We start from the raw sequence: 144,179 nt of genomic DNA on the forward strand, positions 1-144,179 counted from the left end.
AATTTCACAAGTGACATATTTTTCAATAAACTGTAAAACAGTGGCATGACTGTCTTGAACAAATTTAGGAGCATCTTTAATCCATAAAAGCATGTGGACATGTGGCGCTCCTCTGGCTTGGTATTCTTTTCTCCAAAAGAAGTGTTGCACTTCTCCAAGGGGAGGAACAGTTTTATTACAAATAAAATGTAGCATAGCAATGAAGCGATTGTGAAAATATCTAGAAACATTAACAGGATCCTGAGAACAAAGTTCTCCAGGTGTTAGTATATCTATGTTTGTTTTGTTTTCGTTTGATATGCATAGGAAAGCATGTAAATCTTCCCATGAATATTCTGCGCAACTTAATCTAACAAACCAAGTGGGTGGGCCAAGGTTTCTGATCATACAACGTACATCTCCATGGCGTCGAAACGAGTACTCTTTAGTACCTTGCATATTTGCTAATAGATTTGTAAGATTTGCCTGTAAAACCTCATCTTTTTGTTGAACTTTTTTGTAATAATTGTGTGGCTGTCATATTTTGAAAGTGTGATCCTGATTTTAATATGTGTGCAACTCCGTAACATAAAGTTGCTAGTTCACTTTCAAAGAGTAGGTGGAATATGTATTCCACATTTTGTCGAAATGTGGGATCTTCAGAATACATTCGTAATGAGCGATATTCTGATGTTGATATTTGAACAGGTCTATCATCGTATCTTCCTCCTTTGCCAGTAGGAAAGAGTAGAGGAAAAGCACGTGCTTCTATACTTTTTTCCCATATGCTGATTGGTGATCCTTTTGTTTGACGCATTTGGTACGTTTCGAGTGCATCTTCTATGGTGTCATTAGAGTGTAATGGGTGAATTGTATAATAGTCTAAAGTGTTTGCTATTGTAGCAGGATCTAGGAGCTCAAATTGACCAGTTTCGTGTGTCTCTTGAATTATTTCAGTTGTAGCTTTCAAGTTTTCTTCGATATTAATTTCTTTGTAATAATCATTATTCTCTTTGAGATATTGCAGGGCGTCTCTAACTTTATGTAAATCTACCAGTTGTTGCCAATTTTTTTTGTCTTTTGTAGGCACTCCATTTACCAAGATAATTAAAGATTGTTGCATTGGACGTTGCACTCCTAGAGTGTGCACATTTTCTTTTAGATCTAATGGTAAATACACTACTTTTCCACAAATACCTTTCACTAATTCAGAGGGAGGTAATTTTGCAGTTTTTGGTTGAAGGCGTATTATTGCTTGAAATGGATGAACTGTTTGAATTGTGATGCTCTCATATAAATTAAGTTGTTGAAGGAGTTTTGGTAGTGGATGTAATTCCAAGTTATTTGAGATAGCACGTGAAGGAGTTTGGTTGTTGTCAAGTTTGGTAGTGCAGTAACTGCAAAGTACTATGGGGTCAGTTATTTCGTATTTGTTTTCTGCTATGAGGTAGAGAGCTAATTCAAACCATTTAGAATCTTCATTGTCTTCTATTTTGTATGAAAGGTCTATAGTTTTTGTGTTACTTTTATAACACGTTCTGCGGCAACATACACACACGTGGTTTGGTACTTCAGCTGAAGTGCTTTGAAATTTCTTTTTTGCATGCGTGTAGTGAAAGGTTGCCATGTACAGATTTGTTACAAAGTTGGTTGACAGCTAATTCATCTTGTAAGTGGGTTTCATTTCCAAAATATTTTTTCTGTATATACTCGAATTCTTCTAGTAGGTCTTTTGGTGTACCATGTAGAAGAATGTTATTTAAATTGGCTAGTGCTAAAGCAGGACTTTTTGAATAATACAGTTTATAAACTAGATTTCTTATACTTGCATGATGTGTTGATATCCTTTTGATATCATGGAAGGTTGTTTTGCAAGTAGCTCCTGATATGCAGGCCAACGAATGTCCTTGCAGTCCTGTGTGCTTGCGTGCTGGACAAGCATCCATACTTTGCAGTATTTTAATTTTGATTTTGTCTTTGCTTTTCACATATTGATTGAGGAATAGGCGTAAAGATTTGAACATTTTTTTGGGAATGTTACAAATTGACGTGCATGGCCATGTGTAAATTAGATATTCTGATTCAGTCGAATGGAGGGGTAAATCTAAGTTTTCAGGGCATATTTTTGTAAGGAGTACTTCTTGTTCCATTATGGTATTATTAACTTTTTCATAACCTCGACCACAGCTATGTATGGCAATTGTATTTGTTTGCTTTTGTTTGTACGCTTCTTCATTAAAGTATGGTTCTGTGCTTGTAGTGTGACTCCATTCACCTCCACAGATATTTAAGAAGTTATTTCTGTTCACATTTCGTTTATTGAGAAGTCTTTTTTGAAATGTAGTTATTAGTTTTGTTAGTGGTTTAATTCTGTTTAACACAACCATAAATAAGTTTCTTTTGAGAAGAATTGCTCTGTCTATCAACGCTTCTAAGATTACTTTCCTACGATAGGTTTGAAGTGTTGAACCTGGTTTCTCTCCTGTTTTTATCAGATTTTGAAGGACTTTGTGACGGAACATTTTGGCTGATATACTTTTTTTGGTATGCTTACTTTGTAGTATATCAAGATTTATAGAATACATTTTATTTGTATTGATAGTTGATTTTCTGTGAATAGTTTTTTGGGTCATTTTACTTTGTGATAGAGGAGGCAAAGTTTTTGCACTAGAAACTTCTTCTGTTTTAGAACATGACTGTATTAGCTGTTGTGTTTCAACGTTTTTTACAAATTCTGCTATATATGGGTGTTTATGTTGGAGACTTTTCTTTTTATTTGCTCTACTTCTGCGTCCCTTTCTACGGAGTTGCTTTTTGGTGGGCATTCTTAAGCGTCTGTTGAAAAAAATACAGAATGTATGGGTTGGGGTATTCTGCAATGCATGTGTGTTGTGTGCATGATTGTTTGAGTAAGATGATAAAGATGTATGTAATGGTGTGTGATTGTGAATTGGGAAGTTGAACTACTAGGGATGGGTATTCTTCAATTAATGTGTTACTAAACTGGGGTTCAGATGACAGAAAAAAGTAAGCCGGTGGTGTGGAGAAGAATAAATAATATAGGTAAAGCTATACAATTAAAACATTTGTTTGTTCTACAACATCTACATTCTAGTGGCTGAGTTGGGTAATTTGTGTGCCGAAAAATAGGAATTTGAGGGCCATTCTGACATGAGATCACTGTTTAAGACGGGGGGATTTTTGGTCCGAATGGTGCAGAATCTCTATTTTTAGGCACAGAAATACCATGAATGCACCGTACAGTGCGTGGGAGTTATAAATCAAATATTATGGTAACAATCTACTTACTTTTTTTTCAAAAATGAGTAGTTTGCGTCTTAGTTGTTCTTTGTAAATCAAAATCGGCAGCTTCTATTCAGGAGAATCGGCTTCACTGCAATTGTAAAAGAAAGACATTAGTAATTTGGTTGCTATAAAGCACTGTTTTCATTTTAGACATAGATTTTTTTAAATTGAAATGCTCAGCGCCTTCCTGAAAACTGTATTATGACTAAGAGTAGGAAAGAAAATATCTTTACTATGGTTTGTGGAATTCATAATCTACCAACGTATACCACTATTCTTGTAACTAAGTTTTTTCACGTAATAGTGAGTCATTGTCATCATAGCTCTCGACCATGTGTGTCGCAAAGGCGGGTGAAATCACCTGATTTTGTTTTTGGCGGGTGAGACGCCCATTGGAATGAATGTGAGTGAAGGAGGCTTGGCGGGTGAGTCAGTCCTTTACAAGGCGGGTGACACCCGCCAAAAGCGTGTGAGTTGAGAGCTATGTGTCATAGCCTGCTTTTGCACGTAACAGTGAGTGAATGTCATAGTCTGCTTGTCCTATATAAATGTATGTAAGTACTTATATAAACTAAAAAAATTAAAACCAATTATCTGTTTGTACAAATATTATTGTTTGAGATTTGATCATAGAGTGTGTATGTTATTTTGTGTGGTTATATGTCGTGTATATATTTTATTTAAAAAATGTTAGTTTAATAGTATTTGCATGTGTGTGTTTGTATGAAGAAATTAAATGATAAAGGTTTGTAAGTGACAGGTCAGTTTAGGACAATGAAACAATGATCGTCCATTCATTTTTCAGATTATAGAAGGTAAAAGTCGGTTAGACAATATGTTCATGTACTGTGTAGAAAATATGCATACCTGTACTTTCTGTTCATGTATATGGATATGGACCAAGCTGCAAGTAGAAATATTGGAGATTTGTATAGTATTTCTCGTAGATCGTGGTTGTCAATGGTATGAGACATGTACTCCGAGATATACACCGTACATTTGTAGTGCTGCTCTATGATGATGCAGTTACATGTAGAGTTATTGGATTTGATTTGTGGATGGTCATGTGATTGCTTAGCTACATCCAATGAGGGAATGGCACAGAGAGTGAAATCGAAATGGTAGAAGGGCTGTACATGTTACGATACGTTCGCGGACATGGCTGTAGTTCTAGGACACAGCATATTACATCCGGGGAATTTGGGGAGGGAAGGTATGGAAATGAGATTGGATGAAGCAAGGGATTGGTCAGTAAAGTTTAGTGAGTGTGTTGTGCTAGGAGAGGTTTTCTCAGATATTGTTTTTGCAGAGAGGAGAACAGATAGCTATGGCTGAGTGTTTCAAAACACAGATTGTATGGATTTTGGGAGATTCGTGGATTCATTGGTTGAAGGTGCATGCAGAAAGCTGTGGAGTATCTATAGATCTTGGATTCACACATGTGGAAGTGCACTGGCATGGAGTGCATGGAATGAAGTGGTTGGACTTGCTACCTCTCTGTGCAACTTTGAAGATAGAGGAACATCCAGACATAATTGTAATTCATTGTGGAGGGAAAAGTTTAGGACATGTGTCTGGAATTTCTTTGCAATTTGCAATGAAAGAAGGACTTCAGAAGATAATGGACATGTTTCCAAACTCTAAAATCACTTTTTCACGGATTGCGCAGAGACAAGTGTGGCTTCGTTCTTTCTCATGTGGTCCACAAATGGAGAAAGCAAGGCGTAATGTTAATAAGGCTGTTTGTGCCTTCCTAAGAGATTTTGGCATGTCCTCTTTTAACAATGAAAATATTTTGTTTCGTAATACATACATTTTTCGCAAAGATGGAGTCCATCTTACTTATGCTGGCAATCAGATTTTTCTGAGAAATGTACAAAATGCATTGCGACCTTTTTTAGAAATACAGCATTCGTTTCGAAGTACGTCTTAGGTAGTTAAAATGTTTTACATTCAAACACCTACCAAAGGCTCTTTTCAGAGCCACCACTTCCTGTTAGAGAAAAATGCATCGGTTTCAATAGGGTAGCAATGCAATTGTTTTTCTGTTCGCAGACCGTCCGCAGACTTTCACGAAATGGAAATGGCTATGCTTTATGTATCTTCACTTCTATTTTTTAACTGTGAAAGGCAGCTCTGAAAAGAGCCTTATTTTTTTTTTTGATTTTTGTTATTTTGTATTTTTTTTGTTCTTTTTTATACATCACACACTAGGAGAGGAGGGGAAGGAGGGTAAAAGGAGGGGGACACCAACCAAAGGGATAAGACAAGGCGAGCTGAGAGATGAAGATGTAGAGTGGGTTTTATTTGGGTAGTGAGCAGGTCATCTGGTGCTCTGAGACGATCGTCTCAAAAGCACTCTGAAGTCGCTCCCCCCTGCAGAGTACTGTGTCACAGTACACACATACAACTGTGACCCTCGAAAGGTAAGGGTCATCAGAATTCTGTATGGCCTGTGAGGCAGCTTGAGGAAGACGCTGTCCCACAGAGGTGTTCCTTGTGGTGACAGGATCAGGAACGGAGGATGAAGTAGAGGCAATCAACCTACTACGCTTCTCGCAAGGTACAACCTTGCGAATGGCCCCAGTGTGGAATGAGCGCAGGTGTCGCTTCATGGTAGTGGTCCCAAAGCTATACGAGCCATGCTTCCCGCGACTGAGTACCATTTTGCACTCATTACAGGTGACACGGTTTGCATGAGACTTAGGACCATTTCCATAAACGGTAAACAACCGCCACACCCAAGATTCACGCCGACGGCGGGTAGTAGGGATTTCCTCTACCTCATTCTCATCATCCTCTTCTTCCTCCTCTGTATCCTCACTCCTGTTCCCCTCTTCAGGCCCTTGGGGAAATGGTGGTGGTGGTGGAGGGGGTGGGGGTGGTGCTGAGGCAGATGTAGTACCATGTGGTAATAGTCGAGCCATGGATGTCATAGGCTTGGAGATGGAAATCTCAAAATCTGCAAAGTATGCCGCAAAATGCATTGTGCTCTGTGGAATAGTCAGAAAAACAATGAGAATGCGCTCCTGGGCGTGGTCTTATATCGGGGTGCTTGTGCGCGGGTCACGGACATACGCGCCATCCGCATGACAGATCGAACATCAAAAAAGGTTCAAAAAGTCACAAAAACTATGTGGAAAGTTAGGATTAGTATGTGGGATTTGTGGTATGGTGATTTTTTAAACTAGTCAGGGACATGAACAGTGTCCGCATTTAGAGCACGAGATGAGTGTGGGCGCTGTCACATGATTGTTTTGTGAGAATGTTCGCTAAGGTAGCGGTCGTCCGCAGGACACCCAATGTACGGACATTGTTTTGCGCATGCGTGTTGATGTTCTACGGACAGTGTTCGGGTCCTGAACTAATTAAAAGTGCGTCACATGTAAAACGAACAGTTACGGACAGCCGTTTGTTCTTCGCACAGTTTTATTTATTTGCTAACAATACGGACAGCTATAGCGTTTCAAGCACACCTCCATTTTTGTTTATTTACGAACAATTCAGGACACCACGAGTGTTCTTAGAACAGTTTCTGCTTGCTATCGAACACTACGAATAGGCATAGTGTTCTTAAGGACAACTCCATTTTCGTTTATTTACGAACATTTCAGGACACTACGAGTGTTCTTAGAACATTTTCAACTTGCATGAGAACATTTCGGACAGATGTAATGTCCTCAGGACAGTTACATTTTTGTTTCTTTACGAACATTTCCAAACAACCGCGCTGTCCGTGGACACCTAAATTGGTTTTATCATAAGGAACTGAAAGTAATTACAACACAATATATGAAAAGTAACTTTATTTCATACATATATACAATTATGACTGGGAAGGTGGGGCAGAAACGGAAACAAAAACAGGAGAATTAGGGATTTCTAGATAACTGGGATCAGGTGAAGAAGGGAAGGAAATCTCATCGAAACGCTTTGGTCCATAGACAGGGTTTGGGGTTAACTGCGTGGGATAGGGTGAGGGGGGACAAGTGCAGGTTGGACAATGGTGTGGTGTTGGGGGTTTCACATAATTTTCCACAAAGTTTTTCAAATCCATAAAATTTTGCATAAGGTCGTCCATTTTTTGATTAATCTGCTGTAGAGTGATATCCTCTGATTGTTGTTGTGAGATGCTTGGAATTTTTGTATGGTCTGTAATAAAAAAAATGTATATGTTAAATGTATACAAAATAATATTTATTAATTGGTTTATATAGTAAAGTGTGTACCATTAGGTGGACTATTTTCTAACATTTCCTCTCATGGGAAATGCTCCTCTAGCCAGTGGAGAGTACTACACATTTCAGTGAGAAAACAAAAAAGTAATATGGTTTTCTTTTCTAATATAGAAATGTTATAAATATATGAGTAAAAAGAAGTGCACTTACTATGTCTGGTGAGATATGTAATCAGTAGTGTATACGTCTGGTCTTGCTGTTGGTTGTGGAGCGTCTGTGAGGTAATTATGGTGGAAGCCACTTTATCTTCTTTTGGTATATTCCATTTTAAAACATATTGTATTTACATGAATGGTTAGTGTGTTACATATATGGGTAACATTTTTTAAATATTACTACATATACTTTGTATGTGTGCTGCTTTGTGAATTTGTTAAATGTTCCTATGTTATGATATAACTATTACACATACCTCCCCAGAGTTTTTAGCTGGTGGTACTGTTGTCCAAACATGTCTGCGGACCGTCAAATTCAGTAGAAAGGGTTCAGTATGTTCCATATCATATGTACATAAAGTCAAAGTTATTATTGTTAAGTTGTGCTACTAAAAAACTATGAAATTCAGTAAGAAAAACTTTGTTAATGGGACATTATGGTTAAGTTGCGCTACTAAAAACCTATGAAATTCAGTAAAAAAATGTTGTTAAAGGGACGTTATGGTTCAAAGTAAAACCGAAAACCCCCTGAAATTCGGCAGTTATGGTAAGAGAAGCAACCATAACTCGCACCACCACCGTGCAATGCTAACACTAACACCCAGGACATCAAAGATGACATCACAAATGTCATTGATGACATCACTGATGACATCACATGTCTGACTCCCCCTTTTTTCCTTTATTGATATATCTTAGCCAATAATACTTAGGAACAAAGAAATCAAAAAGTACTATATTTGTAGACATATGAAACATACACATAGGGAGAATGCACAGTTGAAAGATACCAATGCTTTCTTTGTATGAAGACAATCAGTAAGGTTATCAACACTTTCTTATTGTTCTGCTGTTTTTTTATTACTGTACTTTCTCTGGATATGCTCATATTTAATTCGCATTACTTTCTTTTTTTTGATGGTTTAGTTTAATTGTAAACTTTTTCATAATTTTTTTCGTTGTCTGGAAATGATAAGAGCTAATAGTTTAGAATAACTCTCATGGTGTTCTTTTGTTGAGTTCCAATATAGTACTTAGGAAGAGAGTGATTGTGTATATATATTTATTATCATGTCTGCTTAATAGGGCAGCCCTACTTTCTTGAGTGTTCATTTGTTGTGCTGAGAGTTGAAAGAACGCTCTGAATTGTTTACGCTGGGAGGAGAGTGATTGGCATTCCATGACCAGATGAATATGGTTTCCGTGATTTTGTGATCCTTACAGAATTGACAGTAGTTGTTTGTGACGTCAATCTATCTCGTTGTTGATAGGTATGAGTTTGTAGGTAAAACTCTCAAACGTAGTCTTAAGAATGTTGTTCTAATGCTCTGGTCTGGGAAGATTTGAAGGTATGGTGGTAGCTCATGAATTTTCCTGCTATCTTCAATGCATTGAAGATTCTGTTTATAGGCATTCTTTTTTTTTGTAGTTTTTATCCAGTCGTTCTGAAGAAGTTTAATTTGTGCATGTTGTGGGCGAAGAGTTAACAGTTCTTCTGTAATGTCTTTGTTTTCCATTTTCTTCCTCATTGACTGTTTCCATTTTTGTAGTACAGTGTTGTTAAAGGTATTAGCCTGGGCACGAAGAATTTGAATAGCTGGCGTTTTTTGGTCGGTAAGTATTTTCTGGAAAATGTCTAGTCTTTTCCATAGTACAATAGATTCGATTGACTGGGTTGCCATTTCAGATTCTTGGCATTGGATATGATTGCGGTAGGTGGAGGATTTTGCGCCAGAAGATTGTTTCGAATTTCATCCAGTTTATTGTACGGGCGTTCAACATTGCTTCTGTTCCATATGTTAGTATCAGGATGTACTTTTGTCTGTAATAAGCAATGATGGGTCTGAAAGAAAATTGGCCATATTTCCTGTGAAGTATGCATCCTTGTCTTGCTAAGGTTTGTGTAGTTTGTTCAATTTTTTCGATCCATTGCTCCTCCGATTTTGATTGGTTTATTAGGACACCAAGATATTTGAAAGTTGTCACGTTTTCTATTTGGTTCCCATTGATGTTAAAACTCGGTTGGTGTAGTTTTTTTTTGGGCGGCTTGGTTAAAGTCACTTAGTTTTTGCAATGTTGATCGTTAGTTCGTTTTTTTCCATGTAGCTGCTCAAAGCTGTCAGAGATGCTTGTAGTCCAGTTGGTGTTTTGTCCAAAAGAATGATGTCGTCTGCATATGCCATGGCAGGAACTGGTGTAGAGTTTATTTTTCGGTGGATTGATTTTGTTGGTTTTTAGATGTTCTTCGATGTCCGCCGTGAATAGATTGTATAGAGTTGCTGCAGAGGGCATCCTTGCTTTAGAACGTTTACAGTTGGGATTGCGTTAGTGGTTGCACCTTGTTTTGATAATCTCAGTTTTATTGTCATTTCTGAATAGAGTAAAATGATTGGCTCTAAGATATTCGATGGGCAGTTCCATGCTCTGAGTTTTGCCCATAGTTTGTGTCGAGAGATGGCATCAAAGGCCATCTTTAAGTCGATGAATGCTGCATGTATTGTGGTATGAGAATTAATGGCTTCATGTTTTATTAGTTGGAGTAGTATCAGGTTAGCATTGGTTCCGACATTGGCAGTGAAGCCTGTTTGCCTGATCGAAAATGTGTCGTTTTCAAGTGCCCATGTAGTTAGTTGTTTCAGTAATATCGAAGCAAATATCTTCCCAAGAGGGTCTAGCAGGGCAATTGGACGGACGTTTTGGGGTTCATCTCTTGATCCTTGCTTGTGAATTCAGACAATTATTGCCGACATCCAGGAATTTGGTATTCGGTTGAGTGTATTTACCAGAGTTGTAATATGGCACATGAAGTTCGCCCAGTCAGATGGATCTTTCTTAATGACGGCATTAGATAGTCCGTCAGGACCAGGTGCTCTAGACGTGTTCAGGTTTTTAATGAGTCACATGAAGTTTTCATATTCTGCATTTACATACCATTTTGGTTTGTTTGTGAGCATTTGGTTTTGAGGTTGGGTTGTTTGGACTCCGTAGATATTCGAAAAGTGCTTGATCCAAGTTTCCTGTGCAACGTTAGCTGTTAGTTTGTGCTGTTTTTGCAAGTTATCGTTGAGCAAGTTCCAGAGCTCCCTCGTATTGTGTGTCTTGTGTAAATTCATTATGTTTTCTGCATCTGCCTGTTGGAGGATTTTTTTGCTGGGATTTTCTCCAGTTGGCGTATTTTTGTTTCAGATTTTTATTCTGTTTCCTGTTTTCCGCAGATATTATTTTCTTTAGATGCCGTATTGATCGAGTTAAACATTTTTTCTTGTCAGCTATTTCTTGGTTGTATGTATGGTGATGATCTATATGTGGGTGGTTTTTGATTGTTTGTCTGAAAGGGAGTAGTATCCATTCGTAATTGAGTTTCTCAGAATCTGTCAGAATGGCATTATGGAGTTTCTTCGGTAGATTTGCCATGGCTGGTTGTGGGATCCTTAATCTTGATGTTGTGCCGTCGACTTCTACGGCGACTGGTGGGGCTGGTTCTCTTTGTTGAGTTGATGGCCATGAATGGGCAGTAAGTTGGTTATGATCCCTTTTATCAGTTATTATCGTGTGCACTTTTATGACAGATTCATGTAGGTTGTATGATAGGAAAATGTAGTCGAGGATTGCATTTGATGCTCCTCTGGTCCAAGTTGGCATATAGGCTGTAGAGTTGTTTGTTGCATGATTCAGGAGGAAGAGATTGCGAGTTGTAATTTCATTCATCCATCTGCTTGCTTTCGGAGAGAGATGTGAATGGGTTCAGAGAAATCCATTCTGATTGTATAGCTTGATATTCAGGTCCCCACAAATTATTATTTCTGGTAGTTGATGATTTGTCACAGCCTTGTCGATCGCCAGGAACACACCGTCGACAAATGTTTCCGTTGATATTGCCGCAGGGGTCCAATACAGGTTTAGTATCACGAATGTTGTATAATTTTTTTTCCGGTTTAGGTGGTTCTTGGTGCACCTTAGTTTTGTTAGTTGAGTCCAGGTATTAATATTTTCAGTGCTCAGTACTGTCCAGTGGGGGTTTATCTTGATTAGGGTGAGGAGCCCTGATGCTGGACTTCCTTGTTTTTTGACAATAGGGGGGTTGAGGAAGGTAAGAAAGCCATCGCAAGCTGGAGGTTCGTTCGCTGAGCCAGGTTTCCTGGAAGCATATGATTTGATAGTGTTCTAGGTCTTTGGAGGGATTTGTAAAAAGATGCAAGTTTCCTCTGGTATTCCACGAGCAGAGCGACCATGTGTATCCCAGGTTCGTTGATTGTTATGAGCGTGGGGTCATTGAGTGTTCGAAGAGTGCAGTTTCTGTGCATGAAGTTTCTGAGTCATAAGTTCTTGTGATCGGTCGTTCATCTCTGCGTGATTGTTGTGTTTGTGGTGAATGGCTCCGGTTTCTGTCAACTCCAGTGTGGTCAGCAATATAGTTGTTGGTTTGTGATCTCAGTTGGTGTTGCCGATTGTCGTCTCTGTCTAACACTACTCTTATTTCGGTTTAGTTGGTACTCTTGTGGTTGTGGCGGCCCAGCATGTGAATCCAACTTTTTGTAGCTGGTTGTGTCTTGATAAGATCAGTTCCTGGTTGTTAGAGTCCGCTAACTCGACGACAATCTTATCTAAATTTAGATTGTCTTTGAATGTTATGAGGTCGATGTCTTTTGTTGATATTTTGTTTAGGTGCGGTATTGCTCCAAAGAGGCGTGGAACATTATTTCTGTTTAGAATTAAAGGTTCCGGTCTGTTGGTTTTGTTTTCCATGTGGATTTCGTACATTTTGTTTTGCCGTAATGGATTGACAAATGATGGGAAGTTAAAACTGTGTTCAGTATGATCTTGTGATCTTGTTGTTAGTGAAACCGATGAGATTTGGTCATGGGTTTTGTTTGTTATTTCATCCACTGTGTCGCTTTCTAGGGACACATCTGAGATTTCTTCTAAAGAGAAGTCTGAGATTTCTTCTTGGTTGTCATTTGTTAGTTGTTCATGTTCCAAAGAATATTTGTGAATTATTATGAAGCTCACATGGCATGCGGGTTGGATGAGTGATGATGCATTGTCTGATATTTGTTAGATAAACTCGACCAAAATTTCAGGGTGAGAGGTCAGACACAGTTCCAAACTAATGCAGGAAAAAACAGTTAGTCATACTGCAATCCTTTTTTTACAAAATGCATTTTAATAGCATCTGGATAGTGTTATTGGGGATAGAGCACCCAGGAGGTATTACGACACAACAATACAAATGAGTATGGTCCAGTGAAAACAACTGGATCTCAATGTGATACAACAAACGGTGTACTGCTATTTTTGTTAAACCATAACAGTCACGCAGTTACAATAATAAAACATAAACCCATATTCATGGACATGTATACAAAAGACACATAAACAATGCTTCCAATGTGCACTGTTGAATGGTAATATTGTCGACACAACGGTGTTTCGGCCTAGAAAAGCTGTGCAATGCAGCTATGTGAGCAGGCCTTCATCAGGACGTGTGGTAACCTTAGAGGGAGTCCTGGAGTCTCTATCTATGGACAAACAAATAGGGAATTGTCAGTGGAACAGTGACCTCGAGTTAAAATGAAAATTCAAAAAAGCTCCCAATGGGATGCTAAAGTAAAAGCGGGGGAGACTCCTTGGTGTAGGAGCCTGAAATCTTACCAAAGATTTATCCAGTGCTGGGGTACGCAAGATAATCCATCATAAATATTGATATCTGTGGGGCACTGAGTGCGTCATGAAGGAACAGAACTTGTACCTGGAACGACATATTCAGGAATCTGTAAGACTATTATACAGTTCGTGTAGCCTCCTATAGGCAGAATGGAAACATGCGGGAGTCTTACCTCAAAGAGTAAGACGGAAATTCTCTGCGAATGTAGGTGGAAAAACACTCTGAATTGTGGTTCCTCAGCCCAGAATCTCCAGAAGTGGCAATACTGTGTGAGAGAGCACATGAAGGTAAAGGTAAGGATGCGTAGACTGCCGTAAAAAGCAGGCTCAAATATTGAGGTGCACAAATGTGTACATAAGAGTTTCAGTGCCAGCCTGTGAAGGCAAAGCTGTATGTCGCCACACATGCGCAAGCGCATAGTGAAATACTTACAGTTGTATATACGAGTCTGGGACGAGCAGAGTAGCGAGGCGTCTCAGGACGCGAGCACTGTGGAATGAAAACCGTCTCCAAGGAAACCGTGAGTAATCAAAACCCATGCGCGGCTCCTATTGGTTAAAGGTGGCGCTCCCTAATGGACACGTGATCCCCCAATGGACCAATCAAAATGCAACACGGGGGCTCTGGCGGACGTGTGCGTAGGCAACGTCCGATGCTGAAAGTAAAGGGGCGTGCCAACGGAAAACGAAAGCTATGTGATGAGTGGCTCCAATAGTGGTGACACGTGGGCAAACACAGCAGCACCAATTATGTGAAGGCTGAACCCTGCAAGGCACAACTGACCTATGGTGTGGTGCAAGGAATTCTATGCAATGCTGGGGCTGCCGAGGTGACGGTCTGGAACCCACTGACTACGTTTATTGAAAAAGCAAAAGATATGTTGTGTAATGTGTGCGTAAAAAGCACGGACCACTAGTGTTAGGTATGTGTAGCAATACGGCACCCGGCATTAGTCCACAAAAAATGTACATGAAATGTAGACTTATAGTTGCATAACGAATCATCGGGGCGTAATGCACATGGATAGGTTACATGAATAAACATTTTGAACACGAGGGCAGAACAGTGTTGTGCGAAGTTCAACATACACAAGCACAAGTTATGTAAAAACGCTTAACCAGACGGGTCCAATGACTCAATAAGTTGAATTCAGTGCTAGAGCAGAAAAACATTGTACATTGATGTTAGACGTGCAACCATTTAAATTATTGGGTGTTGTCGTCATTGCATTAGATAGGTGTACCCATAAAACAGACATTATTCTGATCAAACATGAATGATATATATGCGCACAAATATTGGAGCAGAAAAACATTATGCTATGGTGTTAAACATGCAACAGTCTAAATGGAGTTATTTTTGATTTGATGGTGCTGACACTGTGTTGAATAGGTATGTCCAAAAGGCACCTATCAAATAAATCATTCTCATAGGCCGGACAAAAAAGGCATGGATAATTTAATTAGAACGAACACGTTGGCCATGGATTTATTGATTGTAGAAATGTTTCCACTCCACAGAAATATTCAACCCTGATTTAACTGTGTCAAGTTGATGGACTAGTTGTTGTTCTAGCCTTGTCAAAGGTTTGTCTCTATCCCCACCTCTTTTTTGTGGAGTGAGTTGCTGGATAATGGTCCAGGATATGTCATCGTTGGTACATCCTAGTCGGCTGTAGTGGTCGACCAAAGGTTTGTCTTGAATCTTGTTCTTGATGCAGGACCTGTGTTCCGAGATCCGCTGTTTAACTGGTTTTATGGTTTTGCCTATGTATAGCAGATGACATGGGCATAGTATCCCGTAAATTACGAACTTGCTATTGCAGTTGGTATGGGTTCGTAGAGTCTGGTTGTAACCCTTGTATTCAAATGTTTTTGTGGGGCTAGTGTAGTGGCATGCTATACAGGTGCCACACCGGTAATGTCCCACAACACTGGGGAGGTCCCACAGTGTATTGGATGTCTTGGTTTCTTCGATGTAGGTATGAACCAGAGAATCCCTTAGGTTCCTGTTTTTCTTAAATGCAAAAATTGGCTTCTTTTAGAGGGTGCCTTTATTTTTGATCAGATGCCAATGTTTGTTGATGGTTTGTTTAGTAAGATTGCTTAAGGGACTGTATGTAGTGACACAGACAAGTCTCTTCATTTCAGTTTTATCTTTTGGGGTGAGACATATGGTTCTGTCGGTGTTTAAGGCCCTTTTTCTCGCCTGTTTAACAGATTTTTTCGGATATCCTCTCTCCTTAAGTCGTAGTTGTAGACCATCGGCATGTTGTTCATATTTTTCTTTGCTAGAACAGTTCCGTCTGATTCTTAAGAACTGGCCGTAGGGCAGATTATATCTCAGGCCCTGAGGGTGATAACTCGAGAAATGCAACAGGGTGTTGCGGTCGGTGGGTTTTCTGTAGAGCTCAGTTTGAAGATTATTCCCTGATCTGTAAATGTGCAAATCCAGGAAATCTACCGATTGGTAGCGCCAATCAATGGTGAACCGGATGTGATCATTGCATTGATTTAACCATTGATGGAACAAGCCCAACTCAATTTCTCTACCTGTCCAAATAAGTAGGACATCATCAATGTACCTACGCCATATAAGTATTTGTGACTTGAAAGGATTATTGTCATGGTGTATATGATCTGTTTCATATTGTGCCATGTACAGATTGGCGATGTCTGGGGCAAAGGTGGCCCCCATGCTGACGCCTTTGATTTGTTGGTATAGTTGTTCCTTGAAGAGGAAAAAATTCTCCGACATGGCTAATCGGACGCATTCAAGGATGAAGTCTGTAGGTGCGGAGGTCACATCATTCCTTTTGTTAAGGCAGATCTTGAGTGCTTCTAGGCCCTCTGCTTGTGGTATTTAAGTGTAGAGCGCTTCGACATCCATGGTTGCCAGTATGCAATGCTATGGTAATTCAAGGTCTTATAATATCAATATAACGTTCGTGGAGTACTTGATGTAGGATGGCATCTTATATACAAACGGTTTTAGGAAGAAGTCTGTATATAAAGATAGAGGTTCCAATAAAGAGTCACAAGCGGAGACAATCGGTCTTCCTGGTGGTTGTCTCGGGTTCTTGTGAATCTTAGGTAGAATATAGAATGCCGGAATCCTTGGGTGTGTTTTGTTAAGAAAATGGCGTTCTCCCTCGCAAATCCATCCTTCCTGTTCCACATGTTTAGTGAGACTAGTGATCTCTTCCTGGAGTCTAGTGGTAGGACCCCTTCTCAAAGGTTTGTACGACGTAGCGTCGGCGAGGAGGCGCCAACACTCGTTGTTGTAGTCTGCTGTTTCCATGATAACAATCCCTCCTCCTTTGTCGGCTGGTTTTAGAGTAATGGACGGATCTTTTTTGAGGTCTGCTAGGGATTGCCTTTCATCTCGCGTGAGATTGTCCTGGTAGTAGTTTTTCTTGGTTAAACCTTCTTTTAGGTTTTTGGAAACCAAATTTTCAAAAGTTTAGAATTCAGCCGGTATGGTGTGTGGTGGAGGCATGAACACTGATTTGGGTTTGAACCCGGTAGTGTTGTCGGGTATTTCATCGCTACTTGGTGTAGTCTCTTGGTGATCTGGTAGATATATTTCGAAAAAGTATTTGAGTCGAACATTACAGAAAAATCTCTTCATCTCCATCTCAGCTTGGAAAGGGTTAGCTCGTGCAGAAGGGACGAAAGATAGGCCTTTCTCTAACAAGGTTTTTTCCGATGGGGTAAGTGTTCGTGAGGACAGGTTAAAAATAGGAATCTGTTGCTCATGGTTGATTCGAATACCACTGTCGAGTTCTCATATATTGTCCTTGTTGTTGGGGCCGTCTCTTCGGGCGCCCCCGTTGTCCCCCCCGGGGAAAACAAGGATGTTGTGGTGGTGGGCCCGATGGGTTTCCGCCAGACTGGCTAGGGTCACTACCACTGGACGAGGCGGAGCTGCCCGAGAAATTGACAAATTTGTTGTGCCGGTGGAAGTTGCTCTGTTGTTGTTGTTGTAAATCCGTGTAGTAAGTCTCAAGTAAATAAGGGTAGGTCTTTTCTTCGGCATAGCCACTTAGATCCTTCCTTAATTTCTGAATTTTTTTGTCGATGGTGATCTGTTTAAATTTCGCAATTTCCTCTTCTAGTTTTTCTAGTTTGAGCTTGGCGTCTTGTATTGCTGCGTTTTCCGTGAATTTTTTCTCTAATTCGAGTAACTCCTCACCTTGTTTTTTACCTTCCTCTTGGGCGGTATCTATAATTAAGATAATCCAGTCCCTACTACACTTGTTTCCCACACCACTGAAGTTCTACTTGAACTTGGGGTTATCAATGAATACTCGAGGTATATTTTTTACCTGTAATACATCAGGGATGATCCCTGCTTTCAGGTACTCTAACATGAAAGTACCATGCATTTCTGTCCGTATTAGCTTCTTCTTACGTTGGTTAATGCAATCATATTCATATTTATTGGATCCTAGTGCTAGCACGCCCTTCTTGTGATCCAAGGGCTGGTGTAACGCCTAGTAGTTTTTGAAAGTATTCGTCGGTATAGGATACGACGTTGACTTTGTCCATGGTTAATTTTGATCACACATTTGTGTATTTAAGAAAAGCCTAACAGCCAAGGGCTGTACTCTGACTAAATTCAATAGAGGGCACCTGGCAGAGCCCTGAAAAACCCAGGATGGAATTGTTAGATACACTAGACCAAAATTTCAGGGTGAGAGGTCAGACACAGTTCCAAACTAATGCAGGAAAAAACAGTTAGTCATACTGCAATCCTTTTTTTTACAAAATGCATTTTAATTGCATCTGGATAGTGTTATTGGGGATAGAGCACCCAGGAGGTATTACGACACAACAATACAAATGAGTATGGTCCAGTGAAAACAACTGGATCTCAATGTGATACAACAAACAGTGTACTACTATTTTTATTAAACCATAACAGTCGTGCAGTTACAATAATAAAACATAAACCCATATTCATGGACATGTATACAAAAGACACATAAACAATGCTTCCAATGTGCACTGTTGAATGGTAATATCGTCGACACAACGGTGTTTCGGTCTAGAAAAGCTGTGCAAGCTGTTGGTGTATTAGAGTATCTCTTCCAGGGATGAGATTAATTAGGTTTTTTGTTGCCATTTTATTGATGGTTTCTTGTTTTGCGGGAATAGGTTTGGGGGGTAGTGTGTTTCTTTGTTCACTTATCATTTGAACTTCTGTATTTATTATCTTGATATTGTCACTGGAGTGATTCGAGTTATTATTTGAAGGTTCAATGTGGTGAGATGTCGTTGTAGATTCTTGATTGCTGAGTGTAGGTGTTGATATTGTATCTTGTGTCGTATTACATTGAGGGCTGATCTTTGCAGTTCGCTCCTTTTCACTAAACTGGGAGAAGGAATCAGTTACCTGGTTGCTGGGAGGTAAGAGGAAAGTTGGAAGTGGTGGATCTTATTCTTGGATCGCAGTACAGGAATTGTGGATTTGTGCTTTAATTTGGGTAGGTATTGTTTCTTCAGGATTGGATTGGTGGATAGCCTCAGCAGTTTGTTTCTCGAGTTCAGATTGAAGATTTTCTTGGAGAGTGATACTGATGTTAGGAGAGTCCTCTGTTTCTGAGGTAGTCTTCTCGTTTGAGTTTGGAGTTCTTTGATAAGACTTTTGAAATCCCTTTAGGATTTAATGCTCTTTGGAATGATCGTTCCATAGTTAATTGTAACACGTCTTGGTCAGGGGAGCCTATAATAGCAAGTTTGGTTCTTTGTCTTGTTTCTGGCTGTCAGATAGTTTGTTGTTTATTGATTCGGTTTCTTGACATTCTTCGTGAATTGGTATGTTTCCTGTTAGGATCCAAGGGACAAGCCCTTTCGGTCTCCGAGCAGTGCTTGAAGTTAGGTTGTGTTTGATGTTATAGTCAGGATCCAAGGGACATGCTCTTTCGGTCTCCTGAGTGGTAATGAAGCCAAATGTCTGATGTGACTGTAACGTAGATTGATGTATCTTCCTTGTTGAGATCCAAGGGACAAGCTATTTCAGTCTCCTGATGGTATTAAATTTTGTTTTGAAATGAATATATGGCGCAGGATCCAAGAGACGTGCCCTTTCGGTCTCCAGTATGTGGGTGGTGCAGATCTCTGTCAGCGGTGTCAGGTATGTTGTTGTAGCTTCTTTATTGGGATCCAAGGATCGAGTCTGTTCGGTCTCCCAACCAGGCGTTATTATGTTGTTTTGTACCTGTTTGCTGAAGTAAATAGGGTGAGCTGATGATAAGGGACCGCAGAGGGTGCGCTTCTTAGTCCCGTTATGGAGCAGTGTCCTTTGGGCTTCTCTCTGACTTTGCTTCGTGCTATGAGGAAATCTATGGCTTGAGGAATGTCTCTACCCATAGACAATTTTCTTCGCAGATTATGTAGATTTTTGTGGATAGAATGGCGAGGAGGAGCGGGATTTGAAAGGGAATTACTTTGCTCTCTTGGTGGAGGTCCAATGAGGGTGTGTCAGCAAAAGGCGGTGCAATATCGCTCCTGTGTCACTTATTTGATGTCGTTGTAGTGTCGCTCCTGTTTCACTTATTTGATGCTATTATAGTGGATGTGACCACTCCTCGTTCGTGTCACAGCCGTAGTGTCTGCCATGCTCAGCGTTTTCAAGGATGTTCAAAACTTGTCGGAGACTACAGTCTGCTCGTGCCGGAGTTTCGTGGGCCGTAATTAACTGGCAGGTTTAGGGGGGCGCTGTGCAGGTCCGGAGATCGCATCTCTCACTGGTGTCCTGAAGGTAGCGATGTCCCAAGTCGCGGACTCCCCCAGAAAGCGAGCAAACCGCTATGCGAAGCCTGCGGCTCCCTGGTGGGGTATGGGCTCCGATGCAGAGGCGCCGGAGTGGTGCTCCACGGGCCTCTCTCAGAAGCGAGGAGGCTGTCGTGGAGTCTGGAGGAAGCCGGCGCCGCGCAGCTCTTGCTGGTGTCCTGGTGGCGAGGGTCGCCGTCCGATGGCACCAAACAGACGCGGGAAGCTCCACGAAGGTGGACTGTCGGCTGGTGGCCTGGGCAGGGCCCAAAGGTGAGGATCGCCTCTTTCTTGCTATGCAGGGGTGAGTGAACGGGAGAGTAGTGAGGGTGTTGCATGGGGTCAGGAGTTGATAAGCAGTCGCGCCGTAGGGGGCTGGTGCCCGCTGGTATTCTGTATAGAGATTTCAGTGAGGCAGGCAGAGCTTCTGCCAGGCAGCGGCTCCTTTGTGGATCTTATGGATCTTGTGATGATTGTGATGATTGTGGGGGATAGGGAGGTGGGGGTTGGACTGGTCAATGCTTCTTGAAAATGCTTCTTGAAGATGCAAGGGGGGTAGCGAGGAAAAGGCTGACAACTCTAGGCTGACAAATTCTGCAAATCGCGCAGTTCAATCGAGTCGTGCAAAGTTGCTCACAGTGTTCGCAGTGTCTTGGGGAAGCGGGAACGGGTGGGGCGGAGCCCGCAGAGCCCGAAGACCCAAAGACTCTGCAACCGTCTCCGCATTATTTTCTTTAGGGTGCAGTCACATCATGTACTAGTTATTCATAGGGAAGTAGTAGGTTTGAAGCACAACAATAATTTCTGTGCATAAAGATAATCAGGTAGGTTATGAACAATTTCTGGTTCTACTGCTGCTTTTTATGTGTACTTCACTTTACCTGTATATACTCATATTTGTATGTGTTGTTGTGTCTTTCTGTTTTGTATGTAATAATGAAATTATATAGGAAGTGGGTTTCATTAGCTACTTATTACATGTTGCACAGTACACAAAACTCTATTAAGAAAGCCTTTATCATTTCACTATTCAACATGGGAAGATTATGAATATTGCACCTCCATCATGTATGCTGCACACAATGCTTATGTTTATACATGGGTAGATTATTATACTGTATAACACTTCATAATAGATTGCTATTTATTTCAATGCATTGCTTAATATATATATATATATATATATATATATATATGTGTGTGTGTGACCAGCACAGGGGAAGAGGCAGAAGCCATGTTAGAAATTGTCATTCAAAGGCAACCCTGGCACAGTGGGCATTGTGTGCAAAACAATGTTACAATGTCTGAAAATGTTTCCTTACTGAACCAATACTGGACGCATTGGGCACAGCCAATACAAATGTGTTCTTACTCTGGCAATACTGACATGTAATGGTAAAGTCATAATGAAAATGGCTTCTTACAGTGATAAAAATGGCATTATTGTCCACAGCCAACATGTGTACTCTTACTTTGGCAATACAGGTATACATTGGCAGAACCATCATTAAAATGTTGTGTTACATTGGCATAATTTTGGTATATAGTGTGTAGGTTGAGGCATCAGAAAAACGTTTTACAGTGGTAGTAAAGACATATCTGTGAGAACCAGAGTGACAAAACTGTTTTGAAGTGACAATGATGATATGTACTGTGAAAATCATCATCATGAAAATGTTTTACAGTGGAAATTATAACATACATTTGGGGTACAAGCATATTGTACTCCGTCAGTATCATGAAAAGGTTACAGTGGGAATTCTAGTGGCCGATGAATCAACAGTTGACTCAAAACCAACTTTAAGTTCTCAACTTTTTTTATTGAAAACAGAATAACATTCAGTCTGAAGTGGGGCCACTGCAGAGCAGTGTGAACAATCATTTAAATCCCTCACTGAAACCCTGCTTAAGTCTCCTCCCAGGTGGTCAGGGAAAGGCAGACGCTTCTGATGTACTGCGTGAGGATCACCTGAGTGGAGACACAGCCCAGGCTAGTCAGGAGATTCCGTGGGATGAGGCACCATATTTTTCCTCTGACAGGGAGATTCTTAAAAGTATACCAGAAGAGGTTATGGCTTATTGTCATTTTAATGTCTCTCAACCCTCTATTAAATCTCTGGTGGTAAACCTTAAGGTTGTAACACCAAAGCATATTATACCAAAAGAATGAAGCGTTGTTATTCCTAAATCCTGTAATGCCCTACTCAATACCAAGGGTACACTACAAGAAATGGCGGAAATGTTGTCTTCTTTAAATCATCTGCCTCTAACAGTTAAAACCTGCAGTCTCTCTGTTAAAATTACTACGGGAATAAAATCTACCCTTAAAAATACACACAAACTAGAAAAACCTACTTCTATGAAGTAGACTACATGTCCCGGAATCCTATAGGGACTGAGATCAAAAGACGACTGAAGAAGCCAGGCAATTAGGCATGACCGCCATTGCAAGGGTCTGGCAATTGACATTAATGGCTTATACCTGAAACCAATTGCCCCACCTATTAAATATGAAAACTGCAGCTGGAGAAGGAAGAGTGAAGGAGCTGGAGCAGGACCTGGATAGCTGGCAGTAGTAGCGGTAGCCGAAGAGCACAAGGCTGGCAATTCATGGGGAAAGTGTGATCACAGAAATGACCCCGGAGCAAAGACAGCAGATTTCACCTGAAAGTTCTGAGAGGGTCCTGTGGTCTTAAACCCTGTATTGCCATGGCTGCACTGCGAATGACATGCTGAGACTGGAGGTTTTCCCAGCTGTGCCTAGTGGCTGTAATTGAATAGCTTGACCATGTTCAAGCCCGAGGCCCATAGCAGAAGGCAAGCCGAGGGACAGAGGAGTGAAGGAGACTCCCAATTGGTGAGGCTCGATGTGTGACACACATGCTGCAGAAGGGTGTGGGTCCCTAGTGTGAACAAAGCCGTAGTAGAAGTGGAAGAAGTCCGGAAGGTGCAGCAGACCTTGATCACAGTGTTCCTGGAGCGGGTGAGTGGAGCTCGATGTTCAGGTTCACTCAGAAAGCCTTGCTGGTAATTGTTACAAGCTTTAAAGTAACTCGCGTAAGAGTAGAAGGGAGTATAAAATGTTAGTTGTTATAACAATTATTGGTAACAATGGATATGTATCACGCTCACTAATAATGAAAGCCATAGTTTTCACATGAGAAGAAAAGCTTCAAATTTGCAATTGTTTAACTATTACTGCTGCCGGAGTGGTTGTGTCCCTAATTAAAGAGGGAATGCCTGCTAAAACATTCCAAAAATCCTAACGTTGCCTTTCACAATTGTTACAAGTAAAAACAACATCAAAGGAAGGTTGTGTGTGCCCAATTGTGATTCCCGACACGAGTTAGAAAGCATCTCCATGATATTATGGTGGAATACAATGATTTGCTGTCCTTTAAGGTTAAATAACATCCTTAAAGAGTGGTGCCTAAATCTGTTTTTTCTTTGAAGACTGAACCTGGTAGTAATAAGAACAGTTATTCTTTAAACCTAGAAGTTGTTGTACTAATGAGAACACGCATTACACAAGCTAAGAGGTGACCTCTTTCTATAGTGAATCAAGTCTTGTTTAAATCTATACACCTGATCTGTGAAGTTATGAAAGGTCCAGTGTCTTCTGATACAAGTTTGTCATTGTTATCCGAAGTTGGAGGTGCAGCAATACAGCCTCTGGGTAACTACTGGAACCAAAAATATGTGAATAAGGCTGTGGAAAGTAGCTGGTTGCCTGTGAAGAAGATTGAACAAATAGTCTGCAATGATGATACTGCTGAAGTTGAGAGAAAGTCAGTCTTGAGGCAGAGCAGGTAATCCCTGTGACAGTAAGGCAGACAGAAGAGGTGACGTAGTGCCATATTGTGGAGCAAATGAGTCTGTTCCCATGGTAACACTAGTAGAAGGGTAGCTGTCCAGAGGAAAGCAAGTGCCAAAGAAGACGCCTCCTGACAATTATACCAAATAAACTGCAGAGGTAATAACCACTTGTAGGGTTGCTGAATGAGAAGTTATTAGTCTATTCTTTGAACTGTGCCAAAACATTTTCGCAAAGAGGAAATTCCGGTTTACCATTGGTGCTATTTATTTGGCTGGAAATTGAAGGGGATCTTTTCAACGGAATGCTGAGGAACTGTTACCAGTGGATGGTGTGTTTGATTTGCTTGTGTTTTACTTGGAACTTATAAGAAGTGATTCAAGACTATTCTTTTTCTTTTTGACATTTGGGAAATTGACTTTGGACAATCCTGGGACGGTATTTACTCAGGACAGGAAAAGATCTTCCAAAATACTGGTTAGTTGTTGTTCACTCTTTTATGTTGTTTATGATTTCCTTTGAATGTTTTGTTGTTTAGTGTGAGAGTCAGTTTTCTTTTTTTTTTTTTTTTTATGTTAGAGTTATTACCTTACTGAGGATTTATTTGAAACCTTTTGCTTCAATAAAACGTTTAATTTGGAGAAAAACACAAGCAGTTGTCTCCCTTGCTTTACTGACCCCTCACGGCAGCCACAAGAGGGACTTCCTACTCCTGATCCTCCAGTCTGTCTGCCCAAAAACTTTGAAATGTGGCCTGCTAGCTGATTCTGATACCCTATAAGAACATTTCTGACGGGTTTAAGGTCCAGAGAGATTGCAGCGAAACTTTGAGGTGGATTGGCACTCTGGTGCCATAACTACGCAGTGTTCCGAGCAACACAGTGTGAGAGCTAGGACTGGATGAATTAGGAACTGCGGAACCAGGTGTGATGGACCACTGCCACATAACTGGAGCAGCACTATAATGCCACAGTGGGGTAAAGGTCGATTGTACCTTGCGTGCCGGTACAGAGCTGCTGGGTCGACTCGTATTAACTTTGATGTGTCTCCGCATCTGCAGCAGAGCGGGCATAGTTGGCTGAGTGAACCCACGGTGCCTGTCCCTGGGAGTCAAGGAGACTGACCGGGACACCATGAGCTGCAGTGAGCAGGGAGAGGTGTGATTGCCTACTCAGTAAGCTGCACTGATATGCTAGGTACCAATTAGACCTGTAGTGCGGCGCAGAGTGAATCACTCAGACCCGCCGCTGGGATCCGAGTTTTGATCACTGGCCTTTGGCCTGCAGAGGTGCATGGCGAGGGCAGGCAGCAACTGCATACTGTTGCATAGTCTGTGGTTCAGGGAGGACACACCGGTGCTTGAGCTCTGGAGCTGAATGTTTGGTGGAGATGGGAGACAAGTGCACTTAAAGGGGTCGCCTACAATGTAGTTAATACAAATGGTCCCTGCATTGACAGACTGCCTTTAGTGTGCAATGTTTGCAACCTGAGTGCGGGCTGGAGTTTTCCCCTAGCCTGGTGCCTGTAGGCCACAGAGGACACTACCAAGGAGGACACACAGCAACTGGAGACAGCTATTAGACTTCAGTGCTCTGCAACATGCTGGAAGTGCTACAGGTGGAGGGTGGGGTGGTCCAGGCTTTTCTAGGAATACCTCTGTATAGTGGATGGGATGAAGTCCAGTTAGAGAGTGCACTTTCAGAAAACCCACACCCAGATAATGACTCACCCATCTAGCATTGTCTGACTTCATGGATCTTTCAGTATGACAAAAGGTGGGGGCCCTTAGAAGAACAGACACCCTGGAGGAATTTACGCACCAACCAAGCAGACCTCGCATTAAACCCATGCCTGCGGTTAGTGTATCGCCAAGCCAGGTATGCTCTTCCCGGCATGGCTGTGTGCACAGCACCAATGTAAGGCCCTCTTCTTCACAGTCCTGGAGGAAGCAGTGTCCTTCATAGAGGCGAATATACCGATTCAAGCACAACTGGCTGCAGATGGAGAGACGATCTCCTCCAAGTGATGTTCAGACTGTGCGGCCCTGGAACCCCTTGTTCATTTGTTTCAATAGACACCTGTTGGAAGGTGTTGTTGATGTGATATCCCTTTGGGCTGGTAATGTTGTACGGGCTGTTGTGCTAACTGATGACTTTGGCAGGCATTTTGATTTTTCAGATACTTATCCTATGCTACGATGGGCGGATTAGTATCAGAGGTTCTGGTAGTGGAAGCTGTGTACCCTTATGCAAGGTTGCTGGTATAATGTTGGTGTTGCTGTTGGGGTTAGTGTGGGGGTTGCGGAGGGACTGAGATGACCCTAATTGGGAGGCAGTGAGGGTGGTAGGGGCATGGGGAGGTTGGGGAAAAGTTATTTACAAAGTGTTCTGGCTGGCACAAAGTACAGATCATTGTCAGATGTAGACTATTTTCGATGTAGTTGGGGGCATGGGAGGAGGCTGCTCTGGGTATCCCTACCGTATGCTTGGATGGGAACTCTTATAATTCTGAGCTGGAATGTGATAGGGCTTGGAAATATCACCAAAGATAGGAAAATAGTATTACACGTGGATCAACACAATGTGCTTGTACTGTTCTTGCAAGAAACCCATGTGCATGGGAATGTGAATGCCACCTTTGCTAAGGAGTGGAAGACCAATAGGTTTTACACTAACTTCTTGACACAGTCCGGTGGGGTCCTGACCTTCATTCACCAATGTGTCAATTTGAACTACTGCACTCCAATGTTGACCCGAGTGCTTGGTATGTCATTGTACACAAAGTTGTTGGGTAGGGAGTTTGTGTTGGCAAATTCGCACAGAACTAATCTGGATAATCCGGAGTTCTACCTGAAGCTTGAGGATATTCTCCTGATTTATCCTTTGATACCAATTATGTGGGGGGCGAGAGTGAAGTCAATCACGGACCTGGCCCGGATGGGGAAGACACCCAGAATACTCTTGAAGGCAACAGGATGTATTCTTAAGTCTATGAATAGGCTACAACGTTATGATATATGGCAGACTTTACATTCTCTGGCAAGGATATTTTCCTATTATTCATCACCATATGATATGTCATCCAGAATAGACTTATTTGTAATCTCAGAGGGTCTCGTGGGACAGGCGGTGATGGCTGACATATTGCCTCGTACCTATTCAGATCATTAACAGATACTGCTATCTGTGGGATGGGACAGGAAGCAGTGGGACCATGCATTCTGGTGATTTAAGTCAATGGTGCTGCAAGACCTAGTGTTTAGAACGACTATTGAGAATTATATCCACACTTTTCTGAATGGCAATGGCTTAGTATCGCAGAGTACTCTTTGTCAAGTGTTAAGGCCTTTATCAGGGGGATTGGTATGCCCAGAGAGTTTTGTGTGCTTAAGGTCAAATGCAGAGATATAGCCTGCAGTGAAGCCACACTTAAAGCCTGTGATATACAATATGCAACTCTGACTGATCAGGGCATACTGGCTGACATTGAGACACATGTGGAGGCTTTTAAACTACATGCTGACAGGGAGGTGACATACTTTGTGACGTCCACCATGGCCAGAAGGTGTGGAGAGGCAGACCGGCTGGGTAGGTAATTGTCAAAATTGATTCAGATGGAACAGGGCCCAAATTATGTGGTTGGGATGAGGGATGAACTTCAGCAGGTACAATATTCTGGCCAGGGGGTCAATGAGGATTTTGTGTACTTTTATGAAGATTTATACAAGACGTAAGGGGCGTGTGATGAGGAGAGCTTGCAGACCCTGCTAGAAACCATCCCACTGTCTGTCCTCTCAGAGGGGGCCCATGGGCAGATCAACACACCCTTCACCGTGGAAGAAATCATTTTTTTTATATAGAGTATGGGGATTTGTTAACCCCTTACCTATTGAAAGTGTGGGATATTATCAGTGCAGAATGGGCAACTCTGGCAGTCGCTGCGAGTAGTTACTATTATAGTACTGCTGAAAGCTGTGAATCCTAGTGCCAAATGTGGCTCTTACAGGACACTGTCTCTGATGATTGTAGACACTGAGGTGTACGATAAGATAATTTCTAATAGACTACTGTGCTTGATGCCCACCCTCATACACGAAAGGACAAGCTGATTTTATACCAGGGAGATTTGCATCCTTAAATATTAGGTGGCTGTTTAATATCGTGGCCCACATATCTCCTGCGGTTCAAGCAGTGGCAGTAGAATTGAACACACAAAAAGCATTCAACATGGTCTCCTGGTCATTCCTATTTGCAGTTCTGCATAAGTGAAATATGGGGGAGCACCTCATCTGGTACATCAAACTCTTGAACTCAATGATATCGGACACAGCCTAAAAGGATGATTGCCCATTCAACCCTGTTCAGGCAACACTATTAACTTGGAAGTCAATTTTTGGGTGAGTTAATCCTTATAGCTTTTACTACTGCTGCTTGCCGCGGTCCCATTTTCCTGGTTTAGCACTGACGTGGGATGTATAGACGAGGGCGTACTGGACTAGACCCGGGGCATCATAGAGTAGAAGATTTGTTCCCGGATGGGATGTTTCTGACACCTCACACTTGGAGGGAGGGACACAGAGGTACACCTACAGAGCTACCTCAGCTTTATAGACTGAGGGCTGCAGTACAGCAGTGATCGGAATTATACCCGATAGAACCTCCCGAGAATACACTGCTTGTCCACTCCGTTCACTGCAGGAAGATATTGGCCACCTCTTATAAAGGAATTTTAGAGGGGACCCCGGTGGGTGAAGACAGAGCCCATGGGAATTGGGTGGCAGAATCGGATATAACAGACGGACAGTGGAACGCTATGAGTTTGTTTGCTAAATTAGTATCAATGAGCATGAGGATGAAACGGATTCAATATAAAATCTTACACATGCTACACTACACTTTGCATACATTGAGGAACATAGACCCTGATCACCATGGTTGCTGTCTGAAATGCATGGGCACAATTGCTGACTATGCACATATGGTTTGGGTTACTTTAACTACCATAGTTTCGAGACTAGTGGCCAAGTCACCTATGAGCATATTGTTTTGGATGTGAGGGTGGGGGGAGTGCTAGCAAGGCGCTTGACTTTTTTTTTAAATGTTGCATGTATGGTCACCAAGAGATGCATTCTATTAAAGGAAAGGATAGGCAGCCTCCGGTTGAGCAGGTCTGGTTGTGGGAACTGATGTGGGTCCATGAGTTGGCGGACACATATGTGTCTATGCAGCCGGTCTCGTCCCGCTCAAAAGATATATGGGGTACATTCCAGGCATTCCTCACTATAGAATAGTGAAACCTTCCACCACTAAGGGACTTGCTCAATTTTGCCTCTGTATCATTCTTGATGGTATCCGTGATTTGTTATGTACTCGTGGTATTGTGTCTTCACTTCATAAGGGTATTATGATTTCTGCTTGCCAGACTTAAATAAAGTTAAACAAAAACAAAGTTTGCAAAAAGTAATCAGTCTGCACTCAGCCAGATCCTGTTCTTCCTCAGGGCCATGATCCTCATTAATTGCCTCTTCCCCTTGCTCCAAGATTATCACTCAGGTTGTTAAAAAGTGACTCTCAATCATTAGACGTTATTGTTTCTCAAACACTTCTATCAAGGCTCTGCGCCTTTCTTGACTGGTGCAGGAGGTCCTCAGCTTTAGCACTGGTCCTCCTGGACTTTGCAAGCAGATATCACCAGACAAAACACTTAGGTCATCTGACTGCATCAGGCATACACCATCAACTGTTGACCCCAGGTTACTACAACATTTCTACATTCTACTCTCACAGAGAGATACTCTCAATTTAGTGATTTACTTGAAGTCACCCACCGCCTGAGATTCTTGTGCCGAGCTTAAATCTAGACTTTAATCAGACTCCTATCTGCCGGTTTTAGAGAATCCTCCTCACTCAAGTCTTAAAGGCCTTGAATATCTTTGTCGCCTTTTTTCCCCTTAAACTGGTCTCCAGCCTCCTTCAATTGTTTGTATGCCTCCTTTCTTTGTCTCTCCCTCTCCTCGCTTGTTCATTTTCCTCACTTCTCTGATACCTTCTCCACTATACACTGAGAATTTGCATCCTCTTCATTCTCTCATGCACAATATCATTCTTCCACCTGCTCTCCTTCCACTGTAAGCAGTGTGTTTCTTCTGCCTACTTTTCTTCCTCGCTTTTACATGTCTCGCCTCCTCCTCGCCTTCTAATCTCTTTACATGTTCCACCCCTCCTCTTTTCTTTGTTCCTAATCTACATCCTCTTATTGCATCTTCAATTTGCCTTTCTGTCCCTCCCTGTACCCACCAGTACCCTGTCCTCTCTTCTCCAGCCTTCCACATGGCTGTTCTGATTCTCCTTCCTCTCCCCTTTAAAGTTACTCCTCCTCCTCCCTTTTTGTTCTCTCTTGGTCCCTCTATCAATCACACTCTTTTTCTGTGTTTCACCTGCTCTTCCTCCCTTCCTCTCTTTCTAAACATTCCGACCCATCAGTTTGACTGTCTCTCTCTTCATCCAACCAACCTCCCCCACTTCTCTCGTTCACCGTTCACTGTTTTCAACCCTTTCCATGCTCATCAAGTGTCTCCTAACTCCTGCGCTTCACCTATGGCTAGCTCTCAATTAGTACTGCAACAAGGATTGTAATAGTCATTCTTAGTGGAGGATGTGATTGGTGTCTCCCTGGGGAGACTAACATTTCCTGGGATGAGTTTGTTTGTGCATGGGCCTTCCCCAGTGCTTCACAAATCGAGTTTATGTAATGGCTTTACTACATGTTGCAGTCAGACAGGACTTCTCTCTTTGCTGCTCGATTCCATGACACCAATGTTGGGCTATTCTGCTGCAGAATGTCTCCTGCATTAGGGTTTCTTGTTTTCCCTGAATTGATGTAAACTCCAGAGGTGGCTTTTCCATAATGAGTGAGGGGATGCCTATACACCTGCCATTATTGATGAACCATGGCTTAAACTGTTAAAGGGAAACACAGTAAGTACCCCAGCGCGCATCCCATTGGACCATTCAAAGGTTGGGGAATTTTGCTTCCCCAAACTTGCACACCTGTGCCTCCATGCACATTCAAAATGTTAGGAGCATGGTGCTCCGGCTACTGTTCTGGGACCAGTAAGCACTCTGTGCTTCCTAGCTCCTGTTTTTGTGTGTGGGAGCAGGAGACCCTTATCAAGGGGGGCAGCATTCCGCAGGAGCTGAAGGTAGATGTAGAATTGTTTATGTATGTTGTTAAGTCTATATGCATGCGTGTGAATGAGCAAGCATATGATGTATGAGTGCGTGTGTGAATGATCGAGTGAACACTGTGCGAATGCTGTCTGAATGCTCTATGCACGAGCGAATCAATGTGCCGTGAATTTGTGTTTAATTGAGCGAGTCAATGAATGGGTGAATGTGTGTTTGTTTGTGTTGGGTGTGTGCCTGCCTGGGATGCTGATTTGGGTGGTGGGGACAGATATTTGTTACTGGGCATCGATGATAAAGCAAGAACGATCATTATTGTTACGTGGCTGGAGTTAGTATCGCCATTTCTTACTGTGGCACAACATTTTTTATTGGGCATCTATCTATGATAAAACAAGCATGATCAGTGTTATTATGTGACTAGACTGGCATTATGTGCTGACAATCTTGCTATTACTAACTCTGGCATGACATTTGATACTAGGCATCTATGATAAAGCAAGCATGTTATTATATGGCAAGACTGGTATTTTGGTGAAGCCAGTATAAACATTGCTTACTGTGGCATGACATATTTTGCTGGGCATCTATGATAAAGCAAGCATGATAAGTGTTATTACACTGATAGACTGGCATCTTGGTTCAGCCAGTATACCTATTCCATATTGTGGCATCACATTTTTTTCTGGGAATGAATAATAAAGCAAGCATGATAAGCATTATTATGTGACTAGAGTGGCATTTTGGTGCAGCCAGTCAAGATAGAATATCTTACTGTGGCATGATTTTCTTTTTAAATTATTACTTTTATTTTTTTATTGGGAATCTATGATAAAGCAAACCTTATAGGTGTTATTCTGTGTCTAGAGTAGCTTACATCGGAGCAGCCAGTTTGGACATGTTTTCTTATTGTGGCAAGAGGAGATTGATCTTATGCTCGTGTACTGGCATATATTGGCAGAACCGACACAAACATGTCTTCTTATATTATCATTGCTGCCATTATGCACAAAGCAAACATGAGTATGTTTATATGGCAATACTGGTATAAGTTGGTGCAGCCAGCATGGAAATGTATGGGCAGAGCATATGTGAAAGTATATATTGTGGGGAAAGACATCAAGAAAATGCATTGGGAAATGCTCTTGTGTACTCTTGGTGTCTTGAATCTAATGGATTTTTTCACGAGTTACTCTACAAAACCGATTGCAAACTGACTGGCTTTTTACCCAATTTTACCATTCTAACCCATAATTCAAAATGTTTCTCTGTGATAGAACCAGCTCCCCCAATCCCCACTTGGTTGGTTTGTGCTCCCTGCTATGCTCGATCGCTCTTGCATAATTGTGGCAAATATTTACACTCTTCCAGTTAAAAAATTCACTAGTCGCCCACATTTTGGTGCAACTTTGCCTTGGGTTGCCCCCTGCTCACTGAGCTTGTGGATCTGCTCCGTGATTGAAGTTGACACGTGAGGGATGACAACATGAAACTGGTGGACCCCCTCTATTGATGATCCGAGAGCAGCACATGCAACATATTCTCAGGTTCTATTTGTTGGTGTATCAGAACAATATGAGATACCTGATGGACTGGGCTAGAAGTCACATAGAGACCCTGAGTGGCCCCCTGCCCCATACACTGTCTGCAGAACCTTTTAGAGAGTATGGAACAGGAAGTGGAGCCCAACCCATACCATCTCTCTTGTGATCCAGTCACAGAATGCTGATATTGTGGGTACACACATGATGAACTTGCACTTTACATTGGCAATGCTGGTGTATATTGTGGGCACAGACATCATGAAAACCTGATATAAAAAGGCTCCTGTGTATTGTTGGTTACCTGGCATTGAGTGGAATTTTGCATGTGCTATCCTGCAAAACCAACTATAAATTATATGATATTTTACCCAATTGGGTAGGTGGGTTGAAATGTAATGTAGCTCCTTCTCTTGCTCTCTTGGCCATGGCTAGGTAATAGTGCATAGGTAGTAGGCAGTTGCTAGAGCCAGTATAAACACCTTAATAGTAACAGGGGCAGATAACCTAGATTGCAAAATGTTTCTCTGAGTCCATGTGTAGATTATAGCACTGTTTTTTATGTGACCACGATTATAAGAATAGGTTGACATGAAATGACAGCCTTGTGGTGTTGTGGCTTGGCGCTGGTGATAATAGCCGCCTAAACCGTATTGCTACCAGCCCATGATACCTTAATATATCCCACTGGAACCGAAAGCATGGAAAAAACATCTTCATGTAACTTATGGCCGAATGGTGAAGTTGGCGAGAAGACAGAGACAAGGTTTCATGATGATAGCCAGGCGGTGCGGCGAATGGTGGGGAGGAAGGATAGCTCAGGAGCAATGCGTTTGTCTTGGAAGCAAGACAATGCAGCACAACACAGGTTCAAATCCCAATCTCACACTTAGAAACCACTCATTGGTATTAAGTGTTATAAATGAGCGTTTTTTTGCAGACCAGGATGGTCCCTTTCTGCCTGCCCCATGTGTGATGTAAAGATGCGGTTTCATACTGGCCACCAGGGGGCGCACTGATGAGCTTAGACTCTGCGTGAGCTCCACACCCCATGGTCCCAAAGGTGGATTGATCCCCCACTGGCGGACCCCTCCCACCCAATATATTGTGGTGATCTGGATGGTGCAACCGATCTTCCTTCGGAGGATCTAAAACTTGGGTGAATCTGTCTTATAAATCGCTGAGAAACACTGTGTGGTGCTGAGGCCCCTCCACCTGAGGTCCGTGTTGAGGCACGCGTAGGAGGCAGAACGAAGATTGACCCAGGCCCTCCGAGACTGCCTGCCCACTCAGAGGCAGACAGACAGTGCACGAAGACACCTCGGTCCACCTGAAAATGTGCCCGCCCGACGCAACTCACCTGCACCGGAGCTGATCACTTCCCAGTGCTTTATATCCTGCTTACAACGTGGAGACCAAAACGAATTGCAGGCAGTCCCGGATCCCATTCCGGGGCACAAGGGACATTCAGAGGTGAGCTGCATAAACCTCAGGACCAGCACTTTTCCCTATGGCCCCCCTGCCTGCACCCCTCAACGTTACGAAATGCCATGGAGCAGTCGAAACCCTGCAATCAGTGGAATAGAGGAGAATGCTATTACTGACTGCGTGACACGTTGAAGACGAACATTGGAACTGAAGCTTTGCGCGCAGCCACTGCAGTGCTGCCAACAGCCCAGGAGTGAGCTTGCATATGCCGATCTCCGTGCCAGCAATAACAGGTATACTAATACAGCGAGCAACTATTTAAACATATGCCCCTGGATACCCAGTGATTGAGATATGCCACCATTTCAGGATATGCTAACTGAAAAACACTCACGACAATACTGTGGCACAAGAGAAGGCTCCTCCTAACCCACTGATTTGAGTACAGGCCCTAATCCTACACGAAACGTGAAGCCAATAGTAAGAGACAGACAGCCGGTCCACAGCGCCCTGCCACACCTGGTTCCCCCGAGGGTACCACTGGCACCCACCAGTGAGAAGACAACCCAAATAAAGCAAGACATTATACGACAAATATGACATTAAAGAGCAGAGGTAGTTGGACAGAAATTTGTCCTGGAATCATTCTGAAATCTTTGAATTTTTGGCCCTTAAAATAGAAGAACTTCAGAAACCTCTCTAGTAAACAGGTCAGAAAGGGCCAAACGAAGCACACAGCAGAACCCTTTCAGTATAATAGAAAGCCCTAAAGACACCCACGTCCACGCTGCCACCAAACAGACATGAGAAGCTGGACATGGGGATATTTTGTAAAGGAGACCCGAAATTTGAAGTGCTAGGGATAGAACCCTGATATGTGACAGAGAACACAACCCAACAACATTAAGTGGTATAGGCTGCACCTGTACATTTTACAGATTACTCATGACGACTCAATTTTGTTGTCAACCTTGGTGGACATCTGGGTGAGACCGCTGGGAGTACTGCCTGGAGGGTTAGGTCCCCAAACCTGGGGAGTGTGCCCTTCTCCAGAACCAGGGATAGTCCTGCCATCATGTATGAGAACCCGAGGGTGCAGAACCGCCCCCCGAAGAGGCCACACTTGAGTGGTGCCCATTTATCTAAAGAGGCAGATGTACTCGGATCCTTGGGAGATTGACTTGTCTCCCCCAGTCTTCATGACTGGCTCTCCCCATAACTAAACCGTCGTAGTCAGCCCAGATTTTGTATCAAAGTTTGGTGCTGAGAGTGGTTGGGCCCATTCATTGTGAGGCGTTAGCCCTCCTCGGAACACTGTCTGGATTCATAGAGACGATCACGCCCCACCCCCCCAAGGGGAATCCAACTAGAGTGCCGAGGCAGCAGAGAACGGGAAGAAGCTGAAGTGCACTGGACGTCCCAACTTAACGAGAAAGCACCAGTAAAAGAACAGATATTTCACAATCTGCTACTGTTAATAAGAGTGGCATATGGACATTCAGCAACAACTATCTAAGTACTCCTATACCCCACGAATTCTGAACCAGTCTCCCACCCAGGAGAAGAGATGGCGACATCAGGGACAGAAGCAGCGGCGACAAAAGAAAATGTAGCAGCCTTCCTGAGTGAGATGAAAAGCATGAGGGCGGACATTGGGGGTCAGATCGACAAGATTACGAATAAAATTGACAAACTTGAAGAACAACTTGATGGGGTGGAGCACAATCAAACTTCACTGGACACATTGGAGTGTCAAATTGACCAGAGGCTAGCAGACGTGGACACCTGAGAAGAAGAATTTTGCCTGTAATTGGACGATTTGGAAAATCTCAAAAGGCGTAATAACTTACGATCTTCAGCATACCGAACCGAGAAGGGGAAACAGAGCAGGACTTGAGGAGAACTCTCGATGTGCTACTGAAAATAATATTTGAGGACGACACGGTGGATGAACCTAAAGTTGATTGGATACATAGGGTGGGAGGAGCAGCAGGTGGCCCAAAGACAGTCCTGGTGAGGCTCCATAACTATTGCGACAGAGTCAGGATCCTCGACAAGGCTATGAACAACCCCCAGCTTCTTCTTGACACAGCGAGAATTATTATCTACCAAGATTTGTCCTCACTCACCCTCGCCATGCAGAGAATGTGCATGCCCCTGGCCAGGTGGCTTGAAGAAAAGGGTGTCCACTATTGGTGGGGATATCTATTCTCTCTAACATTTGAACAGGAAGGAAACACTGTGCGACTAAGAACTGCAAAAGACATAAAGACCTGCATAGTGGATTTGATGGGCAACCAGCCCAATGAACAAAACTCGGAGGACGACTGGCGAGGAGATCGACAATGGCGTATCCAAGGTCCAAGACAACAGAAAATCCCTGGATCCAGAAAATATAGGAGGATGAACGCCTCACCGAATGCAGAACACTGATGCGAAGTGAAACTAAACAGCATTGTGCACGGAGACACTGGTCCTGAGCGTGACCCGCTTTCAGGGTAGGGGGGCCTGATGGGGATCCCAGAGTCTTTGGAAGTAGCATGTAGAGCTTGATACCGACCAACGAGGGTCAGACACAGAGATGGTTGGATCACACATTAGGTGCTATGAAGGCATTGTACACATGCTCAAGACTGGCCTGGCCCAGACGTTTGTATTCAGACGTTGTAGGGGGAGGAGGCCACTCATGAAACAATATGAAGGATTCACTGGTTTGTTGTGTCGGAGAAGGGGAAGGAGGGGTTAAAGCGGCTCAAAGTTTGTTGTGATGTTTAACTATGGGACCCTGGGTTGCATGGTCCATACTGGTGGTCCGGGGCTTGCTAGGTGATGATAACCCAACTAGGTTGGATGCCGTGGGAGGGAGTGTGGTGGGAGTAGGGGATGGGGGAAAGGGGCCGGGCAGAGTTAATAATGTTTCAAAGGGTATTTAAACCGGTAGAGAAATCATCAAACAAGAGCGGTATATGATCTCCGTACAGACAGAACGGACAGAGAAGGGACTACGGCAGTATTGTCCTCAGTTAATGCACCCGGGCTGCTCAAGGTTGGCCCAGTCCATGTGAAAGGGTTAAACTCCCGCAAAAAGATATCACTAGTTAGTAAAGAGTTCAAGAGAGAGCACCTAGACGTGCTCTTCCTTAAGGAAACTAAGTATATAAGGGGAGAAGAACGCAAAGTCCTGTATTCCCGGATGGCCTCTGAATATTTCAGCTCTGGTCCATTGAGGAAGGTGGGTGTAGGCATGCTTGTTAGGAAAGGGCTAAACCTTGAGATCATTAAGACTTGGCCAGAGGTTGAAGGGAGAGCTATAGTAGTAGTTGGCCGGACACACAGCATCACCCTTACACTTGCCACACTCTATGCCCCAATGCCAACCAGTCCCGCTTCCTTCAATGCATAGTTTCTAACGTAATGGTGGAGGCAGTGGGTCATGTTATCCTGGGGAAGACTTTAACTTGTGGGTGGACCCTATTATGGATAGACGGGCTGGTAACCAGGAGGCAGGCCAGCCACTGGATGGTGGCCGTGCAGATTTGATGGGAATGATGCAAATGTATGGTTTGCAAGATGCTTGGCCCACCTCTCACACCACTGGAAAATGGTTCACGTTCTATTCAGCCCCTCATCTAACATACACTAGGATTGAATACCTGTATCTCACGAAAGACATAAGTGAGGTTGCAGATACCTCTGACATAGACACAATCTCGTGGTCCGACCACAATCTGGTCATGGTTGATATTCGGCTCAGCGCCCTTCCGTAAAGAAACTCAAAGTGGCGTTGTAATGAATCCCTGTAGAAGGACACGGTCATCTGTGCAGATTTGGCCCAGGTAATAGAAAAATATTTTAAGACCAATGACACGGGAGAAGAATCCAAAAGAATGGTATTGGAGGCTGGAAAGGCAAAATGGAGGGGTCTCTTGAGCAGGGAAGGCGCTGCAAAAAAAAGGGAGTGTGCCATAATAGAAAATAGACTGAAGAATGAAATTGCCCAACTAGAAGTAGCGATGTGGAAAGCCAATGGGGACAGAGCAGAGAAAGTGGCGGAAGCAAGGCAGGAAAGAGAGGAGCTTAGGCGCTTACAGGAGGGACTGGTGATACGTAAACTTCAGTTCCTCAAACAGAAAAACTATGAGAAGGGCGATAAGGCGGATGCATTGCTAGCAGCTAGATTGTTGGGACAACGAGCAGAGAGATGGGTTGCTGCTATTGAAGAGGATAGAGGGGCCCAACCAACGGACTCAAAGGGTATCCCAGAGGATTTTGCAAAATGTTATGATCACCTATATACATCAGAGAGAGGGCAGTAGGGGTCTGAGCTGAACCAATATATGCAGGAGGTAAATATGCCAAAACTCCCCCGGGATGGAGTAGAGGGATTGGATTCACCCATTACGGCGGACGATGTGGAAAATGCAATTAAAAGGCTCCCGTTGGGGAAAGTGCCAGGAAACGATAGTTACACAGCAGAAGACTTTTATGCCTGCCCTCCTCCCCTTTGTGGTAGATTTATTTAATTACATTTTGCAAACGCGAGTAGCCCCTGACTCCTTCTCACAGGCGCTAATCTCGGTGATCCCCAAAGAAGGTAAGGACCCCAAGCATTGTGGATCTTATCGCCCCATCTCCCTTCTTAACATAGACGCAAAGATCTACACATGAGTACTAGCAGCCAGACTGGAGACACACATGCTGCTATAAGTCCTCCCCGACAAGGTCGGCTTCATTTTGGGAAGGCAAGGCGCAGACACAATGCGCAAAACCCTCCACCTAATTCATGAGTCGAGGAAAATGACAGCCAACCTGGCTCTCTTGTCTATTGATGCTGAGAAAGCATTCAATAGGGTGGAATAGAGCTTCTTGGAGGCGGTGCTGGCGAAGGTGGGATTGGGCCCTGTGTTTTGTAGAGGGGTTACGGTGGCTTATAAGTCCCCTAAGGCAGCAGTCATTGTTAATTTGGAATATTCTAGGTGGTTCAACTTGAGTAGAGGCACAAGGCAGGGCTGCCCCCCTGTCGGCAATATTGTTAGCCCTGTCAGTGGAGCCTCTTGCCCAGACGCTGAGAGCTGACTCCCAGCTAGAGGGCCTATGGGTGGCTGGAACGGAATATAAGGTAGCTCTTTATGCTGATGATATCCCACTTCACATTCAGAACGCCATGTCATCCATACTTAGAGCTTTGCACTTAATTGAAAAATATGGCTCGCTCTCTGGTTTCAAAATTAATAGGTATAAATCAATACTGTTTCCACTACAAGAACTCACCCGCGAATATGCCACCACTCTCTCATCGCTTGGCCTGGTGTTAGAAAATACAACTTCGGTATCTAGGTATAAACCTGACCAAAAAGTTAGAAACCATCTACGAAGCAAATTTCCCCAACTGCTCAACTGCTTCCACAAAGATCTTGAGAAATGGCAAAAGCTAACGATATTGCGGATGGGGAGACTCGATGCAGTCAAAATGGTCTGCCTACAGAGATTCCTACACCCGTTCCAGATGCTCCCTCTAAAACTCCCGGAAAAGATTTTCAAAGAAGTGAAGAGAGCCATTGTGAAATTCCTATGGCAAGGGATAAAGGCCAAGTATAGCGTATGACATTCTCACTCTACCTAAAGAGAAAGGAGGTGTAGGCCTCCCTCATCGCAAGGTGTATTACCGTGGTGTACAATTGAGGATACTGATCCCTCACTTGAGAGGGAGAAAAGACCTACAATGGGTGCAGTTGGATAATCATAAATTGACCCCTGCCACAGTATCTGAATGGCTATGGGTACCTTACAACAAACGGTTGCATAGACTTCGGAATCATCCCATACTCTGTACGATACGGCAAATCTGGAAAGAAGGGGGGGGGCATGAAAGGAGTCACCACGTGGCCCTCCCCACTGAGCCACATATGGGCACCGGGAATACGTGAGGAAATCCCAGATTTCAATCATGGTACGATTCAGGTCTAAAGAGAGTTGGGCAGCTTTGGAGAGGTGGGGTTTCCTCACAATTTCGAAATTGGAGGAGGCGTTGGTGAATCCACCCGCTACCGGTCTTCCCTTTCTTGCAGCTAAAGGGCACTCTTACACAAAAAGCATGGTGCGACAAAATTCAGAGGGATCTCACCCCCTTCGAGAAAATGCTGGATACAACCTCTGCGACTAGGTAATCTTGAATATGTATAGAGCGCTCTTGGATGCGTGGAAGGGGTCCATCGATGGCTTAACACAAAGGTGGGAACGGGACTTTGGGGAACCACTCGACGCGGAGGTATGGGCAGAATCACATGCAGTATCCTTTGAGAACACTACACACAATTAAGACTACAAGTGTAAGTACAATTTCACCTTTGGTACAAGCCTGTACTACACTGAAATGTGGTAGCAGTGGCTGAGCAGCAAGACTTATCTCAAGAGTGAGCAGTACAAGGGGTTACACAAAGGAGTAGCAATCAAAGTGGTTCAAACAAACACTTACTCAAGGTTTCTTGGTAAAAGAATATACATTTATTTACACAGTCAGTTGGAAAACATTCCACTAGTAAGAGCAACTCACTATCACAATCTAATTTACTACAATACACAACCAATCAGTTTCTGAACAAGTTTAGCTCCCATGAAGTGGGAGCAAAATGGCACTTCAGTTACTTTAAAAAGGGGGGGATAAAAAGACAAGGTTAAAAGAATCAATGCACAAATACTTCCAGCAGTAGGGCAAATAGTTTCAGTTCACTACAACCAGCAATTCAATTCAATAGGCCTGGGCCAAAGTCAATGGTTCAGAGTCTTGGATAGGATAGCACAGTTCTGGTAGTAAACGGCTAAGTCTTTGCCATTCATTCCAGCCTGGCTGTCGCTCACCCAGCAGGGTGGCTGTCCTTGCCAGACGGCAAGCCAGCCAATCACGCCAGAGTGCATTCAGGTCTCCTAGGAGACTAAGCACAGGGAGTTTCAGGCACCTCCCTCATATCCTGTCCACTCCAAACACTCAGGCGCCAGATGAGGGCTTCAGCACTGAAGCCCTCCAAATGCCAACAAACAAAGGGATCAAACCTGGTTTGGCGCGCAGAATTAAACACAAGAAGGACCTTTCCTTAAAGAAACGGCGAAAAAAGATGACCGGACTCTGTTTTTACAGATAGGTCTTCAGCGCCATATTGAAAAACGTGGCTGACTCGATTTTGTAGCTACCGGTGTTTGCGGTCGGTAAAAATCATGGTAGTTTGTTTAAAACCACTGCCACCAGTCATTTCAAGAGGGAAAGGGTAACATTTGACTGTTAAATGAGTGTTTAGATTCAGGGGATGCTAGGCAACCCCTCCAGCACTCTATAGGAAGATAGTGTGTGCTGGGTCTGCAAATTTAAAAGACTAGTAAAGTCAATTTAACTTTACATGCTCTGGGCAACAGTAGTCAGTCCCAGAGAAGTTATTTAAACCTTGGGGAGTCTGAAAGACATCCCTGTGCAACTGCACTGAAGGTGCTGTGTAACACACAAGAAAAAGATGATGCCTATGGAGTTGTTTTAAAACTCCATATCCAAAGAACACAAAAGTAAAACACACCTCAAAATACATGAAAGAGTGAGAAAAAAGGCTCACACTCTTTCCATGTGAAAAATTAAACTCCTAGAAATCCAGCGAAGTTGCTGGGGTTTTCAAAAGGTAAAGGGAACTAGCACATTCTTGAGAATTCTCCCTAACAGCGTCTCAGGTTTCTATTGCTACACAATATAAGCCACATGCCGCTAATCAACTGCACCGATGGCAATACGACCCTATAGACTATCTAAAATGTTCCAGACTAGGAGCCCAATGTGCTGGCGTCTGTGTGGGGAGAGGGCCGACTATTGGCATATGTGGTGGAGATGCCCCTGTATCCAGGTGTATTGGGCTGAGGTCCTTGGGTGCATCAAACAGCTAGACGGGATCTCCCGGGAGACCACACCCCTCCTGATATTATTTAACCTTGAGGAACATAAAGGAGAAATTAACTGGGTAAATGGAATTGTAGACTATTGTGCACACGGAAGGATGGTGGTCATATTGTTGTATGTTTCAGTACAATTATTATTTGTTTACAAGTAAATAGTTGAGCCTGGGCAGCCTTGGGTCAAGGACTTCACCGTCCCACTACTAGCTGGTTCTGAAAATGGACACAAACAACTTGAAAGGAGTAACATATACAACGCATATATGAGCTGAAAACAGGTGGTGAATTCAGAGATGTAACTCTGCTCAGGTGCTTGTGGGTGGGAGGGGGGGAGAAGTGTAGGAAAAAGGGTTAGCAATCTAAACAATGGTTAGAGCTGCATTTTGCTGGTTGTTAAAAGACTATTTGATGTGTGGTTACATTTTGCTGACATCTCATCTGTAACTTACTTATTTTGGATGACAAAACTTAATAAAATCAAATTTGAAAAAAAAATAATACGCAGCTTCATGCAACGTGGAAGCCGTCGGTCCCTATGTGGAGCAGCATTGTTTTCTGAAGGTCGCCACTTTTTGGAAATATAATAATAAGCAGCAACACTCAATTTTAGAAGAATATAGTAACTTTAGCTGTATATTGACAAATTAGTTCTTTTTGAACATTGTGTTGCAGCAATACATTTTTCGTTTTTCTGTTTTTTTCTTCAGCCAAACAATATTCTTTAACGTGTGCTGAAAACATTATTTATCTACAATCTGAGGTGTTTCTCACAGGCTATATCGGTCAAATAAATGTGGCATCCAACACAAAAGGATTGGGTGGTAAAGATAACAGCCTCTGCCCGGTCCACATTAACACTAAAAAGGCCTAAAAGTGATTTTCCACCCACACAATTATCCAGTGACTTGGGCATGGAAGCTATTCTATCTGAAATAATGGATTTAAACCCCTATATGGAAACCACTAACAACAAACTCCAGAAATTGGATAATAGATGGTTTAGATTTGAAACCAGAATTTGAGAAGTGGAGAAAAGAAAGTGGGGTGCAGGATGTAACTATACGTGTTGGTATATTAGAAATAACAGTGAAAGACCTAAAAAACATAACTAGGATTTGGAAAACAGAGGCCACAGGATTAATCTATGTATTTCATGACTTCCTCAGAGATAGGAAGGAGGTGATGCTATCCTATTTTTGAAGCAAATGCTACAAAAGCTCCGTAATCTTCAACTCTCAGCAGCTTTGCCCATACAAAGAGCTCACCGTATTGGAATGCAAATTATACAGACCAGCAAAGATTACCACCTCGTACCATGATTTTTCAGCTTCTTTAATACAAACAGTTACAATTTATTATCAAAAAAGTTAAAGTGATTAATTTGCTCACATGGAATTGTTATAGAATCTATGTATCGCAGAGTCCAAAACCTACAAACGCAAGTGTAGGGTGGCTGAGAGGAAATGGCAAGCTTAAACCCTTGGCTAGAAATGGATAGCGTCTTGAGCATCCTCTGACAAAACTGGCCTGCCGCCTGCTCCAAAGGCAATACCGGCTCTCTGTCCACACTAAGAAGAGAGCCCACATCCAAGCTTGCATCTCTGTGGCATCTAACAACTATGCCAAACCCTTTAAAATCTGCAAGGAGCTTGCCAATCCTGCCGCAGTCGCTACCTCTCCTGTCCCCTTCCAGGCCCTCTGCACGGCCCTGGTTTCTCATTTCATCTCTAAAATCCAGGACATCCTGTCCACCCTCTTGTTCTCAACTCCTCACTCTACTCGCTCCTCTACCTCCGGCCCCCTGTGGCCACCTCTCCTCCCTCTTTGTCTTCCTTTCCTCTGTTCTCCCCTGACAAGGTTTCTAGACAAATCTGATATACAAAAGTCTTGTCAAAACAGATTCTTCCCTGTTCTTCCAAAACCATCAAGGACCACATTGACACCCTCGCTCCTGCCCTGGCTGACTTCTGCAACCACTCCATCATTGGAGCCTTTCCTTCCCAGCAGAAGCATCACTCATTTCCTGGGCAAACTCCTGCAAAAGCTGGGCATCTCCCAGTTTAACATTCACACTGATTCTGTTGGTTGTCTCCATGACCATCAGTCTGGCTACACAGCAGCCAGAAGCATGGAAACTGCTCTCCTGAACATCCAAGAAGACCTGCTCTCTAACCTTGATTCTAATCTCCCCCCTGTCCTCATCTTTCTTGATTTCCCTTCTTTCTGCCTTTAACTCTTCTGCTTTATTATCAACTCACATAAAACAGTGACAACAATAAGCAACAGATTCTTAGAGCTCTTAATGTCTTCAATGCAGGTCACAGGTTATAAACACCAAACGCATCATCATTAGCATGATATGCCACATTTGGTTACAAAAACCTATGAGGAAAGGGGATTGGTTATGGAAGTTATCCACATATAAGATATACAGGGATTAGTACCCTTATTGGCTGCACAAGATCTGATGGCTCCACCCGGAACCACCTCTAAATTGATAACATTGACTACATGCAATTTCCTTCCTTTGGGATTGGCCGGTGCATTAAAGAATAGCGTTAATGGGGGTTAGAGATTGGTTGGCGTGGATTTTGCCAACCTTCAGTACTTGGCGGGTCAACACATGAGTAACTGTACTGGTAGGGAGAGAGATATTGAGATGCCACTTCCTCTCGCAATCCGCTCCACCCCTACCTTCTCCTCTTTTCGCACTTCCCTTAAATCTCGCCTAGTCCATTCTCCTCCTTGAAACCCCTTCACCCCTCCCTATCCCCTCCCTCCTTATTCTTTCCCCTTGACTATCTCTCTCCCCTCTCCTACCTCCCTTCTCTCTCCCTTTCCTTTCCCTCCTCCAACTCATCACCACCCCCCTACCCAGTCCCACTCCCCTACTCCCCCCTTTCCCCTTCAGTTAATTGCTCTTTTCACTGTTTTGTTGAATGATTCATATTGTAATTTTGCTTCCACCGTTATATTGTTTATGTTTTATGTACTAAGTTGTTCCACTGTACAGCGCCTTGGTGTAAGGCCATCGGTACACCTGCACCCTCCTTTCCTGTCACTCTCTGGTGGGCCCCCCTTGGCCCTCTTCCTGGGTCATCTTTGACTCCACACTATCATTTTCTGCTGAAATCTCTGATGTCTCTAAGAAGTCATACTACCACCTGCACCTACTTAGAGGTATTCTTCCTTTCCTCTGCTTCCCCCAGAAGGTCACTGTCTCTAGAGCTCTGATTCTCTGTAGGCTGGACTACTGCAACAGCCTATTTCTAAATCTGCCTGCTTCTACTCTCCGCCCTCTGCAACTCATCCAGAACAGGACTGCGAGACACTTGTCCTTGTCCTCAAGCCCAGGGATCGTATCTCTCCAGCACTCAAATCTCTGCATTGGCTCCCAGTGGCTGCAAGGATTAAGTTCAAGACTGTCTGCATTGTCCACAAGGCCTTCTGGGGTCAGAGTCCACAGTACCTCAAACTCTCTCTTTGTAAATACCTTCCTACTCAAGCTTTTCGCGCCTCCACCTCCACCTCCCTCAGGGTCAGTAGCTTCTCCAAGCAATGAGTCGGTGGTAGATCTCTATCTTCACATGGGGCCTCCCTCTGGAGCAGCCTTTCTGCCTCTCTGAAGCTTGAGGAGAATCATCTCTGGTTCGGAAGCACCTCAAGACCTTCCTCTTTGCTTCTGCCTTCTCTCTTCCTCTCCCCTGCTGATGTCCTGTCTGATACTGCACTGGTCACCTGGCTTCCCTCTGATTTTGGGCCCAGGTCTCAGCCCGCCCAGTTGCACACCCGCACTGCCTCTCGGCAAGCCTTGCACTTCGGTCTGTATCTATAACCCTACAGTCCCTGTATCTGCACTTTTGGACACCTGCTGTCTGCAATTACCCTTGCACCTGCCACCTGCTGGCCACACTTTGTGTTATTGTTTTGATCCCATGTACAGCACTTCCCCCCCCTCTTTCCTTTGTCACTTTTCCCCTCCCGCCTCCCCTGCACTTGCACAATCTAAATGTCACTTGGCCTACTAAGATTGTTGTCTCTTTCCTCCTTCTGTTCCCCCTTCCTTGCCTCATCATGCCTCGAAATACTTGTGTATAGGCTTGTTACAAATGCCAAATCATATCCTATCATATCAATAACCACTCAGCATAGAAAAGAGTTTCTATCACACCACTTGGCTCTAAGAGAGCTTGATGCTAGATTTAAATCAATAGTGCTGGTAACGAGAAAGAATGCTTCTTGGACTTCAATTCTTGAAACAATGTAAGTCTTTATCATGAGATCAAATGCAAGAATGTTGATATCATTTTCATTGATTTATGTGACAACGCTTTTGTTTTCCTATTTTGGAATATTTTGTTTTACCTGTCATGTCAATGTATTCACTTTAACTTTGAACTTATGTATTGCCAATCATAACAGCCTTGACAACGACCGTGAGGGTCGAAACACGTGTCGGCTAATTTTCAAGATTCTTTCATTTGATCTCATGATAAAGACTTACATTGTTTCAAGAATTGAAGTCCAAGAAGCATTCTTTCTTGTTACCAGCACTATTGATTTATGTCAAACCTGATTACTCAGGATCAGAGCACCTGATTAACCTTCAATCTGAATACTTACAATTTATGTGTCCTGGTTCCTTCTAGTTCCTCTGTTGTGTGTGGATGCTGCAGATCCAATCAGCACTAATTTCCTTAAGCAATAACTAATAGCGGTATCAAATAGCGCACAGTCATCAAACGACCCCTAGTTTTCTCTTTACAGTGATGCTAGATTTAGTTTGGTCCATTCAGGTAATTTTAAGGTCACCATAAAGGGAAACAAAACCATTTTTGATGATCCAATTGACCTAAAATCATTCATAAGATCTCTCAAAATGGACAACATCTCAAAAAGTACAATCTACCCTACGGACAATTCCTCCGGATCAAAAGAAATTGTATGGACTGCATCAATTTTGAGAAACATGCCACTGACCTCCAAACACGACTGTCTGACAGAGGTTACCTGAAGAAAGGCATCAAAAATGCGAAGAAGCGGGCCGCCAACACAGACCGCAATATATGTCTCACAAAAACAACCAAAAAAGAACTAGACATGCTAGTGTGTGTCACCACCTACAGTCCACTGAGCAACCTCATTAAAAAAACAGTCAAACAACATTGGCGCCTGATAAAAATGTGGGATCCGTTCAGAAAGTCACACTGTTTGCTTTCAAAAAGAATCGTAACATCAAAGAAACTCTGGTACACACCTTCATTGAACCAGCCAGACAGACCAACACCTTGTGGAATTTACCACCGACACAAGGCCACTACCGATGCGGCAAATGCACTGTATGCCAATTCACCAAAACTACGAAAGTATTCCTCCACAACGAGATCAAGTGGACCCTGCAAGATCACACAAACTGCAACACTAAACAGGTTATTTACAACATAACCTGTCCCTGTGGACTCCTCTACGTTGGCAAAACCATGAGAAAGGGTCAAGACCAGAATTTGCAAGCACCGCTCATGTATAAAAAACAAAGTACCTGACAAACCCCTCGTTGAATACTATGTCCGTAAGAATCACACAAACATGGACTTGAAGTGGGTAGTGATACAAAAGGTGTCTTCCAGGAAAAGAGGTAGTGACATTGATAAAACCCTGACCCACCTTGAACAAAAATGGGTGCACAAATTGAACTCTGTCAAGAAAGGTTCAAATATTACTGTCGAGTGGAAGCATTTCCTGTAACCCGTCCACCTTGCAGCCCTTCTGGCAATGCAGCCAGCCGCAATCCACGGCACTATTCCATGACTACAAGCTCCACATGATTCCACTACCTACTGCATGGCTTTGTGATGCATCGCATGTTGTATCTTTCAGCTGTTTTGACTTTGTTTCTGACACTGTGAGCCGCTGCATTAACCAACGACACCGGCAATGACATTTATTGTAATATTTGCACTACGTTGCTCCAGGGTGATGCGTATTTTATACACTTGTTTAATACACTGTTGCCAGCCACATGCACTTGGGTATGTGAATCTGTACTAACTAGAAACACCGGCAATGACATCTATTGTAGTATCTATACTACGTTGTTCCAGGGTGATGCATTTTTAATATGCATGTTCAGTGCACTCTTCGTTTTGTGAATCTTCCAATCACCACGAGATCTTATACTCCACTCTGTCATCCAACTACCTCAGTGTCGTGCTATAGTCGTCCATGTCAATTGCCTGCACCGGTGTGCTTCTCTTCAGTATACATTAGTGCCCACTGTGCAGTCACTAGATGCCCACGCGGCATGACCCGGTGTCCCTGCTGTAACATCAACTCCCTCCATGATTCCATCTAGATCCTTGCATCACGCAGGCACCTGTCTGGGCACCCCCACCTGGGAACACCCCAAAATGGCCGCCTTTATATTATCCTGTCTGCAAACTCAGTGCTGACACGGTGCGCCACTTATGGGTTTCGTGAATGCCCACAGACTTACCTGCTGCAGCTTTCCACTGTCCGACCTCGAGGTAAGCAAATTCAGCGCACAGATTAGTCTCAGCGATAATAATCACAATGCCGCACACACGGCCACGCTCAGCATCCGCCTCGTGTTTGCACACGCACGCTTGGAAACTGCCACTCATATTGCCACACCACCCCTGCTTGTAATTCTTTTGAATTGATGCTAACCCCACAGGCTCCTGTACCGGTCCGAATGGCACCAGTACGCAACTCTGCACAGCAGCACACCCAGTTGATAGTTGCACTTACCAGCATTCTATCGTTGCACTCACCAGCATTTTGAAGTATTTTTAATCACTAGATGGAGAGCATGTAAAAACACAAGTCACACTACTCCCACCCTTTCATGGCTGTTCTACCACATTGCCCCACACGGGCTCCTAGGCATCTGCGAGACCCTGGCACACTGTTTCTGAGCCTGATGTTTATTTTACCCGCAGTCTTCCACCTTGGCGTGATTGACACAGCGTTACTTAAACGCCCACTTGACGCAACATCCTGCTTCAGGCCACCCATAGGTAAGTCCTTACCTACCCAGCTGCATTATTCTAAATCAGCAGACACAGGCAACTAATGCCACTTGTCCATCCTATTTCTCACAGGAGCGTGCACACCAAGGACCTCGAAATCCTTACAGTGTACTTAGACACTGCCTCCTCTCGAGCCACTGCGCTCCAAAGATCCGGTAAGCACTGGCTCTTTCCTCTTGTGAACTCTGTCACTTTCTTACTGCTAGATCCTGCCAATTTGACTCACTCCTAAAACATTCCTGTCTGTTTACTCCAACAGACCTCAAAAGATACCTCCACCTATGGAATCATCCTGTCCTGATGAAAGCCACTCCACTAGAGCTCACTTAGCTCACCTCCTGGCCGAAACGCTGTCGTGTTGACCTTTTGTATTTTGTGTGTTGATGATGTTCAACCATACATTGTTCTGACGCATTGGCCGCGGCTAAATGTGCTATCACCTCACTAAGTCTGCTGGTCTCCTTCCCAAGGACACATCAGTGGACGTAGAAGCAATAAATTGACATCACAAATATTCAGCATTTGTACCCTACAAACTGGTTACTTAACCTCGAAAATGTACACCGGCTGATGTATCTTTTGCTCCAGATTATGTGTATTGAAAACACCTGCTGCAATTTAATTAAACCCCATTGCAGCCTAAAGAATTGTCTTGTGAAATATTTGTCAAAACTATTGATATTAGTTTACTGCCACCACTGAAAGGTGGTTTTTATTTAGGAGTGTGGTCATCCGGCTTTCAGCAGCAAGACTCTCACGACCTTACTCAATTTTTTTCTACTCACAACATCACAACATAGACACTTCTCTGCCCTCAAGCTTATGAAGTATGTAGATCTTCTGAATAATGACACTGGTTTCCAGTTGAACAACCATTTTCCATGCTATGATAGGGAATGTAGAGAAAGGCTGATCATGAGTCTTTTTTTTGCCGTCCTCACATTGGGCGCTGCCTATCCCTGCTGACTTTGTCTACATTCTTGACAATCTATTTTTGTTGCTACTCCTCCTTTTTTGTATTGACTCCTTCAGTGGGTCATTCTCTTTTAACATGGTCTCTCATTCCTAGACCTTATTCATATTATTAAACAGTACGCATAAAATTATATCATGAATTGCAGGCATGTTGTTTCTGTCATACTATCTGTCTGCTTTCCCTGATGTTTCCTTTAAGTTATCTATCTAATTTGCTGTGGTGGAAATGTACAGATATTACAAACATTACCTACAAGACTTCCTGGACTTTTTCATGATTATAGTAATCAAGATGTGGTCTTACTCCCTTAATGTTGATCTAAAATGGCTTTTTAATGTATATCATGGAATGTCAATGAAATCAATAATCCTGTCAAAAGACAGAAAATGCTATTGTACCAAAACAAGCTTAAACCATCCATTGCATACATTCAAGAAACCCATGTGTCATTGCTTGGATCAAAAAATATGAACACATTTTTGGTAGGCGATGTTATTTCTAGCCAAGCAGACGGAAAGCGTCATGGGGTTGCCATTTTAATAAACAAAACGCTGAATTCGAATATCCTACATACTGAATTTGATGGCAAGGGAAGATGGACAGTAGCCAAGCTTCAAATTGACTAACAAATCATCTCCATACTAAATATATATGGTCCTACGAATCTGGATGCTGTGTTTTGGTTTAATATATTAAAAAAAACATACCTTCTCTAATACATCTCATTGTATGTGGGGATTTTAATGACATTATGGATCCTTTTCTGGAAAGAAGATCTAAATGTATTTTCAAGACCTCCAAAAGTCTTAATAAACTTAAGCAATGCTTATCTGAAACAGGTTTATTGGCTTCATTCGACATGCACTGACTTTAGACTTTGAATACATCTTTCACTCTATACCACATAATACGCATTCATGTATTGATGATATCTGCATCTCTAAATCCCTATACAGTACAATAATTGATTCTAAAATAGAAAGTATCATTATGTCTGACCAAGGTCCAGTTATAATAACATTAGATATTCATGATATTAATTTTTTAACAAACAGATGAAGGTTTAACAACTTTTTACTACCAGATAGACATTTTGACATATTTTACCGCTCTTTTCATCAACAATTCTTTGACTTCAAAAAAGTTGAAGAAACTTCCCTTGTGAAAACTGGTATGCCTATAATTCAGCCTTAAGGGAATATATTGCACTTCATTATGAGTGTGTGGTTGCAGCAATAACGTGCTGGTATTACTGCATATTGACATGTAATCACACCAGTGTACTCCAAGTTTGGTGATAGGTAGGCCAGATGCATCTACAGATCAGAGCTGCTAGTAAGGTGCAGGTAATAGTGGCAATTCCCTATATGGAGTGCTGACTCCATCGAATGGGGAATTCCAACACTTACCATCACTTGTACTCTATCAGTAATTCTGGCAGAGAAAGTGGTGGCAAAGGTATTACCGTATGGTGGTATCCTACCAGATTTATCAGTGGGATACCACCAAACTAATAATGAGGCTTATTACCTTAAAATGCAAATCTAAAATATATCAAACCTCTAATAAGGCTAATAAATCACATGCCACTTTTCTCAAAATGTAAAAAGAAATATCAAAAATCTCTGATTAAAAATAAAATGGTTTTCAGGTTACCTCGGATGAAAACATTTTGGATGTGTTTAAGAAATGTTTTGAGTGACTCTACATCCGATTCTAGTGACTCACAAATTGACCTTAAATCATTCTGTCAGACAGTCGATAGAAAATCCTACCCCCTGTTAAACAGTAATTATATAGTGCCTCCTTAGTAGTTATATTGGCCTAAGCCAATTCGCGCTACATGGAAAACCGCATTGCAAAGTTAAGATTTTTGGGTTAACTTTGCCGCCATTTTAAGATTCATCCGCCATTTTGATTTCCACTCATTCGTTCTAAAATGTTGGACTATGTCTTCAACTTGCAACCAAGCCTTACGACCCTTCAGTTCTGTTAATGTTTAGGCTGTCCGAGAGCCGACTGTTTAGACTAGGTAAAGAGTCCTTGCGCTCCATATGAACTGTCACCTAAGTGTTGTCTGCGCACATAATCCTCATCCTTGTAAAACTTTGGGACAATGAAGAACAAACCTCGAATGTATGTTTTGACTAAACTGTATTTTATATGAATGTAGAACAAGGCTTAACGCAAGATCCGAGAACATACATCATGATTGTGCCTTCATGAAAATGCAAACCTATGTGATCCTTTGCTTAATATTGTATAATCTGTATGTGAACTAGGTACAAACTCTAGACCATGAATTATTAACATGTAGAGAGGCTGGACAATATTACACAGAATTGTATAAAAGTAAGAATGTTTCGATGTTCAGCACTATCTCACCTCTCCTTGTCGGCTGGTACACACTGCAAGGTGTTGGGAGCCAGATAGCTATCTGTTTTGCTTTGTAAACTGTACAGTAATAAAATATCTGTGAATCTTTTAGCCCGTGATTGGTGTATTTCCTTTGTGGTACTCAGCATCGATATTTCTTTGTTCTTTCAGATGGCACCCGAATAGGGACACTCAAGATTGATGCCACCTCGTTGAAGAGTTGACGCAGCTATCGGACCGGGATCGGACAGTGAGGAAAGGGGGCCCCTTTTTGGATGAGACGCAACCCCTCAACAGTACTGCATGATCCGATCCCTGGATGGTGAGCATGCGGTCCGAGACGGCATCTTGACGAGGGTCCATATATTGAGGCAGGCAGTTTTGCCAAAATCACCAACCACGAGGGTCCTTTGGCCTTTGTAATCCGATCAGACCTCCCTTTGTCCTTTGAATCAGGTGATTCGTGCCCCGATTCCTAAGTATCTTGATGTTTGGTTGTAGTATTGTACTCACAAGCACAATTGGTGCCAGGTAAGACCAGTAATCTGACATGCCTGGGAAATTGTCTGACTGTTTCAGGGCATTATTCTGCAGAAACAGACAATCTTTGGAATTTGGCCATCCGACACCACAGGAGAGGTTGCCGAAATGTACTATGTACTGTAAGTACATTGGTAGTATAGTATTCAATGATATTTGACACAGACAAACTAGACATGCTCTCGAACTTCAGTGGCCAGTCAATGGTAGTTTTGAAATTGCTCTGATAGAGTATTTAGAATCCATATTGTAAAAGAAAAAAGCTAGACCTTCAGGATTTGATGTAATACAAAATTGGAAAAAGGAAGCTCTGCAGCAATTTAAGATTAAAGAGAAGCAACTCAGAAAAGGCATTATTGTACGATCAACAAAGGCAGTCAGAGTCTGTTAGAAACATGGATAGGGCTTTTCAACTTGGTATACAGAAAATATATCCGTGTAAAGATTTTCATACCTCAGATGAGCTAATTAATAAACTCTTAAATGAACGTAGGCCTGGTGCCACTGCACCACCTCCTTATGTACCTATTCCTGCTGTCTTACCTTTTCCTGCCATCGCTCCTCCTCCCGTAGCAATTCCTGTTCTTCCTGTTGCTCCTCCGCCGCCAGTTATTGCTCCTCTTCCTATTGTTCCTCTGCCTGTACCTCCACCTTTACCGATTATTACTGTTCCAGTAAATCTGTCTTTGTTGCCAGTAGTGGTGTCTCCACTACCTGTTGTACAGGATTTATCTACTCTCTTTTTTCCAAGAGGTTTTGCTCTGCTTGTAGCAGGTAAAGGGACGAGTGCTGAATCAAAAATTGTAACACGGAACACAGTTTCCAAAGAAAAGAGGAGAAATTTGGATGTATGGGCTAAGCAATGTATAGAGAAATGTATAGAGAAAGGTGAACAATCTACTGTCTTAAAAAAGAAAGGTCAGGTGTGCACTCTAGTTCCCAGTCATTTTAATCCTTAAACTAGTAATAACAGGGTTTGATCCCAGCAATGTTAAAAAAATAACAGGGTTAAATCCCAAATGTGAGTGGTAACAGGGTTGGATCCCACAAGATGTTCAAAAAATATACCAGTGTTAAATCCCAACTGCCAGTTCAAATGCATAATAGTTCTGCTCCTCCAAGTACTTTCGAGTCTCCAACTCTCTTCAGGGAGGCTGTGTTTCTTTTCAGCTGTTGCCAATTACTTTGTTAATTACAGTCTCAAGGAATTCTGGTCATTGTAGTGGTGGCACAATGTTTTGATCAGGAGACCAGGAACTAACTCCCCTCCAAACACACACATCTTACCCAACATTGGGGGAGGGGGGAAAAACCATGATTATGGCTCTCCAAAGTGCAGGCATGATAACACCCGGTGCTGCTGCCTCCAGGACCTGGGCTTCCTGCAACATCAAGTAAAAAAGAAAAGGTCAGGCGCGCACTCTAGTTCCCAGTCATTTTAATCCTTAAACTAGTAATGACAGGGTTTGATCCCAGCAATGTTAAAAAATAACAGGGTTAAATCCCAAATGTGAGTGGTAACAGGGTTGGATCCCACAAAATGTTCAAAACAATATACCAGGGTTAAATCCAACTTCCACAAAATTAAAAGGTGTTGTGTATTAAATCCGGCTGAATTGTTACCTCTTCCGCAAGATATTGCTTGCAGTGATGAAATGTCACATGACTGCCTTTATAATACATAGCAAGAAACTAAAGGCAGGATTGATTTGAAAGATACTACTCTGCTTGCAATTCTTAGTTGAAGATTAGAGCGGCTATCTACCTAAATAAGACACATTATACAAGTGCAAATCCATTTTGTAAAAGCAGAAATGTACCCAGGCTGCCAGAGGCCTGACAAGTCAAGTTTCGTAACCCAGCCAGAGGCAAGAGAAGGAGTGGAATCGAAACTCAACAAAATGTGGCTCATGCCTAGGAAATCGAGGTCATCCAGCGAAAGGGAGGAGAGTGTCAGCTAACAAGACTAAAACTTCAGAGCATACCATCCTGCCCAATGAAGGTCAAGATAAGGGGGGCCCATGCAGGTGGCGAGGCCGAAACAGAATTAAATACACTAAAAGCTGGAAACTGAAGCAGAATCATGGTGAACTAGCAAGTGATCAGCCAAGCGTGAAGCGGTACCACCGCCTGATGTCACCCAGAACCCGAGGATGCCATAACTTTTCCTGATAAGAGGCTACGGTTTCGAGGCCATACCCTGCCAACTAATTGACACATAGTCCAAGATACTGATTGATGGAAGGGAGGCATGGTGAAACTTGGGACACCAGGCCCCTGGGTGTCCATTCTGCATGCTGCTAATTAAAAGTGGAAATTTATGTCTAGGGGTGTAACCTGCCCAATCACAATGGACCAAATTATCTGGGGTCCTAAATATCGTACAACCAATGAGACGTCGTACTTGCAGTGATGTCTATCACGTGTGATGTAGAGGGAGGGGTGTAGACGCCCCCCTGATAAGAGTTATCCAATCCGCATGTTCCAGTATCATATACAGATATTGCACCTATACTTAAGTTACCTTTCCTAACCAATTATATTGCATGATGAGTTTTGTAGAATTAAACATCAATTATGACGAATATTGCCTATAAGAATTGCTGTTCAACTGAAGTTCGAGGAAGTCGGAGCGAGACGGGTGGTCGCAACAATGCCGATTCCTAACTGCTTCCCTGTTTGATGTACTTGTCATTAAACTGACTTCTCTTTGCCAAACTACTGAGTCCTCATTATTGAGTCGTGTTGGAGTAAGTGAATCCTGCACCCCCATCCCTCACGTGGTGCAGCAATATTGTCTTACAAGTGCTAGAGGGTGAGCACCGACCTATGGGACCGTTGGTGGTCATCTCGCCCTCCTGTACACTTGGTAGCATGAGGATGGTTACGGCCATTGATTATCGATTATGGATTATTGATTAATATAGTTATAAGACACCTAGACACCTATAGACTGACAGCACAAAGTAACTCTAGGCCTTCGGCAATATCACAAGTCCTTTCGCCATTCCAGCTGAGTAGGCTGAGAAGCTTCCCGTGGACAATGTAAGTGTAATTCCATAAAAAATCTGCAGTGGGTCTGAAAGAACCCGCCTTTCCAAGCATAACCCTTCTCATTCCCACGGACAGCCAATCGGATGAAAAAACGTAAGAGGCTGAAGAGGAAGGGGTGGTGATCCCGAAGCTCATGAGAGGCAAAAAGATGAGATTGTTAAGTGAAACAATGAACTCATTACTTTGGCAAATGTCTTGTAGACATTAGAACAAATAAGGGAAAGGTAACGGAGGGTGGCGGAGAAAAAATTAAAATAGTCAGAAGTAGAGAAGACTGTATATATATATATATAGGGGGTAATGACTCAAGCATAAGAGATAAAGGGTGGATACCGGTGGTACACTCGAGAGAAAAACAAGGGATACCAGGGGGACACCTGAGATAAAAAATAAAGGATTACCAGGGGGGCATCTGAGATAAAAACGTAAGGATTCGTCTTGTTCCTGCGCTTTAATACAGCGGTCAGAAGAAACGTGAACTCATAGCCCATATAATAAGGGACAATTAGACTATGGTGACGTTTAAAGATGCATCAAAGGAGTTTGTTTAACTCCATGACGGGGTATTGATTAGAAGGCAGGTATATGTATGACCAGCTGATGTCTGTCTATTCTGTCAAGTGTCTTTCATATGTGTTCTTTTGTACGTCAAATGTAATAGAACTGTATTGTTGATTGTCTGAAATTAAATTTGGTTTTACGCGATTCTGTAACTGAGAGGGAATTGCCATTTATTTGATGGTTTTGAGTTAATTGAAAACATTTTTGCCGGGAAAAGATTGGGTTGGAGCTTGCGTATCTGGGGCTCGCTCATACTAGTAGAAGGATAATAAACTATAAATATTGTTGGTAACGAAATTGAAAATGGAGGAGGTCACCCCACTTGCGCATCTGTGCATGCAACTACCTAAGCATGCTCCTAAACTAAAAAAGTATAGCACAGAGTGGGTTAAGGGTACTGCCCACAAGATGTTTATGCCGTGGCCACAGAATGGGTGCCTGTCTAAAGCCGTCTTACAACATATGCCGACTTTTCTACATGCCACATATACAGGCAAGAAGCTACAGAAACGTCTTGCTGTTCTAGAATTGTGGAAGATGTTTGAAGAGACGAAGGTGGAAAAACCACCCACAGACTGGATACTAAATGTATGTACGGAGGGGGGTGAGACACCTACAGTGCCACCAGCCCCGCCTGAGCCAGTAATTGAAGGGAGTAAGACAGAGGGGCTTTACCCGCTAAGAGAACTTAAGGTAGACACAGGGTATAGCAACCCGGCATATGAGTCGCCTACATACAGTAGTGACGACAATAAGGGAAAGGAACAGGAAAACAATATTGCCTCTGAAGATGAAGGAAAAGATCGGGCACAGAGTTGTGCACATCCTGATAAGGAGAGAGAGGGAAAGAAACAAAAGGGAAATGAAGGTAGAGTTGATGAGATAGCAGTCACGAAAGATGAATGGATGAGAGGTCAGATATTGCTGAAGTTGGATGGAAAAGGAAGTGATGATATAAGGCCTAGAGAGAGATCTGAAGAGACGCAAAGGAGAGCGAGAGAAAAGGAGATGGAAGTAAGGGGCAAAAGGACAAGAAGGAAGGATAGGCTAAAACGAGAACAACTATACCACGAAGAGCAAGAGAAACAGCTCGATCGCAACCAAAAGGCAGCCTACGACCAGTACAACATAATAAGCAAAGATCGGAAGAAGAACAAAGAGCACGAGAAAAGAAAATGAAGAGAAGAGAAGATGAGGAAATTAGAAGGGCAAAGGAACGTAGAAATGAAAGGATGAGGGAAGTAGACAAGGCTACAGAAGAAACGAAGAAGCACAAGGGAATCGATGAGGAAGCAGAACGTAAGCACAGACAGAGGGCACGAGATCTAGAATATTTGGAGTGGGAAGTTAAAAAACCCAATCCTGTTGTAGAATGAGAAGACATAGAAGAATTCTTTCCTGCACACGACTCGGAATAAGTGGGACAAATATTGAAGAAGACTTCGACACCCGAAGTATCGGGGAAACGATCGATAAAATATATGATAAGATGAGGCTGGAGCAAATATCCCAAGGGGGAAGGGAAGATGAGTGCCTGGAGAGCACTCAGCTATATGACACTTAGGATGTCACCCAAAGTAGTGGGAGCAGGGGACTGTCCCTAAACAGGCTGGAGATTGGGCAAAATAAAGAAGATGCAAGGAGTTGTGTAAACTGGGAGTATTCAGAACCTGACTCCGGTGAGGAAACGTAGGATGAGCCACACGAGGAAGGGAGACGTGTGAAAAACGGCTCCCAGGGGACCGAGGGATACGATAGTCAGACGCTAGCGAGTCCGCAAGTAGGACACCGAAGTCTGCCGCGCAGTCCGGCCGACATGAAGGAACACCCCACGGTCAGAGGGGGGTCTCAGCACCTGCCTATGCAGATAGATTAAGGGCGTTGCCAGGGAGACGGCAAGGCGGAAATGCCACCCCAGCGGTAGACAGGAGAGTTATGGGAAAAGAAAAGGAAGACTGCGCATTCCAATTCCCGCTGTTAGAAAAAGGGGGAGCAAGACCACAATATATTCCATGGCCACACATGGACCGAGATAACCTAAAAAACAAGCTTCCAATACTGACATCGGGAGCCGGGAAGTGGATACATGAGTTAGAGAAAATGACGGGGGTCTCACCTTAGCTATAGGGGACATTAAGGGCCTCCTAATTGCCATACTTGCTGAAAGAGCAGACGATGTATGGAAACGGGCAGGCTACACTAGGGTAACCCTAATTAACACCTCCCATGACGGAGCGCCATTTAATAATTGTAGAGCAGCAGTTTGGAAAGCACTGCGAACGCTATATCCAGACAGTTCTGATATGGGGGCTAAAATGACTCGGAAAATGAAAGAGTCCGCGGATCCGTTGATTTATATCCAGAATTTTCAAGACACGAGGGTGCTCGAAACGCATGAGTCTTGGACGAAATCTATCCCTGTATTCTACCATATATTATGCCAGAGGTAGCCCGAGCCAGTGCAAAAACAACTTAAGAAATTGGTAGGAATAGAAGCCAAACCATGGACTGAAATACAGTTGACAATTGCACATTACTGTAGATTGTTGCAAGAAAAGAATCGGAAAAAGGAGGCAACTCGTAAGGGAGAGGAGGCGAAGCTGGTGCAAAAGAAACTCTCAAAGTATGCTCTCGAGGGAGCCATGCTGATAAGCCCAGCTGAACCACACGCACAGCAAGTGACTTACCCATCACTGAATAATCAGAGTAGTGCAGGAATTTACACGAGGGGAATGGGTTTTGGAGGAAGAGGATGGCAGAGTAATTGGGGTGGGTTTATGGGCAACCAAGGAGGCTTTCAGAATAGTCAAGGTGGCTTTCAGAACGCACAGATGGGCAGTCCAGCTATGCTAGATGGACAGATGGCCTGACCACCACCAGTGTGTTGGCTGTGGAATGACAGGACATGTGGCGCTCATGTGCGGAAGCCAAGGCATGTGGCAAAACGGCCAAAGAATGGGGGCAGGCATGGTTAATCGGCCAGCCGTCCCTCAACCGGGCGGTGTACAAAATCACACAGTGCAGCAGCAGGCGCCAGGCTTGCAGCAGGGTGCACATAAAGCGGTTCAACCCTCGCCCATGGGGAACGTACCGCAGGCACAATCCCAGCAGGCACCACCGCAAATGTTGCAGGGCACTAGCTCCAGAGGGGGAGTCAACCCTGGAAATGGGGGAAATCAGCACGTATACAGTGGGCCGAACTTGTATATGAAATGGGACAGCTCACGGGGAACTCTGATGTGTTCTATCCTCAGTGACACCAGACCATAATAGGGAACCTAGGGTGAATGTCGTCATAGGGGGTAAAGAATATTCCTTCTTAGTTGACACGGGTGCGACGCTCTCGTGCATACGAGAAGGCAAGTTTTCCTTGTCCGGCGAGGCCATAGATACTCAGAGTTTCATGGGAGCTCACAGTAGAGTTCCCTTTACAGACGCGCTCCCACTCTCCGTGGGAGAGCATGAAATGAATGTACACTTATTATATTCATGTCAGACCCCAGTAAACATCCTGGGTCAGGACTTAATGACTAAGTTGAATATGCAATCTCGTTTACCGAGAATGGTATAGTGTGCTCCACTCCAGGAATGCATTATTCGAATGTGTGCAAAATAATCAGAGCATACTCCGATGTATAGCCATGAGAGCTATACCATTAGAGCCAGAAGTATTTGCATATGATGTGCTGGTGCTCTTGGCGGGATTGCCAGGCCTCGCTGATAGAACTATGAGGACACCAGATGAGTTCCTATTCAGACCAAGAATACCTATGCATGAAGAAGAGAGACAAGTAGTTCCCTTAATGATACAATCTACCACAGTGCGAGGGAAAGTGGTGTTGGTTGAGGGATATGACGACGAAGGCAGACAATGGTGTGCGATTATCGCCATCGAAGAAGGGCATCGGGTGACCGATGTCACTGATGACGATTTGTTCGAAGAACACCCTGACCTACAAGAGACAAGTGTGGAAGTAAGTCTCATATTTTGGGTCAAAATGATCAAACGGGAGGTGCCACACAGAATGATGCTGGCACTGACACGTCCAGAATACTTCAAAGATGACATGGCCCAAGTGCATGTCACAGTATGTACTACAGGGCCCTATGACGTAGGCCTCCTGAAGGGGGCAGGTGAAGTGAAAATTAAACTGAAACCGGGAGCAATTTTACCAAGAGCACGACAATATCCTATGTCCAAAGAAGCAGATGAAGGGATTGCAAAGACAATTTCTGCTATGATGGAGCAGGGCATCCTAGTGATGTCAGAATCACCTTGCAACATGGTGATTTACCCTGTCAAGAACTCAAAGGGAGGGTCTTTGCATTTAATCCAAGATTTAAGAGCATTAAACGATATGGCTGAAGCTGAGTTCCCTCTAGTCCCTAATCCATACACAATTCTATGCAACATACCCACTGAGGTAAAATATTTCACAGTGATCGACTTGAAAAATGCGTTTTTCTCAATCCCGTTGCACCGTGACTCACAAGACCTGACGTCATTCATTTTCAGGTAAATGCACCTGAAAAGCATGAGGCTGCCACAGGGTTACTGTGAGTCTCCATCCATTTTCAACAGAGTCCTGCAGATGGACCTAAGCAATATTGCAGTAAACAGTGTTGTTTTTCAGTATGTGGATGACATTCTAATCTGCAGCATCACTGAGGAACAATGCAGGCCCGACTCTGTCCAGCTATTGACTATCTTGGCTGAGAAAGGGTATAAAGTTGATAAGGAAAAGTTACAATACTGTCAACGAGAAGTGCTGTACATAGGACAGCTAATCTCACACGAAGGGAAAAAGGTAACCCCAGAAAGGGCTAAAGCTATCATGAACACGGCTAAACCGCTCACGATAAAACAAATGCAAAGCTTCTTAGGCCTGTGCAATAATGTCACAGCATGGGTCTTCGACCATACCTCGTATACCAAGCCCTTGCTTCAGGCCCTAAAGAAGACCCAGGCGACAAGGGGAGAAATCGAATGGACTGAGACAATGGAAAAGGGGTTTTCAGAACTCAAGGGGGCGATTTGTAAGGCCCCAGTTCTCGGGATTCCTAATTATGCAGAGGAATTCTACCTGTTCTCCTCACACACCAATGGTAATTTTATGAAGGCGGTGCTTGCGCAGCGAACCTCCCTAGTATACAAGCCCCTAGCATATTACAGCGGGAGTTTAGACCCGGTTATGAGGGGCCACTTCCCATGCGAACAAAATCTAGCCGCTGCCGCATTTGCCATTGAAAAGGCATCATCCATTGTGATGGGGTGCTCCATGACATTGTACGATGAGCACCCGCTATTTGCCATACTAGAGAAGCCAAAGGGCACACTGACATCTCAGAGAGCATCTGCATATGCAGTGATTATCTCCAACCCATCAATCAAAATAGTTTGATGTAAAACAGTGAATCCAGCTACGTTCATAGCAGAGCCAGTTACAGAGGGAGAAACCATACACGATTGTGCAAATTATGAGGTATTCTATGATGAAATCCCCAGGGTAAAGGAAAATGCCCTGGCAAGTGGTGAAATTGTGTTCATTGACAGTTCCTCAAGAATCGATCAAGAAGACAGACAAAGATATACAGTCATGGCTGTGGTAAAACACCTAGCGAATGGAGAGTTTCGAGTACTCGTTAGTGCACGAATACCATCTCATTATTCGGCACAGGCTGCAGAACTATTGGCGCTGATACTCGCCATTGAGAAACATGCAGACCAGGAAGTAAAGGTGTACAGTGACTCCGCCTATGTGACGTCCACAGTGCATGCAGGTCTAGCGCGCTGGCAAAGGAGGGGCTACCTCCGAGCAGACGGCACGCCAGTGCAACATGCAGCCTTATTGGACAGGTTGATAAAAGCACTACAGCTCGCAGTGGGCATAGCGGTCGTGAAATGCGCCGCTCATACCAAGGTGACAGATTTCGTGTCATGTGGAAATCATGAAGCGGACACGGAAGCCAAGCGCATGGCATCCAAAAATGAAACAATCATGGACGTGGAGGTGGCACGTACCCGTGAGCGTATGATGGTAGCACAAGCCACACCGAAGCCTATAGCAACATGGGGCAGACTGAGCTAATGGAGCTACAAGGGGAGGCACCTCAGGAGGTGAAAAATGTGTGGAAGCGTCAAGGGTGTTCCTTAAACCCCTCTGATGGGTTGTGGAGGCAAGACAGCACTGGTAAACCAGTAATGCCTGTCATCCTACTGAAGGTAGCATTGGAGCAGTTTCACTACCCTATATATATATGACAAAAGAAAATCTCGCTGCAATGCTCGCAGAAGACTGGTTTACACTGAATTTAGCAGAGCATGTTGCATTTTTCATGGTGAACTGCATTATCTGCCAACAGTGCACCGCTGGGCACACACTAAAAGGAGTAAGAGGAGTTATCCCCTGGCCAAATGGACCATCCCAGCACTTGCACATCGACTACGTTGACATGATTGAAGTGTGCAATAGGCACAGGTATTTAATTGTGGTGGTTTGTCCATTCTCTAGATGGATAGAAGCAGGTCCCTCTGCACACCCAGACTCTACCTGTGTTGCCAAATTTCTAGTGAGAGAAGTGTTCCCTAGATGGGGGTGTGCGAGGTAATGAGATCAGCCAACGGGGTTCACTTTGTTAATACAGTTTTCGAACAGATCAGCTTGTTGCTTGTTATAAAGCACAAGTTCTCGTTGGCGTATCATCCGGAGGGCAATGGTATATATGAGCGGCTCAACGGCCTGTTAAAGCAGAGGATAGCCAAGTTGAAGCTCACATTAAAAAAGGGATGGTTGCACTGTCTATCACTGGCATTGTATGCACTTCGGAACCAACCAGGCACTGACCATCATCTCACGCCACACGAGATAGTCACAGGCAGAAGGATGAGAACCCCTGTTACCCCCAGAGATAGAACTAGATGTGATGCCCAGCCAACCAGTGAGGTCCTGGGGGCAGAGATGTATGAGTACTTGAATTGTATGACATCCAGCGTCTCTGTCATTTCAGGCCAGCTGCAGCCACGAAGAAGAGGGTGCAGTGCAGCACAAAATACAACAGGAAGTGCTGAAACAGACTCTGCGCAAAGTCTATGTGCGCCACCCGTCTTCCCAGGTGATACCGTTCTTATAAGGAACTTTACAAGGAAGAAGTGGGATGAGCCATAATTCAATGGCCCTTTCATTTTAGAGGACTGCACTCCTTCAGCCGTCAAGGTCCAGGGAAGAAGGCCATGGCTCTTCCTGAATGATATTAAACCTTATATAGGAGCGAGCCCTCCAGCTGCATCCAATCACGAATAAACCACAGACAACGGGGGAAGAACCTCAGCACATGCAGACGAGATCCATGGCGAGGAAGAAGGACGCATGAGCAGCAAAATGAAGGCAAAAAGAAGTCTGGTTTAAAGTGTGGCTTTTAAACAAGACATTTTCTCAAACCAGTGAAAGATGATAAAGGACATAAAATGAACACCCTGTGCATCCTAGCTGCAGGGTAAAGAGAATCACATCCAAAGCCACAACAACATTGATAAAACAAACTTTTGAAGTAGTACAAAGAATCAAGACTCTTACAGACTGCAAATAAAATATTTTCTGAGAGCATAACACAGTATCCTGAAGCAACCACTATAAAGACTTTGTTTACAGAACTCATAGTATCTCCTAGCAGAAGCCTCAAGTGGGATATACTTACGTACTTTCAATTGGTGGTGCTATCATATCCGTCACTCATAGGGAGAGATACCAGTGTCACAGACTTTATTCAAGACCCGAGCACAGCAAAGAGGACACAAATGCTTCCACCGACAGTAGACATTGATGAACTCACATTCACTTTGTTCTTTCAAATAATCGAGAAATGCCCTGGACTCATCGGGAGAACAACTGACACATGTACTTTCATCAGAGACCCAAGAAACCTAACTCAGTTGAACCAACTGTGGACTAAGCTAAATCACCTTGAGGTAATCCACCCAACAGGAAGTTGCAGAGACTGTCGAATCAAAAGAAAAGCTCATGCCAAACAGGACAAATGTCCCTATCACCCGAGGACACCCGGCTGGCGCACAACATCCTGCTTAGACTAGTCACAGACTATCCGGAAATGGTAGGGAGGCTTGCAGATGTTGACGTCATCACCTTCCTTAGAGATCCAGCCAACACCACACACATGGGCACACTCCTCCATGGAATAATGCTCCAGGTGGAGCTATCTAACTTCCAGCGAGAATACCTTAGGAGGTTTCAGTGAGACTTTCCGCCGTGGGACAGATCATGGATACAGAGAGACAGTGCTTTATCTTTTCATCGTGGAACAAATCGAGGGCAGAGACACCGTTCTTCTATTTTCCGCCACAAGACAGATCGAGGAGAGCAGAGACAAGAACTACACTATTGTATTTTTTCATTTTGCTTTTTCCTCTATTTTTCCTATTTTTATTTTTATTTTTTCATGTTCACTTTTATCTTTATTTTTATTTTAACTACGTTTTATTTTTGTGCGATTTTTTAGCAGTTCCATCTTTTCATTCCTTCGCATTGAACAGGTTCCAGCAAGTGCTCAGGACCAAGGCAAATTTGAGGAATTCACTGGGTCTTTACCTACGATAAATATGCATTATGAATGTGATGTATCAAAGTTGCTAGTCTAACCCTTTTCCATAGTCTAGCACAGGAACTGTACTACATACCCAGAAATTACTGACAGCACCCGCAAGAGGGGGGAACACACGAAAAGCACTTGTCACTTTAGTAGTAATAAACACTTGAGCTACGAGACCAGAGCAAAAAGAAGAATAAATAACTGACTATGGACTTGTTTGAAATGGGGGCACAGAACAGTAACCTGGTTTTACCACCAGCACAGGGGCGCCCCCGCTTCCCTGGAAGGAAATGCTGCCAGATCTCCTACAAGTCTATTATGTGTATATGCATAGTAATTATCATTGTCTTTCTATCGTTGACTATCAGAACTGCTTTCTTTATTGGTGCACAAAGTGTCCCAATCTCAGTGCACCCACCAGATAATGAACATCTGGGGCCTACGAAAGCACCCAGACCCTATATAGTCATCGCAGTCGCAAGAAAACCTGATAGTAAAGTTAACAAACTAAAATTAAATATAATTAGCGGTGATTCAGACACACTTGAGGTAACAAATGACGAAAAAAGCTGGAGACTGGGTCTGCACGAAATGAATGAAAACACGGCACTGACCACTGCACGCACACACACACAGGATGCACACAGACAAGGGAAAGTGTCAATGGTTACAAGGCCTCCAGAGAAGGCAGCAGAGAAGGGGAGACTACCTGCTGAACAATCATTTCCAGAAAATAGTGAAAGTAACCAAGGAGAACCAAGTAAGAAACCAATGAAAGAGGGCATAGCAAAATCCCTCAAAAGAACAGAAGTAGCCGCAAAGGAACTCATAGAGAAAACACAAATACTGATGGATTATTTGTTCCCATTTATAGTCAGAGCAAAGAAACTGCACGAGAAGCTGAAAAATAGAACTACAGAGACTATAACGGCAAGCACGTCAGCTCGAACACTGCTAACAAGCACCAGACCACGACATAGCCACCTGTTGGGGAGTTGGTGAGCCAACGGCGGTTAGAGAACCTCTATGGAAGATTATAAGAGGGAAGGAAAAGAAACGAAAAACCTTCTCCTACCACTAAGATACAGCCAAGGCAGCCCGCCCTACCAAGACGCACAGAGTGGAAAAGCAGCAGAGATGCTTTTAAAGACATAGTAATAGCAATCTACAGAAGAACGCTGAGAATCAAGAGAGGCCCGCATGAAGATAACAATGAGCTCAACGATTACCTGGACAGCACAGCCCACCTCGGAAACGACATATGGTACCAGCACATGAAGGAAGTAGGATGAAGCCAGTCAGAAGGAGAATGCTTTGTCTGTGGTGCACTCCTACCATATTGTATGGGAAAATCCAAGATCTTTGTGGCCGTAGAAATTGATGTACCCACAGCACACTGTATATAACATGTAGCAATGTGCAACACCAGTGACAATTTATGGGAAGAGACGCCTCGTTGGTATGGGCCAACGAAAAGGATTACCCGGATGAAGATGGCTACGTCCAGGACATTAAGACAAGAAACAGGGCGCACACAATGAATCACGTGATCAGATACGAGAATCCAGGCATCAAAGGATCAGGAACACGTTGGGTAATAAAGCCAGGATTGAACGTTCAAGGAAAAACTGCAGAAGAGGCGTGGACCTGGAAGAACAGAGGACAAATGCAGATTTGGGGAACAGTGGTCTCCCCAGATGGATGGGAAGAAGCAGTAGTAATCTGCCGAGCTTGGATGGTCTTTGGAGCCTGCCGAGAAGCAATAGAGAATTTGCAGAGGTTGTGCAAACCTCTATGGCCAAAACTGGTAAAGCTGCTAACATGGGTTGAAGACAGAGGAGGACCCCTGCAGATAGTACCACTGGAAAGCCCAAAATTATGCTTCCGGAATAATAGCACGAGGACGATGGGAGAGAATGTAAACTGCGGACCATTACTGGGCGTGTGGATCCAAGGCTTACATAAGGCTGCCGAAAAACTGGGGAAGCATATGCACCCTGGTGAACATCCATGTTCCCGTGCTAGTGATCCCTTAGGATGACCTAAAGTTGGACAGTTTCCCAAAAGCAGATGCTCATCTAAGAAGAAGGAGATCTGTGGAATTGGTATCCAGAATGAAGAGAGAAAATTACTTTTCTACCAAATCAGAAGAGGCATTCCATACAATCCCATTCGAACACAGGCTCTTCAGCCTCACCTCAACAGTATTCACCCCAATGCTCTTGCCACACATCCAAATTGGAGTGAATGCTAAATGGTTGCAGATAACCAGATGGGAGTTATTGCAGACCATCAATACCACTATAGAAGGATTTAACACGATCAAAGAAGAGCTGAGAGCAATCAGACCGATGACCCTCCAGAACAGATATGTGCTTGACTTGATCACAGCAATGGATAGAGGTGTCTGTGCAAAAATCGGAGAATCATGTTGCACATTTGTACCATCACACGATGAAGAAAACGGAACCTTAACAGAAGCCATAAGTTTGTTGACAAACTTGAAAAACCAGATGATTGATGAAAGTGATGAAGTGGACAATGACAGCTGGTTTGGAGACCTATTCTCGTGGGTCCCACAATGGATGGCAGATATATTCAAGTTTCTGGGAGATTTACTAGCAATGGTACTGCTGGGATTCTGTGTTATCAAGATAATCATTACACAGTGCCAGAAAACTGCAAAGAAAGCCATAGGGATGACAATAATGGTTGATGTCGAACCAGGATGGAAACCCAGAGACCTGACTGATGAAGAAATAAGAGACTTTGTGAAGGCCAGCAAATTTGCGCCAGAAGGAACGAAGTTCACATATCCTAAGAAACAAAGAAGGTATGAAGGAAAATGGATCTACTGCAGCCCAAATGGACAATGTCAGCTAATGACCAGGAACAAAGATGAGCATGTGAAAACAGCAGGGAGTTTGAAAGGGTTGATAGAAATATGGACCCCGAACACTCACACATTCACAACATCATGTACAAACCCTGAAGACGATGAGCATAATACCGAAGAATCAAAGGAAATAAATGCAAAGGAGATTGCAGAAGTGGTCGATGAACCGACCAGAGGGGGGAGTGTAGAGGAGGTCCCAGACATGGCCTGCACCCCTACCCCGCATTTTGAGGTACCAGGAGAGTATTCACCAAGGCATGTGACGTATGAGGAACAAATGAACCAACAAAGAGCTGCACTGGGGCTCTGCCCAGTGTACATCAGAAGATCCATACCTGTTGAAGCGCCCATAACCAGACAACCCTTGGCAGCACGGTACCCTATCAGACAGCCATACCAGCCGCTGATACAAAACGAAGAGTACCTACAGATGGTCCATGAAGAGACCCAAAAAGCCCTACTGGAAGGCCAGTGGAAATGACACAAGGGGCTGAACAGACTCGTGAATGAACAAAAGTGGCTATCGAAGACAAGCACGCCAGTGCGAGTAGCTACGAAAATAAATGTAATGGACACAGAGAAGAGACAATGTTAAAATGTAAGGAAACGTTGCTACGAGACAAGATGGAAGCAACCAACCAGTTAAACATATGTAAATAGGCTTGGAATGCAAGAGGCTAAAGAAAATGATACTGCTTGCAATGCTTATTGGAAGATTAGAGCGGCAAGCGCCAATCATATATCTACCTCAGTAAGACACATTATACAAGTGTGACTCCATTTTGTAAAAGCAGAAATGTACCCAGGCTGCCAGAGGCCTGACAGGCCAAGTTTCGTATCCCAGCCAGAGGCAAGAGAAGGAGTGGAATCGAAACTCAACAAAGAGCGGCTCATGCCTAGGAAATCGAGGTCATCCAGAGAAAGGGAGGAGAGCATCAGCTAACAAGACTCAAACTTCAGCCTGCCCCATGAAGGTCAAGATAAGGGGGGCCCATGCAGGTGGCGAGGCTGAAACAGAATTAAACACACTAAAAGCTGGAAACTGAAGCAGATTCAGGGTGAGCTAGCACATGATCAGCCAGGCGCGAAGAGGTACCACCGCCTGATGTCACCCAGAACCCGAGGATGCCATAACTTTTCCTGATAAGAGGCTACAGTTTTGAGGCCATACCCAGCCAACTAATTGACACGTAGCCCAAGATACTGATCGATGGAAGGGAGGCAGGGTGAAACTTGGGACACCAAGCACCTGGGTGTCCATTCTGCATGCTGCTAATTAAAAGTGGAAATGTATGTCTAGGGGTGTAACCTGCCCAATCACAATGGACCAAGTTATCTGAGGTCCTATATATCATAGAACCAATGAGACGTCATATTTGCAGTGACGTCTATCACGTGTGATGTAGAGGGAGGGGTGTAGACACCCACCCGATAAAAGTTATCCAATCCGCATGTTCCAGTATCATATACAGATATAGCACCTATAGTTAAGTTACCTTTCCTAACCAATTATATTGCATGACGAGTTTTGTAGAATTAGACGTCAATGGTGACGAATATTGCCCATAAGAATTGCTGTTCAACTGAAGTTCGAGGAAGTCGGAGTGAGACGGGTGGTCGCAACAATGCTGATTCCTAACTGTTTCCCTGTTTGATATACTTGTCATTAAATGGACTTCCCTTTGCCAAACTACTCAGTCTTCATTATTGAGTCGTGTTGGAGTAAGTGAATCCTGCACCCCCATCCCTCACGTGGTGCAGCTATCTTGTTTTACAAGTACTAGAGGGTGAGCACCGACCTATGGGCCCGTTGCTGGTCATCTCGCCCTCCTGTACAACTTCATCGAGATGGAACACTGTAATAACTACAAATATGTCTTGGTATTGATTTGTGCCTTTAGTAAGTGGGTTGAAGCCTTCCCAGTGAAAGATGCTACAGCTATGGCAACGGTAAAAACCATGCTTAAGGAATATTTTCCTAGGTTTGGGTTGCCACGGGTCATTTGGTCGGATAATGGTCCACATTCTATTGCGGCTGTTATTCTGCACGTATGCGCAGGAGTACAGATACATAAACGGTTCCATTCAGTGGTCAGGAGGTCACCACGCTCAGAGCGTGGACTTGTAGAACGCATTAATGGTATTTTGAAAAACAAGATCGACAAGGTCTTTGCCAGCAGTAATCTGAAATGGCCAGACACATTACCTATAGCACTATAGCAATACTGTCCATGCGGACAACCTCGCAGACTGGAACTGGGCTCTCCCTCCATTAGATAATAATGTGGAGGCGAGGTAATATTTGGAACTTGCCTAAAGCAAAGAAATTAAGAAACGTAGAGCATTTACTTTTATCTGAATACTGTGACCAATTAACTCAAAACTTGTATTTGATTTACCAACAGGTGCGAGAAGTCCTCCCAGTTAAATGTGAGCGGCCAGGTCACAGAATTCGACCCAGTGACTGGGTGCTCACAAAGTAATTTGAGAGAGCATCCAGCCTCACACCGCGCTGGAGAGGACCATTTCAGGTTCTGTTAGCCACACAGACTGCTGTAAGAGTAACTGGTCGACATCACTGGATATATGCTACACACATCAAGAGGATACCTTTCCCTTTGCCACACGACGGAGAAGATAAAAAGGAAACTACTTGCACTGCTTCTGGTGATCAATCGGTCTTGAACAACACCAAGGGTATTTCAGAGATTCTTCCTGAGCCCGTGGGGCCTCGGGAAACTTCTGCTTTATCGCTGAATTCTTCTTCGGATCTTTCTGTACCCTTGAACGACCTTGCCTCTGTTTCACCACTTCCATCAGGAAGCAAAGACACACTGCTCACAGATCACGCAGTACCTGGAGTCTCAAGGTACGATCTGCGTCCACTGTACTAGACATACAGCACAGCACGGCCTGCCCACAGGAAATGACTGTTGAGCTCGTCCTTTGCCACTTTTGCGCTGAAACATAAGTAAGTGGCTGGGACCAGTAAAAGTTATCTTCAATCAAGATCACGTGGTCAGGAGATCACCAGCAAACTAACTATGATGTTTTTAACAGAAACTTTGTGGGAAAGAGCTTCAAGGAACAATGCTTGTCACTATCTCTACTCATACGGAGCAACCGATCGATTGTGCGGCTAACAAAGGCATTGGACAGAAAAATACATGGTCCTTGAGGACGTATTGTTTTCTTGTAATTATTTTAACCGGTCTGACAGTAGTAATTGCTCTTGGGTTTTGGTTAATGAAGGGGTGCATCCACTTGAAACTTTTATACCTACTGAGAGTGTTCCAACTATGTCTTCTCCTTTCATGCATCTGCACACTCTATCTCCTAGGGATTCCCAACATAGACAGAGTTATCACAACAATACGCTTTTGTTAATTATGGAGGCGACTCTTGCAATCTTAAACAGAACTAATTGCTGGATTTGTTTGCATTTGCCACAACATGGGGAAAAAGGGTTGGGCTGGTACATTCATCCTTTGCCTCTAACGACTGCATGCTATGCCTCTCTAAGGGCATTATTCTTTGGTTGTTGGAATGATAGCATCTCAAGGAATTTTGATGGGATTAATTTGAATGAATTCAAATGAGCCTGATGCATCTGGGATGCTCCTTTTTCACAAATAGGAGCAAGCTGAATGTTGCTTCTATTAGGCCTTCCGATAAACTTTCTAGATCTTTCCAATTGCTAATTTCTTTCAAGATGGCTCCCGTAGGCAACTGGGATGTCACGCCTCCTTCTTATACTATTAATCACAGCCCCAGCTCTGTTTCTTTCTGCATACAAAGGAATGGTTCTCAGTCAATGGGTACTTTTGAGGGTTGTACCAATGTTGCGAACTTGACTAGTGAGGACAGATCTTTGTACGTAGGTGATCCTGTCCATTTCATTTGTGGCAATGAATCTTATCCTTGGCTACCTAGGGATTGGTAGGGTACTTGTTATTTGGGTATCTTGCGCCCAGGGGTATATGTAGCTAGAACCTCTGAGGTCTCTAGTGCTCATCCAAGGTGGGACGAGAACAGTGATACTCCTTCACAAGTCATGGGTGATGTAGCGAAATCCTTTGTGCCGTTTTGGGGACAGATCATGAATTCTGAGGATATTAGGAGACTAGCAAGAGTATTGGAGAGAACCATCAACCGGACCACCGACATACTCTACAATATGATGTTAGAAAAGAAAGCAATTAGATTAGTCACTCGACACAACCGGATGGTGTTAGACGTCATCCTGGCTGAGCGTGTTGAGTATGTAAATTGGTGGGATCTGCTTGCTGCGTTTTTGTACCTGACTCCTCCCCTACCATATTCAATGCAATACAAAATCTACACGTCCTAAGTACAGATGTACATGTTCCCGAGGGAAACTGGGATCTTAGTGCTTGGTTCTGTGACGTTTTACGGTCTTGGGGATAAGAAACTCTTTTCAGTCCTAATGGTAATCCTTGGTATTCTGTTCTTCTGTTGTTGCATACAATGTCTTCCTGCCATATGTTCGATGTTAGGGGGATGTTGGGCGCAAACTGTAGGAACATTAGGACCGAAAATACATGCACCTGAGAAGATGACTAATGTATTTGTAATGAAGGATATTACTGTCAAAGATTTGATGGCAATTGATATGTCTGATGAATGTGATTCAGGATGTATGGAGATTAAAATGTGGAGTTACGAGTAAAGCAAATATTTTGTAAAGCTCTTGGCTTAGACCAAAAGGAGGGTTTGTTAAACGTAATTATATAGTTCCCCCTTAGTAGTTATATTGGCCTGAGCCAATTTGCGCTACACGGAAACCTGCGTTGCAAAGTTCTGATTTTTGGGTTAACTTTGACACTATTTTAAGATTCATCCACCATTTTGATTTCCACTCATGTGTTCGTCGTTATAGAATGGTGGACTATGTTTTCAACTTGCAATCAAGCCTTCCGACCTTTGAGTTCTGTTAATGTTTAGGCCGTCCGAGAGCCAACTGTTTAGACTAGGTAAAGAGACCTTGCGCTCCATATGGACTGTCATCTAAGTGTTGTCTGCGCACATAAGCCTCATCCTTGTATAAACATTGGGACAATGAAGAACAAACCTCAAACGTATGTTTTGACTAAACTGTATTGTAAACAGATGTAGAACGAGGCTTACCGTGGGATCCGAGAATATACATCACCATTGTGCCTTCATGGAATTGCAAACCTATGTAATCCTTTGCATAATATTGTATAATCTGTATGTGAACTAGGTATGAACTCTAGACCACAAATTATTAACATGTAGAGAGGCTGGACAATATTACACGCAATTGTATAAAAGTAAAACATTTTCGATGTCCAGCACTCTCTCACCTCTCCTTGTCGGCTGGTACACGCTGCAAGGTGTTGGGAGCCAGATAGCTATCTGTTTTGCTTTGTAAACTGTACAGTAATAAAAGATCAGTGAATCTTTTAGCCCGTGATTGGTGTATTTCCTTTGTGGTACTCAGCCTCGATATTTTGTTGTTCTTTCACCCCAATGGATTTAAGTTCCTTGGAAACCCCCATACATATCAATGACATTTATTGAGCCTTTAAAGACCTTTGCAAAGGGAAAGTACCGAACCTGATGGCCACACCATAGATATTTTTGATCATTTCGCTAATTATTTCCTACCCAAGTTAGAATTTTTCTTCTCCTATTTCACTTCAGCAGGTAAATCGTTCAGTATGTCTGCTGAAGAATTACTAATATCATTTCCCAAACGTGCCAAGGACTGTGATTTACTGAAGAATTATAGACAGATATCCTTTATTAATTTGGATTTCAAAATCTTTTCAGAAATCTTAAAAAACAAAATTGAGCCACATCTTCCAGGATTAATTACGTCAGATCAAACAGGATTTGTAAAATGTATGGTCATGTCCTCTAACAGAAGACATTTCTGTGACCTATAACATGTCATTAGCAGTATAAAAGAACCTAAAACTGGTAATGTAGCTCTTGATAATGAAAAAGCTTTTGATCAATTTTAATGGTGGTATACGAAGCCTTGTGCTGGCACAAATGTATGAATACTTTCATGTCATTAGTTACATTATTATATTGAGACACTAGAACATCAATTTTCATAAATGTTCATTGCTCACCTATGTTCTCAATAGCACGTGGTACGATACAAGGTTATCTTCTTTCTCCCATTCTGTTTATTTTATCACTTGAACCATTACTTGATTATATTACATGTGAAACAGGGATTCCATGTATTCAATGTTGAAAGTTGGGAGAATAAACTTTGCAGATGACCTATTAATGTTTATGAAAACTCCAAATACGACTCTCTGAAAACAATTTAACATACTGAAAACCATCTTCTATCTCAAAAGTTATACATTAAATAAAGATAAATAAGAAATATGGCCCCTTAATGCTCTCTGTGTTAAACATGAACTGGATATTTATGGATTGAAATGGTGCCAAGTACTTAGGGATCAATATTTCATCATCAGTTAACGCAATTGTAAAACTTAATACTAATACACCACTTACTAGACTTAAAATATTGTTTGCTACATAGTCTCCATTATTCTTAACGTGGTGCGGTCCAGTTAGAATCAATTAAAATGATGCTATCACATGATGCTATCACATGTTATATTGTTTTATCTTTAAATGCTCTGTTCCATTACCAGTATTGTATTTTACAGATCAATTAACATGATTCTACTACACTTTCAATGGGGGTAACAAATAGAGAAAAATAATTTCTCTAAATTGAAAAGGTGTTGTGATAAAGGTGGTGCTAGAATTTCAGACTATCAAGCTTAGCATAAGGCATTTGTTTTGAAACAAGCTCAAAATTGGTTCCTACCTGATAATCATATAGACCTGGGGGAGTGCCAGTACCATCAGGCAAGATTGCTGAGGTTAAGTACCAGGAGGGGATTGTGGTCTGGGGACACCTCAGCAGCTGTTGGATAGGGTGCTCATCTCAGTGACGGTTTACACGGGATCAACCCCGCCATCTCAGTGACGGTACCTAAGGTGTCAAGCTATTGGAAGCAGTGACTTTCGTTTTGGGCATTTCTAAGCCACAGAACTTTTGGCTCCAAAGAGAAGAACGGACTTGTTCCAGAACATTCACAACACTTTGGATGTATATAATCTATACGTTAAGAACAAAAAGGCTTAAAAGAATTGATGATCAACAGTTATTTACTTATCTCATATTGGGACCAATGATTAAATCTGTCGACAACAAGACTTTTGACCGTTTCAACAATTGGCTGCCTTGAAAACGACCAAGGGTCGAAACACGTGTCGGCTGTACAGCATATTAAAAAGAATTTCTGGAACTTTTGGATTTTTTCTCTTGAATGTTTTTGGCAACATTGCCTTTTCCTTTGGACTTTGTAATTTATAGGGTTTGAGCGCGGGACTTGATAACCCTCCCATTCTTTCAACGAATCAAGTATCAAGTACAGAACTTTGTGGGAAGCTCTGCGGGAGGTGTTTTTTCTGCAGACACACATCTTTTCACCTTAATTTTGTCATTTCAATTTGAGGAAAATATTATATTGCTGAGTTATCGTAAGAGTGGTCACTAGCGCACATTCCTTATACAATCCCACATCACAAAGATACTATTTGATGGGAGTAGCCCTCTTCCAGTGTGTATAGCTGCATAGTGTTAAGCTTAATTTCAAACTTTTATTTTGTTTTCATCCCTGGACATGTTCACCTTTACCCATATGTTATGAATGTAGGGTACATATTCTTTATACAAGTTTATAAATCTTGATACCACACTTCTTGCCCATATTAACCCAGTAGGATACCAGTGACCTGGGACAGACAGGAGTATAACAATTCTTGAATTGTTAATTTTTCTTCAAAAATAATTTCTCTTTAACCTCTTTTCCTGTCCCCTTTTAGATAAGCGGCCCATCAGCGCTTTCTAGGGAATTTTCCCCTAGAGACTAGGCAGAGATAGCGAGTTATTCTATCTATCCTTCTGTCTTCAATACACAGTTGTGTGTTGCCCCACTTGAGAACATCTCAAGCCCCTTACGCAACCACACAATACTTATTTCTGGGACCTTAGAGCTCCAGGCAGAGACATTGCCACTTACATAAAAGCTATATTTTGCTACAAGCTACACATGTGTTGCTGTTGCTTTCACAATGTTTCATAAGTAAGTACAGACTATGGGCACACATGCATACTACCACAAAGATTCCCCTTAACAGCCCCTTATTAAACTGCTTGCGTGATATATAACTAATCTGTTTCTAGGGATGGAATTTCGCACAGATTTTGCGCAAGTGCTGAGAAAGTATACTTCACGAGTCTGCGCCCAGAAAGAAAAATGCACGCCACTCGTATTGATGGAATGGACAGCGCAAAGTATCCGTATTTGCAAGTCGCGGCCCGAACACCCCTGACATGCCCACACGCAAATCCGAAAACTGCCAGATCAGCTACCTTTGCACAGTCTCCCAGGCGCAAATACATGCACCCTTCAAACAGTGCATGGGGTCACCTGTAAACAGGTCTGCGACTCGGGGACCCTGCGCGGCACCCCAACAACATGCTTATAAAAGAATGGTAACTCGCAATAACACGAGAAATCTGCATGCAAACCCAGGTAAAACGTTCCTGCACCCCGCTACACTGCTTATGCGCACCCCTAAATTACATCAGAATCCAGATTGAGTACACAAACCCCAAAATCTGACATGCAAGCCCACCTGTACGCTGAAAATCCTATGCGCAAGTGTACTTACGCCTGCCTTCGGATGGAAATTGTATGGAGGACTTGCATGGCCTTTTCCCAGCCGAGACGTTGCACGATCAAATCCATGAATACATCTCATGCTTCGCAATTGTGGGCATGCAAGGGACTGCCTGCAGGCAATCCCTTGGAATACCCACTTTTTTGCGAGTCCATTTTTGGTGTTCTGCCCCCTTCTCATCCCTCTGTGCAGGCCCCGCCCACGCTATAATTGGAGTCATCCGGAAGGCCCTTAACGGCTCACACAGATGTGCCGCACCCAAGTCCAGCAAAAGTACAGCACATTCGATTCCATGAATCGACAAAGGGTGATTGCACGCAATTGCACCCGCAATACACTTTTTTCTGCATCGAAAATGCATTAATCGGCCCCTATATGTCCACTCTGTTTCTATATCTACTTTTATGTCCCTCACACTGTCTATTCCTTACTACCAACTATGGTCTGGCACACATTGATGGGTCCACATAACGCCAATACCAACCCAAGGCCACTACAGTGATGATGGGCGCGGTATTATTATAACATAACATATCAAAGCTTACAAAGGTGTGCAAGTTAGGCTATGTGCACTATCACATTACGCAGAGGCATTGTAAAAAGACGCCCGACAGTGTTGAATGGAAATCTTTGTAATATGCGTATGCCTATTGTTATACTTTGCTCATCAAGCTGGTTGGCTGTGGCACCAAACATTTATAATGCAGTCGCATCTGCAATTCCAGTCTCTCTGGTGACCATTTTAGTTGCAGCTTGGTGGCCTGCATCACACTATTGTGCTCCAAGTAGGGCGAATTATGTCTTTGCCTGTTAAGCATCTTTGAAACATTTAGAAGAGTCGTATTGACATGGAGATCTTTTTTGCATTTAATAATGCATACATTGGAATTTTATTCCGAGATTTTCTCTGCATATGAAACATAAAGGACTAGTTTAATAACGTGCGGCGCGTCTCAGAAAAGAATCACCATTGTGCTTTTTCTAAGAATCCCTGTTCTGTGAGATGTGCAGGTCACCTAATTACCAAACTGAGCATCAGAGCAAACCGCATTCAGCAGCCAGACCTCTTGAATAGGTCATTATAGGGCACGGTTGTCCGGGACTATTGTCTGTCAAATTCAAATGGGTGCTAGGTGGTCGATTCATCAGGCCTTAGGCTTGCGTGCTTAAATGAAAACTTGCAGGAAAATAAGCTAGTGTGTTACAAAGATAGAATTGTTTGAAAGCGTTTTGTAGCAGGAGCTGCAGACAGGGGTCAGAAAGAGGTCTCTTGTACACGGCTCATGTTGCCACTGAACTGCATGCATGCAGATACAAGGATATTTGCTTGGATTCTTGCGCACATCTGTTGTGGGCATATTTTCACGGCTGCATACAGCAGTTATGAGGAACCTCTGATTGTGTGTATCTGGGATGTGCATAGACATATTTCCATTTGTGTATCCCCATATTGTGTTGACGCAAGTGATGGCGATGCGTAAGACTGTTCCTTTGTGAATCGGCTGAAGGAGTCCAGTGACAATGTGGACAACACCATTTTTTGCTTCTGTCTTCCATCTCAGGTAAGGTGACACATTCAACTGTTTTCCACATCTAGAGTGTTCAGTCCCTGGGGTGTAGTCTATTGTCTGTCTCTAGCTTTCTCCCAGTCCCCGCCCTCCACCTTGCATTTGGTTAGAATTGTCAGGTGTGTCTCTGCAGTGCTCTTGGCAGCCATTTCCACTAGCCTTCTGGACTGCAATCTCGAAGGATCTCCTAGGGAAACCACTTGGGAAACCTTAGCCTTAGGTGCTCCTTCAGTACTGGCTCCAGACAGTGTCCCCAGACAGTGTCTGCAGGTGTCAGCAGGGGTGGCCAGTGTCCAGCCGTCAACCAGCAGCGACCATCAAGGTAGATGTGGCCTGGATGGGGAGAACAACACTTTACTCCAGAAGCCCTTCTACTCTACCTAGCCGTAGAACATAGCACACCAGACTGTTAGTACTAACCAGCTTCACAACTAGTGCGGATAGTGGACACTGACCGGTGCCACATCAGGATAGAAATGTGAATATTAGCCTATGCCACACTAAGACAGAACTGTAATCATTAGCCTGTGCAACACTAAGACAGAACTGTGATCATTAACCTGTGCCACACTATGGTAGAACTGTGAATATTAGCCTGTCCCACACTAAAATAGAACTGTGACTATTGGCATATGCCTCACTAAGAGAGAACTGTGATTATTAGCCTGTGCCACACTAGGATAGAGCTGTGAAAATTAGCCTGTGCCACACTGAAATAGGACTGTATATATTAGCCTGTGCCGCATTAAAGTAGAACTGTGAATATTAGCCTGGACCACACTAAAATAGAACTGTGAATAATGGCTTATACCCACTAAGAGAGAGCTGTGGATATTAGCCTATGCCACACTAAGACAGAACTGTGCTTATTAGCCTGTGGGATAGAGCTGTGAATATTAGCCTGCGCCACACTAGGTTAGAGCTGTGAATATTGGCCTATACCGCACTAAGATAGAACTGTGAATATTGACATGTGCCACACTAAGACAGAATTGTGAATATTAGCCTCTGCCACACTAAGGTAGAACTTTGAATATTAGCCTGCCCCACACTAAAATAGAACTTCAAATATTAGCCTGCATCACATCCAGAGAGATTAGTTAATGTTACATTGAGTCACACTAAGAGGACTGTGATTATTGACCTCTGCCACACTAAGATAGAACTGTGAATATTGGTCTGCATCGCATCCAGAGAGGATTGTGAATGTTACCTTGATCCACACCTAGAGAGGACTGTGATAGTTAGCCGTTGCCACACTAAGGTAGAACTGCGGCTATTAGCCTGTGTCACACTAAAACAGAACTATGAGTATTGGCCTGAGTCACATCCAGAGAGGATTTTGAATATTACCTTGAGCCACACCTATAGAGGAATGTGATTGTTAACCTGTGCCACACTTAGACATAACTGTGAATATTAGCCTGTGTTGCATGCAGAGTGGATTGTGAATGTTATCTTGAGCCACACCTAGAGGGACTGTGATTGTTAGCCGGTGCCACAATAAGGTATAACTGTGAATATTGGCCTGTGCCGCATTAGGATAGATATGTGAATATTGTCAGGTGTCGCATCCAGAGGGGATTGTGAATATTGCCTTGAGTCACATCTAGAGAGACTGTGAGCCTGTGCCACCTTAGGAAAGAACTGTGAATATTAGCCTGTGTCGCATCCAGAGAGGATTGTGAATATTACCTTGAGTCACACCGAGAGAGGACCCACAAAACGAGTGTGTGTCTCTTCAGACAACAATGCTAATAACCAACCCTGCTGAAACCTCACTCCTCTGCATTCACCTCTCAAACTCTAACTAAACATAACCATACCTCTAAAACCCCAGCAATCTGCATGCACCTCACTACACTGCAACAACAAACAAACCACACATAGCCTTACACAACAGCACATGACAGATACTGGGCCTCATTACAACTCAGGCGTTAAGGGTTAACGCCGTCGTTAACCCTTAACGCTTGATTCCAATTTTAACGGCTGCTTTTAGCAGCCGTTAAAATCCATGGTGCTATGGGGCAAAAATGGGAATGGGGAAACGTAAAATGGCAAATGGGGATTTACCGCCCCACTCACCTTGGAATGGGGTGGTAAATCCGCCATCCACCATGGTGTAAACATAGTTTACACCATGGTGGTAAAGTTGGCGTACTTACCGCCTGGGTCGTAATGACCCCCACTGACCGGATACCACACCAACAAGCTCAGCGAATGGTGTTAACTGGACTGAAACTGCCAACAGCACATTACAGCTCCTTTGCTTTTTCTCCAAACTTTGTCCTACCAATGTACCCCAACCAACCCCCTTTTTTTCAGATCTGCCAGAGCACCAGGGGACAACTCAGGTGGTGATAGTGCGCGGTATAAATATCCTTTAACATTAACATTAACCTCCCTTGCTACTGTACTTACTGGAACTCCTGGATATTATTGACCCTCTGCCTGTTCCTGGTTTTCTCTCTTGGAGTTCCCCATGAGTTGGTTACCTTTTTGTTGAACTATCTGGTTTCTGGACTCTGCTTGGATTTTATATTTTCTATATCGGATTATTCTTTGGTTTGTTGGTCTTGGATTTTAACTACTGTGTTGCCAGCCTTGCTTCTCTCCTTGATTTCTTCATTGAATAATACTTCAGTTGTGGCATCTTCTTCTACCTGGACATTGACTCTTGTTGAACAGTACTTTTAGTTTCTACCTTAACGTGGATTGCTGGACCTTGACTTTTGGATCTCACCGATCCTTTACCCTGACTTGCCCCTAAGCCAGCACCTTAGTTCCACCTGGGATGTTGCATTTGTACCTTTGCCTGCACCCTTGTTCCTCATGGGGGGTTCCTTGCTGCACTGGATTTTCCCATGTATCTGGTTCCTGGCCTCCTTGGTTTCCTCTTGCCAAACAAAAACAGGTAACTTGTACAACCTGCTGTGTGTAACCTTTTTTATTTCTGTGTCAACATCTTGCATGTTCCAAGCGGCATTCCTGTTTCCTCACCTTTTATTTTATTGCATGGTCGAGGGAGGAATATTATTTTCTCTGACCGGCACATGGAAGAGAAGGCCCAATAGTTTGCCTGGGACGATTCCTTACAATTACACACATCATCTACAAAAATCAAAGATGTGCAAGAGGACAACACAATGCTAGTAGACTGTCTAAAATAACTCTATGAATGGATGAATACAAACAGCCTCAAACTAAACCCATGCAAAATGGAAATCATGATCAGATCCAAAAACCAGGACAATAATCAATATTTTCCATGGCCTACAGAATTAGGAACAACGCCCACACCACCTAAAATAGTAAAAAACCTTGGAGTCTTAATGGACAATGAGTTAACTCTAGAACGACGAAGTAAAAGCAATAATCAACATATGTTTCTTCCTCCGACACATGATCAAAAGGATGCTACCATTGCTCTCCTTTACCCACAAAACACTAACCATCATCTCCCTAATCATGTCCAGAATAGACTATGCCAACAGCATATACCTCGGAATACCAACAGAATAAATTGCAACACATCCTAAATGCAGCATCCAGACTTTTCCTCAAACTATTACAAAGGGACGACATCTCTCCAGAACTAAAGATGCTGCACTGGCTACTGAAGGCAAGCGTCCCCAAAAGGCATTACGCTCCCCGCAATGAGAGGCAATAATGGACACACCCCAAGAGGGAATGAGACCAAGACCAAGTGCGGGTAAAAGTAAACAGTTCTTTATCTATCAAATAGTGCATGCAAAGGACTCTGCAAGCTCCAAGAGCGCTCTGTCTGACAATAGCAAAGACAGTCTTATTTATTACAAAATTTCGTCATAGAAACCTACACACTATAGGGGGCACATAATCTTGGGGATTGGGTGATGTCGACTAACTATAGGTGCAGTTGTGACGAGCCGCTCCGTGGTTGGTGGAAATCAGCGTGGTGCCAACGTGAGGCGGATAGGTCAGCTGGGCTCATCGGGGTGAGGCTGCCAGGCCAGGTGCGGTCAGTGTCGTTGATGGACGGGTGCCCTGACTTTCTGCCCTTGCGCCACACACACAACATCCATTAATTTAGAAAATTCTGGTTGTCCTGTAAATCCTGCAATAGGTTACTCTAAAGGTTAATAAGACACAGGAGGAATATATATAATGTGAGGCTTTACCAATACATAAAGACACTGTTACTTCTGAGCTGTTGGCCGGGTGTCATAAACCTGGGGGTCTGGTCTGAGGACATGGGGTGGGCTGCACTGTCATTCTGGTCTCGTTAGATGTAGTGAATAATTACTTTATGATGTGTTAGAACAGGGTTGAATATCTTTTTCACAAGGCCCATTAACTTAGGGTGAACCGGAGGGCCACTGGACCAGCGAGGGTGTACCTCTGGCCCCTTGGGGCAGTGGGGTTTTAGGACCGGGTTGTAAATAATTCATTGGGCGGGGGGGAAGCGAATACTTGAAGCGGGTCCAGCAGAGTGGGGGGAGGTGAGGCTGTGCTGCTCACACACCAGCTTGTCCTGGCGTGCCTTGGTGGGAGGGGAGGGGAGATTGCCTTGGGTGTGTGCGTGTGAGCAATTTTCTGTGCTTAGGATGCACACTAAGTAAAACAAGGAGATGATTAATAAAGTCGGTAATATAAAAACGATCACGCATTTCTACTGTCTATACATTTGTATGTTATTTTATATCTGTCTACGATAATTTGGCATTGTTACATATATCATTAAATATTGGACGACTATATTTTAGCAATGTCACACAGTAGTAGCTGAATAACACATGAGGTAGCATTAGGTTTGATGGTGCACTCAGAAGCATGGAAGCAATACATTCACAGACGATAATACATTTTCATTCTGGCTTATACATTTAAACGTGTCCCTCTATGCACATACACACACACGCACATCCTTGCAGTAATGCTCTGTTTGCCTTCTTATGTACTTAGCAGCATTCGTTAGTTAACTCTAGGCAGTCAGTATCACTTTCTTTCCATTACACATGGTATCGTATATGAGCTAAGGCCAGGCGTGCTTTACCAATACTTATGAATTTTTATCTCTTTCATAAAACATGGATGTTTATATTTAATATAGCAACCTTTGTAAACGTCAGGCATTGGAGTGTGTTTGAACATCGACATGGGTTCATACAAAGTGGATATTGACATCATATATTTTTACATGTTTCGGGTTAGATACAGGGTCGAGGCCTGCTCTGTTAGGATGGTTTTCTGTTATTTTCCAGACTTGATCCACGAGTCAGGTCACTTTGGGAACAGTGATGTACTGCGGAAGGTAAATGATACAGTGTTTGTTCTGATACTTGTTCGTGTCCGGTTGCTCGTGAGAACGGGTTCTCAGCAGATCTGCAATGAGCGGAGGCGCCAGGGGAAGGGCACGGCTCTCTGTAAGTGGGGGCCAAGCTGCAGCATCTGCAGGCCGGCTGTCTCGTTGGGTCTCAGGTTGTCAGTATCTAAAATGGAGTCCCGATGCTTTCCAAAATGGTGTCCATGGTACAGCATGATCAGTCCTGTGTGTCGATCAGTAGTCACCCCGTCACCTGGGCCCTGGTGACAGGGGGCCCCTGACGAGCCACGAACCTCACAAGGAGGGGCATGCATGGGAGGGGTTTCTCCGGGACCTATCCTCCCATACATTTCCCCCGTTTCCTTACTTAAGTAACAAATACTGTAACTCACCCAACCTTTGGCACTCTTTTTCATCCGCAACAGCCTCGTCCCATGCTGGTGTACCTTTTATTGGCATTCAGGCTCTACACACCCCTCTCAGGCTTTCCCCTCTCCTAGCATACTCGTCTGGTGTGCAGGTCATGTATATACATCCCCCATCCCCATCCAGGTCCATCCACACCTCTGTGTACCATTCCCTTTCGTGAGGTTCCTTTATTGTGTTGTAATACAATCTATTTACTATGTCCCCATCGTAAGGTAGAGGTACCAATCTGTACTTTGGTCCGGGATCCTCACCTGTTTGCACTTGAGCCTCATGCATAACCTGTGCCACTCATCTGGTGTTGCCCATTGTCACCATCATCAATGCGCCATTAGGCACTGCATTTGCACAACATCGAAGACCCAGCTGGCATACGCAAAATATCAAGAGTAAAAATACCACAATAGGCATCAGCATTTTGATCGTCAATCCAAGCCATGATGGTACCTAAGAGAAGAGGTTGTCAAACCAGGTGCTGGCAGCTGCTCCTCCTTCAGTTTTCATTTGTTCCCCCAGGTTGTTCACTGCTGCGATGACATGTGACAATGTACCATTATCTGCGTCTTCAGAAGGTTCGAATGTGCAACATGCACTCCCGATTTTTCGGCAAACACTGCCGCCCATCGCCGTAAACAGGTCTAGGACATACCTGTTCTGCATCATCATTAACCGCAGGGCTCTTAGCTCCACCTTGATCACATTACACCCTTCTTCAGTGTCATTAGCTAGCTGGATCAGCTCCCAGCATGTGATCTGGATCCATTTTGCATTTGCCCGCGCTTGGATGCTTGGAACGAGTGAGGCAAAGAATGTTTCTGCAGCGCTGAACAGTTGATACCTGTCTGGAATCTGCGCAAATAATTCTGAGGAGGCTTTGGATATGTAGTTGGATGATCGTCGCCTCCTCGATAGCACCTCTTGCTCATTGCCGGGAGACAGGACATACATTTGTGGCTCTTCTGTTGGTGAGATGTTTCGTTCACGGGGGGCATCTGGCACTCCTTTGCCCCTAGCAATATGGCTCTTCGGAATCACCATCAATGCTGAATTTAGTGTTGCCAACGAATATGTGCCCCTCCAGGACTGTGGGAGTTGCAAGTATGCCTGTTTGCCGCAGACCCAGTAAGTGCAGCTGTTCCCCTCTTCATGTCTGGGATAGTGAGTGTCCGGTTACAGTTCTTGTTTACATATATCATACGATATTTCTTTTTGCAATTTCAATGGCTTTTCTATGGCGGTCACCCATGTCAGTTTCGTGATGTGCTCTTTTCAGACTGGCGTGCATAATTTATGTACCCACTGTAATTTTTCTTCTGTCAGCCCTTGTAGTGCTTCAGCCTTGCACAATATTTCTTCGTCTTTCCATTTATTATCCAAAAACAATGTCCCTTTGATCACGAAAAAAGGCTCTTTCAAGCATATCACTCCTTTCACTCTTGAGTAGCAGGTTTTCTCATTCTGCAGTATTTCAAAGGATACTTTGTGTGCCTGAAAGGTGTTCTTAATTCTGCACAAGGTGAGATGAAGGAGACACTGGGCATCTGCAAGAGGTAATTCTTTTGGCAACAGGACTTTAAGTGTGCCTGTGGCGTGGGGGATCAGGGAACAGACATAACAACTTCTGTTGGTTTCTTTTTTGCGGTGGAACTCATGTCCGCATACCATTTGTTTGACTGGTGTGGATGTCTCGGGTCTTCTATTGGGTCTAGACCCAGACCATAGTACTTGTCATATTGTCTCCTCCCCACCTCCCTCTTCCTCCTATTGCTTCTAAGGTAGCCCCTTGCTTCTCGTGCTACGTGTGATTTTAGCCCCCCTTTCCCTGCACCCCCCTGTTCCCATTCATCATACAGTGACAGAAACTTCTCTGTCATTTCTTCATTCTCTTCCTTTTCTCCTATAAGTACTGTAATGTCTGTTGTCGGAGTAGCTTCTAGTGAGGGAGGTGTGGCAGTAGCATCATATAGCCATGACATGACAGAAGGGTTGCGGTCATTTAAACTGTACACATTATATTCCGAGACATTTGGGAGTGAGGTTGGTTTTATACTCGAGCTGCTATGGATATTATTTGGGGGCTGCGCTTTGGGTGGGATTGTACCATAGCTCCATACAAGCTGAAATCCATCCCATATTAAGTAATCACCCTCTTTAACCACTTTGGTTGCATTTTTTGTGTTGGTTTCGTTCCCTCCCTCCCCCCTCATTCATCTCGATAGAGATGAATTAAATGAACCAGTACGTAATGAGACCAAACATCATTGTAAAGAATAAAACAGCACACACAGACAGGCCACATTCATACGAGTATCTACACCACTTGAATTCATTATTTACATTTCTAACTGGCCTAATACTATTCGTTGTGGGCTGCCCGTTCGTTGCCATGGTCACTCCTATATGTTAAAACATAAAAGCACATTAAGCATACTTAAACAGTTGACAATTTCATTTCTTGAGAGAGAGAGAGAGAGAGAGAGAGAGAGAGAGAGAGAGAGAGAGCTTTTATGATTACAATCCAACATTATTTGCATTTTCATTTTTAGCTTTCACTTATCACCAGAACAATTTTTGGCATTTTTCATTTTTTCCATATTTTCAAACTTTTACTCAGTATCCATGTTTTATGTGCTTCCTCTTCTCGTTCCTCTTGGACACTAACATATGCTCTATGTACGTCTGTTAAATGCATCCAATATCTCAGGCCCTTTACTTTCACTGCAGTCGGTGTGCAAAATATCACTTCATAAGGTCAATGAAATCTTGGAGCATTCCACCACCGTACAAAACTTCTGACATAAATTAGGTACCCTGGCATTAACTGCCCTTGTGGGCCTTGCTCGACAAATGTTACTGTCTTGTTCCCTTCTTCCCGAGTAAATGGTGGTGCGAGCTGCATTGATATCATGCAGGCTGCTCTTGTGAGTTTTGTCAGATAATCGGTAAACTCTTCCCCTAGTATCGTGGCACTTCTGTGTGCATCTGAATGTCTGCGGAGTGGAGAGTGTGCTGTATGCATACATCTTCCCGTCACGATCTCGTGCGGTGACAAATGGTGGTCCTTGCTCGGCTTATTTCTCAGCTCGAACAAGGCCAGAGGCAGGCAATGGACCCAGTTCTTTTTTAGTGTAAAACACAATTTTGACAGCCTGCCTTTTAGGAGGCCGTTGATCTTCTCAAGCACGCCATTGCTTTGCGGATGATAAATCAAGCACAGCTTATGTTTTATTCCTAGCAAGGCAGTTACTTCCTTGAAAAGCTTGTTAACAAAATGAGTGCTGTTATCTGAGCGAATCACGTCGCAAATTCCCCAGCGCGGGAAGACTTCCCTCACTAAGAACTTTGCAGCGCATTTGGCATCAGGTTGTGCACACAGCCCTGCTTCAACCCATCTGAAGAATGGACAGACAACCACTATCATATACCATGCCCCATTACACCTTTCCCCCATATCTGCATAATCAACATGCAGCTCTCTGAAGGGCCCCACTGGTTAGGGTATTGTTCCTCTAAGTGTCCCCAGTGTCATTCCTGAATTCTATATTTGACATGTTGTACATTCCATTGCCAGTTTTGATATGTGTTCCTGGAGGCCTGGCACAAACCAGTCTTCTTGTATCTCTGCTGCTATGCGTTGTTTAGCATTGTGGGCAAGGAAGTGTAGTTGCTGAAATGCTATTTCAAGGAGTTTGAGGGGCATTACCACCTTCCCTGTGTTATTCTCATGCCACAAAAGATCTGTTGCTGATTGAATTCACCCTCTCTTTTCCCGCACCCCTTTTTCCTCCTCTCTTGCTCCTTCCTGTAACTTCAGTATTTGTGACACAGGCATTGTATTGTATCCTTCCGGCAGCTCTTCTACTGCGTGTTGTTGCACTAATTACTCACCTGTTATTTCTTTTACTAAATAGGAAGCTTCCTTGGCTGCGGCGTCTGCTTCAGCATTTCCCAAAGAGATAACGTCTGTGTTGGACGTATGGGCTTAGCACTTCACTATTGCTACCATAGTGGGTTCTTTCAACGCCTCAATAAGTTCTTTCAGGAGCTCTGCATGTTGTACAGGTGACACATCTGCTCTGTGAAACCCTCTGCGTCCCCATCTTTCCAACCCACCGTGTACTGTAGTAGTCATGTATGCTGAATCTGTCTAAATAGTCACTGTATATCCTTTTGCTGCACGTAATGCTTCAATGAGGGCTATATGCTCTGCTGCTTGGGCTGAGTAATGGGAGGGCAGGCGATGCTGTACTATCACTTCGTACTCACCTTCTTCCAATCTCACAACTACCACCCCCACATGCTTTTCCCCAGTGTCAGTGTCGATTGATGCTGACCCATCTATGAAGTAAACCTCTCCTTCATTTAGTGCATTTTCACTTACCGCTGCGCCTTCCCCCTCCTCCCCTGTGTAGGTGGCACAGTCGTGTTCCTGCATGTCTTCTAATGTGTATGGCTCTGTAATGAATGTCGCTGGGTTTAGTGTTTTGCACCTGACTATGTGTATGTTTGCACTCGACAGTATTATTTCAGAAGCAGTTGCTCTTTGTGTTGTCAGTGTGCTTTTTGATCTTTCTAATATAGCAAATAGGGAGTGTTCCACAAATAGTGTCACAGAGCATCAGGTAAAACTCGCAGTCATAATCTGGGTTCGCGAGTACCGGTGCGCTTGAAATCAATTCCTTCAGTGAGGTAAATGAGTCACTCATTTCTGCTGACCACTTGATTTCTCTGTTCTCTCGCTGAGCGTCTTTGAGTGCCTGCAGTAGTGGTCTTGTGTACTCTGCATAATCTAAGATCCATGCTCGACAATAATTACACATCCCTATAAATGTTTGCATGTCTTTCACTGTGCTGGGATTTCTAACCACTGTAATGGCATCTAATCTGTCTGGTATTATCTTTTTGCCATCCTTTGATATTAGCTGTCCCAAGTACAACACTTCTGGTTGGCAGTACTGTAGCTTCCCTCTGTCGACCTTGTATCCTTTGTGGGCCAACAACGTCAAGAGAGTGACAGAATATTTTCTGCATTCTTCCTCACTTTGTGCGTAGATGAGCAAATCATCTATGCATTGAATAATCGTGCTCTCAGCTGTGATGTTTCCTAAATCTTCATGGAGGATGCGGTTGAATATACTGGGGCTCTCACAGTACCCCTGTCAGCATTGATGCACAACACTGTGCGCCATTTGCAGCCATGTATGTCCATTGCAATTACGGCTATTCTCTTAGCTGAGATTTGAACTGTGTGTAAATCTAGGGACATTACTGTTCCTGGTACAATCTCTGGGGGTGCTATTGGTCGGAAGATGAATTCTGCTGGTACTCGCCATTCTAGCTTTTTCAACTCAGGTACTACTCGTGCCAATGTTTTCAGTCCTTGGATAAACATATCTGGATCCACCGGTATGCCACGCACTTCTGGTGCTGTTGCTCGTGCATGCACCACCAGCATTACGCACAAAGGATAAATCCCTGGGGTGGAGCAAACTATCCCTCTATCCATGAAAGAGATAGTCATATTAAGCTAGCTGAGAAGGTCCCTTCCGAGCAAATTAATTGGGGACTGTTCGTAGTATAGTAGGGGTGCTCTTACTGTCTTACCCCCCACTGTGACACCTAGATCTTCTGTGTAAGGAACTTCAACAACAGCCCCAGAGAACCCCTGCGTCTCCAATCTATGATTAGATAGCGGGAACCGTCCTTCACGTAAACATGATTTTTCAGCTCCAGAGTCCACCAGAAATATGAACTCTTTATTCCGCATCTGCGCTCCTATCAATGGTTCCTCTGCTGCATTGTAGGTCATAGATAGAACAAGACATGTAAGTGCTCTCTGTGGGCTGTCCTATGCTGGGTGTCTCATGTTCCCCCCTTGACTGAAGACATTCCCTGATACCACCGCCACTCCGCCATATGGGGCCAGCGCACCGTTAGCAGTAGTGGTGAAGGGGTTACCTTGTGTGTATTGCATGTGATCGCAGTTTTGTGGATGCTGCTGTACATTGTGAGGGTGTTCTATTTGCTGTTCTACATATCCCCGCTCTGTCTGCCCTTGTGGTTCTCCCATGGGTAATCCATAGGGGCTCCCTGGGTGAGGATGACCACATTGTTCGATATCTTGATACACGTTGTTTGGTCTCCTTCTGCATTCTCGTGAGAAATGTCCCCACTTCCCACAATTCCAACAGTTCCCTTGTCCACCCCTTGGACCTTGTCCTCCATACCCTCCATTTCCCCCGTACTCTTGACCACCCCCTCTGCGGTCCCTGTACCTACCTCGTCCTCCACAGGGGGCCCACTCTTGCCATTGTGGACCTCCGTATTGCTCCTGTCCTTTCCACTGTGGCTGCCTGTTGCCTGCCCAATTGGCTGCCATCCTCCCTTGTATTGCTACCAGCCCCTCCTCCTCATCCCCCTCCCTGTCTTGGGGGAGCGCCGGCACAGCTGCAGCGACCTTCACGAGTTTCATTTGTACTAGTCTGGCCTCATCTGCCAACATTTTTTGAGCAATCTCTTTCTCCCTTTCCTTTATTCTTTTGCAGTGGTGTACTATTATGCTCTGTATTTCTGGCTACACTTTTGCTTCAATCACTGCTATTTTGTCGAGTGCTTTTTGCACCTCCTTTGGAAGCCCTCTCTTAATTATGAAGTAAAATAAAGATGTTGACTGATACCAGGTGTGACCGTTTCGGCTCTCCACATCTCCTGCACCCGGAAAATGTAATCCATAGCATCCTCCCCCTCATTCACTGTACACTGCATTACAGATTGTAAATCTGGTGTGTCTGGAATAGTTTCCCTTAATGCATCCCATACCCTTGCGCGCACTGTGTTAAAAAGATGCTCCATCATGGCGATCACAATCCAGTGTCACTCCCGGGAAGCCAGCCTTTGCCCACACTCTATCTGCTTAGTCACCCACTGCCGATACTAGCAGACTTTTGACATCTCCTATTGCTAATGGCACTCCTGCAGTGTGTTTTTCGAATGCATATATCCACTTACTTACCCCTCCTGATAGCGGGGGCAATGATTTTAGCAAATTAGCTTTATCCATCTGAGCCCAGGGTATATAATTTGGTCTCTCACCTCCCCTGTGTATCAATGGGAGTTGTAGTTTGCCCTTTGTCGCCTTGCCAGTACTCACCCTCAATCCTTTCCTTCCTGACAGTGCCATTCTTCGCATTCTATTCCTTAGTATCATGTCCATTCCTCTTCCATTGTTCTTCCCAGAGATATCCTTTCTCCTCTACTGGACTCACCTCCCACTGCCACACGTAGCCTCCCACCTTCCTGTTCATCGTCCTCAATATTGCACCATAATTCTTCCATGCCCCCGGTAGCCATTCCCTCATCACCTGTATTTTCATCCATTTCCTGTGGCCCCAGTTCTACTATTCGAGTTGGCTCTTCCTGAATTCTAAACAGTATTTCCCCTTTCTTACATCCCTCTTCAGATGTCTTGTCAGTGCCTGGGCTCTAGGTTTTTGTTCATGTCTAACAACACTAGTTCCATTCTGCTCACATATATTTCTTATTCAAGATAACTCATCTCTTGCCATGGAGAGCCTGGAATCTAAGTCCTCTGTCAATTTTTCTATATCTACTGCAGGGGTGCTTACCTGTCCGCACTGTCTGGGGCCCTCGTATGGCGGTGGTGCAGTTGGTCATGGAGTGGCTGTAGGAGCTGCAGGGGGTACATATGTGGGGTCACTATAACCTTCTGCTGGCACTGGCTTGTTTAGGAGGGGGGTACAATCGTGTCACCTCAATCGATCCCTCTGTTCCTACCTCTTCCTTTCCATCTACAGGTATGAGCAAGGGACTATCAACTGTGGAGGGCAGGTAAGACACCGACTCCTTCCTTCTGAGGGGAAGCACCTCCTCAAATAACCTCACAAGTCTAGTACTTCTCTTCTATTATGAAATTGTTTTCCTTTGTACTTCATGAATATGCATGTGGCCACTATATCTAGGATGCTCTTATCAAACGATCCCCGTTCTGGCCACACTTGGGGCAGTCCTTCTCCCTTGAGTTCTGTGACCCACTGATCGTGGTATTTCTTTATACATTCAGCATAACCAGGTAGGTTTTTACAGATATGGGCCAGGGGTGTTTCTGCCCCCATATTGTGGTTTCAGTTTTTTTTTTTATCCTCTTGTACTATTTATGTTTAACACTGTGTAGTATAAGTGTGTGTGTGGCTTCTATCTTAGTCAATTCTTGGGCATATGCAAAAGGAATATTTACTCGTACTATTACTACCTTTAGATCACAAACACTTGCTTACAATATTATTACCTTTTCATCTTAGCGGGTCACACTTACGATGACCATACCATAGAGCTATACAACGTCATCAATTCAGCATCATTTCTGTGCAATTCATTAAAACATAATTAACTTAACATATGCAAGATGGGATAAACACTTAACAGACTTTTGACATACAACACATAACATTTACCCCTCCTTTTTCTTCCGTGTCCTGTGCTTCTCTCCCTGGTAAGGTCCTCTTTCCCTAAATCATCAATTGTCCCTACACCTTTTAGACCTTTTTTTTTATTTTTTTGCTCAACACCAAGGTACCCTAACTATAGAGGAAAGAAAGAGAAAAAGAAAGTAGCAATTACTAACGTATTCACCATGTCTCCCTATTACCAGACACTTTTATTTTATTCTCCACTTTTTTACATATTCCCAGTACTAGTTGAGATAGCATTACGCGATGCTGCCGCCTTCTACCCCCATGCAGAGCTAGGTTCCCGTCTCTTATCTTCTCTTATTTCACCTTTTTATCCTAATGGCCATATGCAGAGAAAGTAAAGTAAATACAAGATAGTATTAATGATTGAAAGTACCCCTTTTAAATGACCTTGTGTACCCTGACTCCCTTCCCCTTTTCCTTTTAAAATCACTCGCACTTAATACTCACGTGCCCGTCTTGAATCGAGATTCTCGGGACTGGGTCCGTCCAGGCGGCGATGCCACACACTCAATGGCCGCCCCCCGGCTCTGGCGAGCGGTACTCAAAGGGGTGTTTTGGAGCGGGATCCCGTACTCTTTGTTTTATTCTGTGCGCATGTCTAAGCGTACCAGTTGCCATAGGCGGGAAGCACTCCTGAGCGGGCGCACCGTGCAACTCCACTGCCGCCCGAAATCTCTCGCGCCAGAGGGGACGATGATGAATTTCAAAAATGTAATCACGTCGGGGTCACCACTGAAGGCAAGCGTCCCCAAAAGGCATTACCCTCACCGCAATGAGAGGCAATAATGGACACACCCCAAGATGGAATGAGACCAAGACCAAGTGCGGGTAAAAGTAAACGGTTCTTTATCTATCAAATAGGGCATGCAAAGGACTCTGCAAGCTCCGAGAGCGCTCTGTCTGACAATAGCAAAGACAGTCTTATTTATTACAAAATTTCGTCAGAGAAACCTACACACCATAGGGGGCACATCATCTTGGGGACTGGGTGGCGTCGACTAACTATAGGTGCAGTTGTGACGAGCCGCTCCGTGGTTGGTGGACATCAGCGCGGTGCCAACGTGGGGTGGATAGGTCAGCTGGGCTCATTGGGGTGGGGCTGCCAGGTCAGGCACGGTCAGTGTCGTTGATGGACGGGTGCCCTGACATTCTGCCCTTGCGGCCACACAGACAACATTCATTCATTTAGATAATTTCCGGTTGTCCTGTAAATCATGCACTAGGTTACTCTAAAGGTTAATAAGACACCGGAGGAATACATATAATGTGAGGCTTTACCAATACATCAAGACACTGTTACTTCTGACCTGTTGGCCGGGTGTCATAAACCCGGGGGTCTGTTCTGAGGGCATGGGGTGGGCTGCACTGTCATTCTGGTCTCGTTAGATGTAGTGAAGAATTACTTTATGATGTGTTAGTACAGGTTTGAATATCTGTTTCACAAGGCCCATTGACTTAGGGTGAACCGGAGGGCCACTGGACCAGCAAGGGTGTACCTCTGGCCCCTTGGGGCAGTGTGTTTTTAGGACCGGGTTGTAAATAATTAATTTGGCCGACCATGGCGGTCTGGGACATGGGGGGAGGTGAATACTTGAAGCGGGTCCAGCAGAATAGGGGGAGGTGAGGCTGTGCTGCTCGCAAACCAGCTTGTCCTGGCGTGCATTGGTGGGAGGGGAGGGGAGATGGCCTTGGGTGTGTGCGTGTGGGAAATTTTCTGTGCTTAGCCTGCACACTATGTAAAATAAGTAGATGATTAATAAAGTCGGTAATATAAAAACGATCACACATTTCTACCGTCTATACATTTGTATATTATTTTATATCTGTCTACGATAATTTGGCATTGTTACATACATCATTAAACATTGGACGACTATATTTTAGCAATGTCACACCGTAGTAGCTGAATAACACATGAGGTAGCATTAGGTTTGATGGTGTACTCAGAGGCATGGAAGCAATACATTCAGAGACGATAATACATTTTCATTCTGGCTTATACATCTAAACGTGTCCCTCTATGCACATACACACACACACGCACATGCTTGCAGTAATGCTCCGTTTGCCTTCCTTTGTACTTAGCAGCATTCGTTAGTTAACCCTAGGCGGTCAGTATCACTTTCTTTCCATTACACATGGTACCGTATATGAGCTAAGGCCATGAATGCTTTAACAATACTTATGAATTTTTATCTCTTTCTTAAAACATGGATGTTTATATTTAATATAGCAACCTTTGTAAACCGTCAGGCATTGGAGTGTGGTTGGACATCGACAAGGGTTCATACAAAGTGAGTATTGACATCATATATTTTTACATGTTACGGGTTAGATACAGGGTCGAGGCCTGTTCTGTTAGGATGGTTTTCTGTTATTTTCCAGACTTGATCCGCGAGTCAGGTCATTTCGGGACAGTGATTTACTGCGGAATGTAAATGATACAGTGTTTGTTCTGATACTTGCTCGTGTCTGCTCGTAAGAACGGGCTCTCAGCGGATCTGCCATGGAGTGGAGGCGCCAGGGGAAGGGCACAGCTCTCTGTAAGTGGGGGCCAAGCTGCAGCATTCGCAGGGAGGCTGTCTCGTTGGGTCTCAGGTTGTCAGTATCTAAAATGGAGTCCCGATGCTTTCCAAAATGGTGTCCATGGTACAGCATGATCAGTCCTGTGTGTCGATCAGTAGTCACCCCGTCACCTGGGCCCTGGTGACAGGGGGCCCCTGACGAGCCACAAACCTCACAAGGTGGGGCATGCAGGGGAGAGGGGTCTCCTGGACCTATCCTCCCATACAATACCTATCAAACAACAAATGATATATGAGATTTTATTTATAGCACGCCCATAAACAAGTGTTTCAGTGTGCGACAATCACATTCAAAACAATGTGCTTAAGGCACAGAGCAATTCATGGCCCTGGAGCCGAATTCCTACAAAAGAAAATCAACCTTTACCAACCAACAAGAACACTCAGATTCAACAACTTCATCCACCTGGAACCAAAACCTTATCTAAGGAAAAAAACTTTGTGGCTATTCATTCTCCCACCTGGCAGCGAAAACATTGACCTTCCTCCCGAGAGAAATACACAAATAGAATGATCACCTAAAATTCAGAGGACTACTTAAAATCTGGCTCTTCAACACAGAACCATGCAGAAATTAATGAGAATATCTGACACCCAAACAGACACCCCCCAACAATGCACATAGTGGAGGAGAAACCTCCAGTTGAAAGGGAAACCTGGGAAGCCATTACCCCATGAAGGGCCCTACCCAAGGCATTCGGGTATAGGATAGGTACGTCCTAGACTGCCCCACATACTAAGGGAAATATAACCACAGGATGGGGAGTGAGGGGTCGTTTAGGCCCCCCTTACGCATTCAGCGCGATATAAGCCACTTGCTCAAACAATGGCGGGAGACGCTTCCATTGCCTGTGCCTTAAAGTGGGGCTATTTTGAGAGACACTTGGGTCCATCTTTGGACTAGGCCTCACTGCGATAATACGAAAAGGCTTCTCTCCCTTCTGCAGTGCCGCACACTCTGCGCTCATAGCCGCCACCTTTTTTCACTCTGTCTGGAAGCTTCACATTTCCATTTCTCACGGATGTGCTGGGAACAATTGAAACAAATAGATGAATGTAACATCTCTGAGATCACTGTCCTATGTGTGAACCGGCTCAAAACATGCTTTGTAACTCATCCATCTCCACAAACCTGCTTGTGCCCTCCTACCCCCACTGTTGGAAAATTACTGCTAATGTAACCATCTGCCCTATCAAGGTATTCTCTTGATGTACCAGAAGTGTGACCCTGCTGTGAAGCCCACCCCAGTGTGCCCCCTAATAAACTCAGACCTCTGTCATAGTATATTGCACCCTAGAACTAACAAATGTCAGCGTGCCCCAAAGTTGCTTTGATGCACACAGACCCACCCTCTGATCAATGTTATCACACTGACCAAGACCCCTGAGCCTGGTACGCCATATAAGTTATAATGAATGATGCTTTGAGTTTATGCACACAATTTATAGGTTCAGAAGGATTTACTTAAGCATACACTAATGATTAAATTGTTAATTATATATCTAATGGTAGTTTCTCATGTTAGATTAGTTAGTGTCCGCCCTACCTCACTGCGACCTCACCCTCACCCCACCAGGACGCTAGCAACCGGATCACGTGATGACCACCCTCCCGCCATCTGGGCAACCAATCCGGACGAAGCAGTACCTATTTTTTGTAACCCTAATAGCTGACGTCACTGATGTTTTTTCGCGTTATAATCCATTGTAAGTGTAATGTTTGCCAGAGCACTCTCGGGGCAGCAGAGTTCTCTGATGCCATATTCTTTATATAAAGAAAACTGAATCTCGCTACCTGTTCTCATAGTCTCATTCCCCATTGGGGTGCGTCATATTTATTTTTGCATGTTCAAGATGGGGAGTGAGCCTTTACATTTGGTGACCCCCAGCGACATGATCGGGACAAGTGAGTCGAGGCCCCATGCCGAGCGGCGAGATCCGGGACACCCCCAGCAAAATCATTGCCTCTGCGGTTGACCACTTTGCACGCAAAACAAAAGGTTCCACGGGTCCCTGTCATCTTTGCAAATACCCAACTAACTGCTCGCCAAGGCGGGTCACGGCTTGGTTGGAGTGCGGACCAGATTGTGGATAGACCATGAACGGCAGCGCTCGGACCACCCTACTGAACACGTGAGTACTGGTTGCGAGACTCACAGGGGAGAAAAGAAGAAATTGAGAAAGGGGAAAAATAATATAAGAGGGACAAAATAGTGGGAAAAAAGAAATAGAGGGTGGGGTTTAGGGCTTGTGTGAATGTGACTGAGGCTTTTTCTTTCTCTATCCTTTATATGGCCATTAGGTTGTTGTGGAAAAAAGAGGTAAAGAAGAATACAGGATCCTAACTCCGAAGGGGGGTAGAAGGCGACGCCGCATAGCATTGTCTTGACCAGTGCAGGGAACAAGTGGAGGTAAAGAAAAAAAGTAATTTAGAATAATCTTTTTCCTTGAGAACAGCATTCTTTGAGAGGTAGCCTAAGGGGGCTCAGAGGGGGGGAGTGCCTGAGAAAATAAGAACCAGGGATAATAAACTAAAGTAATTTAGTGGGGGAGTAAAACTGAAAGGTAGAATGTTATATGTTCAATGTGTTAAAGTCTTCATGTTGGTTTGTCAGTAAGTACATATGTATCTGTGTATTCACCAAAATAAGGTCTGATGAGAAAATGTTGGTAAATAATTTTTGATTCATCTCTGTAAATAATTTGTGATTTCTGCACAAGGGTGTAAGTAAAAAGGTTATCAGTATTTTTCTTTGATGCTGAAAGTGAGACAAGGTTGAAAAGAGGTACTAAAGAGGGAGTCAATTTGGTAAACTGACATTGTGTACCTGTACCCAGGAGAAGAGTGAGCGCTTGAGAGAGTACAAAATACAGTAACATGGTGGGGGGGAATACACTGTTAGCGCATATCTGTCAACACCACCCTTTATATAGTGGGAAGGTACAGAAATACCACGACCAGTGGGTGTCCGAAATAAAAGGAGAGGGTGTGTCACCGATATGGCCTGAGGGAGGGTCTTTCGAGAAAATAGTGTTAGATCTTGTATCAACACATTTGTTAGCGAAGTACAGGGGAAAACAATTGCAAAATAGAAGGGAGGTACTAGACCTGTGGCGAATGTTCGAAGAAGTAACACCTAGCAGCGAGGTAAGTAATGACATACTAAAAAAGAAAGAGAAGGCCCCCTGAGGGGGGAGTGGGTACTGCAGGGGAAGAATGCACAGTAACAACAAAAGAGAATGATCTCACTAGAATTCACCCATTAATGACAAGACCCGCAGTGGGCTACAGTGAACCCCAGTATGTGCCAGCGCCCACCACACCAGCTGCCGCGGCAGCAGCCACAGCCCCGCCACCATATGAAACTGGAGGGTTATACTGGCCAACCAGTGCCCCTCCAGTGAATTTAGCACGGTTAACAAGAGACTTAGACAGACAGCTCGCACATGCCCAAATGGAAATAACGCAATTAAGAGCCTTGTGTGATAAGGGCCAAATGTTGCCCAGGGGAGGGGAAGTGCCACCATTTGCAGCAGTTGACCTCACACCTCCACCAAGTGTTGCGGGGGAATCTACACCATCCCCGCCGCCCCTGGCCCAGTACCTAAAGGACAAGAGCAGGAGTGGCAATCGGGAGAGTTTTTGTTCCATTTAAATGGCAAACCTGTAAGAATAATTTGACCTGGAATGCCAGATAGCCAAACAGGGGTGGGACAGGGAGAACGGGAGTCAGAAGAAGAGATAGAGAAAGTATGGAGTGACCTAGATGAATACGAAGAGGGAGCAGCAGCAGCAGGGTCTCAGTTGCCGTTCCCGTTTGACCAAGAGGATGAAAGGGCCACGCCAAGGTGGCAAGGGAGGTTGAGACAAAGAGTAGATAACATGCCTGTAAGTAAAACAAAGAAGGGAACGGTAAGTAAGAAAGGAGGAAAGGCGTAATTACAAATGCCACTGATACACAAGGGAGCAGGGAGACCACACTACATACCATGGACCCAGATGGACAAGAATAATCTGTTGAAACTTCTCCCCCCACTTTCGGATGGGGCGGGGAAGTGGAACCACGCATTTGAAAAGAACACAGCAGTGGTGCCATTGGCTATAGGGGATGTAAAAAGTTTACTAGTATCCACAGTCGGTGACCAAGCAGATGCAGTGTGGGTGAAGGCGGGGTTCCCAGGAGTGACAATGAATTGTGACCGCCATTATGGGTCCCCATTTAATAATGTCAGGGATGCATTACGGAGGACTTTTCCAGACACTCCAGATTTACACTTAGTGATGTAATGCACTATGGGAGAGAAGGAGGAGCCAACACAATTTATCCTTTGGGTGCAACACCTGTGGAGATCTGAAATAGGCACGCATGGGACCAATACACTGCCTTGTTCTACTTCATAACAAAAAAAGGGCTCTCAAAGGAGGTATAGAAGGCCTTGGATGAAATAGCTAGGATAGAAGCCAAAGGTTGGCCAGAGATTCAGAGCATAATTGTGCACCATTGTAGGAGGATTAAAGAGAGAGAAAAAGAGATAGCATAGAGGAGGTTAGCAGATGAAGAAAAGCTAGTACAAAATAAATTAGTGAAGGTCGCGGCAATGAATGCAACAACATCTACTGACAGACATGGGGAAGGAAGGAGGGGGTAGCAAACACACCAGCAAGGATGGCAGCAGCTTGGTCTACAAATGGACAAGAGCAATGGGAAGGAGAGGAGCAATACGACTGAGGAATGGGAAACAGAGGGTTTGGGGGCAAGCAATGAGAGGGGGACCACAAGGGTCGTGTTGGAACTGTGGGAGGTGGGAACATTTTTCTAGAAAATGCAGAATGTGACCAATGGGGTATTATCAAGGGCCACAACAAATGGGAAATGACCAGCAGTATGGCCACCCACACCCAGGCAGTCCCTATGGGTTACCAGTGGGTGGGAGTCGGCAAAGCAAACAATGCTACATGAACCACCACAGAGAGAGCCACAAATGCAGCAAAGACAGCAACCACAGCAGAGAGGTATGCAACCACAAATGGCAAGAAAGAACACTATGGGGAATGCAAAAACAAATATTTTTGCAACCTCTGCGAATTGCACGCCGGCACCTTTTCGCGGTGCAGCCGTAGTGGGGGATAACTTATTCTCTGTTCCATGGACGGAGGCATATGCAGATTAGGACAGCCCACAGACAGCACTTGTGTGTCCAGTCCAATCCACTACCCTACGTGCAGAAGAGGAACCACTAGTGGGGGCAGAGATAGGCAACAAACAATTCATCTTTATGGTGGATTCAGGAGCTGAAAAATCATGTCTCGTGGAAGTCCGGTTGCCGCTCTCGGGCAAAAATTTGGAAACGCAAGGGTTCTCTGGTGCTATTTTAAAAATTCCTTACACAAAAGATCTTGACATAACGGTGGGGGGAAAGACAGTGCCAGCACCTCTACTATATCATGAAGACGCGCCAATACATTTGTTGGGAAGAGACCTCCTGAGTAAATTGAACATGACCATATCCTTCACTGAGCGAGGGATAATATGCTCCACTCCAGGGGTGTGCCCAGTAAAGTTGCAGTAAGGGGGGTGCCCATAGACATGGATATGTTAATTTATGGGATCAGAGTGCTTGCCCGGGTAGTACCAGAGATAACACAAAAAGAATGGAAGGTACCCTCTGATTTCATCTGTCGCCCAGTTGTAAATACAGATGTCATGCCTGGCACAATTGTGTCCATTGATCTGGAAGGGCTACAGGTTTCAAGCAAACGTATTGCGGTAATAGGACTGGGCACACATGGTTGCGAATGGAGAACAGTGATGGGTATAGATCCAAAGATAACTTTACGTGAGTTAACTGATGAAGAATTGTTTACTGACAATGAAACTGATGGGGAAATAATAATGGAAATAAGTGTACCATGTGATATCATGAACCAACACAGAGAGCTACATAACCATCTAATGGCTAGTGTTAATGTGCCACCCACTATATTTGAGGAAGACATGGAAAAGGTGCTACCAGAAATATGGATTACAGGTCCCCATGACGTAGGGCTGTTACAGGAAGGGACACACATAAAAATAAAATTGAAACCAGGTGCAATACCGCCTAGAGTTCCCATTATCGAGAGAAGCAGAAGAAAGGATATGAGACACAATAAATGCATTATTGCAGCAAGGGATAATAGTGCCATCCACGTCACCATGTAAAACTGAAATTTTTCCGATCAAAAAAGTGAGGGGCGGGGCTTGGAGGATGATCCAGGACCTACACCCACTTAATGACATCATACAGAAGGAGTTTCCACTAATGCTTAACTCTGCGCCAATTTTATGTAGTATACCTAAAGATGCTACTTGCTTTACTGTAGTGGACTTGAAGAATGCCTCCTTCTTGATACCACTGGACCCAAGTTGCCGATACCTCACTGCCTTTACATTGGGAGGAAACAAATATGAGCATTGCAGACTGCCACAAGGGTACTGTGAGAGCCCTAGTATTTTCAACAGAATACTACATGAAGATCGTGGTAACGTCAATTTAGAAAGTACAATAAATAAATACGTAGATGATCTACTCGTATGCAGCAAGAGTGAAGAACAGTGTAGGGCTGATTCAATATCATTGCTAAATTTATTGGCTACTGAAGGATATAAAGGAGACAAAGGTAAGTTACAATATTGCCTAGCAGAGGTTCTCTACTTAGGACTGCTGAATTCAAAAGATGACAAAAGAATAATACCAGACAGAGCTGTGGCAATGCGCAACTTAAATATGCCTAAAACAGTAAAAGAAATGCAAACATTCCTTGGGATTTGTAATTGCTGTCACACATGGATACTTGACTATGCCGCATACACATGCCCACTCTTACAAGCATTAAAAGAAGCACAGAAAGCTAATGTCCCTTTAAAATGGACACAAGAAATGATAATGCAGTACTTTAAGTTAAAAGACCTCATTTTACATGCACCAGTTCTAGCGAACCCAGACTATGATCGGGAGTTCTACCAGTTCTCACACTGCAATGGAATTTGAATGACAGCAGTCTTAACACAAAAAACATTATTAGGCCACAAGCCATTGGCCTATTACAGCGGCACCCTAGATTCAGTAATCAGGGTCACTTCGCGTGCGAACAATCTCTCACCGCAGTGGCCTACGCCATAGAAAAAAGCACCACTATTGTGATGGGTTGTTCAGTAACATTGTATGCAGAACACTCCCTGTTCGCCATTCTAGAAAGATCCAAAAGCACTCTCACAACACAACTGGCCACAGCATACGAAATAATAATTTTGAGCCCAAATGTCCACGTAGTAAGGTGCAAGACAGTAAATCCACCCATATTCATCACCGAACCATGCACAGTAGAAGACACACAGGAACATGATTGTGCCACATGCGAAGGTGAAGAAGATGACATTCCCAAAGCAAGCAAAAATGCACGAGAAGAGGGGGAGATATACTTTGAAGATGGGTCAGCATCAATAGACAGCGAAACAGGTGAAAAACATGTTGGAGCAGCAGGGGTGGAGGAGGAATTTGAAGTGATTGTACAAAAACACCTCCCCTCACATTATTCAGTGCAAGCAGCAGAACTGGTAGCGCTAATTGAAGCACTACATACAGCCAAGGGGTGTGCTGTGACAATATACTCAGACTCAGCATATGCAACTATAACTGTGCACTCAGGATTGTCACGTTGGCGGCAAGGAGGTTTTGGAAGGGCAGCTGGTACACCAGTGCAGCATGCAGCCCTGTTGAATGAACTAATAGAGGCATTAGCCGAACCATCTGTGGTAGCATTGGTGAAGTGCCAAGCACATACCAATAACACGGATGCAATCTTATTGGGGAACGCAGCGGCAGACGCTGCCGCGAAAGAAGCAGCCTATTTTAATATCCCAGACATAGTAGAGTGCATTATAAAAATGACTAGAACAGATATAGCAGAAGAGGGATACAACCATGCACCAATTGCCCAAATGATAGAGCTCCAAAAATGTCCACCTGTGAAAGAACAAGAATTATGGGGAAAAAGAGGATGCAAACAATCCCCAACAGATTTAATATTGCGACAGGAACTCACCGGGAAAGTAGTAATGCCAGTAGAGTTGTTAGAACTAGCATTTCAGCAGCTACATTTTCCAACACATTGCAGCTGAAATACAAGAGCATTGGTTCGTTCCTAACCTACAGGAACATTTGTCTAAGTTCACAGTAGAATGCACAACATGCCAAACATACAGTTCATGAATGACTCTCAGAACACTGTGAGGAACACTACAGCGTCTTGTGGGCCCAGTTAGAGAGCTCCACATTGACTACGCGGACATGTGGGAAAGATGAAATGGAGCAAGTTATTTAATTGTAATAGTTTGTCCATTTTCAAGATGGGTGGAAGCAGGACCATGTGCACACCCAGACGCGAAGTGTGCTGCCAAGTTCCTAGTATGGGAGGTTTTCTCGCAGTGGGGCATTTGCGATGTCATAAGGTCAGACAACGGCACACATTTTATAAATGATCTTTTCAAGGAAGTAACAACATTGTTGGGGGTAAGCACAAGTTAGGTTCGATTTAACACTCGCAGGCCAACAGGATCATGGAAAAAATCAACGGCCTGCTCAAAAGCAAATTGTCCAAGTTGTGTAATACCCTTAAGAAAAAATGGGTGTATTGCTTGCCCCTAGCACTGTTCCACCTACAAACACAGCCAAGTAAAGACCACCATTTGAGCCTGCACGAAATAGTGACGGGACGGCATTTTCATACACCACTCTCCCCAGTAAGAAGAGCATCAGACGCTCACCGAGCTGCCACAGTGCTGGGGGATGAATTTAAGGAATACATTACCGAACTGACACTCACAGTACGTAGCATAGCGAGACAGATCGCACCACCATTTACACAAAACACAGAGACAGATACTACCATGCCAGCGCAGGACAGCCCAATGGGACAATTAATGCCAGGGGAAAATGTGTATATGCAAAGTTTTGTGCAGAGATGGAATTCTCCAAGATTTCATGGACCATACAAGGTCATATATTGTACACCAACAGCGGTGAAAGTGAAGGGGTTGAAATATTGGGTGCATCTGTCAGATGTGAGATGAGCACATGATAGTACATCCCTTCAATGTGAACAAAATGAGCACACCAAAGTTGCAAGTGGCTAAGTGTCTGAAATAGAAAAAAAAAGATAATAGAGAAAATTGAGTATACAAGTATATATAAAAAAAACATATTGCTCTCTCTCGCTCTCTCGCTCTGTAGCGTGAAAAGGAGACGGTACTATTGTTTCATAGTAGCTGACTGAGTGTATTTTTCTTTATTAATAAAATAGATTAGGATTGTGCACGGTGAAGAAATGAAGAAGTGAAATAATAGAGATGTGAAAAAATCATGTAGTGTTAATAGAAGAGAAATGTGATTCAAAAAAGGATGAAAAATATGTATCCATTGTACTTAGCAGTTTTATATCGCCCCTTCAGGTGGAAAAATGGCTGAAAGGAGGGCCCTTAATAAAAACGACACAAATATAGATAGTGATATGGTAGATAGTAGAGTAAATATGTGGTACAGCTTTGAGTGTGGACTGACATTTTCTGCAATATTGTTTTCTGTGACGTTGTTTTTTTGCGGCCTGGTATTGGACTGTGTCTTTCATTATTAAGGACATGAAAGATGGGGGGGAATGGGGCAATGCTTATATGGGCTGGAGTTACAACTATGTGGAAGCATAATAGTTCTGTCAATGATGATCTTACCACATTGCATAAGAATCGAACAATCAAAATTCCACTTTTCTCTCTTTCTGCTTTAGAACTAAACCAAGATAATGAGACCAATCAGTATGATGGGGACTACTCCTGGGTTAGTGAGCACAGAACCTACCTCACAAAGCACTGTGATACACTTTAATGCTAACACTGAAAGTACACAAGACACTCTAGCAACACAGCCCTGGTAAGTTGGTAGCGAATTCAGTGATGCAACATGGGCAGATGTCTTCCCCATAAATTACAAGAGAGTGAAAACGATAAATAACAGGGAAGGAGGTAGGAGGAGATGGAAAAGGGGGTGGGAGGGAAAGGATATGATGTATACCATGGTCTGTGGCTAGATGAAATTGAAGACCCCGCCACCCAGATCAGTCAAACAAGTGGTACATAGAAATGAGTGCAAGAGCAAAACAAGCCACCGATGAGAGCTGCTATGTCTGCTCTCTCATACCGCACGCTTCAGACACACCTAAGATACTTATGCCTCAAGAAGTTCCCTTGTCGAGGGGGCGTGGCCAGCATGCGAGCGCAGAGGACGTGAGCCTCGTGAGCACCGCTGGCCACCGACGATATCCTAGTGAAATATCCTGGGTTGGCGGTACGGTTCTTGTAGTGAAGTGACTCCCAGCCTTCTTAGGTTGACTTGCTAGGTTTATTACCAGCTTCATTGGTATCATTACAAGCAGTCAATTAGGTTACATATAAGTTACAGGTGGGACATATAAAAACACTGGCAGCCCATCACCCAGGCCTCTGGCTGAACAACTGACCAGGTTAGAACATTCACCCATGCTTTCCATCACTCAGGCATAAACACTCCACATGACATCACAACATTCCTTCTGCAAAGCCAAGCCATACACAACAGGAGGATCCCTTTGCATTGCACATCACACACAGCAAAGCGTTACACAACACATCTCCGCTCTTCCGACAACTGCGCAAGACATTACACAACACATCTCCACACACACCAACATAAGCCATTCACACTGACTCGCATCATCAGGTCTAGCACACAACTCGTGCTCTGACACTCTACCACTCACCTCATACCCGATACACTGGCCAGGCACACCAGGACACACAACCAATATCCCTGTCACACTTCGGACCCTGATGAGGGTGGAAGGAATCATAGAAGCGCACACAGTACAGCTAAACAAAGCCGCGCTACATGTGCACAGAGAAAAAAAATCAAATAATTTGTGGTAAATAAACCACAACGTCGGGGTAGTGTTTGACCATGCAATGCCTAATACCACAGACATGCCCATACCAAAGTCGGGGGCGCTACCACCCGCATACACATACCCCTACACCTACTGGGGGCGCTACCACCCAGATACAAAACCAATCACCTTGCATGACTAACTTCAGTCACACCCTGACAATTGGTGGCGCTACCACCTCACACAGCCATACGTGGAATAACCATGCATAACCTATTATAGTCACACCCTGATGGAACTGCTGGTGCTACCACCAGAAACACACATACACTGTTTAACCATGCGCGACTCATCACAATCACGCCCACACCAAACTGGAGGCACTACCCCCAGATACCATACCACGTGGCACTACCTCTCAAATGCCCTTGGTGCATACCCATCCACATCCATACTGAATGTTAGGCTGAAGGTGCTACCCGCAGCACCACATTGAGAGGTAAGACGTGCTGACCTGGCACTCACACCATCAGCAACCATACTTATAAATTTCATATAAGCTTCACCCAAAACCAAAAACATGGGATGCGCTACCCCCTCAATCACCAGACAACCATATCAACACCCATACAAGGGATAATTGAAGGTGCTACCCCCAAAAAGACTAAACTGCCCAGATCCGTACAGATCTTCCATACCCTACTCCATACATCAGATATTACACAATATGTAGTTCACATTGCAATATTTTCAGCATTAGTTTGGATGCATTTCTAAAACAAATACTATATATGTCATGAAGCCCAAACCAAATCCATTCCTAAAAGTCCATGTCGCTATTTAGCAACCTAAATGCTGAAAATCCTCAAAAAATTACATCTAGACTCTAAAACATTAGATGTCATGAACCCGACCCAAATCCAATCCTAAAAGTCCATGTGTCAAATAAAAGTCCATGTTGTCATGGGACAACGTAAATGCTGAAAATTCTCAAAGAAGTAAAAAACTAAACATTCCGGAAAACCCCGACTTCCATACTAGTTTTGGACCATATCATACACTTTACTCCATACTAAAGTCCATGTCGCTTGCTGCGACCCTAAACTGCAAATCCTCAAGAATGTTAAATCTAAAACACACTCATCACATACAAACCATACCCATCCATACTTAAAAACAAAACACCAGATACCAGCCTGCCATCCATCTATGTGCATCAAAGTAAATGAAACACAAATAAGAACATAAGCAAAATACACCCTAGGATGCTCCACATAGTACATTTTCCTTCAATCCATAGAGCAAGCAACTTCAACCATTTTACCCAAGTCCATAGCTCCATAGCTTAAAGCATACGTAGTTTTACCCAAATCCAGGCTCCATGGATCTGTCCCACGCCATACCATGTCCTGTGTTTTACCCAAATCCAGGCTCCATGGATCTGTCCCATGTCGTACCATGTCCAAACACCTCCATCGTGCAGATGTGTCCACAATATTGCCAAACTGTGCAGCTTTTACCAACCTCCATTACGTATTCCAATCCCCTGCATTAGTACTCATTGCAGGTTTGTACAACTACTCCAGTCCTTTGACCACCAGACCTTCTATGTACCACTGTCTTCCCTTATGGGCTATGGACAAGCTCCATCATCAGTTCGAACTCTCCAATGCACAGATGGGAAAGTTTCCCGTATTTGTAAGTGCAGTAATGACATGCATATAAGCCCAGCTATGATGTTAGACTTCAGTGCACATAACCGGAACAGCAGTCTCTAGTGCACATAACCACAGCAGTTATTCTCCAGACCATCAGACTCCTCTCTCCTGCACATGAGACTCGCTTCACCTGCCATGCAATTCATGCCCACCATCCAAGTGCTATGCATCTTCCATTGAATGGCTCCCCAAAACTGGGAAGATGACTCCATAAAGATGTCCCTGGATCATAATAATCTGGCTAATAACCAATCCGTTGTTCCCTCTCCTGCTTATGGGACCCAGCTGTGCCTATCTCTCCTGCTGATGGAAACACCTCCCCTTTCTTCAACTTAAGAGTTGGATTCCTTTTTTCAGGCCTGCAGTACCTTGCCACCCTGGGTGATGGGCCATACTTCATTTGGGGGCAGTGTTGTCCTCTTCTTCCTTCCTGCACCCCCCGCAGCAGGGCACCAGCTTTACATCTGTTTCACGCGTAGATTCTTCTTTTAAAAGACCAACTCGTCGCCATTGTAGTGAAGTGACTCCCAGCCTTCTTAGGTTGACTTGCTAGGTTTATTACCAGCTTCATTGGTATCATTACAAGCAGTCAATTAGGTTACATATAAGTTACAGGTAGGACATATAAAAACACTGGCAGCCCATCACCCAGGCCTCTGGCTTAACAACTGACCAGGTTAGAACATTCACCCATGCATTCCATCACTCATGCATAAACACTCCACGTGACATCACAACATTCCTTCTGCAAAGCCAAGCCATACACAATAGTTCTCTCGGAAATTTCATGTATGGGAGTGTGAATGACCGAGGGCATCCGCATCGAAGTGACAGGCTCACGGGAACACACCTTCCGCAGCTAAACATCAGACGGGGTGCTACGCAGAGGCGAAGGCGAAGCTTCCCAAGATGGCCGCCAGAGCAGAATAAAGGCGTGGATGACTGGCCGGGGAGGGCACGTGGCGGACAGAAGCGGAGAACCTACACCTGTCTCGGCCATGACCCTGAGACCTGCTGACAGAGACCTACTTCGCCTGCAGCCGAGGGACACGAGGTAAGAGGACTTGACCACGGGCACCACCACAGCCCCCAGGTTGCACTGGAACATGAGAATATAGGGAACCTGATCCTACAGAGTGTGGCGGGACCGCAGAAGCCTCTGAGTCTACCGCGGCTCGCCGGTCACCCAGGAGGCCTGGAAACTGGATGGATCACACAGCGCTGGCCCACGCGAGCGGGCACTGCGGGCCTCCGCATGCCTGCCCGGGGGCCTAACTGGTCTGGTGTGGACCCACCAAGGAGAAGGAAGGAGCCCGATCCACAATACACTGACCAGCACGCACCTCATAGAGTCCATCCCCTGAATAAGCAGGATTATGCCCCGGATACAGCCTAAACACTCCATCGGTGTAAACGTGTGATTGTTGCCTGACTCTCCACGGGAAACAAGTCATGACACCCCCCAACCGAGCACCACTGAGGAATCGAGTGGATCTGCAGCAGCCCTGGGGCCCTCCCCTGGGACTCAACTGGTGAATGGAACTGGACTGCCCCACCAGGATCACCACGACGCTTGAGCCTATCGCTGACCCAGTGGTGCTGGTGACGTGTCCTGTGCCCCTCTAGTCTACCCCCACTGAACCGTGTCCCGCGCACCATCGGAAGCGAAGATGGGCAGGATAAAAGTAAGAGAACTACCAAACAGAGTACTATGGACCAGTATGCCACAACCTCCTCTACCGCAACTCCAGAAGCAGAGATGCAGTGGAACCCTATACCACCAGACGACTCCCTGACTCTGAAGGACGTGATGGCAGCCATCGCCAACTCCCGCTCCTCGAAGGAAAAGAAAATGGATGGAATTTCAGCTCAGGTGTCTTTCCTACGTCACGATCTCCAGAAACTCTCGGCCCGAACTGGAGAGGTAGAAAATCGTGTGTCGGGAGTGGAGGATGGCCTTGGTGGGGTGCAGTAACAACTATCACAGGAACTAACTCGCCTGAAAGCGCTGGAAGCCCGTGTGGTCGAGAGTGAAGGCTGATCGCGCAGGAGTAATATCCGCATACAGGGCCTCCCGGAGACCACGGAAGGGCCCAGTATGGAACTCTTTTTGGAGCAATGGTTGGCAGATCTTTTTGCACCTAAAACCCTTTCAAAGTTCTTCACTATTGAACAGGCCCACAGGATCCCTGCAAGCAGACCTTTCCCTGGATCATCCCTGAGAACGGTTATTGCCAAACTTTTGAATTACCGCGACAGATACGCAATCCTGCAGATGGCCCGGACAAAGGGGTCGATCACATACAACGGCAACAAGATCGCTTTTTTCCAGACTACACCCGAGAGGTTCACAGGGCTAGGCAATCATTTGAACACCTCAAGAAGAAGCTGCACTCTATGAACGTGAAATATGGGCTATTATTCCCAGCCCACCTCAGGATACAGCATCAGGGCGCCACAGTTCATTTCACCGACCCGCAGGAAGCCTGGAAATGGGCTGAAACCCATATCGATGGAGACTGGTAGGCACCAGCCCTTGGGAACAGACCGCGGAATAGACCTCACTGAGAGAGATCCCCAGTACACCCCATTCCAAAAGATATACCGGAGCCAGAAAGGAACGCAGAGCATTGAGGAAAGCCAATTTGAAAGGTTTCACGATGTACTGCAGCATCCTAATAATCAAACTGGGGCTAACTGTCGCCCTGCCAGCCACCAACCTCACCAATGCCTTACCCGCCTTCAAATTCTGACGTTGGCGGCCAAGCCATCTGCCAACAACCTCCCCCCCCCCGGGACCACTGCAAAGAAGTAAGTGCCGGGTACGTTAGAGTCTGGGAGTTAATTTATTTCATTAATGCTGTAGCGCCAGTTCCCCAGCACCAGCTCTGTTCGGGCGACAGATACTTCAGGTTGGGGTTGAGTATAGGGGTTCTTTGGGGGGAATGTTTGTAGTTCTGTTTACAGGGTAGGTACACCAGTTTTGTTGCCACACATAAGGCCGCCATTCACCTTAGCTCCGGTATATACCCAGTTGTTTCATGCGGCCGCATGGTCCTCAGCAGCAAATGCAGCAAAAGTTCTTCACACGCGCCATCACATCCTCCAACATACTCAAAACACAACTCACTACTGATCACATGTCGGATGTTCAAACTTCACTAACAACTGAGGAATGCTTCGAACCCCTTAAATTCCTCACCTGGAATGTAAATGGCATGGGATCGAGCATTAAACGTCGGCTCATTGTTCAGTTCCTCAACAGGCGTTCCCCCGACATGGCCCCCCTCACTGAAACCCACATAGCAGGCTCGACCTGCCAGTTCTTTTGCAGAACTAATTATCGTCAGGCGTTCCACACGGGGTACATGATGGGGTCCCGGGGAGTCCTGATTCTGTTCCATAAACGTCTCCCATTCGAGATAAGCGCGGTCGAACAGGACCCTAGTGGTCGGTTTGTGCTGGTGCGAGGCACGCTCTGGGGAGAAACACTAGCAATACTAGCAATATACTCCCCGCCCGGATTGGGAGGGGGGCTGCTGAGAGAAGTGACCACCTTACTAGCTCATCACCAGCCGGACCTGTGGATCCTGGGGGGGGATTTCAATGATGTGTTATGTAACAAACATGATCGAAGCCACATCCGGAATCGCAACCCCAACATACTCACTAGATTCACTACTTTCTCATCAGCGGTACGCCTGTGTGACGTATGGAGGGAACTCAATCACAGTGAACAGGGCTTTTCCTTTCACTTTGGTGCCCACGCATCCTTGTCCAGGATTCACTATTTCTTTCTCCCAACATCTGAGGCATGTAGAGTGATTAAGGGAAAAAATGCTCCCCCGATGGATCTCATATCAATCCCTCCTGGAGATGGCTATTCGTACGACTCGACCACTGCCCACCAGGACGTGGAGACTTAATAACTATTATCTGGGTCTCCCCGAATTTGTAGAGTATATCATGGAAAATCTGATGAATACTTTGAAATAAATACAGACACTGTAGAGTCCCAGTCACACTGTGGGAGTCACACAAGGCAGTGCTTAGAGGGGGGTTGATTGCCTGGACATGTAATAGAAGGAGAGAGCACCACCGGAAGGTGGCGAGGCAGAGAGGGATGTGGAAAAATGGGAAACCAGGTATATTGCGGAGACCACCCCGGATACACACTGCTCTCTTATAAAAGCCAGGGACTCCCTTCACGGCACAGCACTAGATAACGCAAAGCAAGCGCACTGGGAGTCGAGGATGAGGCTTTATGAGTGCAGAGATAAGGCAGGAAAGTTACTGGCCTGGCTGGAGAACGTGAGGAGGGACACAGATATCTCAGGCAGATTGTCGACAACCAAAACAGAACGGCCCAAACAGACTCAGATATAGTGGAGGCGTTCGCTAAATTTTATGCTGATCTGTACAGGGCTCCGTCGCCCCAACAGATCCGTCCTTCCTGGACGACATTGAGATCCCACAACTATCGGAGCTGCAGAGAACAAACCTCAGTAGGGAGCTGGAAGAAAATGAGATAGCGGAGGCCATAGCCCAGCTACAGCCCGGGAAGACACTGTGTCCCAACGGATTCCCGACTGAGACGTGGAAGAGACTGGGCAGCAACAAGATGGCAATACCCCTTCATAAAATGTTCTTAGCAGCCAGAGGTATTGGTCTCCAGGCTGCAAATCAGTAATATTCTGTCTGGTTCACCCTGATCAGTGCGGCTTCTTGCCGCACAGGTCGACCAGAATGAATCTACGCCGACTACACTTATTACTGGAACGCACCCCAATTCTCGAACCGCCACTCGCTCTTCTAGTAATAGATTTTGAGAAGGCGTTCGATTCACTGATATGGGTAAGCCTGTGGGTGACGATGTGATGCATGGGGTTCGGGGAAGCCTTTATCAGATGGGTTCAGCTTTTATATGAGGCCCCACAAGCAGAGGTCAGGGTAAACGGCTGGTCCTCCAGAACCTTCCCGTTGGGCCGGGGCACGAGACAGAGCTACCCGCTATCGCCCCTCCTCTTCGCGCTGGCAATCGAACCACTGGCTCAATGGCTTTGGCAGGTCACTACATGGTGTGTGTTCCGATGGCCGTAAGGACGTGAAGAGAGGGTCTCCGTTTATGCGGATGACCTGTTGCTCTATCTGAGCGATCCAAACTAAGCATGCCCAATAGTAGCCCAGATGTTGACGCCTTCAGGGAATTTAGTGGTTTAAAAGTAAACTGGGGCAAGTAAACCGGGGCAAATCGGTCCTCTTTCCAGTAAAAGAAGGAGACAACGCAATCCCAAAGGAGGCCCCCTATCGAGTGCAGAGGGAGGGCTTCTGTTATTTGGGCATAAAGATATCGGAGAACCTCTCAGCCTACATGTCCTGTAACTTGCACCCACTAACAGATTGCTTCGCTGAAGATGTGAAGCATTGGATGCTTCTTCCCCTTACGATAATGGGTAGAGCAGTGCTCTTCAAGGTGCTGGCACTTACACGTTTTGTGTACATGCTTCAGAATGCCCCAAATGCAATACCGGAAGCAGAGTTCACCCGGGTGGAGCGCCTCCTTAGGAAACTGATATGGAAGGTGAAGGCAAGCGTCCCCAACCAGCACGATCCTCCCCGCAATGAGAGACAATGAAGGACTCTCCCAGAATGGGAATAAGGCCAAGACAGAGTGCGGGTGAGCGTAAGTGGGAGTTTATCAATCAGAATAGGGCATGCAAAGAACTCTGCAAATTCCGAGAGCGCTGTGTCTGACAATAGCAAAGACAGGCGTATATATTTACAAAACACGTCATCAGAACCTACATACCATAAGGGGCACAAGTTCAATGGGATTGGGTGTCGATGACTAGCTATAGGTGCTGCGGCGATGTGGTTGTGAGTTCATCCGGCTGGTGTTGTTGTGCCATTGTGGCCAGTGTCAGAGATGAATGTCTTTTCCTGGCTTATTTGCCCTAGGCCATGCACACCGCAGTCATTCAGTTATTGCAATATTATCTTTTTTAGTAAATCTTTCAATAGGTTATTCTACAGGTTAATGCAACACAGGAGGAATGCACCTTGAGAGGGGTTTGAGGGTGATTCATCAGTGCACGGTTACCAGTGTCCTGTTGACCGGTACCATAGGTCGAGGGGCTAAGTCTCAGGGCATGGGACAGGCGGTACATGTCTTTCTGTCTTGTTAGAAGTCGTTATGAATGTGCTGCTGTATGTTGCCACAGTATTGGGTGTCCTAATTGTACAGGGGCCATAAGTCTAAGGTGATCCAGTGGGTTGTGGGGTTTGAGAGGGGGCGCCTTTGGATTTGTGTATTCAGGCAGAGGTTTACTGCTGGGCTGTAAATAATGCAGGTGGCGGGCCATGGCCTTGGGTGCTGCAGAGGGGACTACAAATCTTTGAAGCGGCTCCAGCCTAGTTGGGGGAAGATGGAGCAGCGCGGCGCGAGCCTCTGCTCTCTTGTTTGGCAGTCTTCGCAGGGAGGGTGGGGGAATGGCCTTGCGCATATTCATAAAGGTATCTTCCTCGTGTGTTGCCGATTTTGGTGAAAACATCATAAAACATTCGAACACTATACAATACTCATTTGGATCATTTCAAAACATACATTTTAACTTTGCTAAATGTCTCTCAAATATAGCCAGTCTGAGCACATTATTTGTACACTATGTTTTAACAACTACAACATTTAGTTATATGCATATACATTTGCAGTAAGTGAGGTAGTAGTGAGGTTGGTGGAGCACATAGAAAATGACTCGCCACCGTACGTGACGGTAGTGACACATAAAGGGCTTAGACATACACGCGTGACAGGTGCATTCTCGCGCGTTCTTCACATGAGCCCTCTGTATGGTTACATTCGTCTTCCCTTGCACTCTAGCAGCATTAGTTTGGTTATGGCGCGGGGCTGTGGGGTGTACGCTTTTCAATGATACACATAATGAATAGTCCCCCTTTTTATTATTTGCACATAACTGCAGTGGTTCATTGCTAATGTCATGTGAACATGCATTCTATCATGATTATACATTTTACAGGTTTCCTTAATAGAAGACGCTTTGTGGAGAGAATGCACGCTTTGTAAGTAGTCTTGGCATTAATATTTGTGAACTTTTGCTTTTATCTGATGATCATTTTACAGTTCTCTTTTTCACCCAGGCCTCGCTGGCCGGGTCATGCTGGGCGCAGTGATACACTGCGGAAGGTGAAATGTTACAGTGTTGGTATCTTACACTAGCTCATGTCCGTCTTGTTCGTGGGAACGGGCTCACAGCGGATCTGCCATGGATTTGAGGCCACAGGGATAATTGAAACTCTCCGAGGGTGGGGGCCGCACTACAGTGCGCTGAACTCACACCATCTTTATTAGACAAAATGATTTCTGCGGCCTGGCTAAATTTAATACGTGTGGGCAATGTCTTCAGCAGGTGAGCCCTCCACCACCTGGGCCCTGGTGGTATGAGGGGACGCCCGATGAGCCATGGCCCTCACCTGGGGAAGGGATGTAGGCGAGGGGGGTCTTTTGGACCAATCCTCCCCTACATGTCCCCCCTTTCATTACTTAAGTAACACATTTTTTAAATCTTCCAATCTCCTACACTCCTCTTCGTCAATGATTGCGTCATCCCATGCTGGTGTGCCTTTTGTGGGCATCCACGCTCTGCACACCCCCCTTAAGCTCTCACCCCTCCTGGCATATTCATCTGGAGTACAGGTCAGGTATATACATCCGCTCTCTCCTTCCAAGTCTACCCACACCTCCTGGTACCATTCTAGTATACAGGGCTCTCTGATGGTTGTATGCCACAATTTGTCTACGATATCCTTGTCATGATACCTGGGCACTAGCTGATACCTGGGTGTGTCATCAGTTCCTGTTTGTACCTGCACTTCCTGCATAGTTTGTATTGTACCACGGGTGTTGCCCATTATCACCATCATCATTGCACCATTGGGTACTGCGTTAGCACAACATCGAAGACCCACCTGGCACAGGCAAAAAATAAAGAGGAGGAACACCACATCTGGCATCAAAAATTTCAAAGTCATTCCCAGCCATGAGGGAACCCAGGAGAAGATATTGTCGAACCACGCGCTTTCTTCTGCTCCGCCTTCCATTTTCATTCTCTCTCCCAGGTTGTGCACTGCTTCGATCACATGGGACAGGGAGCTGTTGTCTGCGTCTTCAGAAGGTACGAAAGTGCAGCAGGCACTTCCGATTTTTTGGCAAACACCTCCATCCATCGCCGTCAACAGGTCCAAGACATACCTGTTTTGCATGGTCATCAACCGTAAAGCTCTTAGTTCCACTTTTATTACGTTGAACCCTTCTTCAGTGTCATTTGCCAGCTGGATCAGCTCCCAACGTGTTATCTGGAGCCATTTTGCGTTTGCTCTGGCCTGGATACTTGGGATGAGTGAGGCAAAGAATGTTTCTGCCGAGCTGAATAATCGATATCTGTCTGGGATCTGTGCCAGCAACTCTGACAATGCCTTTGATATGTAATTTGTTGCACGTCTGTTTCGGGACAGCACCTCTTCCTTGTTCCCGGAAGACAGGACATATATTTTTGACTCTGCAGTGGCTGGGTCGCACTCTGTTGGGTGTTTTTTCGTGTCCTTTTGCTCCCATCAAAGTGGCTTTCTGGGATTACCATTAGGGCTGAGTGCAGAGTGGCCATTGAGCAGCTGCCACTCCATGACTGGTGGAGGTGCAGGTATGCCTGGTTGCCGCATACACAATACGTGTCCATCAGGGCCACTGTCCCTTTTCTCAGATCTGGGATGGTGAGGGTCTTGTTACAGTTCTTGTTTGTCCCCATGGAGGTTTTCCCCTCTCCTTTAAAACTTAGTTCATAGTCTATTTCGTTCTGCAGCTTGAAGGGTTTTTCAATGGCTGTTAGCCAAGTTAGTTTTGAAATGTGTTCCTTCCATACTGGTGTGCACGTTTCTTCTATCCATTGCAATTTCTCTGGTGCCACACCCCTCAGCGCTTCAGCTTTACACATTACTTCTTCATCTTTCCACTTGTTGTCCGAAAAAAGTGTCCCTTGTATCACAAAAAATGGTTCTTCCAGACATACCACTCCTACCGTCTTTGGGTAGCAAGTTTTCTCGTTCTGCAGCATTCTAAAAGTAACTTCATGTGCCTGGAAGGTGTTCTTAATCCTGCACAACGTGAGATGAAGGAGACATTGGGCATCTACAATAGGCAACTCTTTGGGTAACAATACCTTGGGTGTGCCTGAAGCATGGGGAATGAGGAAGCAGACATAGCAGCTCTCGTTTGTTGTTTGTTTAGCTGTTGCACTCATATCCGCATACCATTTATTCGTCTGGTGGGGATGTCGTGGGTCTTCCATTTTATCTAGTCCTAACCCATAGTACTCATCATACTTCCTCCTCCCCACTTCCCTTTTTCGTCTGTTATTTTTGTTCCTCATGTACTTCCCAGCCTCATGGGCAATAGACAAAATGGGCCCCCCTTTCTCGTTCCCGCCCCCCTTTGCCCAGTAATCATAACATATTTCGTGTGTTGCTCTCATCCTTTCCTTTTCTTCCTTGACGTTATCTGTCAGTGTGCTTTTTGCTATGGGGGCAGGCTGGCTGGTGGGGGTGTTATACAACCAGGATATAGCGGACGGGTTTCGGTCCTTTAAACTGCGAGCATTGTAATTAGATATCTTTGGCGGAGACACTGTGTTATTTTGCATTTCACCTTGTAGCCCTTCATGTTTTCAGATGACAGCATTGGATGGTGTGGTATAATAACCCCATACAAGTTTAGTTCCGTCCCATACCAAAAAGTCACCTTCCTTAGTATTTACACTCGTGGTTGCATTGATCACAGTAGTGCTGTTAATCCCTCCCCCCTCGTTCATCTCGATAGAGATGAACGCTATGAACCAATATGTAACCAGGCCAAACATTATTGTAAAAAACAATGTAATACACACAGATAATCCACACTCATACGAATATCTGCATCTCTCAGTTAACCACTCTCTGAATCTAGTAAATCTATCCGTTGCATGGTAGCTCCTATTTGAGATATAAAAGTGCATTAAGTGCATGAATGTAAACATTTTGTTAGCACTACCAGTGCCAGTATATATTGAAAGGGAATGGAAGCGGGTAGGGTTGTAGGGATGGGGATGCACAGACAAGGGTGTAAACACTTCATACTTTTATCACATCATTAATTACATATACGTTCACAAGAGGAAAAAGAAATGTTTGTTGGTTTTTTTTTTTGTAATATAAAAAATGCAAGTATACTTGTCAGCCACTTTTTCATTCAGGTTCATTACTGTCACACACACAAATTCATATTCAGCCATTCTGCTCATTTGCATTGTTTGCTGTTGTCTGTGCCTCCTCATCCACCTCTTCCTGCACATTACTATATGCCCTTTGTACGTCTGTCAAATGCACCCAATACTTCAGGCCCTTTACTTTAACTGCTGTGGCCGTGCAAAACACGACTTCGTATGGGCCATGGAACCGTGGTGCATTCCACCGACGCACAAAACTCCTGACATAAATGAATTCACCCGGCATCAGCTGTAGCTGTTGTTCAGGCTCCGTAACAGACCCTGTTGTGTTTCCTTCCTCTCGCGTGAAAGGTGGAGAGAGCTGCTTTGATATTGCGCGCGCTGCCCTTATTAATTTCTTCAAATAGTCTGTGAACTCTTCTCCCAATATCGCAGCGCTTCTGTGTGCATCTGAGTGTTCGCGCAGTGGGGAGTGTGCTGTGTGCATTCGTCTCCCAGTCACGATCTCGTGCGGGGACAAATGGTGGTCCTTGCTTGGCTGATTTCTCAGCTCAAATAACGCAATGGGCAAACAGTAAATCCAGTTCTTTTTTAATGAAAAGCATAGTTTTGATAACCTCCCTTTTAACAGTCCGTTCATCTTTTCCACTATGCCATTACTTTGAGGATGATAAATCGAGCACGATTTATGCTTTATTCCTAACAATGTAGTTACTTCCTTGAAGAGCTCGTTTACAAAATGAGTGCCGTTGTCCGAGCGAATCACGTCCCAAAATCCCCAACGCGGAAACACTTCCCTCGCTAGGAATTTTGCAGCGCTTTTAGCATCAGGCGTGCACATGGGCCTGCTTCTACCCACCTTGAAAATGGGCATACAACCACAATCATGTAACGTGCCCCATTACACCTTTCTCCCATGTCCGCGTAGTCGATATGTAGCTCTCTGAATGGCCCAATTGGTTTTGGAATTGTTCCCCGGAGCGTACGTAATGTCATTCCTGAATTGTATATCTGACATGTTGTGCATTCCAGCGTTAATCGAGATAGGTGCTCCTGGAGACAGGGCACGAACCACTCCTCCTGTATCTCTGCTGCAATGTGCTGTTTCTTATTGTGTGCTGGGAAGTGTAGTTGTTGGAACGCAATTTCCAATAACTTTACTGGCATTACCACTTTTTGTTATTTTGTCGCCACAGTAAGTCTGTCGCCGATTGGCTGCACCCTTGTTTCGTCCACATTAATTTTTCATCTACACTTGCTCCTTCCTGTAATTCTAGTATTTGTGATATAGGCGTCATATTGTAGCCTGCTGGGAGCTCTTCGTTTATCTTGTGCTGCAGCATGTACTCACCTGCTTCATATTTCTGAAAGTAGGAAGCTTCCTTGGCGGCAGCGTCCGCTGCCACGTTTCCCAAAGCCACAACAACTGTGTTGGATGTATGTGCTTGGCACTTCACTATTGCTACCGCTGTGGGATCTTGTAGGGCCTCAATCAACTCCTTCAGCAATTCTGCATGCTGCACTGGAGTTCCATCTGCTCGTCGAAACCCCCTCCGCCCCCATCTTGCTAGACCCCCATGTACTGTTGTCGTCATGTAAGCTGAGTCTGTTTATATTGTCACTGCACAACCTTTAGCTGCATGTAGTGCTTCTATGAGTGCAATCAGTTCTGCTGCTTTTGCCGAGTAATGTGATGGGAGGCGGTACTGCACTAGTGTCTCATACTCACCGTCTTCTAATCTCACCACTGCCATACCCACATGTTTCTCTCCCGTGTCCATGTGAATTGATGCTGACCCGTCTACGAAGTACACTTCCCCCTCACTCAGAGCATTCTCACACACCAATGTGTCCTCCCCTCTTTCTCCTGTGTAAGTTGCACAATCGTGTTCCTGCATGTCCTCTAGTGTGCACGCTTCTGTAATGAATATTGCTGGATTCACTGTCTTGCATCGCACCACATGGATGTTGGAGCTGGACTATATTATCTCGTAGGCGGTTGCCCGCTGTGTGGTTAGTGTGCTTTTTGACCTCGCAAGTATTGCAAATAATGAATGTTCCACAAACAATGTCACCGGGCATCCCATTACTATTGTGGCACTTTTCTCTATTGCGAACGCGGCTGCAGCGAGCGATTGCTCGCATGCGAAATGTCCTTGCATCACAGCGTCTAAAGTGCCACTATAGTAAGCCAAAGGTTTGTGTCCTAGGGACGTCTTCTGTGTCAGTACAGCTGTCATGAGTGTTCCTTTGCAGTGTGAGCACAGGTAAAACTCGCGTCCATAATCAGGATTTGCGAGCACTGGAGCACTTGAAATTAACTCTTTTAATGATTTAAAGGAGGCGCTCATTTCTTCTGACCATTCTATTTTTTCGTTCTCCTGTTGTGCCTCCTTGAGCGCTTGTAGTAAGGGTCTGGTGTATGCTGCATAATCTAATATCCATGCTCGGCAATAGTTGCACATTCCCAGGAATTTCTGCATGTCTTTCACTGTTGTGGGTTCTCCTACTGATCTTATTGCTTTTACCCTGTTGGGGATTATTCTTTTTCCATCTTTTGATATTAGCTGTCCCAGGTATAGAACTTCTGTCAGACAGTACTGTAGCTTTCCCTTGTCTACTTTGTACCCCTTATTGGCCAATAGGGTAAGGAGTGTTATTGAATCCTTTCTGCATGTTTATTCGTCCTGTGCACAGACGAGTAAATCGTCTACGTACTGAATGATTGTACTCTCAACTGATAGGTTTCCTAAGTCTTCATGTAGTATGCGGTTGAATATGCTTGGGCTCTCACAGTATCCCTGCGGTAATCTACAATGTTCATATCTCTTTCCCCCTAGTGTAAATGCTGTCAGGTATCTGCTCTCTTCAGCCAGAGGGATGGAGAAAAATGCGTTTTTTAAGTCGACCACCGTGAAATGTGATGCCGTTTTTGGGATGCTACATAATATTGATGCAGGGTTCGGGACCAAAGGGAACTCTTTCTGAATTACATCATTTAGGGGGCGTAAATCCTGTATCATCCTCCAAGACCCTCCCTTCGCTTTTTTGATTGGGTAAATACATGTGTTACATGGGGAGTTTGAAGGCACTATTATCCCTTGTGCTAGTAGTGCATTTATTGTCTCTTTTATCCCTTCTTCAGCTTCACGGGACAATGGATACTGTTTCACTTGGGGTAGAATTGCTCCTTGTTTTAGTTTTATTATCACAGGTTGTACTCCATGCAACAACCCTACATCATGGGGGCCTGCCGTCCACAAATTATTTGGTACGAGCCTCATGTCATCATCGAAGAATGACGGTGGTGCTCCTACCACTGCCATCAGCTGAACAGGGATTTCCCTAGCTTGAATCAAAATGTCACAGGGCATCGCTATTTCCATTACTATTTCACCATCCCCCTCTGAATCTGAGAAGAGATCCTCATCAGTTAAGTCTCTTAGGGCGATATTGGCATTCGTACACAGTACTGTACGCCACTCACATCCTTCTATATCTATTCCAATCACAGAAATCCTTTTCGCAGATACCTGTACAGCGTGCAAATCTAATGATACCACTGATCCTGGTGCTTTGTCTGGGCACACTATTGGGCGGAAGAGGAACTCCGCAGGAATCCTCCAATCCATTCTTCTTAGCTCAGGAATTATGAGGGCCAGTGTCTTTAGTCCTTCAAAAAACTTTTCCTCGTTTACTTGCAAACCTCGTATTTCTTGTGTGGTTGTGTGAGCCTGTACTACCAACATTACACGTAATGGGCATATTCCGGGTGTTGAACACACTATACCTCTCTCAGTGAAGGATATCGTCATGTTGAGTTTGCTAAGGAGATCCCTCCCTAGTAAATTTATTGGTGAATGTTCATAATACAGTAAGGGTGTCTTTACAGTTTTGCCCCCCACTGTTACATCCAATGCTTCTGTGTAAGGAACTTCAATTACAGCCCCAGAGAACCCCTGCGTCTCTAACTTCCGGTTAGATAACGGGAACCGACCCTCCCTAATACATGATTTCTCCGCTCCCAAATCCACCATGAATATGAACTGCTTGTCTCCTATCTGCGCTCCTACCAATGGTTCCTCTGATGCATCGTAGGTGGTAGATAGAACTGGACATGCAAGTGTTCTCTGTGGGCTGTCCTATGCGGGGTGTCTCATTGCCCCCCCTGGTTGAACACGCTCCCTGAAACCATTGACACGCCACTATAGGGGACTGGTGCGGGGGCTCCGTTTGCTGTTGTCGCAAAAGGTTTGCCTGGCGTGTACTGCATATTGTCATTGTTTTGTGGGTTGTTCTGTGTTCTGTACTGATGCCCCTGTTGTTGCTCATTGTACCCCTGGCCTGGGTTTCTTTGTTGTTGTTGTCCCATTGGGAGACCATATGGGCTCCCCGGGTGGGGATGGCCATAATGTTCTGCCTCTTGAAACCCATTGTTGGGTCTGCTTCTGCACTCCCTAGAGTAATGTCCCCATCTTCCGCAGTTCCAACAACTCCCTTGCGCTCCTCTGGGACCCTGCCATCCATTTCCTCCCATTCCCCCGTACCCCGGTCCACCTCCTCTTCGGCCCCTGTACCCACCTCGTCCCCCTCGAGGGGCCCACTCTTGCCACTGCGGACCTCCGCCTTTCTCCTGCTCGTTCCACTGCCGCTGTCCTGCTCCCACCCAATTAGTTGCCATCCTTCCTTGTATTGCTACCAGCCCCTCCTCCTCCTCATCTCCCTCCCTGCTGTGTGGGAGCGCTGCTACTGCTGCTGCGACCTTCACCAACTTTGTCTGCACTAGTTTTGCTTCATCTGCCAATCTTTTCTGCGTCACCTCCTTCTCCCTTTCTTTTATTCGCTTACAGTGGTGCACTATTATGCTCTGAATCTCAGGCCATCCTTTCGCTTCAATACCTGCTATCTTGTCGAGTGCCTTTTGCACCTCCTTTGGCAACCCCCTCTTTCTAATGAAGTAAAATAAAGATGTAGATTGATACCAGGGCATACCCGTTTCTGCTCTCCACATCTCTTGGACCCGAAAAATGTAATCCATAGCATCTTCCCCGTCATTCATTGTACACTGCATTACTGACTGTAAGTCTGGGGTATCTGGAAACGTTTCCCGCAAGGCATCCCACACCCTCGCACGCACTTTGTTAAAGGAGGCCCCATCATGGCGGTCGCAGTCTAATGTTACTCCTGGGAAACCAGCCTTTACCCATACTCTATCAGCCTGATCCCCCACTGCTGATACAAGCAAGCTCTTCACATCCCCTATTGCTAGGGGTACCCCGGCAGTGTATTTCACAAAGGCGTATATCCACTTGCTCGCCCCTCCCGATAGCGGGGGCAATAACTTTAGTAAGTTGGCCTTGTCCATCTGAGCCCAGGGTATATAATTCGGCCTCCCTCCTCCCCTATGTATTAGCAGGAGCTGCAACTTCCCTTTCATTGTGGCATCTGTACCCGTCTTCACTCCGGATGTTGCCAATGATGCCATTTTCCCCACCCTGTTTCTTTATCGCCCCGTCCACTAATCATCCAGTGTTCTCATTGAACATGCACCCTCCAACCCTTCGCTTCCCCCTCCCATTGCCATGCTCAACCTGTCGCTTTCCTCCAAATCGTCTCTTATATCACATAGTAACTCCTCCCTGTCCCCTATAGGCCTTTCCTCATTGTCAGTACATCCCTCTCTTGCCCCTAGTTCAATTATTCGAGTTGGTTCTTCTTGAATTCTGAACAGTATCTCCCCTTTTTTCCACCCTTCTTCAAGTGTTCTACTCTCGCTCGGCGCTCTAGACGTGTGCTCTGATCTTGCTGCATTAAGTGCTGTTCGCTCACATATGCCTTTTATCCTCGAGAGCTCATCTTTGGCTATCGAGAGTCTTGACTCTAGATCGTCTGTTAGCTTTTCTATGTCCACCCTTGGTGTACTCACCTGGGCTCGCTCCCTAGTACTCTCGTATGGCAGGGGTGCCGTTGGCCTTTGGGTTGTAGTAACTGTCGGGGGAGGCACATATGTGGGGTCACTGTACCCCTCTGCGGGCACTGGCTTGTTTAGTATTGGGTATAAACTTATTATTTCTATTGGTGGCTCTGCGTCGGGCAATGCCTTAGCATCTTTTTGTATCATTAGTGGGTTGTCAGTGGTAGATGGTAGGTCAGGATTTAATTCTGGTGCCTTAGGCGGCGGTATCTCTTCAAACAATCTCCAGAGATCTAATATCTCTCTCCTATTATGCAACTGCTTCCCTTTGTATTTCAAACAAATGCATGTGGCTACCATATCTACGACACTTTTGTCAAATGACCCTCCTTCGGGCCATATCTGGGGCAACCCCTCTCCCTTCAACTCTGTAATCCATTGGTCATGATATTTCTTAATCCGCTCCGCGTACCCTGGCAAGTTCTTACAAATATGTGATAAGGGTGTTTCTGCCCCCATACTTTGTGCCCTCCTGGTATTTATGTGTCTCTATGTATCTCAATATCGTGATGTAAACGTATCACCATGTGAGTCCTCGTATTTTATGTCTTATGCAATAGTGGGGGCCTTCGTGTTCTTTCCCCTGCCTGCACACCATAAGAATGGCTGTACGCCGTCTCTATTCTATACTCTTTGGGGGGGGGCACGTACAAGAGCAAACCATCAGTAATCTCGACAAGGTTAACCCAGAAATCAAAAAGGTACACACTCACTTCACCTTATTACTCTTGTCTTTATAAAGCTTTGTCCGGCCACACTTACCATGACCGCTCAATGGCTATACATTTATGACCATTTTTACACACCCATTACACCAAATGATCTCCTGGCCGGCTGTCCCTATCCGTCTTATTTAGATATATGTATATATATATATATATATATATATATATATATATATATATATATATATATATATATATATATATATATATATATATAGGTTTGATCCTCACTCTTACAGTAGAACTCTCTGTCTCTTACTTTATCTCTATGGTTTCGTGTTAATCTCACTTTTATTTTTCCCCCCACCCTAAAGAAAAGAATAGAAACAATAGCAGTAACTAATATATTCTCCGTGTCTCCCTTTGCCAGACACTTTTATCTTATTATCCACTTCTTCATATATTCCCAGTACTAGTCAAGATAGCACTATGCGGCGCCGCCTTCCACCCCCTCTCGGAGCTAGGTTCCCGTCACTTTTATCTCTTATTCACCTCTTAATCCTAATGGCCATATGCAAAGAAAAAGTAAAGAAAGTTTAAGATGGTCCTTAGTAGACCTACGTGCCCCCTTTTTTACCCCGCCTCGTTTCCTAGCCTAAATTCCCTCTTCTCCTCCCTTTATGATCGCTCGCACTCAATACTCACGTGCCCGTCTTGAACCGATAGTCTCCGAAACTGGGTCCGTCCAGACAGTGCTGCCGTCCGCTCAACAGTCAGCCCCGGCTCCGGCGAGCGGTACTTAAAGGGGATTTTTCAACCGGGATCCCGTACCCTTTCTCTGTTGAGTGCGCACTTCTGAGCGTACCGGTCGCCGTTGGCGGGCAGCATCCCAGAGCCGGCGCACCGTGCGTATCCCTTTTCGACCGGAGATTTTCGTCCCAAAAGGGGACGGTAGTGATAGGTTGGGAAAAAATAATAATAATCACGCTTTCGGGGTCACCATTGAAGGCAAGTGTCCCCAACCAGCACGATCCTCACCGCAATGAGAGACAATGAAGGAATCTCCCAGAATGGGAATAAGGCCAAGACAGAGTGCGGGTGAGCGTAAGTGGGAGTTTATCAATCAGAATAGGGCATGCAAAGAACTCTGCAAACTCCGAGAGCGCTCTGTCTGACAATAGCAAAGACAGGCGTATATATATACAAAACACGTCATCAGAACCTACATACTATAAGGGGCACAAGTTCAATGGGATTGGGTGTCGATGACTAGCTATAGGTGCTGCTGTGATGTGGTTGGCCTTTGCTGGAGGACGTCACTGGTCAGCCTCGTGGGTTGGGCTGGGCCTGGCAGGTCAGCTGAGTTCATCCGGGCGGTGTTGTTGTGCCATTGTGGCCAGTGTCAGCGATGAATGTCTTTTCCTGACTTATTTGCCCTAGGCCATGCACATCGCAGTCATTCAGTTATTGCAATATTATCTTTTTTAGTAAATCTTTCAATAGGTTATTCTACAGGTTAATGCAACACAGGAGGAATGCATCTTGAGAGGGGTTTGAGGGTGATTCATCAGCGCACGGTTACCAGTGTCCTGTTGACCGGTACCATAGGTCGAGGGGCTAAGTCTCAGGGCATGGGACAGGCGGTACATGTCTTTCTGTCTTGTTAGAAGTCGTTATGAATGTGCTGCTGTATGTTGCCACAGTATTGGGTGTCCTAATTGTACAGGGGCCATAAGTCTAAGGTGATCCAGTGGGTTGTGGGGTTTGAGAGGGGGCGCCTTTGGATTTGTGTATTCAGGCGGAGGTTTACTGCTGGGCTGTAAGTAATGCAGGTGGCGGGCCATGGCCTTGGGTGCTGCAGAGGGGACTACAAATCTTTGAAGCGGCTCCAGCCTAGTTGGGGGAGGTAGAGCAGCGCGGCGCGGGCCTCTGCTCTCTTGTTTGGCAGTCTTCGCAGGGAGGGAGGGGGAATGGCCTTGCCCATATTCATAAAGGTATCTTCCTGTGTGTTGCCGATTTTGGTGAAAACATCATAAAACATTCGAACACTATACAATACTCATTTGGATCATTTGAAAACATACATTTTAACTTTGCTAAATGTCTCTCAAATATAGCCAGTCTGAGCACATTATTTGTACACTATGTTTTAACAACTACAACATTTAGTTATATGCATATACATTTGGAGTAAGTGAGGTAGTAGTGAGGTTGGTGGAGCACATAGAAAATGACTCGCCACCGTACGTGACGGTAGTGACACATAAGGGGCTTAGACATACACGCATGACAGGTGCATTCTTGTGCGTTCTTCACATGAGCCCTATGTATGGTTACATTCGTCTTCCCTTGCACTCTAGCAGCATTAGTTCGGTTATGGCGCAGGGCTGTGGGGTGTACGCTTTTCAATGATACACATAATGAATAGTCCCCCGGAACGCTTTTTATTATTTGCACATAACTGAAGTGGTGCGGGTTGTTCATTGCTAATGTCATGTGAACATGTATTCTATCATGATTATACATTTTACAGGTTTCCTTAATAGAAGAAGTTTTGTGGAGAGAATGCACACTTTGTAAGTAGTCTTGGCATTAATATTTGTGAACTTTTGCTTTTATCTGAGGATCATTTTACAGTTCTCTTTTTCACCCAGGCCTCGCTGGCCGGGTCATGCTGGGAGCAGTGATACACTGCAGAGGGTGAAATGTTACAGTGTTGGTATCTTACACTAGCTCATGTCCGTCTTGTTCGTGGGAACGGGCTCACAGCAGATCTGCCATGGAGTTGCGGCCACAGGGGTAATTGAAACTCTCCGAGGGTGGGGGCCGCACTACAGTGCGCTGAACTCACACCATCTTTATTAGACAAAATGATTTCTGCGGCCTGGCTAAATTCAATACGTGTGGGCAATGTCTTCAGCAGGTGAGCCCTCCACCACCTGGGCCCTGGTGGTCTGAGGGGATGCCCGATGAGCCATGGCCCTCACCTGCGGAAGGGATGTAGGCGAGGGGGGTCTTTTGGACCAATCCTCCCCTACAAAGGGCAGGCAGCCCCACATTGCGCTAACACTACAGAGGTCTATATGGGAGGGGGGAATTGGAGTACCACACCTAAGGTCCTATTATTGGGCCGCCCAGTTAACAGTGGTCAACGACCTGTTTCATGGGGTCCGTCACCTTCCACACATCATGGCGGAGAGCTCCACCCAACAGGGCACCCTGCCGGCTGCCACATTATACCAGAACCTCCCCAAGCCCCTGCAACAAACTCTATCCACACGCATCGCAGTCACTTGGAGGCAGGCACACACAAATATAGGCTGGGGGAATAGACTAACTCTGGAGCTACCATTATGGGACAACTACATGCTCTCTGAAGTGCGGAAACTCACTATAAGGACCCGGTGGGTGGAAACTGGGATAACCACAATTGGGGATGTCGTGTCTGAGTGTTCAATTCTCCCATTTGAGTGCTGCAACAAACTTTCACAATCCCCGAGCGAGAATGAGCGGTAGCATTATCTACAATTAAGACACGCCCTCAGTGGTCACAGGCAGGCACTCATGGATGAACCTGACTGCACCCCCCTGGAACGTAACCTACTTCCACAACACATCCCCAACAGAGTCATGTCAATTTTATATAAAGCCATAAATGCATTCACTACCCCGGAACTGACCGGCCTTAAAGCTAAATGTGAAAGGGATGTAGGCCCCATAGGACCGGAGGACTTGTTGGAACCCATTTGTACCCTCCGTTTGCCATGGAACCAAAGTTTGTGTGGTATTTCTCTCTGTGTTTTGATGGGTTTTTCAAGTGCAGTAACCCATGTGAGCTTTGCAATGTGCTGGTCCCAGACTGGAGTACACGTTTCTTTGACCCATTGGAAGTTTTCTTCAGTTAAGCCTCGTAACGCTTCTGCTTTGCACGTGATTGTCTCATCTTGACATTTGTTTTCTGCAAACCTTGTCCCTCTGATAATAAAAAATGGTTCTTTGATGCAAATCACTCCTTGCGGTTTGCTTGTGCAGGTTTTCTCGTTCTGCAGCAATTCTATTGTAACTGTGTGTGACTGGAAGGTGCTCCGAATTCTACATAAAACGAGATGAATTAAGCATTGGGCATCTGATAAGGGCACTTCTTTTTTCTTTTTTTTTAAACACATTTTAATGATTTTAATAACTAAATACAACATACAACATTAAACTTCCCCCTATCCCCCCACCCCCTTGTTGCCTCCATATCAGGTCCGTCGGTGTCTTGTGCCGCTTTGCCCTGGTCTCCGCTGTTGTGTAACCAATGCTACATTTTTGAATACTCTCCTTTTCATCGCCCGCTACATCACAGCAGTGTTCAGTTCACATCCTCTTCCCACTTCCCCCAAATCTTGGTGGCCTTGGCTGGGCACTCTCATGCAGTGTATATTCTGTGTTCCTTCACGGCACAGGTGTCCATTTTGGCAGACCACTGGGCCAGGGTTGGACAGTCTGGGACACCCCATTTTTGTGCAATGTCACGTTTTATCAAACCCACTGCATTAGACATGAATATACCCTCCCATTTATTTAGGTCATTTTCATCTGGGACCCCCAATTACAGCTTTGCTGGTTCCAGTACCACTGTGCGCCCCAAGACCCTCATCAGATTTTGACAGCATTGCGTCAAAAATTTTTGACTGGAGGGCATTCCCAAAGGAGATGAAAGAAGTTAGGGTCAGAGGCACGCCACCAACAGAACAAGGCCACTTGGGGTAGTAGACTCTGTGCAATATTTTGAGTTGTACCGATCGATTTTGGAGTCTATAGCGATCTCACATGGGTGCATAAGTACTTGAATCCAGTACTTGTCTGAGCTTTTAAAAATATGTCAGATCCGAGATTCTCTGGGCATTTTTGAGTAGGCACCTTGGGTCACTATCAGAGGGAATTGGTTCTTTCTAAGGTGTAAAATAAAGCTACGTACGTGTGGATTAGGACACTTGATCAAATAGCGCTGTGTTTGCAAATATTTGTGAGAGATTTCCATCATAAAGATGCAGTTATGAAGCTTTTCCAAGTGTACGTATTTATTCAGTAATCCTGATATTCCATCTTCCTCTTAAATATGTTTTTTAACATTGGAAAACCGGTACCCAGTGAATTTTCCAAAAGCATTCTTCATTAATGCGCAGGAAGTCTTTATTTTTTATTTTTTTGTAATCCTACCTTTTTGAAGCGCTCCCAAGGATACTCAGCAGAGGACATTTAGGTTTAGACCTTGCTTTTATATATAGCAGTCCACGGCGTAACATACACTGTATTCTCATGGAGGTCAAACCCAGGTTGAGTCTTAGATAAGCCATCAGCATAGACTGGGCGAGAGACAAGAGAAGATTTCGAGAAGTGGTTTATAGCATAAGTCAACTGACATGACGTATATGGTAGCTGCCCCCAGCAGATAGCTTCACTCCTAAATAAACATAGCTTTCAACGTAGTCGAAGGGACCAAGTTCTGTTTCCAAACAAACCTTTTGTACCTTACCCCCTGAGACAACCATCATTTATGGCTTGTTTATATTGATTGACAGCTCATTTTTCCTAGTGTATTCAATTAAAGTTTTAAATGTAAGGTTCACACCTGCTATGATGTGGTCAATCATGACAAGATCATCAGCATATAAAATGCTAGGCATAGTAGCATCACCTATTTTGGCAGAGCAACCGCTATCCAAAACCAATATATGGGTATGGTCTGCCAAATACAGGTTAAACAACAGGGGAGCCAAGGCACACCCTTGTTTGACCCCCATGTTTATGTTGACCCTCGGGGAAAGTGTTCCAGCATCATCCAGCCGTACGTAGACTCCAGTATCGGTGTGTGCCATAATAAGTAGGTTCACAATCCAATTAGAGCAACCCATCATTCTCAGCTTTTGCCACAATATGTCCTGGTTTACCAAGTCAAAAGCTGTGCTGAAATCAACTTAAATTAGATATATAGCTGGGTTACCTCTTGTTGCTGCTTCTTGTATCATTTTGGCGATTACCCTGATGTTATGTGTGGTACTCGATCCTGATCTGAAGCCAGTCTGGGTACAATGTAGTATGTTATGGCTCGTAACTCAATTGTGTAGGGTAGCTAAGACAAAGGTAGTAAACAGCTTCCAGGTAACATCAAGGAGAGAGTGTAGTCTGTAGTTTTCAGGCCTCTCTATGTTCCCTTTTTTGTATACAGGGATTAAGATCACCTGACGCCATAAGTCAGGAACCAGTTCCTCATTACAGACTTTTTTTCAAATAGAGTCTCAAGGATCTTAGCCCAAACAACCAGATTCCCTTATAGGACAGCTTTTGACAGGCCATTAGGGCCAGGCGCTCTAAAGCTCTTTAATTTGAAAATGGCTTTAAGGATTGCATCTGAGCCGATTTTCAAAGAAAGAGTTCTCCTCATCAACTTTTTTCCTGACATGATGGGTGCCCAAACACATTTTGCTTTGAAAAAACTACACCATTTATCCGCAGGGATAGGGTTGACAATCTGACGTGTTGTGTCACCTTTTGCCTTTGATAGCAGTTGCAAGATTAGCCGAGAGTTTTTGCCACCTAACGTGGCAAACATCTGTTGCCACCCCAGGGTTGTGTTAGATGCCCTCCTTCTTTTAAGCCAGTTCCTACATTTATTTTTGATTTTCAATGTCCCAGCTTCCACCTCACACTTCATACCCCCATATAAATGGCTTTTCTAATGTGGCAACGCATTTGTCGTTTGGCATCTCTGATCTCTATGACAAAGGCATGTTTATGTTGGGAAGAATGTATGGTAATGGGTTTGTTGCACATGGTACCTGCTTCCAGGACAAGTGAATGTATACCGGCAGCCATTTCATTCACATCCAAGGATGCAATCCTACTGGATTCAAACTTGAATAGCCTACATGCTGCTGTAGAGGCCTTGTCAATATTTCGATATATCCAGCTTAGCCTATCCCAGCGTGGTTCATACCCACCCCACCCCCTCAGCGCTAACTCAAATTCTTTTCAAATTCTGGAATATGTAGGGATAGAACCAAAAGATGATGGTCACTGTATACTGTTCCCTGAACTGCCAGAGATTCCACCCTCTCCACACATTAATTACTGCCAAAAGAATTGTCTAGTGTAGAGTACTTAATAGCCATCTGCCGGGTAAAGCTGCTGGGCATATCACCAGGGGTGCGACCATTAAACATGATAAGGTCCCATTCCGTTAAAGAGATCCACTTAGCTCCCTTGGAATTACCACGGCCCTTCAGCATGACACTGGTGGGGGCCACAGAACCATATGCAACACCTAATTCTTTATCTGTACAACCAGCATTTATATCGCCTCCCAGGAGGAGAAAATCATGGGTCTCAATCATTATTAGCCAGTCGGCACAGATATGATCAATATCTTTATGGAGGTCATCTAAATTAGACAGTGTAGGTGGTGTATATACATTAATTAGAAGTCAATTCAGAGGTTCTCTATTTCCAATGTCCAAACCCAACTCTGTTGCCAAAACATTGGTTGTATTGCAGATCATTTCTACACTATCGATGGGTAAAGACTGCCTAACCCCAATAATTAGGCGCCCAATGGACGGCCAAGTAACCCCTTTATGGCAGAGGATTAAAACAAAGAGAACACGTCTATACAGATTTATTTGGTCAACCAGGTCTCTTGTAGTAAAATGGCATCAAATTCTTGCAAAAGACAAATTTAACCATTAGGGCTCACAACGTGGCTATGCCCACGAGTGTTCCAGGATGCCACCTTCAACAATCAATTTGGCTGTGCTAAGTGTTACAGCAGAAATGTTCTGAACCATTCCCATAGCGTCTTCAGGCAATGACGGAGGAGTATTGCCAGTACCCAATACTCCATTTATAATAGGGGCTTGGGACCCACTTGCCAGTCGGGTTGCTGCCAGTTCATCTTCCTGCTGTTTAAGGCTGATGTATGTTGGACTGTCAATCAAATACCCTGCATTATCGACTTCCGCGTAACACAGTGCACCTGCACAAAATTACCTCCCTGTGTTTTAACAGGCTCAACAAAACTAAGTCAGAGGAGGAAAGCACACGCACGTCCAAAACTCTTTTACAGACAAGTACCACATCAGATCATTGGTGGTTTTGTCAGAAAAAGTCTGTGCCCCTCTTCCAAACGTGAACATTTTGCAGTCAAGACTGATGTTGCAAGGGCCCGATGTGGCAGACTTTCGATGGTTTACGGGCACCGGGTTGGTAACACCGCAGTTGAAGGGCCCTGCAAGAGGCCATCTTGTGAGGGGTCTGTAATACGTGGTAAACAAGATAACAGCGACGTAGCTGTTGAGGTAAGGTCTCCTTGTGATAATTGTAGTTGTGGATGGGCTACGTCACCAATCAACCAGCTGGTGATGGTACCTGCCGATTTTTGCCTCTTGTTCCTCATGGCCTTCTTCCTATCCCTCTTATTCTTGCCCCGGATGGGCGGTAGAATAGTCGATTTCAGATATCTGTGGTCTGAGATTTTGTTGAAATCAGTTGTACTGACGAGGATGCAGCTTGCTGGCGAACCTTAGTCCGTTTAGCCAGGTGCCTTTCCTTACGGGTCATATAGATGGTAACGTCCAATATGCTGGTTTCCAACCTTTTAGAGGCATAGTGTGGGCTCAAGGGGGGCCCATGTAACCCAGGGTTGGTAAGAGACTGATTGGACTGTAAATCACTTGAAGGATTGGTTAAGGGAGCCATAGCAGGAGTGTGTTTGGGGGGGGGGGCACTGCTGAAAGCTTAGCGTCCAAAGCAGAGACCTGTTGATCCGGCATTTGCACTTCATTCAGCATTAGACCAGAGAGTTTTAGAAGAATCTTAATTGCAAAGTGAACTGCATTGGAGTGCACAATATTTGTACCTACAGGCTCTCCACCTCCACTATTTCGTGGGGATCTTGCGTTGCATTCCTCAAATGGGGTATTAGGAAACAGGTTAGGCAACGTGTAGAGTCGTGGGTTTGAAGCTGAGGGGAGAATGCTAATAGGGGGTATGGGGGGGTCGGTAGGGGAAGGTGAGGCATCGTGGGTAGGGACCCAGATTTATAATTCCTTAGATGTCTCTTCTCTACAGTCCCCCTATTATTCTCCAAAGCACTTTGTAAGGTGTAACATAAACCCAACAACAAATTATTGTCTATGTCACCGTAGTCAGATCTTGATTAATTGAGGGTGTCAATATCCATGTTGGAGTTTCGGACAGAATGGTTTGAGTGTGCCCCTCTCGCTAAATTGTAGTACTCTGTGTTTTTTTCGCCTCCACAGGAGGGGCAACGTGTATATCAGCCGATACCACGTCATTCAGTTCAGTAGCTAGGCCCATCCGAGCAGGCAGGATTTTCTTCCGGAATTCTGCAGGGGTGACTATTTTACAACAGGGCTTCCTCGGGCGAGAGTTTTTCATATTCGAAGCTAATTTGGAGGCATGACCAGAGTTGCTTGACTACACTACACGGGTTTGGGAAGGGGAAGGGAGAACCAATGGCAAGAATAGGAAGGGTAAAATGGGGTGGAGGGAAGGGGGGAAGGGTAAGTAGTTATGAATGTAAGTGTAGACAACAGCCCAGGCGTTTCTTCTGGTCTAGTGCCGAGCGGTAGAATCAATACTGTCACTTCGTGAAAGCGGGCAGTAGCAACATGTTTGCTGGGCTGATAGAGATAATAATAATAATAATAATAATAATAATAATAATAATAATAATAATAATAATAATGATGATGTAATGATATAATAATAATAATAATAATAATAATAATAATAATAATAATAATAATAATAATAATAATAATAATAATAATTTGATGAACGTACAGTAAACAGTTACCCAACTGCTGACCCACGTTGGAGCTGGGAGGCAGCTGGCAGCTCGCACACTGAACACCAAACACTCTGGTGACTCACTCTGTACAATGCAACGTATTAGTTGGGGTAACGTAACTCCAAGCGTTTTGTATGGCATTACATTGTAGTCTTGAATGTCTTCCTTTGCATTCTGTGATTTGTGTTTTCCCTTTGCCATTTGTATATTTCGGACTATATCTCCCAAAATGCAAAGTGAAACAATATAAGGGCAGAATGAGTTGTTCCCATTTGTCATGCGTCAACTCAAAGCTTTGATAAGGCAGCTCCTGATCAACCCACACTGAAACCATTACGTTTTGGAAATCCCTCGCGTTCTTACATATCTCAGGGTCTCATGAACAGAGATCATTTTCTTGAGGCCATCACTATCTCTCCCCAATACCACAGAAATTGATTACTTATGTACCTCCTCTTCATCTTTGCATCTCTGATTTTGTCTTTTCAATTGCATGTTCTCATTACGAAAGGAATGGGCCAGTGGATCGCCAGCAACATCGCGTTCCACAGCGTGCAAGGTCAGTCTGTCTCTAAAGGGTAAACTGACTAGTTGTCGTAATCAGAAAATGTCATGTACAAATAGTTCGAAATTAGATTTAAAAAAGAATCCAAGGTTTACGAGGTCTTACTGAGTCAGACTTTTTCTCGCATTTTCTTTACAGAAGGTGACTTCTCATAGGCAAGGTTGCCTTTTACATTCCGCCCACATGATGCTAGTGACATTTAAAAAATGTCCAGCATTTGACGAGCACAATTTTTACATTTAGAACATTCAATAATTAAAGAGTCACAGGTAACGAATAAATACTCAAGTATTGATTGACGGAGCAATCAGCAATGACATTCCACTGTAGTTTGCCTTTCTCTTTCTGTCTGTGTATCTTTATATTTAGCTGGTGAGCGAACCCCCTAAGCTGGAGAGGAGGAAAAGCTATATAGATGTTAAGTAAGAGTTTGTGTTTCTCAGCGTCTGCTATGCAGGAGTCTAAAAAAACGGAGGTAATAGCTTCCCTGTGCAAGCAGCTCAATACTGGAATGCCCTACCAGTCGTACTAAGAAGGGACCAGCCCTACAACAGTTTCAGGCACCACACCCGTACCTGGCTCCGACGCAATGACTTCTGAAACCTTTGAGACCATGTGTATTAGGACCTGCTGCCATATGATGCCCAACCGTCATATGTAAATTGTACATAATGTATTTACTGCCTATAATATGCTACCTGCCATCCCACTTGTACAGAATGTATTTTTGTATACCTGTTATCTGTAACCTGTAACCAAGTTCTAAGTATTCTTGCTACTCTGTGCGCCCAGCTACCCAAGGGTTCTCCTGGCGCCCTATAAATAAAGAAACAAAGAAACATACTGTGACTTCTATGTTTCTACAGCAGCTCTGATTCCTGCCCTGGTAATGGGTTCTATAAAGATCCCTCTTTGGAATGTAATGGACATATTTTCTGGAGGCTATAAGTCGGTCGACCAAGTGGATTCTCCTATACAATCTGTCATTAAAGGACGCTCAATGTTCACATTCAAATGAGCGTTAGGTGTTTGGCCACCCCACTTAGCAAAGACTGATCCTTAGCAGGGGGTATTATGTCCCAGGCTCCTCATTGACTCCCATGCTAGCAATGTTTCTGTCTTGGCAAAGTGCATCTGATTCAAACTCCCTTGGTCCCCAGCCACCTGTGGTTAACCACCACCTAAATGCAGCGTGACTCTCCCTGACAAATCTCTGTTTCATCTGCCCTCTCTTAGTCTATAATTGTATTTATAGACTGCTCCCCACCCCACGGACTCTGTGTCCTACTAAAATCCCATCACGACTGCATAAGTATGGCCTCTTCTACTTGATCACTAGGCCTACTTTACACTTCATAGCACCCCATCACACTCCTGGATCGCCACTACTTGAACTACTTACCCTGAAATAGAAATGTATCCCGACACTGCTGGCATAGCTGAAGCTAATATGTATATATTGTGTATATACTGTGCATTGCAGACTATTGCATATATGGCTCTCCGGTTTCTGTGCCATCCCTCTTAACAGTCACACCAATCTCATCCGCCACCAGGTCCTATGTCATTATTAACCTCCTTGCTCCATGATTGTAAAGCACCCAGCCATGGGACAGTTAGCAGATATACCTCCATCGTAAAGTCATACCTCCCTGCTGTGATGTCACTGCAGAGGAACATGAAAGTCATATTCCCATGTGATGACATCATACATCTACTTACACTGGCACCACTCCACTCCTGCACCGTAATATCATAGGAACTGGTGATCTGCTCAGCACCGATGCTACACAATACGTCCCTGCTATCACAGCTCTCGCCCTGCTGTTCAAAGCATGAACAGAAAGCTATGTGGAGTCGCTATAGACGAAGCTGCCTCCTGCAGAGCCATCTTACATTATCAAGACAGGCCTCTCTACAAAACAGTAGGCAACGCAAATGGTCCTACATTACCCTACCTTTTCCAATATTATTCATTAAACTATCTCTTCTTGACTAACTGCAGTACATGCCTCGACACATTCTCAATGTCTTCACGTTTTTCACTTTCTTCATCTAAATACTTCAAAAACTGAAATTCAATAGTTACCTTCTATGTCCGTTTCCCCTCCCCTGCCTCCTTCTTCAATCTGATTTCCTCCTTCGTCTCTCGCATTGTTCTCCTACACTTCTCCTCTACTTGAAACCTGGGTATTACTTTTGATTTTCTCTCTTATTCCTTCTTCACATGCCTAAGATTGCTCGCACTTGCAGGTTTTATCTCTATAACATCCAGAAAACTAGGTCTTTTTTTACATTTCATGCCACTAAATTACTCATATCCACACTCACTTGCCTTCTCCTGTCTTGATTACTGCTCTTCTCTTCTTCTCTGCTTTCCTGTCTTTCAGCTTGCCCCCCTTTGCTCTATCATTAACCCTTCCGTTCGTACCCTTAGTGGTCTTTCTCCTCACTCACCCATTACACTCATTCTACATGCCCTCCCTTGGCTTGTTTTTTGAATGCTGACTACTCTTTTATTTTCTATCCATTTTTTATGAGAGCACCTATGGTCTAGCTCCTGCCTTATTTTCATCCTTAGGCCCTGATTCATGGAATCGGGTGCAGAAATGGTGCAAGGGACGCATGCTGAGAAGGATCCAGTGCGAGTCGTTGTGCAGAAAAAAATTGCACGTCATGTGTATTCATGGATTTCAAGATGCATTAGTAGCTGTCACGCAAGTTATAACAAGCTGCGCGACGAACGCCCCAAGCATGCCCCAACGCACACCAAAAAGCAATTTGAAGTACTAACACGGCAAAAGCCTCCACGCCATCCCATTCCCAGCATCCAGCACCCCAGTCAAATTGTACGACAACACCTCGTATTCGCAGGCTGCACCCCAGAGAAAACGTATGCCCTCCCTCGCAAGCCCAGCCCGTACCCCAGCAAAATTGCATGAGAACACCTTGCATTCCGAGGCCACACTACAGAGAAAACGCGTACCCCCCCTCGCAAGCCCAGCCCATACCCCAGCAAAATTGTGTGACAACACCTCAGAACCCCATGCTGCACCCCAGATAAAACTTGTGTCCTCCCACGCAAGCCCAGCCCGTACCCCAGCGAAACCGCACGACAGCACCTTGTAGTCCCAGGCCGCACACCAGATAAAACTTGTGCCCTCCCTCGCCATACCAGCCCGTACCCCAGCAAAATTGTGTGACAACACCTCGCAATCCCAGGCCGCACCCCAGATAAAACACGTGCCCTCCCATGCAAGCACAGCCTGTAAACCAGTGAAATCGCATGACAACACATCGCAATCCCAGGCCGCACCCCAGATAAAAGGCATGCCTCCCTCGCAGGCCCAGCCCATACCCCCGCAAAATTGCGTGACAACACCTCCCAATCCAAGACCGCACCCCATAAAAAAACATGTACCCTCCCTCGCAATTCCAGCCCGTACCCCAGTGAAATTGTGTGCCCCTCATAAGTGTAGTCTTCAACCGTTACAAAAACCTGAGTTCCCCCTACACCCTCAGCACACACTCTGTCCACATAGCCCCCTAATGCACATGAACCACTGTAGTACACACAACACCCCAGGCCCCCTCACCTGTGACGCCCCCCCACAGACTGCCTCCTCCAGACTGGACACCACCCCCCAGCACCCCTCACCTGTGACACCCCCCTGCAGACAACCCTCTCCAGAAGGGACTCCCCCCACAAGCAGCACACTCCAGACTGGCCGCCACCATTCGCCTGTGAGTCCCCCTGCAGGCAGCCCCCTCCAGAAGCGACACCACCACAGGCAGCCCCCTCCAGGCAGGACATCCCCCACAGGCAGCCCCCTCCAGACTGACACCACCCCCCAGCAGCCTTGACCTGCGACACCCCCTGCAAGCAGCCCCATCCAGAAGGGACACCGGCCACAGGCAACCCCCCTCCAGAAGGGTCACCCACCACAGGCAGCCCCCTCGAGAAAGGACTCCCCCCACAGGCAGCCCCCTCCAGAATGGACACCTCCCCCAGAACCTCTCACCTGTTACAAGCCCTCGCAGGCAGTACCCTGAAAGTGTGACATATCACCACTGCAATGATCATCTGTTGCTCACCTGAACCTCGGTGGTGTGACCACAGCATGATTTTCATCATTAACATGTATCCTGCAAATCCAAAAAACTGCATTCACTGGAGCTCCATCCGTGAGTGCAGCATCTGCTCACACACCCTTCCTTGCCTTAATCATCCCCCAACATACATATGTGACAAGTGATTGTTAAAACTGGTGAATGCTGGCCATGCCACATTGCCATGGCATCAAAGCAAAGTGACTGAATGTGTTCCCACGACAGAAGCAACCATACAAAAACTTTGTGCAAGATCCACAAACAATTGGCAGGCATGTCACAGCCTGAGCATGAGTGAGCTGTGTTGCAGAAAACCTGTTAGGGAACTATCACATGACCAGTCCATGCATGGGTGGTGGTAGGGCAGCCAGAGAGAGCATGACTCCCAAGCACGGGTACATTGTGGAGCCACTCAGGAATATGAAATATGTGCCACTACTGAATTCCACTGTTAGAGGTTGACCAACACCTGAGGGAAGGCATTGGGTGGTTCCACATGCTGCTGAAGGTATATGCAGCACATGTGTATTGCACAGCAATAACAAAGTCAAGTGCTATGACAGTGACCATGGAGCACTCCAACAGTGAGCCCACCTCCCTCCACCCCAATCACAGTGATGCAAAACATAGAGGGATGCAGCACAGGTCAATGTAAATTCAAATAGACAGTGCACACCCATTCATCTGATTGACATACCATCACATGTCAGGTGAATGTGCATCCTGCTATCTGCAACCATCCCGGCAACAACAATGCATAAGCATGCATGCAATAAGACACATGGCTTGAAATGGAGAGATGCACTGGCTCAAAATAGAACTAGCAATCAGGCCGACACACAAATGAAATGCACAAAGCATGGAATTAATGAAACAGTAGTATATATATTCAATAAATATCAACATGAAAAATTCAAAAATTAAACTTAAAGTTGTCCATGTAAAACGTCATCAAAAAATAAAACCTTATGCCTAAATAACTATATGCATAAAAAAAGGGGAAGGAATGTCCGAAATCTGGTGAAATTAAAAATCAATGAAAGGAAACTTACACCTAAATAGCTACATACACAGGTAGCGGGATAGTCCATCTCCTCATCCCCAATCTCACTCAGTCTCTCCACCAGGGCTGAGTCCAGCGCCACGTCTACTTTCCCCAGGCAGGCCTCTGTTGTTAGGTGGAGGGCTTGCATGGCCTCCCGCATATGTCTCTCTATCCCTTCTGCTTCCCTGCAAGTGGCATTGCAGGATGGCATCCCGCCTCCTTCCTTAACACAGAACAACCTCAGCTCTGGCCATAAAAACATTTGCCTCCTGAGCCTGCTGCCTCGCTGCTCTGATTTGCTGCCCATAGCGCTGGAAAACAGAAGACATCCTTTGTCTGAGGTCCATGTGCCCCCCCACCTCACACCTTACACCTTCCCCTTTTCGATGGGCCCTGAAGTAAGTATCCTTCTCCTTAAAGCCTGCTGCTGCCACAGCACGGGGTGCCTGCTTTGTGAGTATGCCCTCCAGACTGATGACGATACTCAGGGGCGTACGTCCTGTGCTGTGCTTCTTGGTTTCTGCTGTGCCTTCATTGCCGGTGAACATGCCGGTGCCTGGATAGGCACGGTGACCACGTCAGCTGATTGATTCCGACTCCCAACTTGGACAGGTATGTTGGCTCTACCAGACTGCGCAATCTGTTTGGGACTGGTGCACAGGGGGCGCTGGTGTTATCTGGGCCGGAAGGCACCCCAGAGGATGACTGGTGCACAAAGGAGGAAAACAAGGAGAGGTTGGATTAGTAAACAGCCCACTGGACCAGGAATGTTTGCAAGCCAGCTGAGGAGAAAGCATACCTCATCATGATGATGTACAAGCAGTCTAAGTGTAGCCTGCGCATCATCACGTATGACGGCTGTACGCCTCACCATCCCGGCCTTAAGGGGTATCACGTAGTCCTGAATGTCAACAGCAGATGGTAAAGGGGTGTCCTTCTGTGTGGACACAGCCAACACCAGGGGATGGGCTTGGGGGGAGACATCTTGGCCGGAGCATATAGCTGCATCCGCTGGCCCAGGGGCAAGGCTTTGCACTGGCACATCCAGGGTGGCCTGCACAGCCTTCTGCCCCAGGGACAAGACTGCAGTAGTCACGCTGACCTCAACACCCCTACCTGACCCCATGGGCTGTGCTTCAATGGCCACCTCCTCCTCTTCACCCCCGCCAACCTGGATAACCGAAGGGCGTCTTCCGCAATGGATGGCTCCTGTATGGCATCACCTTCCCCTCCTGCTGCTGAGGAGTCCACTCCCACCGTCGCCCTCTTGGACTTACCCCCAGCAGCATTGCCCAATGGTCCTGGCATGGCCACCTCGCTCCACGAAGATGTGCTCTCATGGGGGCATGGCCGGGCTTTGCGCCTTTGCCTGGTGTGGGCATCCCTGCTGCCATGCTCCACAGCACTGCTTCCGCCCTCTTCATCAGATGCAGCTCTAGAAAAGGAGACACTGAACAGAAACATCAGTGCACTGCACAAACATTGCGTGGCAATACCAACTTTCACAGGAACATGACTAGTCAGGGGAACAACCATCATCCTCCACCCCCACACACGTGGACATATAATCCACATCCATGCAGATACATGTGTGCCCATCACTCCGGGCATTCACATCAGACTACATGACAAACTCACAAACAAGCAAATGCATATGCTACACACACATGCATCATGTGCACGTACACATGTCATGCACACACATCAACAGGGAGTCCACAAGCAGTGTGATGAGCAATCACATCAGAGTCACGTTAACTGTATTACCACCACATGACTATGTCAGACATCCAAATGCACATGTTGCTTCCATGTGTGAGTGATGGCCAGTCACACATTCCCATCTTTGCCACATACACATGAACATAATGCATGCACATGACACAGGCAACACTACCTCAACTGTCACACTCGTCATACCGGTATGTCTCAGACAAAAGTACCAAAACATGTGCAAGGTCTGAAAGGCAGAAGTGCAACATACAAGGCAACTGATATTTAATTCAAATTATATATGGTCCAATTCACACATGGAGAGCAATGTCTAGAGCGTGCACGCATACATCCATCTCTGAGGCATACTTGCTGCAAGCCTAAGGGGCTCACTGACAACATGCAGCAACATGCACATGCACAGTAGAGCATCGCAAGACATGGATACTCACCAGTCGACTCCAGATGTTCACGCAACTCGCAGACCTGGGTGTGCAGCACCGGGTAAAACTTCTCCAGTACTCACATGTTGTTATTCATCAGTCGGCACCTGTGTGTACAGTGCACCTCCGAGGATACAGTGGCTTGGATGATGTGCAGGGTCTTGCTGTGGGTCCTGAACTTCAGGATCTCCCAGCACTTATGCATGTTCTTGAATGTCTGGGATGCCACCCCTTCGGTGTTGATGGCATCCCTCATCCCATTCCAGATCTGCTGACATCCTTCCTTGCCGACTTGCTTCGATGGACTGAAGAAGGCATTGTGATTCTCCAGGACTTTTGCCACAAGGTTGCCAACTTCCTTGGTAGTGAAGTTGACAGCCCTCTGCCTCTCTGCCATAGGGTTGCCGCTCTGGTCAGAGGATGTTGGTGCTGACATGGCAACCCCCGAGGCAAGTGTGGGTGGGTAAGGTGGTCCTGGATGTGGAATGTGGAGCAGCGGTGGTGGTATGGCACGGTGGGAGTCCGGTGAATCAGCTGAGGTGGTCACAGGGCTAAGGATAGAAGCACTGAAAATGGCTGGACAGCAGGCACACAAAATGCAGGGCAGGTGGGCAGCAGGCACACACACTGGGCAGGCAGCAGCAGATGGCTTGGTAGGAGGCAGCTCAGGGCAGAAGGAGGTAGATTAAATTACTTGGAGGCAGGAGTGTGGGTCTTCCATGTATAATACGGAAAACAAAGTGACGCTTACTTTGCATGTTCGAAATTAGCGTGGACATGTAAAATCCGAAGAAAGGCCTTCAGCACGTGACTTACGTGACACGCGCTGTGTGCTGGCGTTCAACACACCTGAATCGGGGATATAGAAGCATAGAAGCAAATCCGTACGTCGATTGGGAGTAGACGGACGAGTGGATTGCTGCGATTTTTGGGGTGCCACACAATTTGTTCACTTCTGGGACTGTAAAAACGTTTTATTTTGGTGGGGTATTTGCCTCTGCGCATATGTGCGTCTACTTTTGTATTTTCCAAGGCTAACGGTAAGTCGCATACACATTTCTCATACTCTGGGTGCCCCTGTGTATCGCACACCTCCATTATTACCTTTGAAGTAGCTTTCCGAGGTTCGTGTACGCATTTTTTGTGTTGCTGGGTGCCACTGCATATCGCGTAATGCCTTTTGTTTTTACAGAAGCTATCGAGGTCTCACCTACGTTATTGTTTTCTTTTTTTTGGAATGCTTGTGCGTTACGTGTCCCATATTTTTGTCACCTGGGGTACTTTTGAGCCTTGCTGGACCACAGAAGTACGTTTTCCATCATGTGCACTGCTCCCTCACTCGAATTGCCCAGGACAATTGCTTGGTGGGCCTTCCATTGTTCAAGTACACCTGTAACATGAGTAGAAAGGCTCCAAGAGGGAAAGGTGGCAGAGGTGGCCCGGGGTTGGGACGTGCAGTGGAAGCTGCTGCCCTCCCCAAGGGGTCAGGGACCTGCAGTGAAAGCTGCTTTCTCCCACCAAGGGGTTAGGGACCTGCAGTGGAAGATGCTGCCCCCCCACCAGCGGTCAGTGACCTTCAGTGGAAGCTGCTGTCCCTGCCCAGAAGGGTGAGGGATGTGCAGTGAAAGCTGCTGTCCCTG

The sequence above is a fragment of the Ambystoma mexicanum genome, chromosome 9 (genome assembly GCF_040938575.1).
Source record: "Ambystoma mexicanum isolate Mex_15411 chromosome 9, UKY_AmexF1_1, whole genome shotgun sequence".
Lineage (NCBI taxonomy): Eukaryota > Metazoa > Chordata > Amphibia > Caudata > Ambystomatidae > Ambystoma > Ambystoma mexicanum.